Consider the following 102,720-nt stretch of genomic DNA (forward strand, 5'->3'; position numbering starts at 1 on the left):
TTATTAAAAGCAAGGATAATGCTTCCCTGTCAGTAGAGGGTTTTCCTGTGAAGTGGAAGCTGAAGTTGATAAAGGATCTGGGAAACTATGACAGACAACCTGTAGAGGACTCTCTGATGGGAGTCCAGCAGAGCCCACTGCTCCTTGGTAAAATACCCAGCCACTTCTTCAAAGGTCATCAGCCCCTGAAACAGGCAGAGTCCCCCACTCAGAAACTGCTGCCCCAGCCACAATCCCACCAGCTCAGTCACAGGCCGGGTGGCAAAATCCCCCTTCCCCACAGAGAGCAGGGAACTTTCCCTGGGGAAGGGAAAATTTCTCAAAGCTTTCATTAAAAACACATGGTTTACGTGGTGAAACTGTGATGCCCAGAGCTACCAACTCCAGTGATTTTATCATGAGACTCACAATATATAGTTGGGATTTTTGGACATTTCCCACAATCTCACAGTTCCTGGGGCAGAACTCGCACATTCTCCCTTGCTGAACATGGCTGCCACCTCCCTTTACTTTGGGAGTTGGAGTCAAACTGCCTTTATTCAAAATGGCCACTGTTTCTCTAGTTTTTAAGCCCATCTCCTCAGTTACCAGAGTTACTCTTTGCTTCTGAGTGCTGTAGGCTGGTAACAGAGCAGCACATTTAGGGGTTTGCTTCCTCATACAGGAGAATTTCCACCCTAGCTCTGTGCCTGTGTGGTTTCTTCAAGTTCTTTGGCACTTTCCGTAATAAAAAGACACAACAATTGTTACTGAGGACATGATCCAGATCCAGGAATACAGTGGAATAGACAGTAACTGCAGAGGCCCAGTCAAAGTGAAACTACAAGGAAATTACTGCCTGCAGCCAGTGGGACTGTTTATTTAATCAGGGTGGGAGAGGGAAGGGTTAAAAATGCCTAGATATTTGGGGGAAATGGATTTGTACAATAGCTCAGTAGAGGACCATCCCACCTATAGCAAGAGACAACATGGAGCTCTATGTGAGAGTGTCTTGGGCGCAGAGTTAACTCCACTTATCTACAGTTGAGTTACTCTCATAAGTTAGCCTCGTTTGAGCAAGAGCAGCCACACAGCGAAGTAACACTTGAGTAACTGAGTCCACTGTCCACACCGGTGCTGCTCTCACTCGTGTATGTTGCTAAGACTTTTGGGGGCACTTCCCACGGTTCTTCGTTCTGCAGGCAGCTGAGCTGCTTTCAAGTTAAGGGTTTCATGTGTGGACAGGACTCAAGTGAGGGGCAGCACTCAAGCCATAACTAGAGTTAACCTCACATCATGACACGCCGCAGGACAGTTATAGCATCTCTAGAACTGATCAATTTAGATGAAAACAAAGCGTTGTTTGGAATTCTTTATATGTAGATGAAGTCAGACTTAAAATGAAGCTTGATACAGGATCTGCTCTGTCTAATTTCATAGCAAGATTATCAGAGGCGACTCACAGAGGTGAAGTTGTGGAAAAACTCAGTTCTACTAAAAACATATACAATGGAAATCCTCTCTCCCTGCAGTCTTATTAAAGTGAAGTCACATAAATAAACCACATATGCTGACCCTGCATGTTGTGAAGTGAAAGGATCCAGTGGTAAATAACAGAGAATGATGGAGATACAGCTGGACTGGCAGAGCATAAAAGCCCTACATTTTTATTTTTAATAGTAGCAGTATTGATTCTGATACAAAACAAACTAACTGAATTTATACACAAGAAAGCTGATGTCTTTCACCAGGATGGTCTACCTCAGCAATGCCTATTGAAAACACCAAGCCTACACTGCAGACACAGACACTGACTTGTGCCAGCACCAGTGAGACTTGCATCCTTGTTTCCATTACGAGTGAACCTGGCATCACGTAGCAGGAAGATGTGGCCAACACAGCTAGGCCTGACAGTACAGATTCTGCCTCAGGTGCCGTTGTGATGCCAATGAAATGGTCTTCTGAGAGGAGCTGTAAACCAGCTCAGACTGAATGTGTAGCATGCTGGATTCTTAACCAGTGTCAATTTGAGAGTAATGTATTGGTAAGATTGTTTTTTAAAATACCCTTGTACATTAAAGAGGGAGGAATACACAGTGTGAAGGAACTGGGTAATATCCCTGTAACCCGGGTTAATGGGTCTGACAAAAAGGGAGTCAAGCTTGTTGCTGAGTAATGAGAAATGGAGAAGACTGCCATGTGCTCACCTCAAAAGGGTGTTGAGCATTGTGACTGGGTGAATCCTAGAGGATGAAAGGACGACAGCTCTGTCTGAGGGGAGTGTGGGAGGTCTCCCCATGGTCTCTCCCTGCCTGAGGGGAAGGCTGGTGATCCCCTGACTGTCTCTCCCTGCTTGGTGTGTTGCCTCTTTTGCCCTCAAAGTCTTTGCCGAATTACTTTGGCAGAGAGCAACTGGTCTGGGAAACGCCAAGGAGTCTCCCTATGCTGTGGGGACGTTTTCCACTGTGAGTAATGCTTATTGCTGCTTGTGCAGAGAGACTAGACCTCTGGGCGAATTGGCCCGCTCATCACCTCAAGCAGCTTCAGGCCTGCAACATCTCATCAGGGTACATGCGTTCTTCCATGTCACAGAGCCCCCTAGCGTGGGATAAACTGGACTCGTGAATCCAGGGCAAGCCACCCTAGGGGTTGCATTACTGGCAGGCTGTATGGTGTTACCGATGTACCCACTCCAATTCCATCTTCCCCTTCTCTTCATAGGCTCCCTGTGTATTTCCCCATTGTAAATAAATAAAAAAATTAAATTAAAAAAACCCTCCCCACCCCCAGACCCAGACCAACCCTCCCTTTCCCTGCCCCCGCCAGCTCCCTCCCTGCCCATCATTTACCCGAGCCGCCAGCTCCCCCGCAGCCATTTCTCTCCCACCCCGGGCTCCAGGGACTGTGGGACCCCGTCACCCCGGCCCACTGGGGCCCTGAGCGGCTGCCTCGAGTCAGCCCAGAGTGCGCCGATTCCTCGAGGACTGCAGCTGTCGTCAGCCACCGCCCAACCCGGTTAAATGGCAGACCGGGCAGAGAGAGAGATTCCCGGAGCAAAAAGTCCCAAAAATCTGCCCCGGGTGGCCCAGTCACAATGGGCGTGTGGCTCCCTTGCGTGGGCGGGAAGCCAAGCGACGGGCTGGGGCTTGACCCGTCTCCCAGCACCTGCCCCCGACAGGGGGGAAGTCCCAGGCCTGACTCCATTGTGTGCTGCCCCCGCCTGAGGGAGCCACCCCTGCCCCTCTGTCCCAGCAGGGCCCTGGGGCGACCCCGTGTGCCAGTCCCAGCCCACTGCCCTCTCGCTGACCCCGCCTGGAAAGAAGGATCTGCCCAGGGGCTGCTGACACTCAAAGCAGGGAGTGTGGCCCCGTGGTCCAGCTGCGCCAGGGGCGGTGGCAATAAATAATTAACAGCTGCTTTACTGCAGGATTGCCATTCTCCTCCCAGACACAGGGAGAGAACCCAGGAGTCCTGGCTGCCAGCCCTCTCCTTGCCTGAGCTGAGCCATTCCCAACCCCCCCAGCCATTCAACCCCCCAGCCGCCCTCTCCTCATGCATGGAGCCAGCTGCATAATTTGCAGCTGGTCCTTTTCTGAACTGCTCCGAGGGGCCATCTGTACACGGTCGTGCTCCACACCCTCCATTTCCTCTCCCTCCTGCCCCCCCGACACCAAATGGCAGGACCTGGTACCACCTATGGAGGGTGGGGACCCCCCAGTGTGCCAGTCGTTATTCCACCTTGACCCCACAGCCCGCCGGGGACATCAGTTGGCGGCTCCTTCATGGAGCCGTGAGCACGGGCGTGTACTTGGCACGGTTCACCCCTTGCCCTGACACCTGCCCCTTCTGCAGCATGAGGGAGACCCTGGCACACAGTTACCTCTACTGCACCAGGCTGCAGCCCCTGTTCCGGCTCTGTTTTCACCAGATTGTTCTCCCCAAGGGAAGATGCACCAATTCTGGAAGTACTGCAGTACCAGGCTGATGCATGGAGTGGATGGAGCAAGCCCCTATTCCACCTCCCGGTTTCAAAAATCCACTTAATATAAAACTCTCAAATAGAGAACATATCGGATATTAAACTGAGAAGAACAGATTTACAAATTTATTAAAGATAATGTGTAAAAAATGGTCAGGTACAGAATTTAAACGGAAGAGTTCCTGGACATCCAGGCTTAGTGTACAGATTATCAGTGGGTACAGAGTTTGGTTGGGAGTCAGGGAGTACAATGAAAGGATAATCTGTGATATCCTGGATGGGGGGTATTAGGTTTGACAGTTAACAATACAAGCGATGGATAATTCGGGAACATCACTTATTGCAGGGGTTACATAGGATGTGGTTAATAGGATGTGATTAAAGTAGGTATGTCCATAATAGTGGATTGTCCCTCATTGAGTCAGTTATGTGGTGTAGATAGTCCTTTAATCTATAAATTCCTTGCAGTGGCGCTCCATCTTCATCATCCCGGTACTGTCTGTGCCCGGTGACGTGCTCAATGTAAATGTCTCTCAACACTTGATTTTAGCCTTCAATAGGCCGAGAAGCGATACTTAAGACCCCCAAACTCCCCGCGTCCCCCCCATTCCCACTGCTTTCTACAGCCAAGTGAGGTGCCGGCAGCCCGGCGCCACATGGCAGTCACAAGATTTGGAGAACAACGCTCCTCAGTGGCCGATCGCTGCCCCGAATCGGCTCCGCTGCGAGCACTGGCAGCGCAAGTCCGATGCAAAGCTCGGCCCAAGCACGGAGCCTGGGGCGTTCGCTTCATACTGCTGGGTTCCCATCCCTGGCTGCCGCCAGACACCGCTAATCTGCGTAATCCTGCCCTCCGGCAGGCATTCAATCCGGTAACTCTCACCGGACACCAGGCCCGGGAACTGCCGGTGCCATGCCGCAGCCAGGGCGGCCAGACGGCGAGTGTGAACGATCGGGACAGGACGGGGCTGGCCACAGGTGATAGGCGCCTGTGTGAAACAGAGCCCGGAGCATGGGCACTGTCCCTATTCAGTCAGGATATCTGGTCACCCTAGCGGCGGCCCTGCTGCTCTTTCTGAGCTCACAGAGCCGGCTCGGACTCACACCCCGGCGGGCATCGGCCACTGACCGCGCTGCTCAACGCAAGCACCGTCTGAGCCCCACTTGGCCTCCCTGCTCTGCGCTGACAGCTGGCTTCGGCGCTCAGCTCAAGAACCCCGGCTGGGAGAGGTGCGCTGTGTAGGGGAGTCACAGAGAAGGTAGATTTCCGAGGGTGGGGCTGCGGGGGGTCGGTTGGCCCGGGTCAGTCCAAAGCCTGGAGCAGTGGGGACAAATGACTACATTAGAGCTAAACCACAGCCTGATGAATGTGCGGGTGGGGTTGGGTGATGTGACTGCCTGGGCTGGGGAGAGACCGTGGTGCAGCCAGCTTCGTCTGGGGTGGGGGGCTGAGGTGGGCTCGAGCCAGTTTGGTCTTGTCTCATTGCAGTTTGATGTTGTCTCATTGACAGGAAGCCCTAGCTATAGAACCCGGCTCTTGCTGCTGCTGACTCTGTCTAGCAGAGGGTTACATTTACAGATTAAACCCTGACTCAGACCCTGATTGGTGGAGAGCTAGCTCCACTGTCTCCCCACACACACCTCCTCCTTTCCTGCTCACATGTGAGGTCTTAGGCTGGCTCCCGTCAGCCAGCAGAAGTCGAGCTTTCTTCTCCCAGCCGCCTTGTGAGAGCTGTGTCCCAGGTGAGAGGGCTGGAGCCAGGGGAAGGGAGGCCAGGTTGGGGGGTCTCTGAGCCATAACCTGGGCTGCTCAGGCTCAGGCAACTGGGGCCAGGACCCCGCTGTGTCTATGGAAGGGTCTCATGAAGCCTGCAGAAATGCAGAGCTCCCCACAACACAGTGGGGTGGTCAGAATCCTCCTTCCTTCTGCTGCACCGGGCACCCCCCGTGGGGTAGGCAGCAGGTGGCTCCGGCGTGTGTGTTTGGGGAGCGGGGAACAGGAGTTGGCCAGGCTGCTGCCTAGGGTGCCCAGTAGAGATCCAGACTGGAGAGCAGGTGGCGGGTGCAAGGGGTTGGGAGATCACTGAGCATGCTCAGCATTGAATCTGGGGTCCCTGTGGACCCAGGAGGTGATGGGGACATACTGAGTCATAATGCAGATGCTCTGGATGGGGTCACATGCAGTATTTGGGGTTTGATCCCCTGTACCCCATTACCATTGCTGTCATTCCTGGTCTGGTGGCAGGTCACTCTCTAGTATGATTTCTCCCAGTGTCAGGCATGGTTTTTCCTTGATGCTTTTCAGTGAGACTTATTACAATTTGAGGCAATGTCTGTCACTCCTCAATATTTGGGACATTGCAATAGAAAATGCCACTGTAACATCTACTCCACTGTCTCCCCTGTCTGTACAGGACTCCAGTGAACCTGCTAAGGTTTGTGGAGGGGGTGTGCTGTAGGATTAGGTTTGGGTTTTTTGTTAGCATGTTTTTCTTTGGGTGTTGTGTACGACACATAGCCGTGGCCCCTGTTTTTTAGGATCTAAAGTCTAAATTAACAAAACAAGATGTTTTCACTGACAGGAGATGAGGAAAGTCAATTAAGCTGTTTTTTGTTTAAACCTAAAACTGAAACAGTTGTCATCATTCCCTGCCTTACCAGATCAAATCTCAAGTGAGTCATGTTCTCCAGTGGAACACAGACAGAGATAGGTAAGCGGGGGAGGGGACGAGAAGACTAAGCTGTGCCATTTAGGGCTGGTCTGCATGGGAAAGTTATAGTGGGCATAACTTCCCACGTGAATGTTCTTATTCTGCAATAAGAGTGGCTTTCTTCTTTTGCTTTAGAAGGGGTTGAAGGTTAAAGCTAATAATAGCTGAACTGGAAAAAGGCCACTCTAATATACTGGAATAAGAGTCTCCCCCTAGAAGGATAACTGTTGGTTTAAATTCACACCTTGGCTTATACTGGGATAACTCTCCCACGTAGACAAGCCCTTATATTCCAGTGGGTGGCAATTGATGGTCTGAAGTTTGTGGCTGTCTCCTTGCATAGGAAGAGCTGGAAAAAGCTGAACTGGAGCAGACTTCCAGGTGTCAGACAAAATCTGGCCCCGCTCTCCTAGTTGCGAGAACCATCAGAGATGGCGTTAGATGAGCAGGCAAAGACCATCCCCACCTAAGCTATGATCTGAAGCACGATGAACAGGCCTGATGCTCATTAGAACTAGAATTTGGGCAGGGAATAAAAGGAAGCTAAGAAAAGGGACAGACACAGCAAACCCCCAAAAAGCAAAGCGCAGAACCACCCCTCCAAGCCCTTTGTGTCTTATACTCTCAGCCTGCGCCAAGTTACTGGACTTTGCCAGGTTCTTTTAACCCAACCATCTTAAGTCGAAAACTCAACCATCTTGGGCAGCCTGAAATATGTCAACAGCCTTTCCGTTTCCCAGCATGCTTAGCGGGACTTGGGCGAAGTGACTTCAAGCGTCTCCCCAAAATTCCAAACTAACAATCCAGAGTCCATAAATCATAGAATCATAGAAGATGATGGTTGGAAGAGACCTTAGGAGATCATCTAGTCCAACTCCCTGCTCAAAGCGGGGCCAACCCCAACTAAATCATAAAAACTAAACTAAACCAACTAAACTAAACCAATTAAACCAATCAACTAAATCAAATAAATTAACTAAATAAACAACAAAATGATCTAAACCAATCAACTAAATCCATGAGTGTCTTTGGCTGTCTCCTAGAGGCAGGACCCACTGACACCGAGGCTGTCCATGGTGATAATCCCCTAGCTCTTACAACACTTTTTCATCAGGAGATCTCAAAGCACTTTACCAAGGGATGTCAGTACTGCAATTCTTGTGTTAGAGGGGGAAACTGAGTCCCAGTGAGGGGAAGTGATTTGCTCAAAGTCAGGCAGCAGCAGAGTTGAGAACAGAACCAGGTCCCCAGCATCCCAGGGCAGTGAGCTGATTTAAGCAGGTTGCCTCTAGCGAAGCACTGGGGATGGGTGGTTAGGCCCACCCACACCTAAGAGGAGAAGCCACTGAACCCAGGCTTTTGGCTAGTCACGGGAGGACAACAAATGAAAAAACAGGCACAGGAGCGAGGGTTACAGGTTCAAAATCAGGGATCCTGAGTGGGACACCGAGCAGCGAACCCAGGACAGCGTCCACTGCGCCTCGAAGGTGTCCGGGGAGCCAGGGGAACTTGGCCAAGAGATGAGACGTCAGAAGGGAGCAGGCTGCAGGTGGAGTGACATGCTGAGCTTTTAAAGAGAGCTCAATTTCCTCCATTGTGCCCCCACCTAATACTACCCTTCTCCACTTCCCTCCCCCTCTGATGACCCCTTTTTTCCTGCTCCACTCTCTCTCTCTCCCCAATTCCATGCTGTCCTCTGCAGACCCCTCCAGCAGATCAAATGTCTGTCTGTTCCTTAGCAGGGCCGCAGTGGGTCTCCGGCACCTGGGGGCCAATACTTGCATTTGTGCCCCCTCCTGTTGGTGGCATCGCCCTGTTGTGGGGGGGATGGTTCTGCTGGCCCATTTCCCGTTCTCCCCCATTCTCCCCCTGCTGTGGTGGGGAGCGGCAGTGACAGGGGCAGATGCTCCCAGGCCACCAGGCAGTGGGGGGCATGATGGGCTCTGCCCCAGAGCCCACCATTAGGTTGGCTGCCTGGCCGCTGCATGGCCGGGGTCCCTGCAACTCCCCTCTTGTGCCCAGTGTGGGGGTGGAGGGGCTGGGAGGATGCTTGCTCCCCCCACAGTGGGAGCCCTTGGCCACCGGTAGGCCTAAGCTGGGGTCGGCACAGCCGCTGGGGATATCAAAGCCAGCAGCACCTGGCTCCTGCAACAGCAGGGAGCGGCTCCTCCAAGGAGGGTCTGACCAGCGTCCCCCTTCCCCTCTGGCCTGGCACCTGGCGGCATAGGCTGCCCCACATTTGGGACGCCACAGAAGCAGGGTAAAGTAGCTGGAAAGTGGGGGGCAGCCAAGCAGGGAGGTACCTTGAACGTCACAGTCTGGCAGATGAAGCCAAATTCTATCTTTAACCAGCTCATTGTCAAGTCAGGAACTAGGGATTTTGAAAAAAATATTAGACGTTTCCCCACTGTCCTGCACAGCTGCTGTGCTGGGACTGCAGCTCCCTCAGCTCACTGCGCACACATGACTGTTTGTGGCTGTGATCCACGTTGTTGGGGGGGGAGGGAGGATTTTTCCCATGCACCCAGCGTACCTCCTGCACAGCTGGCCCTGACTGCTGAGGAAGTGTGGTCTAGTGATTAGGGAGGTAGGCTAGGTGTTGAAGAGCTGGGTTTGATTCTCTGTGTGACCTTGGGCAACTGTTAGCCTCTCTGTGCCTCAATTTCCCATCTGTACAATGGCAATAACTGTCATTCCTTCTCTCAGAGGGCTGCTGTGAGGGTAAATGCATTAACAGGCTGTGAGGATGTCACGGATCCACAGGTCCAGTGCTCTGGAACAACTCCTGGGAGGGCCCCTGAGATGAAGCTAACTGGAGCCCGGTACACGTCCCAGGCTTGTGGTGTGAGAGAAGAGATGGAAGAAGGAGGGTGTCCCATTGATGAGGAACAGCAGCTAAAGGAGGCCCTTAACCGGTGTGAAGCTGTGGAGGAAAGATGGGAGCCAGGCGATGGGAAGAGGCTGGGCAGAGTCACTGAGGCATGTGCAGAAGGGGACATGCTTTCAACGGTGCCTGGAACTGTTCAAACTACCTGTGTGGATGCAGCAGGAAACAGTGTGCCAGTGAGCTCCTGTGGAACAGGTACCCAGCTTGTCCCTGCTGCTTGTATTTTGTGTGCCTGCATTTGGCCAGAGGTCTTGCAGTGGGCAGGGGTTGCTACCCCTCTGAAATCCTGGTCCCCATCTCCCTCTGGTCCATTTCACTTTTGTGTTCCCTCTCTGTGAAAAGTGAGAGGCGCACACCCAAACCATTGCACGGAGGCAAGACCCTGCGTGTGCATGAAAATGAACCCAAGTCTGGGGGTGGCAGGTAACACCATCTGCTCCTGCATTTTTACTGGTGCAGTTGCTGTGCCTGTGAGATGTGGCCCTGAGCTCTGGGGAAAGCTCTTCCTAAAGCTGCTGTGCAGGAAGAGGGGGATGGGGATGTTGAGATCTCCAAATCTCACACATGCTGGATCTGGAAGCTTCATCTCCCATGGGGTGGCCAGGGGTCATTCCCCTGAGTACCCCTCTGTCAGTGTGTCACTGTCACTGATGGAAATCCCCTCTCTGTCCTGAGAATCAAGATTTCAAAGGAAACTTTCTTCAGACATGGAGAGTCAAGAGTTGCAGGGAGTCTGAGAGATCGGACCCTTGTGTGAACTCTGGGACAGGGGCAGAGAGGCCAGTCCTTAGTCTGAGGGACCAGGGGCTTGCTTCAGACTCTCAGCACAGAGGTTCCTGTATGTGGTGCAGGAAGTAGATTGATAGATCTACTTGTACATCTGATGCCTTTGCTACTCTGCCCTCATGTAACTGCACTTAGATCTAGAGAAGAAGCCTTAGAAACCCAGTGGGTCTGTCCCAGGATGGCTCCCCCCAGGGTCTCCCAGTGACTCTTCTGTTAAATGCTGTGAACCTGGCTGTATTGCAGCTGCAAATAGAAAAACTGAACCCTGTGTTACCCAGACAGCCAGAGGCTGCAGTCTGTGCTGGGAATGTTTCAGGCGGTTCTGATACCAGATGGATTTTGCATGAGCTAAAGGGATAGGCAGTGGGTGAGTGGCCCAACCTCTGACTGGTCTCTGACTGCCTGACTTAATCCAGGGGTTGGGTGTGGCTGGAGTAGGCAGGCACAAGGAAATTTGGTCAATATAACAAACTACATCGCTCAGGGGTGTGAAAATTCCCGTCTTGAATGTTTCAATTTAAACCGATCTAACCCCTAGGGTAGACAGTACTAGGTTGACAGGAGAATTCATCCATCAACCTCACCATCACCTCTGTGGGAGGTGGAATAGCTACTCAGACAGAAGCTCCTCCCTCTGGAGTAGGTAGTGTCATCACTGAAATGCTACAGCAGTGCAGGTGCGGCATTGAGTGTGTGGGGAAAGTCTGATTATTTTTTCAATCTGCTTCTTCCCAGTAGGGGACAGAAAAAAGGTGAGTGCGTGACACGTTCCCAGCCCTTCTCTCCTCTGGTCAACTGTGAGCCGAGAGTCAGTCTGGGTAGCAGATCTGAGTGTCTGGGCAGGAGCAGTGGGAGAAATTCAACAGTCCAGTGGTATCTTCTAGTCCTAGGAGCCATTAACTATGTGCTGGCTGGGTGAGTGTGGGGGTGATCTGGGACTGGGTGAGTTTATTATTGTGTTTAGCCCTCGGACTGGGGGCTGTAGTTTCTATCTGTACACGGGGTAGGAGGGAAGCACCCTGGGAGTCACAATAGATACTTGCTCGATGGACACTCAGACACTGATCCTGTCAATGTGTCTGCTCTCCAGAAGCTCTCAGGCTTTGTCTCTTTTAGGTCACAGGTGTAATGACGAGCTCAGGAAATGTGCTTCCTGGCAAGTCCTAGTCCCAGTGACAGTCCCAGTTCTGATCATCATCGCTACCCTAGCAGCATTTCTAGCAGGTAAGGGCCTGGCCCACCCAGTCTCTGCTCCCCTGTTTCTGGGGAGGCAGGGAAGTGACTAACCAGTGAATCCAGTGGATCTAAAATGACTTGTCCTGACTTAGCTGTTAGACATAATAACTCTGCCTCTGAGCATTAACCTACTGCACTGGCCCTTCCGATGTGTCCTTGGTGTTACAGCCCACTGCTGTTCTTTCCCCGAAATGGTTAAATTTCAGGGAGACTTTCCAAAGAGTTTTGCGTAACTCCGTCCCTGCTGCTGCACTGGGGGAAGAAGGCAGGGGGTGGGGCTTTCAAAAGGAGGTTGCTAGGGCTGGATGCCCACTGAATTTCCCTGTGTGAGTTCAAAAAGACTCACTTGCTGAAGGCTGTTGGGGGGGGCGGGGTCGGGCAGTGTTACCAGGAGAATTTAGGGAAGCCCATTTGTTATTACCGAGAGAACTTTTAGAGTGCAGGATTACCCCTAAGAACTATTGGTATGGTAGTTCACTCTATTGGAATTTCCAGGGAGACAATCCTCCGTTGAAAGGACACGGATTCAGCCCTCCGATCAAGATAGAACATGTAAGCTGGGATACTTCGAAAACAGATGCCAAGTTTACTTAGAAGTGAATGGTTACATCAAGTAGAAAGAGAGAGAAATCAGGCATGGCTTGTAACCATGTAACAATATACTCAATATATATGAATAAAACATTTAACAAAATACAACTATTAGCAGATATACAGTACTGAAAATAATACTCAGACTACTAGAACATATATGGTAAAAGAGTGTTCTGGGTAATACTATAACTTAACACTAGAACACTTAACACTATTAATCTAACAATAATATAATTAACATTCTATATAAACCATAAACATCTCTACTTAAACATCTGTCATGCAGCCAGCGTTAGGCCAGGTAGTTGCTGGATGGGTAGAGACGGAGAATCTCACTCAGATCACAAGCATCCAACCTTGACATGCAGACTCAGGTGGCTTTTATCACACAACCTTCCAAACATCCCTCTGTTCCTCAGGAAAGGTCCTTTCGCTCTGTCCAAAGGTTGCTAAGAGGGTTACCTTAGGTCCAGACACAGAGCGGGGACTCTGTTAGCCCGGTTGTCTAAAGCCTAAGGGCACCTTTCCTTCAACGATGCTCACTGCTGTTCATCTTATTTCAAACGGCCTATTTGCCCCCTCAGCACAGCTGCCAGGGGTGTAAGGAGCAGCCTGGATCTGAGGGAGTCTCTCCCCTCACTCACTCAGATGCAAAATCAGGCTGGGGGGACACAGTCTCTGACCCTGTATTACCTACCTCATTTTCAGTGGAAAAATCCAAACCACCTCTGGCTGCTCCGGCCTCCCCTGCTGGGCCCTGCTGCCCGGAGGGCTGGATCGGATACCGAGGGAAATGCTATTATTTCTCAGAGACTGAAGGGAACTGGACCTACAGCCAGAGCCAGTGCTCTTCACTCAATGCCTCCTTGGCTGGGATCGACAGTGAGCAGGAAAAGGTGAGCGAGCAGCAGATGCTTTACCCCAACAGACGGGGCTTGGCAGGGCTGGAATCAGGCTGGGCTGTGCCCTAGGTCCCAGAAATTGCCCTGTTGCCTCTTATGCTGGGAAACCTGAGAGTGTTTCTGGAGGCCGAATCCCAGCCCTGGCTAGAGCTGGGCTCACAGTCAGGGGTCACGGGGATCCCTCACTCCCAACCCACCCTCTTCTTCCCCAGAGCCCCAGGCGGGAGGATCCATCTCTGTAGGGCTGGGCTGGCCCTGGCCACTGGCTGCCTGTCGAGAACCTGCCTCTCCAGCTCACCACAGGCAGTGACTCCATGGGGGCGCTCCGTGTCCCTATCCGGGGAAGCACTAAGGCTCCTGGGCTCTGCTGGGAGTGAGCTCAGCCCTTCCTCAGAGCAGGTCCTGCCTGTTTGGCTGAGCAGGGGGGACGTTATGTGCAAAGTGCTGTGAAGGAGCCTGGCAGGTGCCAGCAACGCCAGAGTTGCCCAGACTGGAGAAGGGCAGGGGCAGGTCTGTCCATGTAAACATGGATGTGGGGATGGAGATAGAGGGGGGTGAAGATGGCCACTGAGCAGCCTCCAGCTCCTGCACGTGTCCCCAGGCTCCCAGCTGAGCAGGTCCCAGTCTGATGGGGCTTCCAGCAAACTGGGATTCTCGGCCAGCGATTGGCTCACTGGCCGAGGTTGCTGTCACAGGGCGGAGCTGCCAGCTGCTGTCCTGATGGCCCTTCGCTGGCCAGCTCTGACCCCTTCCAAACCTAGAAGGCGCCGGTGGAGGGAAGAACTGTTGCTCTAGCAGAATCCTTGTGACCCACAGCTAGTTCGTTTAGACTGTGACTTGTTCTCAGCCTCCCTGTGGCCTGGGCTGGGCTGGTGTTGTCGGACCTGGGGCTCTCAGCTGGCAAACTACGGGTGGCCCATCCAAACCTGAACTTCTGAGCAGTGGCCACACAGAGCCCCAGGGACAGGTGAGCACCACAGCCAGGGGCCTAAATATAATCTGGTTTGTCTGATTTTGCAGGATTTCCTGCTGCGCTATAAGAACTTCTTTGACCGTTGGATCGGCCTCCAGAAGGAGCCGGGCCAGCCCTGGAGATGGCCCAATGGCACCGAATTCGACCTCCGGTGAGTCCCTTTCCCTCTAGTAACGTTGTCAGTGTTAGCTCACAGGTGTCGCTGTGCTGCCAGTGGAACAAGAATTTATCTTACTGTGGGGAGGGGAGGGGAGTGGGTGACGGAGAATGTGTCTGCATTCTTAGATTAAAACAAATGTTTCCCCAGCATTTGAGGCCCCAGTGCAGTGTTGTCATTATTATTTGTATTATTGAAGCACTTAGGAGCCCTAGACCAGGGCCCCATTGTGCTAGGCAGTGTACAAACACAGAACAAGTTTCGGAGAGGGTGCCACACAGATTGTATATGGGTGACCTGTGGAATCTCTGCCCTTTGGGGCTGAATGGTCCCTGCTCCATGGGCTTTAAAATCCTGCGCTGTGCTGGACACGGGAAAGGCTGCTGCTCCATTGGAGTGGACATTAACCAGAGCTCCCTTCCCCAGTGGGCTTTCTGAGTGGAAGTTAAACCCCTTAACTCTTCTGAGCTGCGTAGTATGGAGACTAGCGTCTGCTCTGCACTGTTGGTGTAACTTGACATTTTCTCCCTTGCATGGTGCTAGAGCGAAATCTCATTTCACTACTAAGAGTCTGTCCTGATGGCCTGTAGGGTCTGAATCAGGCTCACAACACTCTGACAGTCCCAGAGCTGCCTGGGGAGGATTGTATCAAACTCTTTTCCATGGGGAGCTGCTGCTGTTTGCTGCCATGTGAGAGAGGCCTGTGGAATCTCTCCCCTTTGGGCCAAATGGGACTGGAGAGAAATCTGGGTCTAGGTGAGAGCATCAGGCAAAGCTGAGTGGCAGGCAAGTCCTGCCAAATATCTACCCAGCATAAAGAGATCACTGGAAGCCCCAGCTGTTGTTTTTCAGCCCCCAGCCCCTTCTCCCTCTCCCTGCCCTGCAGTACCTGCTATCTTCCTACACTCTTACTTTCCCCTTTGCCAAGGAGGAGTCTGAAATGGGACAGATGTCCCTGCTTGCAGCTCCTCCCTTTGCTGACCTGCCTGTGTGTGTAAGTGATGGGGAATGCCCAGCACTCCCTGACTCCAGCCCCTGCTGTCTGTGTTGCAGGTTTCCAATAAGAGGAGGAGGCGACTGTGCATATCTGATTGGTGAGAACTGGGTCGGCAGCTCGAGGTGTGGCACAAAGAGACTCTGGATCTGCAGCAAACCTGATGCCCTTACAACGGGAGAAGGGACGTGACATGGAATCACAAGTTTGAGACTTTTTGGGACTCTGGAGTTCACAGGCCTTTCTCTCTCTGAGTGTCCCTCTGCAGTGCTTAGCTCTTGTTCCACTGCATAATTCACAGAACACTCAGATTTGCTGTTCCCAAAGGAATCGTACACACGAGCTTACAAGGTTCAACTTGGGGTCACCCCTCTGGTTAACACACAGCACCTCAGTAAACTTACCCTGGTTTGCACTATAAATATATTATCAGTGAACAGAAATTCAAGTGAGAGAGAGAGAGTGTGACACTCTGTGCCTCAAAGCTGCCCCCTGGAGCCCCATATTCAGCTGTGTCGTATCATTGTTTGGTACAAAATGTGCCTTGAGGTTTGATTTTGAAAGTCTTGTTCTGTTGAACATTAACATCCTGTTGGATTGTATGTACGATCTTTGTATGTGAAGTGATGAAGTGGTGCTGTGCATGTTACTAAAATATGTTGTGAGGTGGGAAACCCTCAAAGCCAGCCTGTCAGGTGTAACAATGGCGTGAATGGCCAGACAGCATTAATGGCTCACTGACACCCAACAAGGAGAGAATCCACTATCTCAAACTGCTTATGTGCTTTCTCTGTGAAGTCTTCATGGTAGTCAATGGACACCGCTTGACCAATGGGGCTGGACCCCACAGTCACAGCTTGTTGGAAAGCTCTATGCTGAAGAAGCTATAAAAGAAGGGAAGTGACATCATCACTTGGCTTCACTCCCTCCCCTCCCTCCCTGCAACTCAACACCTGGAAACACCTCTGGAGGACAAAGACTTCTGAACTGAGGAAGGGGTCCTGGGCTGGAGAAGTGCTTCAGCTTCTGTATTAAGAATCTGTAACCTGCCTGTACCACTTATAATTTATCTTACTGTAGTTAATAAACATGTTTTATATTTTACCTAAAGCAGTGTGTTTTGAATGAAGTGACTGGGAAATCTGCTCAGGTTACAAAGGCTGCTGCATGTCGACTTGTCTTTGAAGTGGCGAACTGAATATTGAACTTTGCACTGGCCAGGCTTCTGACCAGCTCAAGATGGTACCGTTCTGGGGTGCAGGGCTGAAGAGTTGGAAGGGAATTGGCTGGCTCTTCTCTATTGTTGGTTCATGAACAGCTGGGGAAAGCATTCATGTAACTCAGTTGGGTGTGTCCCTGCCTCTGGATGCTTTGTGGCTTGCTATCGTCATCACAGTGAGAGAGCAACCCACATGCTTTTTAGAGCCTAAACTTAACCCCCAAGGCATTCTCCTATCTCCTACAGGCTAGTTTATCCCTAGTCTTTTTCCCAGCATTTTCAGAGATCCCTCTCTTCCTAACATCAAGCCACCAGGCACCTTGTCCTCACAGATTGAAGGATGCCAGGGTGTGTCTCTGCACTCCTCAATATCCCACACTAAACCTTTGACCTTCATCTGAAAACAGTGTCCCCTCCTCCCCCAGCTGTTTACCTCTTCCTGTTAGTTTCCTTCTGAAGTCTCCATCAGCTCTTTGTTAGCATTTAACTCAGGATGCTAATAAACTCCTCTTGTAACACACGCAAGGGTGAACCATGAGGATAAATGTCTCCTGCCTCCTATCTAGAGAAGTTTCTCTTCAGGTAGGCTACCTTTGAATGACCTGCCTTTAACAACAGGGCCTAGAGAACATATTTTCCACCATACATGCACAGCTTCTCATGTGTTCTCTATACATTCATCTCACAATGGTTATGATGACCAGTATGATGCAGATTTCACAGGGGCCGACCTAGACATGCTACAGGCCAAAGCCTTCCTACCTCAAGACAAGTTTCTATCCCTGGTATTGCTTATAGACACAGCTTAATGCAGCCCTCAGGTGCCAGCAGGTGTGCCTCCAGCTCCTGGGGCATATGGCAGCCAGTCTGGCAGTGATTCCACACACCGGATTTCGCATGCGCTGCCTGCAGCTGTGGTTTGGCTCAGTTGACAGACTGGGCAAAGCCCTATCGCTGCCCACCAGGATCAGGAACTCCCTAGACTGGTGGAAGAACCTGGACAATGCAGGCAAAAGGATCCCCTTTTTCCAGGCATCACCTTGTAGGGTGGGGCGCGCATTTAAACAGCCTGACAACTCAAGGCAAATGGTCACCTGTGGAGATACCCTACATATCAATCTTGTAGAGTTGAGAGAGGTCAGGAACGCCAGTGCCCACTGCCTCCCACTGGTAACAGGATCGCATATAAAGATCCTAATGGACAACATAGCCTGCATCTATTATATCAACCATCGGGTGGGGGGGGCGGTGCGGGGGAGGAGGCAGATCACCCTCTCCTTGCACAGAGGCAATGAAACTATGGAACTAGTGCATCTCTCACAACGTCACCTTGTCCACGGCTGACTTCTCGGATACACAGTACACGACAACGGACAAGCTCAGTCACACATTCCCGCATGACCATGAATGGGAGACACACCTGTCAGTACTTCACCACTTATTCACACAGTGGGGAACATCATCCACAGATCTGTTCACCACTTACCAGAAGGAGAAGTGTCTGAGATTCTGTTCCAGGGCAGGGATAGGACAGCACTCTCTGGGCGATGCCCTCCTCCTCCCGTGGGACAAGGACCTTCTTTATGCCTTCCCCCTCTGTGTCCTCTCCTGCTGAAGGTCCTGCTGAAGTTCAAGAGGGATGGAGCTCAAGTAATTCTGATTGCTCCCTCCTGTTTGTTGCAATTTTGTGTATGGTTATGAGGCTTTACTATGTAAAATTCCCAAATATGTGTCTAACGGTTTGAGACAGATCTAGGCAAAACTCTACAGAGCTGAAGAGCAATTACAACCTCATTAGGACTTGTATAGAACAACCCAGCTCAGCATTCCAAGAACAAAGGATTGACTCAGACATCAACAAAGGACCACAGTGACTGAGGGCATGGAAGGAACCATGCACGGACACTATCTGTCACCTGACCCTAAAAGGGGGGGTGAGGCCCCAGAGGGGGGAGAAGGAACGTGTTAAAAAGGGAAGACATTTTGCTGTTCGTACTGTCTTCTATCTCCATCTACAAACACAACCAAGTAATTGAGGTGCTGATCACACGGGGAGGGCCTGGCTTGAGGCAGACCAGCCAGTTTGTGGTGAGAATCATCTAAGACTGTGAGGTTGCTAAAAGTGTTAAATTTAGTTTAGAATGTGTTTTGCTTCTTGTTTTTTCTTGATCAAATCTGACTTGTTTTCCTCTGACTTGTAATCACTTAAAATCTTCCATTTGAGGTGACAAAGCCGGTGTAGATCTATTTCTTTGATAAAGTGATGAACATATGAGCTTGCAGTGTATGGTGGGCACCACTTAACATTGTAAGACAGCAGTTCCTAGGGTTGCATTTGAGACTGGGGGTGGTGGCTGGGGTTATACCAGTGCATAATCCCCAGAGTGACCGGCCAGAAGTACTCACTCACTTAGGTGCAAGGATCTTTCTTGCTGTATGCTGTGCGTGGGCTGACCCAGGAGTGGGGGTTCACACAGCAGAGCAGGGTAGGACAGGATTGTGGTTACACAGCAATACACCAGTCCAGATTGCAGAGGGGAACATCACACACTAGTTGCTCTTCACATTCTTTTTTGGGCTGCCTAATTACAGTAGAGCCTCAAAGATACAAACACCTCGGGAACGGAGGTTGTTCGTACCTCTGACATGTTCGTAACTGAACAAAACATGATGGTACAGCACCCTGCACTCAGTGTCTTCCAGCTGAGGCCTGGGAGAGATCACTGCAAAGGTGGCACCTGGCAGCACTGCCTGTTTGCAAGCAGCTCCCTGCCCTGTTCCTGTTTCTTGCCTTTGGGCTGCACTGGGGGGGCCTGCCCCACACTTTTGGCACTGCAAACCCCAGCTCTCAGCTGCCTCTCTCCAGGGCTCACTCTGCTCTGTGCACTGCTTGCCACCCTCCTGAGGCAGCCCGTGGCAGGGGGTTGGTGCCAGCCCGCTGCCAGTGCCCCTCCCTCCCCTGCCTCTTGCACTCCCAGAAGTGCTGGCAGGATCCAGGAGTTCAGCCACGGGCAAAGCTCGGGCCACATCGGTGCACAGGCTGTGACCCTTTAAAACATCCAGGCAGCGGTTTGGACTCGGACTGCCACTCTAGCTCCAGGTCAGGCGTTGGTTGGCTGCGACCTTCCTTCCGTTGCTTGCAGCATGAGCAACTCGGTGGCTTTTTTCCTGGGCTGGGGTGTGTGTGAAAACAGCTTCCCCTTCCTGGGAGTGGTGAAACCGCATCCTTGGATTACAGGAAACAGCACAGCCCCTGGGCTGTTTCTGCTCTGCATGCCAATCTTTAAGCTGCAACACAGACAATCTATTATTTGCTTTCTTTTTTTTTTCCTTTCTCCCCTCGCTGCTGCCCGATGGCTTACTTCCGGATTGCCCCTCCCACCTGCAAGAGGAATTGGAGTGGGGGGCTCAGGTGTCACTGCTCTGGGATGGCCCCACTCTTTACCTGGTAGGCTGGCTGCTGCCACTGCTGCTCCAGGCTGGGTGGAGATAGGGGAGCTGACATTGCTGTTCTGGGCTTGCCAGAGAGGGGTGTGGGATAGAGAAGTGGGTTCCCTGGCCTTCCTTGCTCCAGGGAGGCAGGGGGGATGGACTCTCCTTTCCCTCTGTCTATCCCCACCTCTGCCTGACTCTGTTTCTTCTCCCCCCCAGTAAGGCTGGGGTTCTAATGCAGGCAGGGCTGTGGTTTGCTCTGGTGCAGTTTGTCCTAGTTTATTGTGGCTTTATCTGTGTACATGAGGCGTTTGCACTGGGGCAGCTATGCCTGTGGTTGGCCAGTACAGGCTGAGATCACTAGTATCTTAGATGAAAGCCTGGAGCCCGGGCCTGATTCTCCCCTGCCTTACCTCTAGTGCAGCTGATTACACGGGGTTGTCAGCTCGCAGCATAGCTGGTGTTTTTCCTAAAGTCAGACCTCCTGGGGTCCTTTGACTATGCGAGAATTATTATTTATCAGGTTTATTGCAGCAGTGCCTGGTGACCAGCCAAGATGAGGGCCCCATTTACTAGGCTCTGCCTAAACACAGAGTATTAGGCCTTCTCCACACTAGCACTTATGTCAGAAAAACTTTTGTCAGTCAGGGCTGTGAAAAATAAACTGCCTAAGGGACAAGTTTTGCCAGCAAAAGTGCTTGTGTGCACAGCGCTCAGGAGACGCTGTCACGGACAGAACTACTGCCGCTCATTTCGATGGTTTTATTACGTCGGTGGAAGAGTGTCACTCTCCCCCAGAGACTCCACCACATGCTTGACTCTCAAATGTTCTTTATTCCTTATATTGAAAATTTTCTTTTACTTACCACCACACACACTACTACACTGCTGCGTGGAGCGTGTGCCGTTGGAGGTGCGCCATTACCTGGCGGGAGGAGAGGTGAGGTGCTGCTTGGTTCGGCTTTGGTTTCCTGACGGACGGGCGGAGTCCTCCCCGCTGTAGGGGAGGAAGCAGAGTCTGCCTGGCAGATGGAGCGTGCCCCTAGAGCCCTGCCCGCTCCTCAGCCCCTCGCTCAGGTGGGAGCCATGGCAGTGGGTGGGGGTGGGGTGTTGCCAGGCTGACTCTGGATTCATGATGGGAGAGGGGAGTTGGGAACCGGGTAGGGGCTCGCTGGAGGGGCCTGACCGTTCATGGCAGGGTCAGTTAGTTCACGCTGCTGGGTGGGCTGGGATTTTGGCACACATGGGTCACGTTGACGCGATGGGCGGGGGGAGGGGGAGAGCTGATTGAACAGCAGCAGCAGGAGGGGTGGAGGAGCTGGGCCCGGCGGGGGTTGCGGGTTCCTCTTCCTGTACCATCACGCTGCTACTCCTAGTGCCCTGGAGCGGCTCCTGAACCAACTGTATCATCCCTCCCTGGGGACAGATCTGCTGATTTTTATAGGATATTTTGTGTCTGTTTTATTACCCCGAGGGCTCTGTCTGGTGGGCGCGGTGCTGTGTGTGTAGGTAGCTGGGTCTGCCTGGTTCAAGGGGGACTGGAGGCGCTGCGATGCAGGGACTGGGTCAGAGCTGGGGGCGCAGGGAAGTGCATGCAGACTGGGGAATGGCAGGGGGCCCCAGATATCCTTCTATGGCCACGTGCAGAGCGCTGCAATCAAATGGATCGCAAATATAATGTTCCCTGTCACACATGAGACAGTGACTGTGTCAAACCCGTTTAGTGCTGTCCTAGAACCGTACAGAAATTGACTAATAATTTGGCTGCCCTGGTGTGTTCCTGGCCTGAGGTTATGGCTCTCACAGGAGTGTGTGGGTGAGGTGCAGTGGCCTGCAATGTTCAGGGGGTCTGATGCAGGATGCTCCCTTCTGGCCTTAAAGTCTGAGTTGGCAATTTGTCCTAGCAAAAAAGTGTAGAAATTGACTAATGCTTGGGAATTTATTACTGTCCTCGTGTGCTGGGCAAGCTGGGTGGGTTCTGATTTTGTGTGTCCTACCATTACTTGCAGTAGCTTTTCCCATACTTGGCCCATTTGTTTGAAGGTGTTGTGGTAGATTCAAAATCCACACCACCTTCAAGCAAATGGATCAAGTATGGGAAAAGCTACTGCAAGTAATGGTGGGAAGAGAAGGACCTGAAACAATGGATCATGCCTGTGGCAAGGGAGTTGGTCTGAATGGCTGCAAAAGCTTGTAAATGTGCCCTTTATGTCCCCCTCTCCCCCCATATGAAGACAGAGAAGCACAAGACAAATCCTGTTCCGTTTTTCTCAATGTGTTTGACTGACTTTGGGATTAGTGTGGCTCCCAGCACGATTACTACTGCTGTTTTATTGAGTCAGGTTGAACTGAAAGTGGTTTCCTCTATGGCAGTGTTTCTCAATTGGTGTTCTGCGGAACCCTGGGGTTCCGCGGGAACACTGTTAGGGTTCCGCGAGAAAGTGGCATCGCGCCCCCGAGAGCAGCTGTTCTCTGTGCCGCCGAAAAAGGGAAGATGGCCCGAATTTTTCGGCGGAGGGTATCGAGTATGAGTGTAATTTCCCCGCAGAGCCTAAAGGGTTCCGTGGGGAAATTTAATTGAGAAACGCTGACCTAGTTGTTTGTATATAATTTGCTTATTTCTACATTTTTTTTGGCCCCATATGTAAAAATACTGTCAAGAGTTTGGGGGGTTCCGCAATTATTTATCAAGTTCAAAAGGGTTCCGTGGCCAAATTTAATTGAGAAACACTGCTCTATGGCATGCCACGCAGCTATGTGAGATGTGGATGATTTGGGAGACATTGTAGTTGCAACATTGGACAAGGACATCAAGTTGTTCCATTCTAAGTGATAGAACCCTGCACACCCTCTGATTTCTTAAAGAATTGGTGACTGCAGTGGTGCAACTGCTGATCTTAGTGAAGACATTACCAATGTCAATAGGAGAACTTCTCCCCTCTGTGTAGATATTCCACTACCCCAAGAGGCGGTAGTGTCCACGGGAGAGTTTCATAGCTTTATCTACACCTATAGATCAATCTGTATAACTGCATCTCTCAGGCGTGTGCATTTCCCACACCACAGAGTGATGTAGTTCTATAGATAATTTTGTAGTGTAGACCTGCGCTCAGACTATTTCATTATAGATGAAAAATACTGATTGCTGTGGTCGAGCAGCTGTATCATCATTTGATACTTCAGCAGACAGTTACAGAAAATGGTTGCAATGTTTCTTGGTTTGCTTACCTTGGAAAAGGGGACAGCTGAAGCCTTGCTTCAATTTCTTAAGCACATAGGCTTAAAGTTTGACAAGGGCATTCAAACTGAAGCAGATAGATGCAGTGTTAGGGTGGGAAGAAACAATTCTGTGTACGCTGAACTTAGAGAGAAAAATGAGTATCTTGTCTTATTGAAGTGTTTGCCACGCCATACAGCTGTGTGTGAGCAAGGCTGTTGCAAAGTTGCCCCGCCACTTGGAGACAGTTGCAGACTCCTACAACTGGTTTTCCCAAAGCCCTATCCGGTGACGTGTGTGCCAAATTATATAGAACAATCAACTGTGGAGTGCAGCCTCTGAGGCTTAGCCACCTGCTGTTGGAATGCTGTATATCGTTCTGTTGTGTTTGTATCCCCCATCGGTGGAAGGAATGAATTGATGCTGCACTTTCAAGTTGCTCAAGGATGATGAGCATTGCTACAATGCAGTCCTCTTGTGTACAATCTACAGTGAGAAGAGCAACAAAGTTTGCCTGGAATTTGTGGTGTCTGTCTTGTAGCAATTCCACAAATTGAATAAAGTATTCAAAATGGATACGGGAAACCCATTCAGGATGATAGTCTGTTTTTGGATCATTTGGTGCCAGATATCTGAAGCCCACTTGTGTGACTGTATCTGATAAGAACACCAAGTATCATAATACTTGTAACAGCCTGAGTTGGCCGGCTTTGAAAGTTGAGGCTTTCAAAGCAAGTTTAGGGGATTTCCATGCATAATTATTTGTATTGCAGTAGTGCCTAGATGACCCAACGAAGGCTAGAGCCCAGTTGTGCACTTATCCTCCATTAAATTAAAGGAAGAGGTGTCCAAATCTCAGTTTCACAGGTGGGCTCCCTGCTGCTTCAAGACAATTTTTTTGGAGGAAGACGGGAGGATCTGGAGACCTACCTCTGTCATGTGGCAAAAACCTCCTACTCATTCCCTCTTTCCATTGCATTTTCCATTGACCTGTACTAAAATAGCTGCTTTGTATGTTGCAGGGGATGAGATACTGTTTCACTTTTTGTCTAAAAGAAGGATGATCCTCAGGCCTCTTGAGTTCTTTCCCCAGGCGTGGGAGAGGGAGGTGTAGCGGCCACAGCACACATTTGCCACCCAGCTCCGGGAGAAAGCTGTATAATGGTTAACGCACAGAACTTAGTCAGGATGCCTCAGTTCTATTTCTAGGTCTGCTACTGACTATGTGAACACAGCAGGTGTTGATTTTTGCCCTAATTACATCCTCTCTGAAACGGATGTAAGTGTTCTTACCTTGTTTTACAAAGTACCTTCCAATCTACTGATAAATGGTTCTGTGTATGTGCAAGGAACTGAAAATCCATTCGTGTTTGTGAAGTCCTTGGAACTTCCCAAGTTGCATGAAACATAATTCTGTTTGATTAACGAGGGGTGTGTGCTGTGTAATACTGACACCTAGTGGAGACATACAACATTGCAGTAGAATGAGGGCAGATGCAATACAGACCCCCCAGGTCACTTGGTGCATTGTACTAGCAGTGCCAGGGCCCTCAGTCACATGAATCAGTGTTGAGGGGGAGGAGCAATAGGACATGGATGAGAGCTAGCTGGCTGAGACTTACTGGAGAAGCTTGAGGTGATTTGGTTGGAGAAACCTATCAGAAGATATGGGTGGAGTGATGTAAGTCCCTCGGGGTGGAGGGGTGTTCGGACGCACATGCCACTTGTAGCTAGAGTTTGCAGTTGGGGTGTTTGTCTTGTCAGACTGCCTCTGCTGGGAAAATCAGGTGATGACAAAATTAAAGTTGGCTTTTTGATCTGCATAGCGTGTGGGGACACTGCCTCAGGTCCTCAAAGGTATTTAAGGTTCTAACTTGGGAGTTAGGTTTCTTGATACCTTTTTGAAGGCTCTTTTGGCTCATCCATGTCTTTGGCACCTTGAGGATTAAACCACTGCAATGGTCTCTTAAAACCATCTGGAAATTTAACCTATTGCAGAACTCAGTGGCTCACCTGATGAGTTTCTTTACAAGATCACATTAAACTCATGCTCTGCAATCTGCACTGGCTGCACTGTTTGATCTGTAAGGCTTCAAATGGCATGAGATCAACCTAAGAAAACCTCTCTGAGATTGTTGCAGTCAATGAGGCAACCTGAGCTGGAGTCCTTTGGGTATAAGAGGGGACTGCTGGCAAAGTGTTTGTTAGGGCCTCAAACCTTGCTGCCCTCCCCCCCAGGCTTGGTCTACACTGCCAATGGCAGTCAATGGGAGATATGCAGGCTACATGGAATCCCATACTTAGTAACTTTTACTTACTGCGGCGTCTCCATTGGAGAAGCCCAGAGCTTCAGATGGACGTTGTTTGGTGGCAGATTGTAAAAGAGGAACATTTATTTTGATTTGTACTAAGGGAGCCAGAGGTGATTCTAGGAATCAGACTGAGAAGTTTCAGGTCTTACACTGAGTGCTCCTGCCATGTTCGGTGGGTTCACAATAATCATTTATCAAAATCATTCTTCCCTATTGCTGTGGGAGAGCTATACGAGCAGGGAAATGGATGATAACTAAAGAGCTGTAACGTGCATAAACTGAATCTCTCTAAACTCTTCCATTTACAGAGGTTTTGGCTATGTCTACACTACAGAACTTACAGCAGCACAGCTGTACTGCTGTTAGGTCTCCCGTGTAGCCGCTCTATGTCGATGGGGGAGAGCTCTCCTGCCAGCATAATAAAACCACCCCGAACGAGTGGCGGTAGCTATGTCAGCACCTGAGGGTCTCCCACTGACATAGTGCTGTCCACACCAGCGCTTTTGTTGGTGAAACTTCTGTCTGTCAAGGGCATGAAAGAAACACACCCCTGACTGACATAAGTGCTAGTGTAAGCAAAGCCTTAAGAATTTCTTGTAAGTTTCAGGTACAAGCATAACTTTAAGTTGATGGTTCTAGCCTGACTAAAGAGATGAAAAGTTCGGTTGGGGCTCATCAGGTCCCAGCAGTGGCACTGCTTTGGAGACCATTGCACAGCCTAATATGCACATTTCAGATGGGCTGTGTGAGACCTGTCGAGAAAAACTGCTAGAGGAGAATCTTCAGCTCTCCTATATGAGAACTATGGAGCAGAAATGGACTTTGATATAGCTACTTGAGTATCAAACAGAAGCAGCTTGGTGCCACCTCATATGGAGCTCCTCTTCTAGAGCTCAGAATAGAAGTGAGTAGTCCTTGCATTTTTTGATGATTCAACCCTTTGCCAAAAAATTAGTATTTTTCAGGGCACTAAAAATTTGGGTTGAATTTGGCAAAACATTTTAGATGCAAACTGAAAAAAGTAACTGCTTTGTATTGACCATTTTGAAACTGAATGTTTTGACTCTGTTTTTAAACAATATTTTGTTTTAAAATTTATTAAAATAAAATGTAAAGACACCCCAAAACAATGTACAAGAAATTTCTGTTTGGCTGGAAAAAAAACATTTAGTTTTTGTTTTGATGAGGAGGAAAATGTATTTTGTTCAAACCACACCAAAATATTCAGTTTGGCCCCCAACAATTAATAACAATTAGCTCATCTCTATTCCTGACTCCCAGCTCTACCTGTTGGGTTTAAAAGTAAGTGTACTTTAACATATATAAGCTGCTTGAGGTGAACATGTTTAAACATTTAATGTTTAAAGTTTTTAAGGCTTTTTTGTTATACTGGGGAATACGTAACAATCTTAAAAGACCTCACATAGAAAACTGCCTTTCACCCCATGCGCCAATCAGGCAGTGAGAGGAGATGAAGATAGGTTAGCTTTCAAGGTTTAAGGTTAAATCAGGTCCAGGTTCATCTGCTGCGAGAGCCTCTCTGAGAAGGGTGTCTTGCATGAATGCCTTGTTTGGTACTCTTTAGGGCACTGTGAGATGCTTCTGTCCCAGCCAACGTAGCTTGGAGGCTTTGGGGAGGTTGCCTTTGCTTGTTTTGATTCCTCCTGTTAGCTTTGTATATGTTGGAAAGAAAACTGATTTGTTGGTGTGGAGGGAGACAACACTCATCTTGACTGAGGCCAGTCTGTGTCCTCAGGGCCTTGTTTAAAAAAAGGGGGTGGGAAGAGGTGAGGGATAGTTGCCATCTTAACTCATGGCTACCTTCTAGCCACTCCTGAATGCTGTAGGGCAATAGTAGCCATGCTGACTGAGGGCAGCCAGTGGCTTCACTCCCATTGAAAGGAACGGTGGCTGATTTGAGTAAGCACATAGCCTCCTACAAAGGGAGTGCTTAACAAACTCGCTGGGGTCGGTGGGGGTCAGAGGGCACCCACTGGCTTCACATCCCTTTATCCCCCAGGTATAGATTGGACCCCTTTGAACTGCCATTGTCCTTCTCTGAACCCCTCTACCCTAGAACCCTCAGCCATGCACCCAAGCGTGTCTGCTCCCTCTGGTGCTCCCCTGCAACCAGGCCTCTCCACCTGGAACACCTCCCCTGCCCTGCTGGCTGGTCCTCACCTACTGCCATCTCCGTGGGGCTGTGCTGGGCCAGGGAGTCCCTCAGTGGGGGAGAACCAGGGACCAGGGCTGCTGCCTGCACCAGGAGCCAGGCTGGGACGCCATGGCTGCAGTGAGATGGATTGTGGACAGCGGTGTGGTCCTGGCTAACACCCAGTAATGCACCATGCTGCTTGAAGCCAATTGGCTGCTATAAAAGAGTTCGGGCCGAAGCCTCCTCTCACAAGCTTGGAGAGATTTTGCCAAGGGAATCCAATTGGCCTTCAGCAGGGCAGCTGGTGCTGGTTGCGCCAGGTTTACACCTAAGTCTTAAGTGAACCAGGCAATGTAACTCAGGGCTGCTTGGATCAGCTAGGGCTGGGCCTGCTGCCCCCAGTCCTCTGCTGGGTGGAGCTAGTTGGGGAGGCCCCAAGGTGCAGGTTTTGGCACTAACAGCCCACTGAAATCCATGGGAAAGTTCTTTGTTTCACGGCTATGGTTGCAGGCGCTCTGTAGACTTGGGAAAGAAAAATTACAGTTCTGCTGTATATGTAGTAGTGTGGTCATTTCATATTCATATGTTAAAAATGCTACCATCCCATACAGGTGTTAGCCACAAGTATTTAAATTCAACTCAACCCATTAGCAAGGTGTCTGCTACCTTCATTAAAATTATAATACTTAAAAAAAAAATCTTTCTGAGCTAAAATACTAACATTTAGGTCAGCCTGTTGTTAACTCACAGACTGGGATCTGCTGTTAGTGTGCTCAGAAATTGACACGACTCTCGTTGAATAATGACAGAAAGGCTTTAATTACTATACTTATAAACATATCAAATGAGCCCCCAAACCAAAAGTCCAGTATATTTTAGCTGCAAAAGCAATTATCCTCACCAATGCAGGCAAGAGGCGGTGATGGTTTCTTAGCAGCTTCCCCCGAGAGCTTGGATCCGTGGTCTCAGAAGGCAGCTGGGCAAGATGGCAGGTCTTGTCAGTTTCTTGTCCACAGTGATTCTTCTTCTCTTGAAGCTTGCCTGCTTGCTTATTTCCATTGCTTCTCTTTTATATTCTTCAATCCAATGTTTTTCAAAGCATTCTGGTAATTTACATGAGTAACCACAGGAATTTCAGAAAACAATACAAGAGGGAGAGACCCATGTGCTTTACTTAGTGAAAAGGAGCTAGCCACCTAGATGTGTTGTTTAGTTTCAGCGTTCCACCCTTCAAACAAAGGGGTATTGGGGTTGTTGTGATTAAATTGAGCAATACCTGGGGTGGCATCCAGCCATGGGCTTTGATCATAAGGTATTTTGAGAGGTCTGGAGCCATGGAGGTCTAGCACGCCCTGCATTTAACACATTTCTGTTTACTGCATAGATGAGTTACTCCCAGAGAATAAGTTCATTAGGGAAAATGGTCCAGACAAGAGAGGCAATTAATAAACAGTTACCTTAATGAAATACCAGACATACTTTGAGAATAGAAAGACAGCATGGATGTGTTGCAATGAGAAACAATCGACCCTTTTCAAAAGGGACTCCAGCCCCCATTTCACATACTCTGCAATATGCAACTTATTAATTTGGTAGCTTAATTTTATAAGTAGGCCCAGCTTAGCTGAAATTTCATGGTCTACACGTGATGGCGTATATCACATTAGTAGATGTGCAGGCGAATGAGCTCCTGATGATGTGGCTGATGCGGTTAGGACCTGTGATGGTGTCACTTGAGTATATATGTGGGCAGAGTTGGCAACGGGGTTTGTTGCAAGGATACGTTCCTGGGTTAGTGTTTCTGTTGTATGGTGTGCAGTTGCTGGTGAGTATTAGCTTCAGGTTGGGGGCTGTCTGGAAGCGAGGACTGGCCTGCCTCCCAGGGTTTGTGAGAGTGATTTAGTGACAATGTTAAGGAACGACTACTTTAAAGGAACGGTACTTCTATTGGTGGCAATAAGGAAATGAGTTACTTAAAAGACAATTTCTATGAAGACAATTTTTATAACAATTTCTATCAGTGACAGTGAGAGGATGAGTGACTTAAACAACAAAAGGACAAGCAGCAAGTGATTTAAAGACAAGTGGCTTAAAGACAGCTTTACCGGTGATAACTATATTTATACCATAGGGCGGCTTTCATAGTGAGTGAACGAAAGAGGCTCTATTAAGTGGCTTTCCTAATGAGTACTCTGCATCGGTTTATGAATGAGCATGCTTTTATAAATGAACACGGTTTTATGAATGAACATGGTTTTATTTACATGAGTGTATGTTATTAATTTAATAAAAAATTCATTTTAAAAACAATTAATACGTTCTTTTGCTGTTATGAATGTACCCCTACATTATCCCCTTTTTGACCCTTCAAACCCAGAGGTATTGAATAGGTCACATTTTATGTAATTGTTTAAGGGCAACGCATGAGAGACAATTGGAGCCTGTGGTTTTAACTTAAGGTACATTTTTTTTATCTGGCAGCAAATGCAACACATCCCAATAAACATTATACCAAGTAGGCCAAAGAAAATGATAATAGGATGTAACATAACATTTAAAGCGGATGTTCAAGAGGGTGCCCATTTCTTAACAATATTAGACCAATGGTGTATTATTTGTTTTGCCTGTGCAGACACTTTTAATATTTTTAATCTCTGATGCAGAAAAGCCAAACTGCGTGTTTGAGCCTGGGTTTGGGTAGTTTTGGTTCGTTGGCTAATTTGTTTATTTTCCTTTATTAATTTATACAAATTTGTTTAATTAGCTTCTAAAGAAAAATTAAAACGTACAACATTGCTTGTATTCCTCACATTATTTTTATTATTCTTGTGGATTGGTTACACTGGGTGTCTGAATCATGGTGATGTTGCACATACGTTGTTGTACAGGAGGTTTTGAAACTTGCTTTCCTTCCCAAACAATTTTTTTTAATCCAACGACACAGACACAACTTAGTTTATTCTAGTACCCAATTGCAAGTTGCCAGACCTTTGTTTTGTAAAGAACAGGGCTCTTCTAACACTGGCAAGGAGGGACACACCCATTGTTGTGGTGTCCATCTGAAACACAGGCACTGATCTATGACTTTCCCGTTATTTCTTAAGTATGTTCCCACCAAATGTTGAGCCCAACATGTTTTTCCTGGAGAACTGGGAGAGCTAGAAAGGACTATAGGGTACGCTGACACCTATGTTCTTGAGCCTGTATTGCATGAATAGTAACATGCCCTGGTAGGGAGGATGTACATACATAAGATTCCAGAGGTTTATACCATTTGGGGACATTAGGAAGAAAAAGGTTCTCTTTGTGCTTTGTTAATAGGGGATTAGAACCTTTATATCTTTGGCTCGAAGACAATCCATTTCTCTTTCAGTTAAAACAATCGCTAATAGCTGCTGCTCTGAGCACCATCAGGTTGAGGCTTCTTTATTTGCAATTTCTTGCATTGTGGCGTATTGAGCCAAGAACGCTTGGTTCACATGTTTTCACATGTGCCATTGTCAATCCATTGTATCTACCCCAGTCTGTACTAGCTCAGCAATCTGGTGCTCCTGCCCCTGCGCAATACTGTGATGTAAAGATATTACCGCACTAGCCTGTATTTTTCAGTGCATGTAGATTCACTGAATTTAGGATTCCCGTGTCTGCTCCCAGACCCCCCACTATGGTATCAGTTATATTCCCCCGCTGCCGGAAGGGGGAATTTTCCCGCTGTGGAGAGCTGAACCAAACATTAAACAAAGGAGTGCTGTAAGGTGTACTCTTGGGCTGGGTTAATGTTAAGTTATTCTTAGTCCAGTTAACTGTGATATGCAGGGTTATGATTAGTGGTGCCATTTGCACTTCAACAGGGAGTTGCATTTTGAATAAATGCGGGAGGGGTTGTAGGAATAAAATTGTAATCCTGTAGATTCATTCATAGCTTTGTTCGTAGATTCATTCATAGCTTTGTTCATTCATACCCTTATTTGTGTCAACCTCTATATGGTATTATTATTAAAGTTGTTTCCAACCCTTCATACCCAGAATGCATAATCATCTTACAATTCTGTCTGTAACATTTGAACTCCTCTCAGCCATACTCCATATTGTAAATGTAAAACCCCATTTTGACCATCTTGTACAAAACTCTTTCTAAACCTTTAGATGAATAGGTAACTTTATCTGAACAAGGTGTGAATGGAGGGTGTATGTATGTGTGAATCAGACCCAAACTGCCAGCTTGTCCTGATGAAGTGTGGAGTCCACCCTAATGGCTGAAGAGTGCGAACACATCCCTAAAAAGCAAAAGAAGAATCCACCCCAGAAAACAAAAGAGAAACTTAATCAAGACACCAAGAACGAGCTGAAAGTCACGTCTGCTATTGTACTGGCAATCAACGGTTACAGAGAAGCGATGCAACAAGCCAAACTCAAAAGCCTGTAAAAAGACTGGGTGAGATTTCAAGGCTTTGAGGGAGAGTAACGCTCTGCACACCATCAAAGAAGAGCGTCAGTGCGCGCCCAACAAAGACCCCGCTCTCCTTGTGCCCAGCTTCCCTGGCTAGGTAGCTGCCACGAGCCACGAACTCCAGCAATGGACTCAAGCTATGACTTCAAGCCACGATCAGGACTGGTAACTATATAACTACAGAATGTTTTCTGGTGTGTTTGGGGGCGCGCGGGCGTGCTCGCGCATAGGCTTAAGATAGTCATAACCGCTGTGAATCTATTATCAAGCAGCTGAAATGTTAATTGTGTTTTGCTACCCGGCAAATAGCTGTGGTCTCCTCCAATGGAACAATACCAGAGCCCCCAGCAGAGGATGACTTCTATGATGAGGGAGAGAAAGGTGTCATGCCAGGAAGTGTAGAACCAGCACGAGTGGCAGCTGTTATAAGAACCACCATAACTAACCCTCCAGTGAGAGATGGGGAGCCCACAACCACAGTCACCACCTCCCCTGTGACCTCTGCAGAGTTGCAAGCAATGGCTAAATGGCTAGGACCGTTAAAAAAAGATAATTTCTCCCAGTGGAGCTTATAAGGTCTTTTAACAGCAGCTCGGGAAAGTCTACTTGTTTCTGAATTTCATAGATTACTATGTATCTGTGCAGCCCCAGAATTGAGGGGAACAGTAGAACGATTAACCACAAGTGGAGAAGGAAATGTGGTTACTTTGTTGTCACAATTAGGGGAACAGGTGGGACGGAGGCTCTTAGTTGCTCAAGCCTCCCTCATGAGCCAGGAGCCAAATGAGGACCCAGAAACCTACCTAGTGCGATGGGCACTAGCCCGGTTAATGTCAGGATTAACCCCTGTACGCCCAGGGATAGAAACTATCTACGATGTAAACTTTCCGGTGATGTCCCTGAGAGACTGTGCTGCCTCTCTCCTTCCATATTATTCTAGTTGACTGGGAGTATGGCAAGAGGGGCACCTGCCACACTAGAGGAACTGAGGGGGTTAATTCAGCAGATTACTTTACAAACAGGACCCTCTCCAGTAACTACTGTTAAGAGGGAGAGAACCCCATTTGTTGCCTCACTAACCCCCATTACATATTCTAATGAAAGTGGCATGAAAGGGGTGATAAATCAAAGAGAGGGCTATACAAGAGGACGATCTCGGGGCAGAGGGGGACGTCCATACCCTGACTCACATAAAATGCGAACAGCTAGTTAAGGCGGCCAACAATGAAAATCCCATAGACACTGACCTCCATGAAATTCGGCGGCTAGCCTGGAAAACTTTAATGAAGTTGGGAGGGGATAGAAAAAAATGGAACGGAGCATCAACCCAAAATATATTGCAAGAAGTGCAGAAGCTCCAAATAAATCAGACAGGAGTTGCTAGCATAACCCCCAGCACTCCTCGCCTCCCTTCCCCTTCCACTGATCCTCTCCCTTATCCCCGTTTCTAGGGAAGCCCACTTGACATAGAACCTCCACCCAGGGGAGCAAAAACTTGGAGGTTCATTAGTAAAATTTCCTGGGACTTTGGAGGAAGACCTTATGTGTACATCCAGCAGGGAAATAGCGCTCCCCAAATGGCTCTATTAGATACTGGAGCTGCAGTATCATTAATAAAACACCTGTCTTCTTCTGGCCAGAGAAAAGGGGCCACACATATCCAATCATTGCAAGGACAAGCTAGCAAAGGGTGGGAATGGTCCGATGTTCCCATTCTAGTCCAAGGACTGATGACCAAATGCAATTTCATAGAAACTGCTGAAATGACTAATGAAATGTGTCATGCGGGCTGGCTTGAGTGGGGGGGCATTTAGTATATTGGGTGACATCAGTATGGCAGAATCATAATAATCCATGTGGGATATGCCATGTCAGGTACTGTTAGGAAGGTTATAATGTGCTGAGTAAGATGATAATACTTGTGTTCACGTGTAATATTTGAAATGGAAGTTATAGATGTATTTGAGATCTCTGTATTTCAAATTGTTCTGCCTGGGCAACACCACAGATAGGTGTTCCGACAGGTTAGAGATGATCCCCCAGAGTCAATAATGAATCAATTGGAAATAAATGAGTTTAATTATAAACACAAGTAAAGACTAATATAAAAGGACATAAAAACAATTAAGCACAAAACATAAACTGATATAAGAAAGTATTAAACAGGCAACTAACTACAAAGTCCTAAACTAATATCAAACAGACAGTGGTTGCTTGACTGGGAATCAAACCCTCGTCTCTCACGTGGCAGACAGGGACACGTAACACTATGCTACAGAGGCAGAAGCAGTTAACTACACCAGGGAATGCTTTCACATAGAGATTTCACAGACAATGAGTTAATTACAGGGCACAGAAGGGGGGCGGGTCACACGGGCAGTTAACTGCAAGGGGCAAATGGGGTTTAAAACTGAAACTAAAGAGAGAGAGGGTTAGCCACCGGGGGGGCGAGGGGGCGGCTGCTTTCAGAGCAGGTTTAAAACTGAAACTAAAAGAGAGAGAGGGTTAGGAACGGGGGGGTTACACGGGCAGTTAACTGCAAAGACACAAACAGGCAGTTAAACCGACAACGTAGCTGTAAAATACAAACTGATAGTTAACTCCTTACCTCACCAGACAGACATAGGAGAAACCCAGGCTGATATTCACAGCATTTTTCGTTTCGATACCGCAAAACACGTTTCACGCTCGGGGGGGGGAAAACACGTGAGCGGGGAGAACAGGGACCAACCGATCAGGCTGGTTTCGATGAAGCTCTCCAAAGGGGCTTGGGAAAGAGCCCTCTTTATAAACTATGGGCTATGTGCCACCACCCGATTGGCCAGAGGACACTTGCAGTAAGTTCAGTTTCCTCGTAGCTGGTAAGTTTCATTTCCCATGTATGACCCAGGAGCTGATCCTTTGACTGGCTGCCCTAATAAGGTCAGTTTCAGGAAGAATGAGCTAATGGCCTAATAAGGTCAGGTTGAGGTTTTACTGATGCACCAGGTGGGTAGGTGGGGGGCGAGAGGTGGACATATCAGGTACTGCGTTGCAACAATAGGAAGGCTGCAGAACAATGGCCTGCATAATGGCCCATGAAGGCATTCCCAGGTGCAAGGGGCCCTGAGGGAGAGGCCAGCATCACCACTAAGTCACCAGAACCTGCTTACGTGACTCTGGACTCCATTGCAGGCAGCCTACCTGATGAAGCATCAGGACTGTCCCATGTGACTATGGACTCCATTTTGGGTCTTATGACTGCCCACGGGCCACATGGCCGGAGGAGGGGGTTTATAAGATCAAGCCAGAGAAACCATTTTGACTTTGTTCCCGTCCAGTCTGCAGACATACACCTATCTCTGGACCAATTCATCTTGCAACTGAACCGAAGGACTCAGACTCATCCAGATATTGGATGTGAACCAGAGAGAACTACACAAGCCTGCAAAGCCACAGTTCTTCCAGAAACCTGAAGTATATGGACTTTTAATCATTTGTATATCTGTGATTTACTTTAACCCTTTAACATTTCTCGCATCGTTTCTTTCTTTCTTTTCACAATAAACCTTTAGTTTAGACACTAAAGGATTGGCTGGCAGCGTGATATTTTAAGTAAGGTCCAAATTTATATTGGTCTGGTGCTGTGGCTGGCCCTTTGGGGTCAGAGGGAACCTTTTTAGTAAAGAGCACCGAGTTCTAATAACTGGTCTCTTTGCTGGACCTAGTGCTGATTTGGGAGCCTGGAGCTGAAATACAGTAAAGGGGGCCGTGGGCATCTGTGGACTGGCTTCTTGATATCCAGTGTGGGGTAATCAGAAGCAGTTCGTGGCTGGTTGGGAAGCCGGGCTTCAGTGTCACCCACCAGCGTGGGGAGAATCTGCTCTCCTTTTGCAGCCTGCCCTGACCTTGGCATTATCAGTTGGCAACCCTGGGCATGGGTCGTATCACAAAATGTTTAGGAATAGATTGGCTTTCAAAAAATTGTATCATAATCGATCTCCCTGGGGGAGTATTGTGGAAATTGGACATTCCTAAACTCCATCAGGGTAAACTAAGCACCACCCTTCTATTAACAAAAGGGGGTGGGAAGGCAATTGCTGCACTCTCTGCAGAGGAAGCTGAGGAGTGGCGCAAGAAATTTCCCACAGTCTGGACTAAGAAAAAAACAGACTGTGGAAAAATCAATGCATGTGTCAAGATTGTGAGTGAAATGGTTCCTCCACAGAAATAGTACCTTTGTCCTCGAGAGGCAGAAATACAATTGGCTCAAACTATTAATGAATTAGGGAAACGGGGTAATAAGAAAAACAAATTCACCATTTAACTCACCCTTATGGCCAGTACTGGAGGGAGATGGGGTTTCCTGGCGCCTCACTATAGATTACCGCAGAATTAATAAGGGGACAATCCCAATGGCTCTAATAGTGTCAGATATGACACAGGTAATCCAAAAAGTGCAATCTACTGCTAAATATTTTTCTGTTATTGACTTAGCCAATTGCTTCTTTGCTATTCCATTACATGAGGACTCCCAAGATCGTTTTGCCTTCATATTTCAGAGACAACAATGGACATTTCAGAGATTAGCACGAGGATTCCATAACGCTCCTGCCATTGCCCACAAGCACGTTATGGATATGTGAGATCATTTAAACCCTGAGAAAAGACCTTTTGTTTTCTCCTATGTAGATGATATTCTAATATTTGGGGAAACTGAGGCACAAGTAAAATCTATTACTGAAAATGTTTTAGCTTTAATTGAGGAAACTGGGTTTCAGGTTAATTTGGAAAAAGCACAGCTAGTACAAAAGCAGGTTAACTATCTGGGCATGGTAATCAGGCAAGAAGGGAGGCAAGTAGACCAGAGAAAAGTTAAAACTTTGTTAGAAATGCCAGCACCCACCGATGTACATTCCCTATGAGTTTTACTAGGGGGATTTTACTTTTACGCCCACACATCTACAAATATGCTGAAATCACCTTTCCCTTATGGAAGCTACTGAAAAAGAAAACGCAGTGGGAAAGGGGTCCAGAACAGGAGTCTGTCTTAAGCATGTTAAAACAAAAAGCTGTAACGGCCCCTGTGCTGCGCTTCCCTGGTGAATCACAGCCCTTTGTGATCAGGCTGGCTGCTAATGGAGTTGCATTAGCTGCTACCCTCCTGCAAAACAATGAAAATGGCAAACTAGTGCCTGTGGCATATGACTCTAAAAAACTTCAAGCTGCAGAGTTAAACTTTGATCACTGCGAGCGTGAATGCTTAGTGGCCCTGTAGGCAACCCAGTCCTTTGAGCCACTTACAGGCACAGCACTGATTACCATTCCGAGTACCCATACTCCTTTGAAGTACATTTTATCTGGCAAACTAATTGGAGGTAAAGTCTCTAATACCCGCATGGCTCAATGGATTCTTATTCTGGTTAATCGGGGGGTCACTGCTGAAACTGTTTCTAAGCCCGATTTATTAACTCATGCTTTAATTGAAAAAGGGGCTAAGCATGAGTGTCTCGAAGTTACACTGGAGCAGAAAATTGCTTTAGTAGAAGCACCCCCGCTTAGGGATCTTGACACTATAGGGCAGGAAAAACACATTTGGTTTACTGATGGCAGCTCAGCAGTAATCAAAGGAAAGTGGTGTATTAAGTATGCAGCCATCAACTTGGAAGAGGAAGTAATTGAAGGGTATTTAGACCATGGCTCGGCATAACATGCAGAGCTTCATGCCATATACCAAGTATTAAAACTGTATGAAAATTCTCCTAGAACAATATATATGCAGATAGTGATTTGTGTGTAAAAGGCATACAGTATTGGATGTTTGATTGGCAAAGAAATAATTGAAAGGGAGCGGATGGAAAAGATATAGCATACATAGAAGAGTGGAAGTGGATTTATTCTTGGATAATGAGTAACCCCAACTTACTAAAGACCCGAGATGTTAAAGCACACAGCAAAGAGCATAGTGCAGTCTATATGGAATAATAAAGCTGATGCAATTGCTCGACAACACAGCATAGCCGCTGTGACCAGAAGTCAGACACAGGATGAGAAGAGATGTTCTGATTCTCTACTGTTATATCAGGACCAAAGTAATGATTACAGGCGAACCCCTGGCAAAATTGAGAGGCAGGAACTTGTTAATGTGGCACACCAGTTCATGCATGAGGGAATAGAAGGAGCTCTGAGGAGGCTAAAGCAAGTAGCAGAATGGAATGGGATGGAGGATGTTGTAAGGACATGGGTACAAAATGGTGTCCAATGTGCCAGGGATAAAGCTCGCCCTCCACACTGGCAACCAATGATGCACCAACGGCGTTTGGGACCATGGCACAGAATCCAGATCGATTTTATTGATACGTTGCCTAAAAGTAAAGAAGCATTTCAGTATTTGTTAGTTATTGTAGATTCTTTTTCAGGATGGGTGGAAGCATTCCCCACCCGAGATAATAGCTCTAGGACCACAGCTAAAAAACTGAAGTGATGTGTAGGTATGGAACCCCACAGATCATAGATTCTGATAATGGAGGGGCATTTGTGGGTGAGGTTTTTACAATGATGTCGCAAGCCCTAGAGATCACCCAAAAGCTCCATATTCCATACCGACCACAGTCCTCTGGACAAGTGGAAAGAATGAATCGCACTATTAAGGAAGCATTGAGAAAGGTTGTGGGCCATACTGGTAAAAACTGGCCTGAGAAGCTGCCTTTAATCCTCGCGGCAATTCGCAGTAGCAACAGATTGAGAACTAAGATTCAGCCCTACCAAATTCTCTTTGGGCAACCGATGAAATTAATGATTGATCCTGAGCATTTTTCCATTCATACTGAAAACCATTCCACAGCAACCCAAAATGACTTTTTCCAATGGTTAAAGCAATTGCAGGAGGAAAAAAACTACACTGCAATACAGAATCATTCAGGCCGTTAAACACATGAATCAAAAGCAGCAAAAACAAAAAACCACAGATACTACATTACGGGAAGCTGGAGATCAAGTAATGTATCTAAAACTGGGAAAAAGAAATCACACCCTAGAATCGAAATGGGTAGGTCCCTATTCTATTGTTGATCATCTTAGCCCTTTAGGTGGACATCGGCAGCAGAGATGTGGACACCAGTAATTTCGAAAAGATATAGCAGAGGTGGACATCGGCAGCAGAGATGTGGACACCATTTCTGAGGCTACTAGTGCAATTTATCATTATAAAAACAACCAATGCGCATTGGGGAATCCAGTGGTTTAATTTCACCACGTGGAATCAAATTGAAATAATACCTGTATATAATAACATACTGCATGGACCAATTCAGCTAATCACATTACAAGTATGGGTAAATATTACACCCAGTGATCATGATTGTGTATTTGAAGTAAGCACCCACATTGGACCTGTAACAGATTACAACCATGGGTGTCATCCTGTGCCTCCTGGATATCATACATTTCCACCCTTTAAACCAGGACCTCTAGAAACACGAACCATAACAGTATGGGTGAATGAAACTATATTGGTAGGAAATACATCCGTATTGTTCTTAAATGATCCTCAACCTGTAGCAGTACCTCATCCTCATTTATTTAAAATACAGTCTCCCGTAGAGGTACAAGTGGCGCCACTAATTACAACCTTACACATTTCAGTCAATTGGACCAAGAATAATGTAACCCTCACTCATCCAGAATGTGCACAATATAGCTCTCCATTATTTAAGGCTTGGTTTAAATCTATAGGACAAGAACACCCCTGCTCTCGACAGTGAAGAGGTATAACAGATACCTTACTAGGAGGTATAGGAACAGGAACAGGAATTCTAAACTCTGTGGACCTAAAGGTGCTAAAAAACAAGGTTGGTGCAGTAGAAGCAATGCACTATGCTATTGTACAGGGTCAGGAGCACCAGATTGCTGAACTAGTGCAAACCGGGATAGATACAGTAAACTTACAGTGGAATACTTGGGAACATGTAAATCGAGCATTTTGGGCCCAATATGCTACTATAAGAGAGAGAGCAAATAAAACAGCTTCAGCTCTGTGTTGCTCGAACAACAGCTATTAGCTATTGTGTTAACTGAAAGGGAAATGGATTGGGTACGAGCTAAAGATATGACGGTCTTAGCTCCTCTATTAACAAAACACAAAGACAATCTTTTCCTCCTCTATGTTCCTGGATGGTATAATGTGCTAAACTCCAAAGTATACACATCCACTCTTACAGGGCATATATCTATACAAGTAATCAGGGCACAGCCCCACAGTCACAGGGCTATCCTGTGGCCATTCAAAGTCCTCCCAATTCTCCAGGGCAAACATATTTGGGTCCCTCAATTGGCAGGGACCTATCTAAATAAGCAAGGAGACATTATAAATCATCGTTCATGTTTAAGGTGAACCCCACAACAATGGATATGCCCTACCTTACCAATGTTAGAAGAACCCTGTTCATTACAACGTAAGAGTTTGGCAACTTGTTATTGGGACGAGTTAAATAATGATACTGCAAAGGTGTACTATGATGAAAAAACTTGTGTTTGTGTAATTGGGTTAGAAAAAAATTGTTTGGCAAGACAAATATACCTCAGAGCTCCCTGTGCAACAATGTATGTGCAATGTAACTGTGTTAAAAACTCCAGTGTTAACGTATTACTTTCCATCTCATGAAGATAAAACAATCGATGGGTTAGAAGCAAGTAATGTTCTATGTTTTAATTTTTCATTGGGAATTAATTGGACAACTCTGTACAAATTAATGAAAAAGAATGAGCAAATTAGCCACCTGACCACAACTACCCACACCCATGTAGAAACCCGCAGTATAGCCATATTGCATCAGGGAGCAGAAATTCTAGGAATTTCTGCACAAGCAAAACAAATAATGACACAACATTTGGTATGACATTTTTGGGGGATGGTCCCCCTCCTGGTCATCATTTTTAAAAATTATGTTACATCCTATTGTTATTCTCTTTGCTTTAATAGTGGTAATGTTAATTGTAATGTGTTTCATGTGTTGCTGGATGAAAAGAATGTATTCAAGATTAAAACCACAAGTTCATATTCTATCTCAATATATTGCCTTAAAACAATTACATAAATTGTAATGAACATCTTCTCCCTTCCAGTGGCCACCCTGCTGGCTAACAAATATTGTTTCAGTCAAATGTGACCCATTCACCACCTGTGAGGTGAAGGGTCAAAAGGGGGATAATATAGGAATAAAATTGTAATTGTAACCCTGTAGGTAGATTAATTCATAGCTTTTAATTCATACCCTTATTTGTGTCAAGCTCTATATGGTTATTATTGAAATCATGTAACATTTGAACTTCTCTCAGTCATACTCCATATTGTGAATGTAAAACCCCATTTTGACCTATATACTCCATCTTGTGTCAAACCCTTTCTAAACCTTTAGATGAATAAGATAGTTATCTGAACAAGGTATGAATGGAAGGTGTATGTGTGTGTGTGAGTCAGACCCAAACTGCCAGCTTGTCCTGATGAAGTTGTCCTGATGAAGTGTGAAGTCCATCCTAGGCTGAAGAGTGTGAACAAAAAACAAAGAAGGATCCACCCCAGAAAAACTTAATCAAACTTAATCAAAGACATCAAAGAACAAGCTGAAAGTCACGTCTGCTATTGTACCAGCAATCAACGGTCACAGAGAAGTGACGTGACACAGCAGAACTGAAAAACTTATAAAAGACTGGGTGAGATTTCAAGGCTTTGGGGGGAAAAACAGCGTTCTACACATCATCTAAAGAAGAGCGTTGGTGCGCGCCCAACAAGGACCCTGCTCTCCTCATGCCCAGCTTCCCTGGCCAGGTAGCTGCCACGAGCCACGAACTCCAGCAACGAACCCTAGCTACGATCTCAAGCCACGACCAGGACTGGTAGCTATATATATATATATATATATATATATATATATATATATATATAACTATAGAACGCTTTCTGGTACGTTTGGGTGTGTGTATGTGTGTGTGTGAGTAGGTTTAAGTTAGTTATTACTTTAGTTTTTGTCAATAAATGCGGCATACTGCCTTTTCCCCTTGAAAAAGTCCCAAGTGCTTAATTTTGCACAACACAGTGAGAGAGACCCTGGATACGTTGCACAGACACTGAGAACTTGATCTGAGTTCTACAAGTGGTTTTCTCACAGCGCTACCTGGCAACATAAATACACTAAACATATACAGGCTTCCAACACCAAGAGGCTATTTTACAACTGTTTCCTTCCCTCCTTGAAGGGATGGAATGAAACTGCACTTTTAATTGTGCAAAGAGGATGCATGTTGCTCCAATGCAGACCTTTCCTATAGGTACAGTAAGAAGAACAAAGTTTAGCTGCAATTTGTGGCATTGGTCATTCAACAATTCCATCAACTGAGGCTTGGTCTACACTGCCGGTGAAATTCAGCAGCAGTCGATGGGAGATACACAAGCTATGTATCTCCCATCGACTTCCTAGCTTCTACCTACCACAGCATCCCCACTATGCTGCACCGATGGGAAATGCCCTCATGTCAACGCAATGTTACCTTTTTTTGTGGGGGTGGATTAACTGTATCAACTTCCGGATTGATCAAGCGGGTCTCTACTGCCGCTCAATCGATCCAGCGGTGCCGACAGTGCTGCTGTCAATATAGACATCCCCTGAGTCAGTTATTCTAAATTGATACAGAAAACCCCATTCCAGTGTTTTGGTGCTCTTCAGATCATTGGTTGCTAGAGTTCTGAAGCCGACTTGCAGCCCATATCTGAAGGAAGACTGCTCGGATCAATTTGGATGACAGAAACCGCCAACCACTTTCTGGTTTAGACTTTGGTGCAAGTATCCACATCATGGTGCAAGAAGCACAACTACAGGATCATGAGTGCCCTCAGCATCCAAGTCAGGGGCACAGAATGTCTCCTGTGAGCCACCAAACAGGTTCAAAGGAGGCTGCCGGACAACACTGCAGAATGGAGCTCAGTGTCCACATTCAGGTTCTGGGATTCTATCCCGTGGAAAGCCCCCCATTGTCCTCACCACCACTGCTAAAATTATTCAAGGGCAACGTGAGTGAACTGGATGTTCAATACAAAAGTCTGTTAACTACGGCAAAACACGAGAGGACAAAAATGCCCTGCAGCTCTGGGTAGAGGTGAACGAACACTGAGGCAAGCAGCAAGAACTGCTTTAGGGAACTCAGTTCTGTCTTCGTTAGCAGTGCCACTGAGCAATGCAGATGTGGAGAGGATTTTCTCAGATGAGCATTATAAAAATCTAAGCTAAGAAAGTAACTTGGACAAAAGACACCGACTAGTGCATTACGTGTTACACTGACTGACTAGTGCGTTACACATCTACTACAGATTGAGGAGACTAGATATGTGCTCTGTTTTTATGAAATACATGAAAGAAAAGAGCCAAAAAACACCCCTCCCCCTTCCCACCTACATCACCAACCAGCCAGGAGTATTGATGCGCATCAGCAGAACCTTGCTCCTCACCCTTGTGCTAGTCACCTGGCCAGTGACTACCACGAGCACCAAGAGGCTGGTAAATATAACATCTGTAAGACCCATATGTATGTTTGTCTGTCTCTGTCTGTGTATGCCTGTCTGTGGGTATGAGTGTGAATGAAGGTACCAGTTGAAACGTGTCAATGCAGTATACTTCATTAACAAGAGTCTCTGTATTTGCAATCACTAAGTAAAGCACAATATTGATATTGTTACAGTGTTGATACTGTTTTCCTGATATTTGCACTATTGATACTATTTACCAAATTTCTGTATTCACAATAAATGTGGCTTGTTGCCTTATCCTCTGAAAAAGATCCTGTGATATTTGTTATTTGAATAACATCCAGCCACCTGCAAGTTCCTACAGCAATTCAATGCACTGAATATATAGTGGTACCATCAGCACAGAAGACCCGGACAATGAGATGGAGGTCTTTCTATTGGACTAGGAATAGTGCCTATTGTTTACAAAGCGTTGGTGAGCACATGGTTTTTCTTTCTTCAGATTTAAAGATGTAAACCTGTACCATTAACAGCCAACTAAAGTAAAAATCAGGTGCAGGACCAAAATGAACACATTTGTACGTATTGTTTGCTTTTGTACTTGAAGTTTGCTGCACTACAGGAGTAGGAGAGAGAACCGTAGACAACAGAGCAGCAGATGGTGTAGAGCTGAGGGCTTGGGCTGAAGCCAGAGGAAGGACAGCCTGCCTAGGAGACTGCACTGGTGGTAGCCTGCACTGGTGGACAGCGTCCTTCAACTTCTGGAAGGAAATAGCCTCAACTGGAGCGTGGAGCCACTGACAGCTGTGGTTTAAGGTGCCCTGCTGGCTAGGGTGAGACTGGGAGTTTTGGCTCATGATTTGTGTTCCTGTTAGTAACTTTACTTTGGAAGTGTTATTTAAACCCTGCTCTGGATCTGCAGCATATGGGATCATCCAATTTGGCAAAGTGTGCACGTCAAGGAGAAGGGGGTGGGGAAGAGAGAGAGAATATGAATGGCATCCATGCTTATGGTTGATTGAAGTGTGGTGTGTTGTCTGTGCTTCTTTTCAGAGTTTGGGGTGGCTTTTCAGACCAGTTTCAGCTAGTTTTTGAAAAACTTGGCAGCCCTTCCTGAAGAGTGGCTGGACATCCCCTCTAACTCTGGCCAAGGCTCCTCTCGGAAGAAACTGATCAGAGATTCTCTACATTCTTCATGTGGCTACTATGGAGTCTGGAGAAGGAACCAGGTGCTACAGGAGCTGCTGCTCAGATCAGGAGGGAGGTGCAGTTTGTAGGACACCACCTCCTCCCCAGGAAACAAGGGGTTGATCCCAGCTCAGCTTCTTCCTCTTGCACAGGCATTTCAGGGAAAGGCCAGTGAAGCAGCTCTATGGGAGAACAGAACACCTTTGGGAAGGCCAGGCTCCATATGCAGAGAGCCCAGTACTGGGATGAAACTCGTGCTGGGGAATGTTTGCTTGCTTTCTGTTATCAGCCCAGAGGAAGAGACCTTTATTGCTCAGTTTAACTGTCTAGAGACATGACTACTCATTTAACGCATAAGTGAGGAATAGTGATTATTAAAGGCATCTGCCTCATTGCATACGTTAGCAACTAGCTTCCTTCAGCACGTTGATGTGGGACACATTCCCCGTCTATGTTGAAGTGCTTCACATTTCCAGAGGATGCTGTTGTACATCACATACGTTTAAGCCATTCATTGCAGTATGGTTTGCTCAAGCCAGCTCTTGGCATTGGTTTCCTAGCGTAAGAGCAAAGGTTGATCTACTGATGGCATATTTCAGTCTAGGCCTTAACTAAGTAGCAGGCATCTTGTCAGATAAGCAGCCAGCAGATCCAGAACCAAGGGTAGCTTGTTCTCTTCATAGTCCCCTGGCCCTGACATGACAAGGTAGGCTCAACATGGTTAGGGAAGGCTGTTGTAGCAGCCTCTATGGCAACATCTATGAGTTGACCCCCTTGCCTTTTCAGAAGGTCTAAGCACATGCAGCCTGGCAACTGGTTACTTAAGAAAGGAGAGTAAACCTCTTTTTGGTATTTCACTACTGGGCATAGAAATACAAAGCTACCTTTCCTTGAAAGGTGGGAGTAGTTTGCATTGGCATTTAAATTAGTTTTGCATCCTTCCTTCTGAGGCCAAGAAGTCTCTGAATGTTTGACCCTTGTGTGACATCTCCTGTTCAGAGTGCGTTACAAACATGAATTAATCCATGCAACACGCAGAGTTGGCTGCTTTCTCCATTTTAGAGGAGCAGCTTGTCCCAAGGCCATGCCACCCAGATCGTTTATTTTATAAGCCTTTGTTTCACCTGTAGTAGTGTAGTGCTTGTTTAATACAATGCAAATGCTATCTAGTCACTGATCTTCTAAGTTTTGTGATCTGAAACCGTTGAAAGCTCATCTTCAGCTCTAAACTGGTGGTTTCCTCTGATTATGTATGTGCAGTACCAGATCTAGTTTTTAGGCAGCTCACTCGCCTTTTACCAGTTAAAGGTGGCTTGGAATGCTCTAGCATGGGGCACAGATCTATTTTACATACAGGTGTTCTACTCCCTCACAGTAATGCAAAATTCTTCTATTCTGTGCAATGGAGCACTTGCAAGACATACTACAATGATGGCTCTCAGTCTTCTGCAGAGCACCGAATGTCTGTGACAGCTACATGAAATAAGCCTTTAGTTGTTATCTGGAATGCTTCCTTTTTAGATACCCTCATACACCCATTGTTCTGCATACTGATGGAATTCATGTTCCCCCTCTTCCATGGCTCTAATTAGGGAAGGGTTTTTGTTAGTTTCTAGAGGATTTGGGACAGATTTAGCTAGAAACTGGAGTTAGCTTTTTCAAGTTGATTCAGAAGCACACCATTTTATTGCTACCACACAATTCTGTTCTATTGCTAGATGTTTGATGGAAGGTGGCAATATTTTAAAACATTCAGAAGAGTCATCTTGGGGACATAGTTGTCAGATTTAAGGATCAGAAGTTATATAGGCAGCTATAAAAGAATGGGAAGTGAATAGATCAAAGTTATGAGTCCCTGTAGTTCCAAGATATTAAAATGAAATGGGAGAACTAGTTTGCAAGAATAACCCTATGATTTAAGTCATGAAGCAATGTAGTGGGGTCCTGAGAAGGCTAATGTAAAGCTGTATAGTAACACCTGCATCAAGATATTCAAAAAGAGTTAAAGACACCATTAATATGATTTAAAAATATATCAAGCTTTGATTCTCAAGGACAGAATACTAAATGAAAATGGGACTCTGCTGGAAGTCCCATTTTCTGAGATTAGAAATGGTAAAGCATTCTGATGATTTTAAACTAAAAACAGAAAGAAATTATACTGACATTCATACTTAATTCAGATGAACTAGACATTGATTATGCACTTACCCTATTTTTGTATCCCTCAAGACTGTATGCCCCAGTTTGTTGCATTGAATACAAGGAGTGGTCTTAATTGGATCCATTTTCTTTGATTTTTACGAAGATTAAATCGAAATGTTAGACATGTTTAGGAAAGCAAGTTGATGTTCAACTCAGATTATTGGTAGTGGGGCAAAGAAACTGCCAGCGACAGACATTGTTGCATGAATCTTAAGATGAGGTTCTTTTTCCAAAGGCGCTATGTTTGCTAGGAGTTTTTGCTCATTTTATATTCCCAGAAGAAGACCACCACCCTGTGTGCAGTTCCAAACTGATTCTCTTTATAAAAAGATTTGACAGTTCAGCATGAAAGAGAAGGTTTTAAGACGAGGCAATCTTGGTTAAGGTGCTCATTAGATGACTCTATGGAAGTCACCAGTTATTCAACTTCCACTTATAAAAAGGGTGCTAGAGATCCAGGCAGAGCACAGTGCCCTTTAGAATCCTAACCAGCTCTAACTGGAAGCTGCAGTAAGCTTGCTATTTACTTTTTTGAGCAACGGAGATTTAATTCCATGCTAGGGAAAAAGATATACTTTTTAAGTTCCTCACCTGAAAAATCTCAGTCAGATTTTGTGCTATGACTAGAGTGAAAAGTTTTCATGAGAAAAAAAAAAAAAAAATAAGCTCCAAGACTGCAGAGAAGCCACTAGAAATCTGTGTCTCAGACCTAAAGGAAAGGGCTGTAGCTCAGAACTGAAATGCTTTTCATAAAGATGCACTGTCAGCTAGCAGGCAGCAGCCAGTATCAGATGCTTCAGAGGAAGGTGCAAGAAGCCCAGTAGGAGGCAGTAAGGAGATAAACCCCGAATCCTGGAAGAGCTTTTAAATCTATTTTTGGATTGATAAATGGAACGTTGACTTTTTCTAAATCCTGCTAAGCTCTTGGCCACACCCGACATCCTGTGGCAATGAGTTCCACAAGCCAACTGTGCAGTGTGTGGAAAATTTCCTTTCCAGCTTTAGATTTACCACTCTTCAGTTTCAATAAATGTTCTCTCTACCCTCTCTAAAGAATAAGGGAAGGTAGATTAGGAACTTCTAGCCATTCATTTCATATACCTTTTCCATATTTCCTCTGTTCATCTCCTCCCCAAGATTAGTCCCAATCTTCAGTGTTTTACTGATTCAGTGCTTTCAATCACTCAACCACATTTGAGCCCCCTTTTGATATACATTGATATACTGGATATAAAGTAGTATTCCAAGTGTGGGCATACAATTGCTTTATACACCAACATTGTAACATTTAATCTCCTTTTATGCATCCTAAAAAAGTAAGTAAGTAGTTTTTTTTTTAAAACCACTACTGCACAATGACCAGAAGTCTTCAGTGAGCTGTCTACAACAATACCCTGATCTCCATACCGAGCTGTTTAGAACCCCTTAAAAGGTTATATGAATAGTTCACATCCTTTCCAGATGTTGTATGTTAATATTGACTTCAGCTGCTGTCTTGTTGCCCATTTCTTAATAGCCTCTTACACAGGGACTTAAAACCAGTCAAAAAGACCAAGTTACAAAAAACAAACCAACCATCAACTATTCTATGGACACTTTCAGAGAATCCCAATATGGGACCCCTCTTGTGACTGGCTCAAAACAATTTGCTTTTTCAGTCTATGCTAATGTAGCTACACAGAGCTGAAGGCAGCATGTTCACCTTTGACACTAAACAGCAAAAGGAGAGACAGGGGAACTGTAATTACAGTTATGAGTATTATGCTAAAAATTGTTAATTGCTTCCATGGAAAGTCTGATCCAAAGATCCACAGACCTGATTACAGCCAATGGGTCTGCTAAACATCTTTCTTTCAGGCTAAATGAAAGCAGCAATTAAGCTACTTCATGCAGTGAGATAGGCAATATCTTCTATTGTTTCCACATAAGGCAGTCTGCCAGGTGCCAATGCCCGAGCAAAACCTAACCCAGGCAAATTTCCAAGGCAGGGTCTAAATTTTGGGTTGGTGTGTTGGAGGCAGAAAGTGAGAGAAGCAGTGGCAAGCATGATGCTGAGCTGAAACAGGGTGCTTCTTGGGCACAGAACTTGGAGAGGTAGTCTTGGGGATTTCTGAGCAAAGAAACTACCTGCTTTTTCGACTGCCTTCTGGCAAACAAGGTTGTGTGTATGTTTTGTAGACAGGATAGCACCAAAGAATACACCTGACTGGTATCAGGCCAAATGGGCAAGGATATCATTCACTGTGCCTTCTTAGCTGCACCATTCTTCTACAAAGCCTACACTGAATATGCAACTGATGCCTACCAGTTCAAATTGATTTCTTTTGTTGCTTCTTAAATGACTCCTGCCTAGAAGTACTTCATCTAGAAAAACACCATAAAGTTGCCTAGAGGTACTTCATCTAAAAAAACACCATAAAGTTGGGAGTTGTATTGATTTACAGAGATGTTTGAGGTTGCAGTATTTAAAAAAAGGGAATTGGTGAATATGGCAAAGCAATGCCTTTATGGAGACTCTTCCCCCCTTACAATGAGCCAGCACTCCAGAAGTTATACTTTTTTAGTGTTGTTAAAGCTAGGAGGAGCCACTTCTGTCTGCATATTTTAAGCATCACTTAGACATTTAATAGTTAGAACCAGTAAAGGTGTTCTAGTGGAAGTGGACAAATGGATTCTGGTTATTTGTGTAATCATGGTTTGTTCCCTGACTTGTTTGTGGAAAGAGATTCTGTTTAACAGCAAAACATTCTAAAGCAAAGTGTAAGGAATGGGTAACTGATTCATCAGAATAGATAGAGGTATGTTTGGAAACCTAGCCTGGAAGAGGGGGGAGGAAAAAAAAGTAGTTCTTAGCATATGTCTATACATCAGATTTCTTAATACCCTCATCACTAAACCATAAGTCATTTCAGCTCCTGTGTTTAAGTGCATTGCATTTCTAAACTCAGGGGGGCGCACCTGAGACTCTAGAGAAACTGAAGACCAGAAAGTCACCTGCTTGCCATTGAACTTTGATCTGCTTTAGTTACTGCAGTGCATTTGGGTGGTAGCAATCCAGACCATGTTCATTCCTTGCATTACCCCTCTAAGGCCTTGGCAATGATGCAGTAGCAGCTATTTACTAGCAACTCATAATATTTCCTTTAGAGTGCTGCCTTCTAGAAAGGAGATTGAAACACTTGATTTATATAAAGCAATGAGCTCATTTGGAGAATGCCCTGTTCAGATCAAGGGAATGTTTTGGACTCTCTCCTATAGACCACTGAAGAGACCAAAAGCTTCAGCAGCATCCAGAGAAGAGCCCAGGACTGCAAGGCAGTGCACACTGCAGCTAATTACTCACTCCTGTGTATGACAGGAATTAGATTCTGTTCTACACCTGAGCTAGAAAGACTTCTACACCATCCCAGCTTCACACCTGAGACACAGGCTCTAATTAACCCATGTTCTTGTGATAGGGAGGACTACAGACCTGACTTATAGCTACTCCAGGTCAGACTGCCCATTCAGAAATCCTCCCTTATCACAGCATTGCATAATTGAGTTTCTCCTATATTCCCAGCAGTAGTTTCACCCTCATAACAGAGGTATTCCAGGATATCAACTAAATTAGTTTAAGAGGGAGAATGTATGTTGCTATCATCTTCAGATGCCAATGTTCATCTTCCCTCAGACAGCTTAGGACAGAAAGGTTAAGAATAGTTGGGTTTTTAAAAAAAAAAAAAAAAAGAAAACCTGTTTCTAAATCCCTCCATTAGATTCATTCAATTGGAAAAGTAAGGTTGGGAAGACAGCAAAGTTACACTGGGTTTAGGAAGTAAGAAAAGTCAGGAGAGGTTTTCCTTGTCTAGCTGAAGTACTGCTAAAGATTAGTTCTAAAGGCTCTGGTGGTCTTAATGAAAGAAGAGTTTTCCAATCTCTACACAAGAAAAGTCAGCCCCTTCTCCTCTGATAAAGGCCCAGCCTGTACAGGTTTGTAGTAGAAACATCCATATTCTAGACTTCCTGGCTAGAAGAATAATCTCTTAATTGCTTAAAAAAAAAAAAAAAAAAAAAAAAAAGAGAGAAAGCTATCCTGATTTATATAAGCTAGTTAAACCTCATTTAGAGAGGTCCCTGTTCAGATGTCAAGCACTCATTTTGAGCTAATATTTCCTATTATCTTACCCCATCCAAAGAGAAAAGAGCTATCAGAGTTTGGCTATTAAAAAGACCAAACATTTGACTCAACCACCTAGCCCTCATAGCTACAAACCTCCCCCCACAAGCAACAAACCAGTAGCCTACTTCCTGGGAGTTTTATAGCAAAAGGAGGCTGGTTAATTGGATTTAATCAACAGCAGCTGGGGGCTCCCAGGCCCAGTAAACACCTGTTTTCAGGCAGCCACAGCATTCTTTTCTTAAAAGGACAGCTCAGACAGTCTGGCATACTAAAAAAAAAAAAAAAAAAAAAAAAAAAAAAAAAAAGGGTCTGGATTTCTGTTCCTGATCAGGATGGAGACTCTTTTTAATTACATTTTAAATAAAGTTAATTCAACATGTAGCTGTTTCTGTTATATTTATTCCAGGCAAATCCCCACAGTTATTTTATAGCTGATTTTAATTCCTCTGCTGTTTAAAAAATAACTTTGAAAATGTACAGTCAGAAATTAGCCATCTTCTGTTTACCAGAATCGTAGCTCTGCCATTATAAAAGACATCCTTCAAGAAACCATGAGCTATGGGGAGCACATCATTATGGAGAAGGCTGACCAACAATGCAGAAAGGGGGATGGATAGGATGATGTTATTATAGGCAAGGCTGGCAGTCCCACCTTTTAGTAAGGTTGCCCAACATTTGATTCTAAGACCCTTTTTGCCCAACATTTGCCATTCTAAGACCCTGTTTTCGGTTACAAATCACTGCCAAACTTGCCAAACTCCAACGATTTGGGCTGAAGTTTTTGCTGCTGGGTGTCTGCCTCAGGCTAACTGTTTTTGGGAAATTTCAGACAAAATGGTTTAGCTGTTTCCAAGAAGAAAAAGTACATTGTTTCGCCTGTGTTTGAAAAATTTTGAAACCTTTTCTTTGAACAGCTCTAGTGCCCCTATACTTAGGAGTAGGGACTGGAAAATTGGCAGTAGAGTGGACGTTATGCCAGGGATGTGCCTTTTGCTGTCCCTCTGAAAATTCACCCACATTTGACTAAGTTATAAACCTTTGAAAAATTGCAGTTCAAACATGCACAGTAGAGACTTGCTAGAACTTAAAGCTAAAATCTCTGAAACTGCCATCCTCATTGAGCTTGCTCCAGCCCCTTACAACTCTCGGTGCTGACCAGGCTGCATACGTGCCATCTCTCCCCACACAGCGATTGAGCTTGCTCCAGCCCAGGGGCTCAGAAGGACTTTCCCTGCAACGGTTGCTCCCAGCTGCTCAGGACCAGGGCTGGGCCAAGCACTTGAACTGAGACTGGGGAGCCCGTCTCTACCATGCTCTCAATGATCCCCTGCTGGCACTGAGGCAGCAAGAAGGGGTAAGCCATCTGATTCGAATGCAGAAGGGATGAAAGGCAGACTGAAGGGAGGAAAGGAGTAGATTGAGGAGGCTAGTGAGGGAAGAGAAACTGTGATTGGGAGTTTGAGTGGGGAGACTAGGAGTGGCTGGGCAAGGAGACTGGGAGCCAGGCTGGGAATGGTTAGGCAAAGAGACTGCGACTGGGAGCTGAGTCGGGGAGATCGGGAGCGGGAATGGGAAGTGGGAGCTGGGCGCAGTTGGGGGGGGGGGACAGACACTGAGATCAGATGACAAGCTGGGCAGGGGGAGGAAACTGGGACTGGCTGGGAAACAAGGCTGGGACTGGGAACCAGTGGCAGAAAGAGCCAGATCTGACAAGGAGCAGGGATGTGGGTGGAGAACTGGGACAGGAGCCAGGGTGGAGGTGAGGAGGCAGACTCAGGTAGGATGAGGCGCCTCAGAAGAGACACTGGGAGTGGGAGCCAGTGGGGGAATATAATAGACAGATTGGATGAGGAACCAGGAGGGGGAACTGGGACTGGCTAAGTAAGGAGACTGGGACTGGGATAAGAAACCTGAGAAGTGGAAACTGGGACTGGGTAGGCAAGGATTATATTTAGGGAATGGATCTAGGCCTCAAGGTCTCTTCATCAGCAGCAATTTCCCTTCCTGAAGGGCTAGATAGCAGCCTGGCATTCCTGTTACTCTGGAGGATGGAGCCAAGCCTCCGAGTCTTGGAATCAGGAACAGAGGGTCCCTCTCTGCAGGTCTATACATCATCCTGGCATTGATGTTAAATTTGAGGATGGTGCCAGGCCTCAGGGTCTCCATAGCATCAGCAACACGAGCAACAGCAGTGTATCCCCCTCCTCATGTTCATGATGGGATCTTGGGGTGGTATGTAGGTCCCTGCTTTGAGTCACCTGGCATTTTTGGCAGCAGCAGGGAAGAAGAGAAGGTGTAAGGTGTGTGTTAGGAGAGAAAGTCCCAGAGGGGCTGACGTTCTGGCATGTGCAGGGGTAGGAGAACCTGAGGGAGCTGATGTTAAAGCCCTGGAAGAAAGGAGGATCCAGTAGGGACTGTTGCTACTGCAGGGGAAGGAAAGGAACCACATTTTGGTAAACAAAGTGGATTTATTAGCTGGAAGATTCCTTAAAGTTATCGTGCAAATCCTCCTCATGACAAGTCATGTATGACAGCATCACAGGATTTCAGGTGGTTTGTGACGCTTGCCCTGCATGCAAAATTGCTGCTACATAGGCACCGAGTTAAAGTTGGCTGGTTGATCTCAGCTGGCCACTGCCTGTCTTTTAACGTTATCTGTGCATTGTCGTTTCATCATTTGGGTCACATCATAATATCCTCAGCGTAGGGATTTAAAGTGGGAAACTGAGTCACAAGTCCACCCAATTTAGGCTTAATCAATTTTCGCCTTGATTTATACAATTTCAGACAGAATTATTGTCACTGATAATATCTGAACATCCATTTATGCCAGGAAATATACCAGACAAGATGGAATAGGTAGAGGACCAAGTTACCACATGCCAAGGCCCCAGGAAGTTCTCCTGTACTTGATGATGGTCGTCACTTCCCCTGATCCCTTGGTCTGGTCCTTCAGTCCCTCCTTCAATTTCTGGTCTGGTGTTTCTCTGATCTGGGCCTTGTTCACTTGGATTTTTATGAATTTCCACAATCTGCATCACTTAACTTTTCTCCAATCAGCTTTTAGCACATCAAGCCTATGGGTTATGTAACCCATACATTATGCATGCGCAAGCTTCAGTTTACACAATTTCTGCATTTTTTGCTGTTTATGCAGTTCTTAAGTCATGTTGTTTTGTGTCTCTCTGTTTCTCGGTCTTCCCAGAAGAAAGGCTTCTTTTACAGTTTTGTGTATATTTACCACAAAACTTCCAGCACAACATGTTACCTTTTTGCAGTCAGCAATAACATCATTACACCTGATGAGGCAAAGGGATTTGAACACACAGGGGTGTGCTCTAACCACTGGGGCACAGGATATTCTAATGTGGGTCTTCCTCAGGCTCTGGTGGTGAAGCTGTTGCTTTCAGGATAAATAACTGAAGAGTCACTGGGCCGGAGGCAGAGAGGGCATACGCATGAGAGTAACTCTAGAGAGCGGGGTTAGGGCGCTCAGCCAGGATGTGGGAGATCGAGGGTCCAGCCCCCCTGCTCCAGTGGCTCGTTAATTAGTTATCCAGAGTGTGACAGCTTCACCGGGAGAGACTCCCACAGCAGAATATCCTGTAGCCCATTGGAGAGAGACTCTGCTGAGAGGTAGCAAATCCCTGTGACAATCTTTTCTCCTCGTCAGGCAGAGGGGAGCTTGAAGCAGGGGCCTGTCACCGCCCAGGTAAGTGCCCTAATCCCTGGGCTAAAGCTTATAAGGGAGATCTGCCTTCTCCCCCCTCCCCCGGCTTCTTAGCTGCCTGACTCCCAAGAGGGCTCACAGCTGAGCAGCGCTAGCAGACAGAGGCGCCTATCTCTGTGAGAGGAGCCGTAGCGCACACCCCTCATCAGCATCTCCCATGGGGTGGCTTAGGTGGCCCCTGCCCAGCGTGCTGGCTTTTGTGGATCAGTCTGCTTGGCCCATCCCTCCGGCCCCATGCATTGTATAAGGAGCCTGGGCTCTGCACACCAGCTCGGAGGATTGCAGTCTGCTCCAGGGACTCTTCTAGGTGCCCAAGTGCCTTTGTGAATCTAGGCCCTAAATCCCACCGATAAATCCGGCCCTCCCTGACTTTCCCACAAGCACTGACCAGGGTTCAGCATCACTGCGCATTGTCGGCTCTTTCACCGGGAAAGAGAAGCACAAGCAGCCCAGAACCTGGCTCCAGGCTCTCAGTTCACAGGCACCTGTCCCTGTAGCTCAGGGGAGTCTCTGGCCCCCTGCTAAGGCCCAATGGTCTCTACAGGGTGATGAGATGGGCCCCAAGGCCCACAGACTCCAGAGTCGCTGTCAGTCACACAGCCAGTCCCTGCTCTCTAGCTGGGGCCGTGGACGGGAGCAGCATTCAGCCAAGTCTGTGTCTGCTACAGCACGAGGGGAGCAGGAATCTGTCGGGGCAGCAGAGAGTCTGCAGCCGGGGGCGCTAGGATGTAGGGCAAACTGCACGTGGTGTTGGGTTTCTACACAGAAACTTGCACTGGTTCGTTTAACCCCTGAGTGGGAGCCCTTCATTCAACTTAGCTTAAACCTGTTCCTAATTCACTTGCACTAAACCCCCCCAAAAAGCTGCCTTAAACTGAAGTAAGCATGTCCCCAGAGGCGTTTGCACTGGTTTAATTATCCCACAGGCCAGGGAGTGGGGGGACCCTACTGAACTCCTAGCACCTGCAAATGAACCAGCTCTGTCACGGCTGCAGCCCCCGGGCAGACAGCTGTTCATTCCACACACAAGCGCAGGCTGCAGATCGGTAACATGAGTGAATCCCAATGGGCCACGTGTGGGCAGGCGGCTCATGTCACTCTGGAACTGCTCTGCCCCTCAGAGCGTGTTACACGTATCAGCCAGCCTTGCGCAGAGCATCCTTCTGCTTTCGGCGTGGATTACGCTGCAACCCTGGTGCTCGGTTCTGTGGATAAAGGCCTGTCTTTTCATGCCGGTCACTGAACGTTTTGTGTGCCTGAGGCCAAATCAGAATGAGGGGCGAGGTCAGAAAGTCCAGATTGTGAACCCCCCACTCACCTGAGCAGCCCCTTACACCACAAGTCATTACATCAAATTCAGTGGAGTAGGAGGAGGATCACAGGCTGGGCTCACATGGCTGCAATCTCTGGAGTGTATATACGCTGCCCTCTGCTGAGCAATGGTGACATTTCTGTCTAGCCAGCAGGGCATGAGAAGTGATGACTCTTTAGAGTGTTTTGGATGCAATCATGAAACATGGGCTGTGTTGACATGTCTAAAGACTGAGGTGAATTTTGCAGACATTTACAGCAGCACATTGTGCATCCCGAACGTCTGTTCTAGGAGCGCTGAAAAATGATCAGTTCATAGGTGTTAACTCACAGACTGGGATCTGCTATTCGTGTGCTCAGGAATTGACACGACTCTCGTTCGTATAAAATGAGCCCCCAAACCAAAAGTCCAGTATATTTTAGCTGCAAAAGCCATTATCCTCACCAGTGCAGGCAAGAGGCGGTGATGGTTTCTTAGCAGCTTCCCCCGAGAGCCTGGAACCGTGGTCTCAGAAGACAGCTGGGCAAAATGGCAGGTCTTGTCAGTTTCTTGTCCAGACTCTTCACTCTTCAAGCTTGCCTGCCTTGCTTATTTCCATTGCTTCTCTTTTATATTCTTAAATCCAATGTTTTTCAAAGCATTCTGGTAATTTACATGAGTAAACACAGGAATTTCAGAGAACAATACAAGAGGGAGAGACCCATGTGCTTTACTTAGTGAAAAGGGTGCTAGCCACCTAGATGTGTTGTTTAGTTTCAGTGTTCCACCCTTCAAACAAAGGGGTATTGGGGTTGTTGTGATTAAATTGATCAATACCTGGGGTGGCATCCAGCCATGGGCTTTTGATATTTTGAGAGATCTGGAGCCATGGAGGTCTAGCATGCCCTGCATTTATCACATTTCTGTTTACTGCATAGATGAGTTACTCCCAGAGGATAAGTTCATTAGGGAAGATGGTCCAGACAAGAGAGGCAATTAATAAACAGTTATCTTAATGAAATACCAGACATACTTTGAGAATAGAAAGACAGCATGGGTGTGTTGCAATGAGAAACAATCACCCCTTTTCAGAAGGGACTCCAGCCCCCATTTCACATACTCTGCAATGTGCAATTTATTGATATTTGGTAGCTTAATTTTATAAGTAGGCCCAGCCTAGCTGAAATTTCAAGGTCTACAGTCAAGCAGGGGATTTTTGGGGGAGCTGCTGGGGAGGGTCGTTGTAGAGGGGGAGGGGCAGGAAAGACACAGGACTGAGGTAAGGCTGACTGGTCTGTAGCTCCCTGGATCCTCCTCCTCCTTTTTCTGAAGATGGGCACTATATTTATATCATTCATTTCAACGCTATCACATTCTTCATTTCGTCGCCCATCACATTGTTCATTTCACCAATGATCCCACAGTTCATTTAACCGACTATGGCATTGTTCTTTCAACATCCTGGATATCGCTCACTTCACCACCAATCACATCATTCATTTTGTCATGCTGCACATCCCATCATTCATTTCACTACCCATGGCATCGTTAAATTCACCACATAATATATAGTTCATATCACCATCGCATTGTTCATTATAACACCCATCACGTAGTACATTTAACCATCCATCACACTGTTAAATTCACGTCCCATCACATTGTTCTTTTTCAAGGCCCATGGAATCATTCCATTCAACACTGATCACATAGATTTTTACACCGAACAGTGCATCACTCTCTTCACCGCTCATCACATCGTTCATTTTAATGCCAAGGATATCATTCCCTTCTCTGCCCATCTCACTGTTCATTTCACCAGCAATCCCTTAGTTCATTTCAACGAATATCTCATTGTTCTCTCAACGCCCAGGATATCGCTCACTTCACCGACCATCACAACATTCATTTCACCAAGCTCCGCATCCCATAGTTCATTTCCCCACGCATCGCATTATTCACTTCACCGCCGATCACAGAGTTCATCTCACCAAACATCCCATCCCTGATTTCAACGGCCATCGAAACTTTCATTGCACCACACTGGCCATCCCTTGGAAAATTTCACCCCCCCATCACCACTTTCATTTCCCCACCGATCACATAGCTCACTTTCCCTTTGTACTGCCTGCTTCGTATTCATACGTACAAAGTGCTTCGTGCTTTGGTGAGTGAGGGAGTGGCAGCAGGGTGAGTCAGCGAGCAGTTCGAGACCAGTTTCAGAGCAGCCGGGAGCCAGTTCTGTGCTTAGCCCTGGACAGAGCTTGGCACAGGTCTGACCCAGAGGCGGTTGCTGCTCATGGAGTGAGTCCCCTGGACACAGACACCGGAAATCTAGCTCGGCTCCTTGCACTGCAGATCCTGCATTTCACTGCCCATCACAGATCCTACATTGCACCAGCCCTTGAGGGGGCCGATCCTGTGCAGCGGGAATGCGCTGGGTGAAGTTGCAAGCTCCAGTTCTAGGCTCCGGCTACCTACCGTAGGGACTGGGGGTCTCAGGCAGCAGGTGAGGTGGGGCTGGGGTTCAGCTCGGAACAGGGGGAGAAGCTCGCCGCATTCACAGAATCTGCACGGGGGGCAGGAGCCAGTGGGGCCAGCCCCGCAAACCAGCAATCCAGCTCCTCCAGAGGGGCCCGATCCCAGTCCAGAGCTCGCCAGGAGCCCAGATGGAGTCAGCAGCTTCTCCCCTTGCCGAAGCACCGCAGCCCACGGGACATCTTCATGGACATGGAGCCATGGACATTATCCCGTGCTGGCTGTTTTTGTTCTCATGCCCCTGCCTTGTCCCAGCAGCACAAACCTCTGTGTGCTCTGCCCTCTCACCTGGCTGTGCAGTGCGTTTGGATTGCAGATTCGCACCATGCTTCATTCCTTCCCGAGAATAATCCACTCCACATGCTAAGCGGAGGTGCTGCTGGGGATCTCAGTGGAGCAGCAGCTGGTCAAGGAGCCTGTGCCCTGACAGAGCCCCAGTGCCAGGATGAGCCCAAGTGCAGCGATGTGGAGGAAATGGAGGAGAGGGAAATGGGAGAACGGGAGGACGAGAAGATTCCCGCATGGCGGAGCCGTGGCGAGTCCTCGGCTAGGGTGAAGCTCAACATGCCTGGACTGACAGATTGCACTGAGCCTCCTCGACTGCGTCCCATGAGGGCTAGCAGAATCCACCAGCTAATCTTCTGGCCAAGAAAATGAAGGAGGCCACAAAAATGCCATGAGCAAATAGCCAGGAGATGTCGACTGTCCTCATTTAGGGCCTGCACATCTTTATCCAAGTCAAGCCAAAAGTCAGAAACGTAAATGACAAAATATACTTTTTATGGTGACTAAGCAGCTCCACAATCTCTCTGATTTGCCTTGCGCCGGGTGTATCTACAGCACCACGTCTCTTTTCCTTCTGTGTGTGCACAGAGCCTGGGACAATGGGATCATGGCCTGTGACTGGGTGCAAAGATGATGCTGATGGTGATACGATGCACCCATGGGGCTGGGCCAGGATTTCAGACACAGGAATTTCAGAGGTATTCACCTATCTATTTACGTCCTTCTGTGGCCTTAGAGCTTGGAGCACACAGGTTGCTTAGCCACCCAAGTTCTTTCATGTGAGAACGGTTCAGGCACAAGCATTGCTCCACAGAGAACAGCTGTGGATGGGGTGACACCTGCCCTTATAGCGCAGTGCTGCAGCCACTCAGCTGACTTGTGTGAGAATCTGCTTCAATTCCCTCTTGGGGTGAGAAGGGATGTGACCCATGTTCCCACCTCCCTGGCGAATGCCCGAACCGCAGGGCTGTAGAGTACGTCTCGCTGTTTCTCTGGCCCATTCCTAGTTAGTTAAAGTGGAAAAACTTCGAGAGAGACTGAGGGAGCCCCCACATCAGGCTAGTCCCTAGCTCAGTGGTCACAGCGCTTCCCTGAGAGGTGTGGGAAACCTGTTCAAATCCCTGCTTCCCATCAGTGGGAAGGGGGGCTTCAACCTCGGTCTCCCACATCCTAGGGCAGTGCCCGAACCACTGGGCTGAAAGTCACCTGGGAGGCAGTGGGGCGAGTGCTCAGAGGTAGGACGTTAGCAGCTGGAGAACTCGGACAGGGACAGTGTAGACGCTGAGTGAGTGTAGCACCTACGGGGTGAGGTGACAGCCGAGCCCAGCAGGGGTTTGTGGATCGCAGCGGTGCCTAATTTGGACTTTAGGCAGCTAAGTTGCTTTGCGGATCTGGACTTTGGTGCTCGACAGCTGACAACACCCCGTTATCCCGAGCAGGGACATCCGGAAACACCCGCACGTCTCCGTCCAACAGCCCGTGTGAATCGTTTTGTTTAGTAACGTTCTGTTACTGCCTTTGTAGGCAGGTCCCTGCGGCACATGGACGAACTCTCGCTGAGCACTGGCCCATCAGAGAAGTGTCCTCATCATTCAGTCTCCTCCAAATCAAAGGAACCGAGACACTGATCCAAGCCCTGGCTCTGTATCCTATTGATCCTTTAGAGGATCTGTCTCTTCTCTCCCGTTCACGTTCATCTCAGAGACCAGCTCATTCCAGCAGATGACGTTCAGCTCAGGTGGGCACTGCTGGGTCCCATCCGTGAACCGGTCAGGGATCGGGTGAATTCCTTCCCGAAGAACCCCTGGGGTCTCACGTGCTCCTCAGTGCCAGATTCCCTTTTGAAAATGGAACTTAGCTGCTTTTCCCCAGTCGTCTGTGTCCCCTGATTGGCTCGAGACATTAAATGCCCCTCCTACCAGGGAGACGCCTGAGAGCGCCGTGTCGAAGGAAGCTCCCAGCACTGTCGAAGGAAGCTCCCAAGCGTGGAGCGTCTCTCTCAATCATCTCGCACCTTCCATCCACGTCTCGTATTCGAGGGAAGCGGACTGCGCTGTTCTGGGTGAAGACGCCGTCAGCTCTTTGAGATGCTCCATTGAGCGAAACTGGATCGGCTGCAAACTCGACGCTCACACAAAGGGACTTGAGACAAAGGGGGACTCGAGAGTTTGAAGGTTCACACTGGAGCTGTGCGTCAAATAAGATTTTAAAAACTCGCGTTGGAGGATTGAGGCTTATTAATGCCCAGCAATTCTATGAAATGGGCCCCATGTACAAGCTGCGAGACAATTGTTTCCCCAAATGACACCCCTCCCCCAGGAAACCTCCTCCCCCCCCCCCCCAGCCCCTTCCCCTGCTGCTTTGTTCACGTCTGCGCAGCCCCATGTTTTCACTGGCGGTTGCACAGCTGTAAGGCCCAGGTCCACAGAGGGACTAAACCAGGGCAACACCCGGAAGAGAGAGACGCTCCTGGCTTGTGCCCTTAGTTAGACGCAGCGCTGCCAGGCACCGCCCTGGGAGGTGGGAATTGAAGGTCTGGAGCCAATCCGGGGCTGGCGCGACTCTGCCACCCGAGCGCACAGCACAGCCAGTCCTTCCCCCGCACCAAGGAACTGCCTCGTGTGCAGAACGTCCGCGCGGCCAGCGGCAGAGCGCGAGGCCCCGCAGCATGAACCCCCCGTTCTCTCTCCCCGTTCTCGGTGTGGGCAGCCCCGCGGAGCCAGGCTGCTCCATCGCAGGGGAGGTCGGTGCTTCGCGGAGCCAGAGCGCGGGGCCGGGCGAGTCAGCGAGCAAGTCGCGAGCAGCTGCAGCGGAGCCGGTTCTGTGCCTAGGCGGGGGCACCGCTGGGCACGTTTCCGACCGAGAGGCGGGTGTGGCCCAGGATAAACGTGGCGGCGGCGGGCAGGGGCTCTCCGTGCGCAGGGGGAGATTCCGCCGGACACGGACACCGTCAATCTCCCGCGGCTCATGGCACCGCAGATGCTGCATTTCACCGCCCGTCTCACCGCACAGCACAGCTCGCACGTGGCTCCACCGCTCGACGGGAAGCAGCTGGGCGAGCTGCGAGCTGGGCTCTGTGCTCCTGGGCTCCGGCTCTCGGAGCAGCAATCGAGGGCTCAGGGTCCCGGCGGCGGGGGAGGCGGGGCAGGTGTTCAGCTGGGAAAGAAGCTGGCCGGGTTCAGACGATCTGCACAGGGGGCAGGGGCCAGCCCCGCAAACCCGCCGCCCAGCCCCCCCAGAGGTGCCTGATCCCAGCGGAGCACGCCCTGCTCCGAGCTTCTCCGGCCCCGGGCTGGAGATTGGCTTTTCCCCCAGGTTTCGGGCGATAGCGGGTGGTGAGATTTGCTGCGCGGTGCGGCTCCATCGGCTGTGACGTGCGAGGAGCCAGCACCGTGTGGACACTTCCCCAAATAGAAAAGCATTTCCTCATATGCACCAAAAAACAAACACACACACACACACACACACACACACACACACACACAGACACACACTCATCGCAGCCGGTGGCAGGGCGCTAGGACCCGTGAGCAAGAATCCGACCCCGCATCTCTCCTCTGCCGGTTCCCTGTGTCTGGCAGCCCCACGGAGCCGGGCTGCTGCCGTTGCATGGCCGCTTCCTGCTTCGGCGAGCGGCGGGGGAGGGCGGTCGGGTTATTCATCGGGCAGAGCAGTTCCAGACCAGTTCCCGGGGAGCCGGTTCTGTGCCTAGCTCTGGGCGGAGCTTGGCTCGATTCAGACCCAGAGGCGGGTGGTGCCCGGGATAAATGCCGCGGCGCCGGGCAGGGCGCTCTCAGGGCGCAGGAGCGACTCCCCCGGACACAGACACCGTAAATCTACCTCGGCTCCTTCCAGCGCAGCTCCTGCATTTCAGCGCCCGCCGCAGACCCTGCATCGCACCCGGCTCCAGCTGGCGGGTCCGGTGAGCCGGGAACGCGCCGGGCGAAGCTGCGAGCCGCGATCTGCACTTCTAGGCTGCGGCTGCTCGTACGTGCGCAGCGTTTGCACTGCAGATTGCCAGCATCGTCATTCCTCGCCGAGAATAACCCGCTCCCGCTGCTCAGCGGCGGTGCTGCCGCAGGTCTGAGTGGATCCGCAGCCGGTCCAGAGCCTGTGTCCGGCCAGAGCCAGAGCCAGAGCCCCGGCTGCGCGCAGACTGCAGTGTCATTGCTCGCTGAGTCACTTGGCCGCCGCCCCCTCGCTCACCGAAATACCGAGCTTCCCCGGCGATGGCGGCAGCAGCCTGGCTCCATGGGGCTGCCCGTGAAATGCGGGACCTGCGGTGCAAGGAGCCGAGGTAGATTTACGGTGTCTGTGTCCTGGCGAGTCGCTTCCTGCGCACTGAGAGCTCCGTGACTGGCGCCGCGACATTTATCCTGGGCATCCCCCGCCTGTGGGTCGGAATCGGGCCAAGCTCCGCCCCGGGATAGGCACAGAACCGGCTCCCGGCCACAGCGGAACTGCTGCGTGATTGCTCGCTGCGTCACTCGGCCGCCGCCCCCTCGCTCCCGAAACACCGAGCTTCCCCGGCGCTGGCGGCAGCCTGGCTCCGCGGGGCTGCCCGGCACCGAGGACAGGGCAGATCGCGGGGGTTTCTCGCTACGCTCCTCGCGCTCTGCCAGCGGCTGCGCCGGGTCTTTGCACGTGCGGATCTGACACTGACGTTCAGCGACGGTGATTCTGGTTCTGGTTCTTTTCACCGCCCGACGCATCGTTGATTTTCACACCGACCCCACAGTTCACGTCACTGAACAGCGCGTTGTTCTCACAACGCCCCGGACGTCGCTCACTTCACCCGCCATCGCAGGGTTCATTTCTCCGAGCTCCGCATCCCGCCCTGCCATTGAGTTTTGCAGAGGAGGAAATTCTGGTGCGTTTGGAGACGCGCCGTTACAGGGCTGGACATTTCACAGCCCGGCGCATCGCTTCTTTCCCTGCCGATCGCACCGCTCATTTCACCGCCCGGCGCCTTAGGGCTCTGCCAGGGAGATCGTGTCTCTCCTGCTCCGCCCGTTTCCGGACTCGGGCTGCGGATCGGCTTTTCCCTGAACATCTCGGGCGCAAGCGGCGGTGCGGTTTGCGGCGCGGTGCGGCTCCATCGGCGGTGACCCGCGATGATCCGGCACCGTCAGGCCGCTTCCCCCAGCACTAAAGAATTTCCTCATATGCCAAAAACCCCATCGCAGCCTGTGGCGGAGGCGGGGAGCCGGGAGCACGAATCCAACCCCCGTCTCTGTCCTCTCCCTGTGCTCGGTGTCGGGCAGCCCCACGGAGCCAGGCGGGGGCACCGCCGGGGACGCTCGGTGGTTCGGTTCGCGCGGGGCCGGGTGACTCAGCGAGCGGTTACACAGCGGTTACACCGGGGAGCCGGGTCTGTGCCGAGCCCTGGGCGGAGCTTGGCTAAGCCGCTACGACACTTATTTATGTGCCAAGCTTCAGGCTCCTGAATTCAGCCCTAACTGCTCCGCACCTGAGTCTCTCTGTGTCCGAAACAGAAGCAATGGCTCACCTACCGCAGAGCGAGCTCACGGGGCTGGTCAATTAACATTTCTCCAGGGCCTTGCCTGTGAAAAAGAACTAGACACATTTCATCAGCGGCCCTGTACCGGACTATGTTCAAGCAGCGATTTGCTCAGGGCTCCCTGTGGGTGATGGCGATAGAGTGGCTTTAAAGGGACGGTCCCATGCAGCCCGTACCCCCAGAAACAAACACATTCAGGGCTAATGTCACCATTACAGCCCTTCTCCACCCACTTAGCTGTGCTGTGATCGCTGCTTGGCCACAGATTCTCTGCAGTGATATTAAGGAGAACTAATTTCTAAGGGGCGTTGTAGCATCTGCAGTAATCCTGGATTTCCAGCAGTTTTGGGTAAACTTTCCTCCACATCTCACCTGTAAGTTTCCTTTTTCTGCTGCTGCTGCATCCACATCAATGGTGGGAGATCAGGGCACTGGAAATGCCATGCTGCTGCTGCTTTTTTAAAAAAAGTACATTTCCCCCCAAAGGCTTTATATTGATATTTTCCCTGATTTTCCTCTAAATTCCTGCTGTTCTATTTTTCCTGTTTACGTCTGTGATGGCGTTGCACAGGGACAGTGCTCTGCTCTGGAACCACCTGGGCAAAGCCAGTCAGGACTCTATTGCTCGGAGTCTGTCTCCCTGCGCCCTTCCCCCAGTCTCCACACACCAGTGCAGCTGCCTCCTGAACCTGGCCTCGGAGGGTTCAGCACCCCTGCTCCCTCCGGGGGTCCCCCTGGATGGGACCCTGGGGAGCCCTTACATGCCCCCAAAGGGGCCATGCACCCCACCTTGCAGTCAGAAGCGATTCACAGCCAGTGTGGAAGTCGGAAGGGTTTATTAGTTCTCAGGGTCACAGCATAAAAAGATTTTGTTAGCAGATGAATTCGAAGTTACAGCAGTAACCAACTAGGGAGCCTCAGAGCCCATGCTCAGGCCCTGCTCCCAAGCCCCCTTATGGGGGATGGACTGGCCCTTTCAGCCAGCCACGCCCCCAGACCCATCCCCTTGTCCCTCCCCAGTCCTTGGTCTCCTTCCCAGTCAAGGTGGCCACTCCTCCTTGTCTCTGCCTGAGGCAACCTGTTGCAGCTGGTTGACCCATAGGGCAGAGAGGTCTGGTCTGTGGACCTGTGGCTGGGGAAGGCCCATCCGCCCTCTACTGGCCTCTGCAATGATCACACACCCAGATCCCATCACTGAAATACATGAGTAACATATGGGGTAAACTGAGGCACACACGCAGCACTCCAAGAAAACCCCAAGAATATCTCCACTTCATCACAACGTCTAAGTTCCTTTGTTATTGGACCATGTAGATCTTAACAGCCTTCCTATTCATTTTTTCAGCTGGTTGAAAAATGCAGAACCTTTCTTGCAATTTTTTTTTCATCCAAATCATCCATCCACTCTATTCCTGATCAAAATCAGCAACAATCTTTGCAAAAACTTCCATCCAAATTTAGAAAAATGTTGATCATCTTTATTTAATTTCAATGTCAATAGATGCCCAGTTAGGTAAATTAACATGCACAATAGAATAGAAAGGGCTGCTCTTCCCACCTTAGGACCAGAAGGCCTTTTTTTTTTTTAAACAAAAACCAGCTACCAACTAACAGCCTTACACACAGCTCATGTCTCAGCTTTGTCTCTTGTTTACCAGTTTTCCTGTTTGGAACTCAATACATAACAAACATTTAGTGGCTGCAGGTGAACATATCATGACAGGGCCTCAATATCCATCAGCAGATATAGCAAGCAAATAAACCCACTGTGAGTCAGTGTACCGCATTTCCTAGTGGGATCACCCTGTGCCAGGAGCCATTTGTCACACTGCACCGGGGTGGAGCAAATACATGGGCAGCAGGGGGGGAAAGCTGCCAGGGCTCCTTCCTGTAAAATGGATCCCATTCACCCAGCCTGGGGCCCTCCCTCACACATCCCTGGGGCTGGGCTCTCACCTCCCTTCCCCTGGCCCAGCTACTGAATCCCCTCCCCCAGCTCTCCCCACCCCCATCGCACTGGGACCAGCTCCCTGCACAGGCTGAGGCTGCAGCGCAGAGCGGCCCGTACAGCAGGGCCCCGGCGCTCCCGCGCTGCCCCCTGTGGCCGTTTCACTCCCCGCCATGGGCAAAGACTCCCCCAGGGCAGGAAATGCTGGGATCTTCCCCTGACTCACTGGCCCTCGCACTCACTGGGCTCCTCCCCCCCACCCCCCTCCGGTCATTTCTGCCAGGGGCTCTTCCTACTTGGGCCTCTCCCCTGCCCCCTCATTACATCCCCCCAAAGTCTTCCTCATGTCAGCTGGGCTCTTCCCTTCCTGCTGCTGCAGCCCCCTCCCCACCCCACCTTCAGCCTCTGTCCCTGTCATTGCCCCCACCAAAACCACACACCCCCTGCCCCACAGCCCAGCAGCTGGCTCCCCCCACCCCCTTCTCTGCTGATGCCCTTTAGCCCCTCCCCTGGGCACAGGCCTGGGGGCTGCTCAGCGCTGGGAGGGGACAGTCTCTGCCGTGGGTGTCGCTGTCAGGGACAGAGATTCCCTCCGGCCTGGGCTGGGACCGGGCAGATGATCAGGGGAGCCGCGTTTTCACTCCCAGCACTGGAACCAGGATAGAAATAAGGGCGAAGCGTCCCGGAGAAGGTGTCAGTGAAAGTGAAGAGCTGGGACCTGTCAGTGACATTGTAAAATGAGACCTCGCCCACCTCATAGTCCAGGAAAATCCCCACCCGGCTGGGCCTGACGTTCACGGGGAGGATGGTCCTGGGGGAGGTGAGGGCCTCATATCCCACATCCCTCAGCCGCAGGGCCCAGTATCCACCCTCAGGTGTGAGTCTGACCGTCCCCTTCCTGCTCACAGATTCGCTACAAACCCCCAGAGTCCATCTAGGCTTGTCTCCCACCTCCACCTCCCAGTAACGCCTCCCGCCCGGGAACTCCTCAGTGCCCAGCACACAGGGACGACTGTCAAATCTCTCAGGATTGTCGGGCAGATCCTGGCGTGTGTCTCCGAGTCTCACACGTTTCCGATCCTCAGACAGGACGAGTTCGGGATTTGCCGTGTCTGGATCCAGAGTCACGTCCACTGGGGAGAGAGTCACAGAGTCAGGGCCGGGCAGGGGCTGGTCACGGGGATCAAAGGGAAATTAACCTGCGTCCTCGTTAATCACTGGGGAGGGGGTTGTTGCCCGTTAAGGGGAGTCAGGGCCCCTCTGCTCATGGGAGCAAACTTGAGGGGAAGGAGAGCAGGAGCGGGGAAGGAGTGGGTGGGAAGGTGTCAGCGGGGCCAGGGCAGGGGAGGGCAGCCCAGGGACAGGGGAGGGGACAGGCTGATGCTGGGAGAGGCAGAGGAGGGGCAGAGGGGAGGGGCAGGCACAAGGGCAGTGGGGGGAAGGGAAGGAGCAGGCACCAGGAGGACAGAGGGGGTGCAGGGAGGGGCAGGTCCCAGGGGCACAGGGAAGCAAGGGAAGGGGGGCACCAGGGGGCAAGGGGTGTGAGGCAATGGGGGGCTCCAAGGGGCAGGGGAATGAGGAGATGGGGGGCAGAGGGGAGTGAAGAGGGCAGGTGCCAGGAGGGCAGGGAAGACGAGTGGGGCAGGTACCAGGGGCACAGAGTGAGGCAGGAGCGGGGGGCAGGGGGGTGTCTAGGGCAGGGGTGATCACCGAGGGCAGAGCGAGGGCTGGGGCAGGTGCCAGGGGCAGAGTGGGGTGATGGGAGGGGCGGGTGTCAGGGGGGCTAAGGGGGAAGAGGAGCCCCAGGGAGGCAGAGGGGGGTGAAAGGGGGCTGGCCCCAGAGGACTAGAGGGAGCAGGGGAAGGGGGTCCCAGTGGCAGAGGGGTCATGAGGGAGTGGGGGGCACCAGGTGGGCCAAGGATGGGGAAGGGGAAGGTGCAGGTGACAAGGGGACAAAAGGGGTGAGGGTGGGGCAGGCACCAGAGGGGCATGGGGGGTGAGGGGTGTGGTGGGCACTAACAGGGAGATGGGGGAGGGAAGGGGCAGACCAAAGGGGGCACCAGGGGAGTGAGAGAAGGGGCAGACGTCAAGAGGCAGAGGGGGAGGGTGGTAGGCACCAGGGGCAGAGAGTTGTGAGGGAATAGGGGGCTCCAAGGGGCATGGGGAAGGAGGAGAGGGTGGGCTCCAGGGGGCAGAGGGGGGGCAGTGAAAGGTGGGGCTGGCTCCAGGACACTAGAGGGGTGGGGAAGGGGCAGGCAGGTGGGGCAGAGGGATCTCAATGGCAGTGGCGTACAGCAGGTGGGCAAAGGGGGCGTGTGGGAAGGCACAGGTGACAAGGTGACAAGGGGGGCAAGGGGAAGGGCAGGTGCACGGGGGGCAGAAGGGAGAGAGGGGAAAGGCAGACCACAGGGGGCACCAGGGGAGCAAGGAAAGAGGCAGTTGTTAATGGGGAGAAGGTGAGAATGGTAGGAGTGGGTGCCAGGGACTGGGGGGGGCGAGTGGAGGGGTAGGTGCCATGAGGGCTGAGGGGGTGAATGGTGGGGTGGCTGCAAGGAGGGCAGAGGGGGAGGGTTGGGTACTGGGATAGAATGGGGGGGATAATGGACAGGTGAGCACAAGGGGGGCAGAGAGGGGTGTGGAGAAGGGCAGCCTTATGGGGCAGAGGATAACGAAGGGAGGGTGGGCACCGGGGGTGGGGGAAGAGGGTGGATGAGGGGAGGGGTGGGACCCAGAAGGTAAAGTGGATGTGGGGAGGCACGGACAGCAGGGGCCCAATGTGGGGCAAGGGAAGGGGCGGGCACCAGGGGGCAGATGGGGGTGAGGGTAGAGAGGGGCACCAGGGGTCAGAGGAGTGAAGGGAGGGGCTGGCACCAGGGGATGGGGGTGGGGAGTGGGGGATGGGGAAGGTGGCAGGGGGAGGGTGCAAGGGAAGGGGCAGGCACCAGGGGGCGAGGGGAGGGGCTTGTGCCATGGGGTGATCTAGGGGGGTCATCAGGGGGTGGGAGGACAAGGGAAGAGGTGGGTGCTAGGGGAGTAGAAGGGGTGAGAGCCAGAGGCAAAGGGGGGCAAGGAAAGGGGCCTGCAACCATGGGGCAGAGAGGGGGAGGCAGTAAGGGGGCAGGGGGAGGGGCAGAAGGGAGCAAGAGAAGGGGTTGGTGCTGGGCGACTTCTGTTGGGAGGCAGAAGGGAGGAAAGCAAGGGGCAGGTAAAGGATGGAGGGGGGAGGGGAGGAGCGGGGCCCTGGGCAGAGAAGGGGGTGAAAGGAGGGTTGGGCACCAGGAAGGCAGGGGGTGAGGGAAGCCATGGATGAAGGGGGGCAGAGGGTGCTCAGGGTGTGGAGCATCAGGAGAATAAAGGGGGAGGGGAAAGGGCAGGTACTGAGGGATTGAGGGGGTGGAGCAGAGGGTCAGACAGAAGGAGGGCAGAGGGGGAGGGGCTGGCACTAGGGGGACAGAGGAAGGTGAGGGAAGTTGTGGGCACCGGGGGGCAGAGAGGGGTGAGGAGAGTGGCAGGGGACAGACGTAGCAGATGGGCGGCGGGGGAAGGAGGGAAGGGCAGGAGGCAGGACAGCAGAGGAGGTGAGGGGTGGGGTGGGCATCAAGGGGCAGTGGCAGGCACCAGGTGGGCAGATGGGGGCAAGGGGAGGGTGGGAGATATGGGAGCAGAGGGTGGTTAGGGGTGAGAGGCAGGTGCCAGGAGGGCAGGGGGGAAGGGAGGGTGGCTTTCAGATCAGAGGTGTGTGGAGGGGAAGGGCACGTACCAGGGAGGCAAAGGGGGACAAGGGGTCAGGGGACCCAGGGAAGCAGAAAAGGGATGGGGGGTGGTGAAAGGGGAGGGAGGCAGAGGACAGGAGGGCCCAGGGGTGAGGGGATGGGTAAGGGAGGGGCAGGAGCCAGAGGAAAGAGGGGAGCAGGAGATGGGTGGGCACCAGGGGGGCAGAGAGGGGTGGGGGGGCAGGGCCCAGGGAATCTCTGTTGCTTTGGGACCATGTGTGGCTGGTTTGTTGCTAAGAGCAGGTCGGTGCCGTCCCCACACACACTAACCGGGCAGCCCTGCCCCAGGGGGCGTAGCTGGGACTCTCCATGCCGGCTGGCCCCACAGGCAACAATTTCCAGTCAGGCAAACCCCACAGCCAGCCCCTCCCTTCGCCCAGTGCAGCCCCTCCCCCAGGGCAGGAGTGGGGGGCTGGGCAGTGGGGAGTGTAACTGGTGCTGGGGGGACCAGGGGCTGTTGCTGATGAGGCCGGGGCAGTGGGGAGGGGATGGGGCATTTCCCCACTTACTGCCCCCTCCATCTGGGAGAAGCTGCACCGGGTGCCAGTCCCAGCTCACACCCGCGCATCTACACTGGGTGTTTGCACCGGGCACCGACACAGCTGAGACACGGCTGTGCCAGGGGCTGTCACCCCTCCCATCACTATGGTAATGGATCAATAATTACAGGGTCACTGGAGCAGGGGGGCTGGGCTCTGGTGCTCTCACATGGGGTCTGACCCACTGGGCTGCAGAGTCATTCTCACTCTCGCACTCTGGCCCAGGGCCCGTGTCAGTATTTGGACACTGAGGGGCGTCTGCAGCAGGAGAGATCGAGGGACCCAATGTCAGACACCCCAGAGCCCAAGCTCCAGCCCCAGACACGTCTACACAGCTATTTTCTCCCTGTGCCTGGCCAGATTGGCCTGAAATGTCCAGCGTTTTTTCCACCAGGATGGAGAGCACTGAGGGGACCTCGTAGAGGGAAGCAGTTCAGTGTCACAGGCAGGGGGGATGATCATGGCTAACGTGGGAAGTGTCTACAAGTGCCGGATGTGTCCGTGGCTGTGGGACGTGGGGAGCTGTGGGGTGGTGGTGCCAGCATGGAAGGAGCCTGGATCCAGAGTGTCTGGGAGCCGTGGGGACAGGGCAGGTTGGGAGCAGGGAGTGAGATGGGGAGCTCTGGGCTAGCAGGGCCCATTCACCACCGCGCAGGCACTGGCTGTGGGGGTCACCACCAGGGAGGGGGTAGATCTGGCGCCGTGTCTTGCTTGGCATGGTTGGTACCTGAAGCAGCCCCAGGGCAGGAGCCTGCAGGGGCTGGGTGCTTTCCCGGGGATGGGCTGGGCAGACAGTGCCAGGGTGAGGGGACATGCGGGGTATGTGTAGCAGGCAGATGTCCTGGTTTTTTGGACCTCAGATGTGGTGACCCTAACAGGCCCCCCAATGGTGTTTGTGTGACTCTCCTGGGTGCCCCCACATACATCTCTGTGCAGTAAGATACCCCAGAGTGCATGCACCCTGGGCCAGTGGTGCTGCAATGTGTGTGCATGGCCCCTGGGCTCTCTGACCCCTGCTGGAGCTGCCCCAGACTCTCCCAGCATGCACCAGTGCAGATACACAGTCAGGCAGCATGCTGGGAGCAAACACAAACACACACAGAGAGACACACACAGCTCAGCCACAGCTGTAAGGCAGAAAAGGTGCAGTGTGGGCACGATATGCTGTAACTGGGTCAGGGGAGTGTCACAAGCTGGTTATAAAAACCCGTCTGCTCTTGCAATGGGGACAGGGTTGTTACCTGGCACCTCTGTGTCCTTGGAGAACCAGGACGCAAAACCCCGACTCTCTCTGACTCACCTGAACACCCCCCCCCCCCGAACCGGAAACCAAAGGCATCTCAATATGAAAAGGCAGTGGACACAACTAAAACCCTCCCATCATGATACAACTCCCCATGCCTCCTCATCTGCATCAAAGATGTAAAAAAGGAGGCATCTCAATTAGCACATGAATGAAGAACAGACGCCTCATCTACATCCAAGATGGAACACACACTGAACTCTGGGATTGCTGAAGCAGGGATGCACTGCATGATGGGAGATCTCTGCTCTTGATGTACATGAACTCACACCTGTACACATCCAGCTCCGCAGTTATCAGACCATTCTAGTTATTGATATGCAAAACACTGAATCCTGGTTGCATTGTGAGCCCTCTCTCAAGGAACATTGTCCATAGCCAGGAATGATCAGCTCCTTTTCTCCAGACATTGTTTATCCATAAACAAACCTGGTGTCTACAGAACCCCCGACCAAAGTTCAAACCCCTGTTCTGATGCTTGGATCCAAAATGCTGCATCAGTTCCACTGGAACTTCCCTTCTTCCTGACTGATCCTGCTGGGAGCTCTAGACTCAAAGCGCTCCAGACCCTAAGCTGACCAGCCTGTTCCTCGGAACCTCTGAACTGCGTGGAGTGGTGAGACCCCGCTCCCCCCCACACTCTCTCTCTCTTAGTCCAGGTATAACTTTCTACTTTTGTAATCAAACCTGGGCTAGCTTTCTCCAATACCCCAACTGTAATTGTGTAGTATTGTAAGCATGTGATTGTTTTTCTCTCCTTGTATGGTATTACTATTAGTATCATAAGTTTTATATACCTAGCAATAAAATAACTGTTATAATCAAGCTGGTTGCCACTTTCTCTCTCTATCTCTCCAAACTTTATTTTACTCCTTTGTGTGCTTGGTCCCTATCTTGCTCTGTAGCAACGCTTCTTTAACTAAGCCAAAGATCTCTGGAGTGCCCAAAAATCCTATGGGGTTTGCTCATCAAGGGGGTTACTGCTAGAACAATTGTGGTGTAAAGGGGCATATGAAGGGTACAGCTGAGAAGTGCTGCTCTGCCTAGCCTATGGGGTCCAGGGTCAAATAAGGTGGGGAGCCAAAAAGTGCTGTTTGGACCCAGCCTGCTCAAGAAGTGTGCTCTATTCCGGTGCATTGCAAAGGGGCATATAAGGGTGGGCACTGAAAGTGTGGTGTCACCCAGCCTGCTGAGTTCAGGGACACATAAGGGATCAGCTGAGAGTGCTGATAGCCCAATCCGCTCAGACACACTCAGTTAATCTGGAACGTGTGTGTGTATCTGTGGGGGGTTATTTGAATCTGGTGCTGGAGGAGCCCAGCCCTGAAAACCTTAGGTCCTGCAGGATAACTCCATTGGGAGGGGACTTATAGCCATATGAAAACACAAGTAACACAAGCAGTACATTAGTAGAATCACACCCCTAGAATCACACCCCCTTCCAGGAAGGTAACCCTAATAAATGAGCCTACCCCATAGTGATGGGCAAATCTGGTAACAAGGGCCTTCCTCACTCCAAACCCATGGAGACACAGGACAGCTCTTGTCTGGTCATGTTATGCTAGTTGGAAATTGTGGGCTAGAGCCTGGTCTGAGCATGCAAATCCTGGGGCTGGGAAGAGAGAGCTGGGCAGTTCAGTGCCAGTTATGGACAGGTGAGAATGTCCGTCCTGCAGAACCCAGCTACCGCCCTGGACAGCTGACAGCAGGGTCAGGATTTCCTCACCAATCAGCCCTTTCCCACAGGGGGCGTGTCCCTGCCCTGCAATAAACCCGGGTGTCGTCTGCCCCTTTCCATCTGCCCCAGTGACATTGCTGCTTCTAGCCTATTGAATGTCATAGGAAAATGCTTTGTGCAGGGATGGGAGCAGAGAGCCCCCAGGGGGAGGAGGGGTCTCACCCTGGATAAAATATCAGCGGGATGTACAGTACCTGCGTAGAGCTGGGCGATTCTCCACCCTGCAACCAAGCACAGACAGAAGTGTGAGAATGCCCCGAACACGGACACACTGAAGAATAGACAATATCAAAAAAGGGTGATACTGGGGAGAATGGAACTTACTGAGCTCAGCCTGAAGTTTTTCTAAAAATAAAACAAAGAGAAATGTGTCAATATCACACTATTTTGCAGAAGGAAAGCGAGTCAAAAAGGTCTTAAAAGGGAAGTTAAAATCTTTAGATTCGGCCAGGAGGCTACCTCAGCAACCGGGGCCTGACAACCCCTGGGCAACAAAGGCATCAGCAAGGGAAGAAATACAGTAACCCCATCCGGCCACCTGGCCAGGTGCAAGAGGTTGTTAGAGTCAAACAGGGATCCCTCAGCACATGGAAGATATTAATCCTGTAGGCCAGTATAAAGGAGTGTACAGTGCATTGGGTGACATGTGTGATGGGAATTAATAGGGAAAATTTAATGTGAAGAATTAACAGCCAGCGATATGAAATTAATACCAAGAAATGTCAGTCTGTCAGAATCAGGATTCCTGTGAGAGAATTGATGGGTCCTCTGGATCAGCAGGGGATAAAAAGAGCAATTGGGGAGGGTAAGGACAATGCTGAGAAACTGACTCCTTGCATTGGGTTCACCATAGAGGGTGCTGGGGAGAGACCTGCCCTGGAGAGGCTCTTTTCAGGAAATAAAGATCAGGGATTGTGGTGTGAAGTGGAGATATTGGAACAAACTGGTAAATTAAAGAGCCAGAAGTCACCAGGAGCTGAGGGATCCCTGCCCGATGGCAAATGTCCAGGAGATCTGAAATGATGTCAGAGCGATAGAGCTGAGCTGCTAATACGAATGTGCATCTCATTAAAATCAGCTACTGTTCTGGAGAATCAGAGAGCTGGGAATGTTGTGCCCATCTTGAAAATCTGATAGGGGTAATCCTGAGAATTACAGGCTAGTGAGCTCTCTGTCAGTACCTGCTGAACTGGGTGAAACAAGAACTAAAATAGGATTGTAACAGAGCTCCATGGTCATGCTATGCTAAGGTCTAACCAGAACAGCTTCTGCAAAGGGAAAATGGTGTCTCCCTAAATCTATCTGAATTCTCTGAGCATGTCAATAAAATAGTGGACAAAGGAGAACCACTGACACAGTTTATGTGTTTGCAGTGTTGGTGGAGCTGGGTTGGTCCAAGAATATTAGACAAGGTGGGTGAGCCAACGGTTTCTGTGGACTTTCAAAAGCCTTTGATAAAGTTCCTCACACAAGGTTATAAGGAAACTCAATCACCATATCATGAGAGGTAAGACTGTCATGGATCAGAGACTGGGGCCTCTGTCAGAGACAGGATCCCAGACTAGACAGACTCGTCTCATTTGCTCTGGCGACTCCTGTGTTCTTAAAAGCTTCTGTCTTGGATCCTGCTTCAGCAAAACACATAGCACCTGCTGAACAGGGCTGGATTGACTCCTGGGTTGAAAGTTCAGCATGTGCTTAACTTCCCTGCTGAATTGGGGCCCTAGTGAATATACATTTAAAGGCCTGTTTCTGGATCTAGATAATAATCCCCAAACAAAACTGGTTCCCTTGAAGTTTAGGCTCTCATGAAAATCCACTGCAGCCCCAGAGGCACATGAGAGCTAATGTCGCTTGGTACCCTGCATGCTAAAGCAGCCCCGGTGTAACTCAGGACTTGTCTACATAGGTATTGGAGGATGCCAGCTCCAGAGCACCCCCTTGTGTCACGGGGTGACGTGCAGGCACCTCCCACCCTGACGTCCATCCTGGGGCTCCCAATAACTTTCCACAGACTGAAGAACTTGAAACACCTGCCCCTTCTGCGGGTTTATAGCTTGTTATGTGTGTGTTTAATTTCTCCCCTCTTGTCACTTTACCTTTCGCTCTGTGTTGCTTCCAGAAGCAGTAACTGGCCAGGGGAATGAGAACAGCCAGGAGAGCCAGGATCACACTCAGAGCCACCATCCAGGGATTGAGCCTCGGGAAAAACAGCTCTGCAAGAGAAAGTGCCATTGACTTGGGAGCAAACACGTGCAGAATGAAGACAGGGCACTGAGACAATGGTGACACTGTGACTAGTTAAAAGAATCTCACAGGGAAGATTTGGCTTCTTTGTACTTTATTATTAAGCCAATGAATGTCCAAGCTTTAGCCTGGACTGACCATTAATGGGAGGGGGCGTGTTAGAGGTAGGGAGGGGGTAGAGTGGAGCTTTGTTGTGCTACACTCAAGCATTCCCTAGGCTGCTCTATCTTGTCAGGGCTGCAGCCAGTACAGACTGGCCCTCTGAATCAGATACTTGTAACGAGAGCCCAGCAAATCTGTGGATATCTGCTTTATATCCGCGGACCATGTTTGCGGGTCGCAGATCGGATGCGGATACAAATTTTGTATTTTGTACAAAGGGCTCCAGTTGTAACCAGCTTCCTGACACCCCGACTCTCCTGGGCTCAGAGGGGTTCACGTTCACTAAAGAGTCTGGCCCAAAATATGTTAACGCAGGATTTTAATAAAAACAAAACTTCAGCCTGGAGATTCAGAGTAAAAACACTTCCAGATTCCTGGTGCCTGGGCCCAGGAGCAATGGCTGACTAAAGAGTCCTTTGCTAAGTGATCAGTGTGGTGTATTGAAACTGTGCAAACATTACACGTTGTCACTTTAAATCCTGAGGGGATTGCTGGGCCTGCTTGCAGGCTTGGGGGCTCTGTAGCTGGGACCATGTATCTGGGTCCTCTGCAGTCAGTCTGCATAGAGCCAGCCTGGAGCAGGATGGTTTGGTTCTGCCGCTCTGCCTTAAGGAGCAGTCTGCTTTGTTTCTCTCTCTGTCTATATAGATTTGGCTGTGGTGTGTTGGAGTTCTGGATTCTCAGACGTAAAGCAGTGTTACATTGCAGCCTGCCAGGGAGAGTATTTGTGTTTTGTTTTACACTCTCACTGTGTGTGCCTTGAACACACCCGTCAGGTAACACTGGGCATCCCACAGGCTAATCAGCAGTGCAGCACTTTGAGATCTCAGATGAATGGTGCTTAAAAATGCAACATTCTTATTACTACCGTGATGAAATAGTCATTCTGTATTAACAGAGTTATTTGGTAAATAATAATACATAAAACCTGAACTTTTTTTTCCAAAAATCAAACTGCTCTTAGGTAAGATTTTGTTTCTGAATATTTTGGGCCTGATCCTTTATTGCTAGCACTCCCATTGACCTGCTTATACAGGGGAGGCAGGATCAGGCCCACTGTGTGACTGTGAAATGAAAAACCGCAGTGCACATTCCCATGGCGACTGGGGTTATGCGGTTGGGCTGTGGAGCTCTGCATTTACTGCTTTCTGTGCATTTAAATACAAGTTACAGCCTGATCCTCAGCTCTGATTTTGGCAACGCTCTCATTTAAGGTGATGGGAGTTTAGTCAGAGTCTGAACTGCAGGACGGGCTCACAGTGCAGCTCTCACTCTGATGTGGTATTTTCAGATGTCATCTAAGTAGCAGTGCTCAGACCATAGCCAGGGCTCCCTTGTGCTGTCCAGGAAAGTGACTTAGCCAGACTTTCATAAATACTAAGCACGGAGCGAGTCTTTCTGAGAACAAAGGAGAATTCTCTCCCCCACCCCACACTGAGAACTGTGATGTGGACAGCACACACACAGAGAAGTTAGCGACAAACACAAATATTCTTGCTGGGAGGTTGTAGCGTAACACAACTTTGTTTCTCAGAATCCAGACCCTTAACACACAAGACCCCACAATGGAGAGGGGCTGCTCCCTAAGGCAGCGGGCACAGTTCTCTGCACCTTGCTTTACGTTGGCTTGTTTATAGGAACAGTTACCGTGCGGCCAGCTGGGAAGTAAATCCACCTCGCACCAGCCTGCTGCGCACTCACTGGCTGTGTGGACCCTGTTGCCATGCACTGAAAGTGCTGAGCTGTTCTGAAAAGCTGGGCAATGGCGTCCCAGCCTGCAAGGTGCTGAACACCCTCAGCTCCTGCTGGAGGCACAGAGCACTGAGGCTGCTCAGGACTTTCCAAGAAGTTCTCAGCACCTTGAAGGTTCAAGCCAATAAATAGGAGACACAATGATAAATACTCTCCACCTACGTGTGCAGCGCTTCAGTCTAGCCACGTGCGGCTTGGACGGGCACTGACCTGCTATGGAAATCGCTGACTCTCTCTCCTGGTTGAGTCGGGGGTTCCTGACACAGCAGGACACTTTCCGGTTGGACTCCTCTGTTAGAACAATGGCAGCCTCTGTTTGAAACAGGCCATTGGCCTCTTGGGATATGTTTTCAGGAGCTGATGGTAAGAGCTGCCCCTGGAGATCTCTCCACAGCACCCTGGGCTCTGGGAACCATCCGAATGATCGACACACAACCCGGATCCCTCCGTCCTGATGTCCCTCCACAGAGATGGCAGGATCAGAGCCCAAACCTGCAGAAGAAATAAATGAACTTGTGATGATCCTACAGTGTCCCATAATGAGCCAAACATTTTATTACACTATTATCAAAAGCCATTTCCTGTTAAAATAATAATTGAATGTGGGTCCACGGGTGTGGGCTGGTCAGTTAATCCAGCCAGATTCCTGTCTGATACACAGTAGAATTAATGTTAATGTCTGGGGCCATTCTGCGCATGAACTGGTTCCAGTTTAACTAAACTCGTGTAATTAAACCAGTGCAAACTCCTGGATGGGCACTCTTAAGTCAAGATAAATCAAGATAAGCCATTTCCTAACCCATTGAAGGGTTGTGTCCACACAAAGTTTTGCACCAATTCATGGAAACCAGAGCAGATGTAGGTATAGACAAGCCTTATATTAATTCACTAACAAAAATCTTTATTACAGGGAGTTCAGGCTGCTTGACAGTGTCTCCTACTTTTCCAGAGTGCAGAAGCTGGCAGCAGAAAATAGACACCTCTGAGAGCCAGGAAACACTCAGGTCTGGTCTACACTACAATGATAGGTCAACATACGCCGCTTTGCATTGATCTGGTTGTGCATCAGTTTACACTGAAATTTGTCTCCCACCGATGTAAGGGCCCCATGATGCCAACATAGTAACACCACCTCCCTGCACGATGATGAGCCGAGGTTGATGTACAGAGATTGATGCAGAACGAGTGAAGACACCGTGTTATTTATGTTGACCCTAACAGTCCTCCAGCAGCTGTCCCACAATCCCTGACACTGACTGTTCTGGTCACAATTGGGAGCTCCACTGCCCAGGGGTCAATTAGACCAGAAGTCACACACAACCCCATTGAAAAACCCTCTTAAATTTGGGAAATCAAGACTGTGATCTCCAGGGCCTAGGGTGGGGTAAGTGAAGGTAATGTTTCAGAAGAACTCCCCAGGGAAAAGGAGAAGGAGTGATAACATTTGGCAAGTCTGGTTTGGTTTGTGTGGAGCAGGCTCAGTGTTTGAGTGTAGACCAGGAGTTTGCTACACCTGACGTAAACCTCATGTCACGGTTACAGAACTAGCTTCACCTCTGTCCCCTTTCTGGTCTGTCTGGCACCACCTTCAAGTGTCAGGCCTCCATACTTTACCCTTCCTGGAGGAGAGTTTCTCAGTTCTCCCACTCTTAGACCAGGCTCTGGGCTACAGCACCCTGTGTATCAACCACCATTACCCTGTGGGTGCCAGACACGAGTCAAGATCAATCCCAGCTGGTGAGTTTGGGGAGGATCAGAGCCATTGTTTGGCTCCAGGTCCACACAAAAAAGTTATAATAACTGTCACAGTGGCTGGATCGGGGGGCCCCTGAGGTGTATTCGGGAGCTCTGATTACTCCCTTCTACACCAGTCTCGCGTTGGGGGTGTCACACTGGCTGGATTGTGGAGGGAGCATTTATGATATTGTTTGACATCAGTATGTCAAAATCATAATAATTAATATAAGATATGCCATGTCAGGTACTGTTAGAAAGGCTATGATATGCTAAGTAAGATGATAATACTTGTGTTCATGTGTTATATGTGTAATGGAAGTTATGGATATATTTAATATATCTGTGTTTCCAATTGTGCTGTCTGAGACATACCCTAGACAGGGTGATGGCAGAACAATAGCCTGCTTAATGGCCCATTGAGGCATTCACAGATGCAAGGGACCCAGGGGGAAAAGCCAGAGGTATACCTGATGAGTCACCAGGACTTGCCCATGTGACTCTGAACTCCATTTTGGTTCCTGTAAAATTCCACAAACAGCATGGCAGGGGCCAGAGGGTATATGAGGCAGAGGCCTGGGAATCCATTTTGTTCTTCAGTCGGGATTCAGCTTCAGCTACCAACCTACCTCTGGCTCAGCTCATCTACAACTAAACTGAAGCTGAGAAACAAAGGACTGAGACCCATCCAAGTACTGGATGTATCCCAGAGGGACTATACAAGCCTGCAAACTCCTCAATCCTTCTAAAAACTTCATATATATGGACTTTCAAATCATTTGTATGTATCCGATGGCTTTAATCCTTTAACATTTCTCTGATGGTTTGTTTCTTTCTTTTTATAATAAACCATTAGTTTTAGTTACTAAAGGATTGGCTGGCAGTGTGGTATTTTGGGTAAGATCCAAACTTATATTGATCTGATACTGTGGCTGACTCCTTGGGGTCAGAGGGAACCTTTTTAGTAAAGAGCATAGAGTTTAAATAACTGGTCTCTTTACTGGACCTAGTGGCTGACTGGGAGCCGGAGACTGGAATGCAGTAAAGGGAGCTGTGTGTATTTGTGTACTGGCTTCCTGATAACCAGTGTGGGGAATCACAAGCATAGTTTGTGGCTGGTTGGGAAGTCTGGCTTCAGTGCCACCCACCAGTGCTGGGAGAATCTGCTCTCCTTTTACAGCCTGCCCTGACCTTGGCATTTTCAGGTGGCTGCCCTAGGCACGGAAGGGTCACAATAACCACAACATGTTAATGTCACCTGACTGTTTAGAGGTGTTTGTGTATCTCATTAACCCCTTGCTCAAACGACCTCAAATTTGGGCCATTAACCCTACCCCAGACTCCAATGAGTCACAGCATTTGCAAGACAGTCTGAACATGTGTGTGGATTTTAGCACACTTAGAAAAAACTGGCTGTTCAACAGTAAACTAGAGTCACGCTTAACCAGACCAGAGCTACTGTCCTACCACAATGAGAAAACTCAGGTGTCATCTCACCATGAACCTTCTGACTCCACTTATTACCCTGTTTAACACATTAAAACATCAGAACAAGTTACTGACCTGCCACCTGCAGTTCCAATAAAGCTTCTTCATAAGAGACACCGGACTGAAAAAAACACTTGTACTGCCCATCGTCTGAGGGCCGGATATCGCGTATTCTCAAGGAAACACTCCCATTGGCGATGTCGTCTTTCAAGAGCTCAGTTCTTCCTCGATATTCTGGCATCTGCTCTCCATACTGATCCTGCCCATCACGGTACAGGTGCACGACTGCAGAGAACTGGGATCGGAACCATCTCAGCTCCATGCTCTCAGCGCTCATCCTGGGGGAGAGGTGGCAGGGCAGGACGGCCTCCCCACCTAGGGAGGCGGTGATTGGATGGTCAGGTCCTGTCACTGTGAACTGTGCTGTGAAATGTGCAATGATAAATGGAAATTAAAACAGGGAGGGGTTGGCATGAATTCAGCAGCAAGACTCACAGTAAGAGAGCGCCCTGCGTTAGAAGTGAGCACCACGTACCCATGCAGTGCCCCAGACATGTCTGTGAGTGCAGAGAGTCACAGGCTTGGGGTAACTGCACCTCTGACCCCCTCCATGGTCTGCTCAAGGATTGTCCCCTCAGGCCTCCAGCCATCACCTCTCTCTGGGCAGGGACCCACGACCCTCTCCCGCCACACAGGGGTTTTAGGATTGCAGCCCCTGTCATGCTGGCTGGATTGAGGGGGGACATTTATTGAATTATTTAACATCAGTATGTCAAAATCATAATAATTCATGTGAGATATGCCATGTCAGGTACTGTTAGAAAGGCTATAATGTGCTAAGTAAGATGATGATGTTTATGTTCATGTGTTATATGTGTAATGGAAGTTATGGATATGTTTGATATATCTGTATTTCAAACTGTGATGTGTCTCAGTAACACGTCCGGCAGGATGGCTGCAGAACATCAGCCTGCTTAATGGCCCATTAAGAGATTCACAGGTGCAAGGGGCCCAGGGGGAGAAGCCAGGGATATACCTGATGAGCCACCAGGACTTGCTCATGTGACTCTGGACTCAATTTTGGTTCCTGTGAAATTCCACAAGCAGCATAGAAAAAAGCCAGAGGACATAAAAGGGAGAGGCCCAGGATTCATTTTGTCTTTAGTCTGTCTTTCAGTCTCCAACCTACCTCTGGATCACCTCATCTATAACTGAACTGAACTGAACTGAACTGAAGCTGTGAAACAAAGGACTGAGACCCATCCAGGTACTGGATGTATACCAGAGGGGTTATACAAAGCCTGCAAACTCCACAATTCTTCTAGAAACCTGATATATATGGACTTTCAAATCATTTGTATGTATTTGATTGATTTAATCCTTTAACATTTCTCTTATAGTTTGTTTCTTTCTTTTTATAATAAACCATTAGTTTTAGTTACTAAAGGATTGGCTGGCAGCATGGTATTTTGGGTAAGATCCAAACTTATATTGATCTGATACTGTGGCTGACTCCTTGGGGTCAGAGGGAACCTTTTTAGTAAAGAGCATAGAGTTTAAATAACTGGTCTCTTTACTGGACCTAGTGGCTGACTGGGAGCCGGAGACTGGAATGCAGTAAAGGAGCTGTGTGTATTTATGTACTGGCTTCTTGATAACCAGTGTGGGGAATCACAAGCATAGTTTGTGGCTGGTTGGGAAGTCTGGCTTCAGTGCCACCCACCAGTGCTGGGAGAATCTGCTCTCCTTTTACAGCCTGCCCTGACCTTGTCATTTTCAGGGGCTGCCCTAGGCATGGAAGGGTCACAGCCCCCTGCAGGTCACTGTGCTTTTCCCAGGAGGGAACTAAAGTCCAGCACACCTGCGCTTTGCTTTCTCTCCCAGGGCTATGAACAGTGTGTTCCAGCAGCTACCAGTAACCAAACGGCTCTTCAAAAGCAGAGAATATTAAAGGACAAAAGCCTGACAGAGAAAACATAAATGAATCGATGGTCTGGACATGTCCCGCTTATAACAAAGATTCTCATCTGGCACATGGGACTCTCTGGTAGGTTCCAAAGTCTTTCAGATCCTTCTCTAAGGGTTTGCCCTCTTGATTAACAGGTCATCGGTTTGTAGTCCAAGATCCCAGGCTTCTGGTCAGTTTAAATCAAGGGTTTATACCAAAAATCTTTGTTCTCTTTGGCTTCTGGGACCCGGTCTGAACTAGTTCAAGCAATTTTCCCTAGGGGTGGTACTTCTCTGGAGCTGTTACCTGTCCCAGAGGTAATTACCCCCCATGGTTTATAGATAGTGGAGTAGATGGGATATTCCTCCCCCATGGCATAGATTACAGTCCTGAGCACACACAGATACACATAGCACATACAGATACTATTTATAAGGCAGATACAAAAATACACAGAACATTCATAACGTTCATTCAGTAGTCCCCAAAATACCGAGTGTGGTTGCAGTGTCTGTCACACAGAGCTCACCTGTGAATGTTACACACTGTCCCTAGTATCTGTGAATAGGGCTCAACACTTCTCATGGGCACCCTGGGTGTAATGGATACTGGGGGGCCTGGTTCTCTGATACACTAAGGACATTTCATGCTGCTCCCGTGGGGGCCTCCCCGACGGGTGTAGGGACTGTGTAAGGACTTGCAAGGTGTACAGATGTGAACATAGATCGTCATCACTATGCAGGTGAAGTCAGAGGTCAGATAATGGAGAGGGAGAAGGAGGCAGGCAGATAGAAAGAACCAGCCATTGTGCAGAGACTGGGGGTGTGTCTCAGGGCAGAGATTCAGCATCAGGAGACACAGAGAGAGCTGGTTAAATTGGCAGGTTGGAAACCACAGACCCTGAGTAGCTGGGGATGGTGAGGGTCACCGTAAGGGCTTCACCAAGGGCACAGAATGAAGAAGCCGGCAAATGTCCTCACATCCTTATCGTGAGACGAGGTTTAGCTCTGAGCCCTAATCAGACGTGTCCAGTGCAGCAGGAGGGACTTGTGGGTTGTCACTTGGTAACTGGAGAGTCTGGGATTCAGGACTCGTTCGTGGCTGCAGAGTCTGATTTGGGACGTGCTGGTCTGGCAGTGCGGTGTGTGGGGAAATTGGGAAATGTCCTTTAAATAGTTTGTGAGCCCTGCCGTGGCGCTCGCTGGGTTCTGTGTTTTAGGAGCTGCCAGGACCCAGCCAGAGCCGTAGGATGGTGTCGTGTCCAGGCCTGACAACGTTGTGTGTAGCTAGTAACCATGGTTCCTGGGGACCCAGCTGTGCCCTGTGGTGTCTCCATGTGGCCGGTTGCTGTGTAAAGAGCAAAGCCACAGCAGGCGGGTGGAGCAGAGGCGGGTTATCAGACCAGGCCGTGACGCGAGAGGGACGGTGATGACCAGCAATAGCAACGGGCAGCAAACCCAGCGAGGGGCCGGAGCTCCTACCTGACGCCAGCCTGTGAGCCTGCAGAGCGAGGCAGAGAGCGAGGTAGCCGGGCAGAGCGGAGCTCACTGTGCAGCCGGGGGAGAACGAGGGAACCTTCCCCCTCATCGCAGCTTGGCCTGGGGAAGAGGAGAAATAACAAACCAGACGGCGAGTGAGTGTGACGCAGGGACAGGGACACGGGCAGTGGGGAGGAGGGAACAAGCCTCACTGCTGCCGAACACACACCGGCAGGGAAGGGATTTCCCCCATCGGCCTCGTCTGCCCTGGCTCGGAGCTGGTTCGATGTCGCTGTGGCTAAAACCCCAGAGCTGCCGGCAGCCGTTCCACACCACGCGCACACCACGGCTGGCACCTGTGGGGCTGTCTGCTCTGTTTAGACTGTGATAATCTCTCCAGGGCAGGGATGGTCTCCCACTATTGGGGTATCCAGTGCCCAGCATGATGGAGCCCCCATCCATGTAGGCGCTACCATAACACAAATGAATACATAAATGAGAAAGAGACGTATTAAGGAAAACAAGCCCACGCAGGCAAGGCCCTTGAGTGTGGTAGGAATGGCCACTGATTGCTGTGGGGAAAGCAGCTCCATCTCCCAGCCACTCCTGTCCCAGGTGAGGGCTCTCTGGGGATCTCGCTATGAGCAGATCAGTCCCTGGCCCCGTGAGGTTCTATGACCGAACTATAACCACGTATAACATTGTTGCTACCACTGTTATACAATTAGAACAAAATTTATGCAAAGTATGTCATATAAGGTATCAATGGAAAAATGACAATCTATCCAATAGAATTATCCTGTTTGTATGCATGTGTCATGTTTGTATCTAAAGTTATGAATATTAACTGTAAACCTGTATTTCAAATGTGTTTGCTCCTGGGTAACACCCACAAGCTAGTTTGCATACAGTCCAACTAGCCCATTGGGAATGGACTATGCAAGTTAATGGCCCATTAAAGGACATTAAATAGACCATAGAAGAAGCCTGTCCCCACCCAATGGGCCTTCCTGTGAAGGTGTTATCCAGAATATGGACAATGGCTGCTCCCATGACTTAACAAGGCATGCAAGGTCATGTGACTTGCTCATGTGACCCTGGACTCCATCTTGTGACTATAAAATTCCACAAGCTAAGGCTAAAAGCATCCACTCACATAGGAGAAGGTGTATATGGCAGCTTTACCATCTGCATTTGGTCTTCATTTCCTGCTTCATTTCTCTGGACCGGATTTTTAACAAAGAATCTCTGAACAAGGACTGGTGATGCCCAAACTGTTTGGGTAATTTCCGGAGACTTTGTAAATTAGCAGTTTATTCCTCCATTGCTACAAACGTGATCCATGAACTTTGCAATGATTGTATGTGATTCTTTGACCATTTTAACTCTCTTCTTTCTTTAGCCTATGACATACCTTTAGATATTGGCAGCGGTGTGATTATTGGGTAAGAGCTGAGTTATATCTGGGCCTGGCTGTGTGGCTGAGCTCTTGGGATTGAAAGAACTCTTTGTTTGATGAAATTGGTTCTAAATAACCACTCATCATAAAGTCAAGGGCTGGGATATTAAGGAGACTGCTTTTCTGACTTCTTGTTAACCAGGGTAATCAGGCAGAGTTTATTTACTTTTATTGCTGTCTTAGTGTATTTTATGGAAGAATAACCCCCAGTCTGGGGAGAGGGGGCTGCCCCATTTCTCAGCAGTTTTCCCTGAATCTGGTATCCTCAGCTGTGACCCACTGAGGCACGGTGACAGACCCCAGATATTTTACATGTGACTGAGTGATCCTCCCTCATTGCCCCCAGCAGCGGTGCAATATTAGGGATGATTCTGATCAGAGTCACCACGTCTCTGTGCCCCCTGGGATCTGCAACATTTAAACCACTCTCAGAGACAAAGAACTTTAGACCTTATCTACATGGGCCATTCATGCCAGTAGAGGCTGTGGTGCCTTTCCAGACAGTCCAGCAGCTCCTCTGGGAGGACCATTCTAGTGAATAACCTCACAGCTTAGCTGGCTGGGCTGCCCTTCGCCTTTCTGAACAAGCCCCTTCTCTGCTTCCAGGTCGCATGCATCAACATAACAACATCAAAGTAAGGGCTACTTAACGAGGTGCAGATGTAATTACTGACCTGCCCCTGCAAAATCCCCTCCCCCCAGCCCTCACCCACACATCCCACTGCCCAAACTCCTGCCCACCAACTGCTCAGTGGAGACCAATGCAGCATGTAAAGCAAGAGCCCCCACTGCCAGACCCTGCTGCCCACATCATCATGACAGCCACTCACTGCTCAGAGCACCCTAGGAATCAAACAGGGAACTTTGCAACAGGGTTTCATAGGCACAGGGGAAGTAAGATGGAAAATGACCTACTATTGCTACGCGCTCCCAAGGTTCGGAAGGAACCCAGAGGATGACTTTTCAAAACAGTGGGGGAAGTATTTGGTCACTGCTGCCATGGAGACTAATTAAGACCAGCAGCTACTTGTTAGTTTCCTCAGCTCCCCAGTTCCTGCATCTGAAGTGTGACAACCCTCAAGGATGGGCCCATGATGAGCTTCTTAATGCCTGGCTAATCTGAGAGGGCAGAACTGCAGGAGAAAGGAGGAAATGTTTGGAGACCCCTGACAGCCTCTCGGAAGAGATCCAAGACCAGAGAGGACTGGAAGGGTGCCCTGCTTGTGGAGAAAGAGACAGACAGACAGACAGACAGACAGCTGACCAGAGCCTGGCCATGATCCAGGAGAGCATTGCCCTGACTCATGCCATGGCTGAAAAGAACAAGGACATGCAGAAGCAGCTCCTGCAGGCGCTGCACAGACAGAACGGTTCCCTGGAGAGGATGCTGCCGCAGTGTCCCAAACAGCACAGCAGCCTCCAGCAGTACCACATCCCAGTCACGTGCAGCCCCCGGAGAACACTGCTTACCGGGACCAGACTCCTAACCAGCTTCCACCACACGCTGCTCTTCAGTTCCTTCCTGAATCTCATTGACGTTCATTTTACTAACGAGTCGTGTACATTTCTGATTGGTTGTCTGAGTCTCTGAGCCCTGGTCTATGGTCAGTTATGTTGACATTAGCACCCTGCCCAATGTGCACAGACTAAGGTCAGAGGGGACCATTAGATCATCTAGTCTGATCTCTGACACAGGCCAAATACAGGCCATTTACCGCTGTGCTGAACCCAATCACTTGTGTTTGACTAAAGCATCTTCCAGAAAGTCTCCAAGTCTTTATCTGAAGACAGCAAGAGATGGACAATTCACCAGTGCCCTTGGTAGTTTGTTCCAGTCATTAATCGCCCTCCCTGTTACAATTCTGTGCCTTATCTCTCACATGAATTTGTCCAGTTTTAACTTCCAGCTGTTGGTTCTTGTTATGCCTTTCTCTGCTCTATCAAAGAGGCCGTTAGTACCGTGTATTTTCTCCATGAAGACATGACAAACGGGGAACGTTACTGAACTATGTTTATGAACTATCAGTAGGACTCTGTAACATTGCTACTGCTTTGGGGGAAAGAATTGCTCCTCTTGCTGGGCCGTGGCAGATCAGGCTGGGTGTCCGAGACGTAGAGCCACTAGGGCTCTCTGGGCTAGAATCAACACCTATCAGTGGGGGATCTTGAAAAGACAAGGGGAAGCCTCAATGACTGACCATCAACTCCTAGAGCAAGTTTCTTCCCCCCACCTCTCTGCAGGGAAGAGGAGCAATAGCCTGGCACTAGAGAGCAAAGGGAGAAGGTGGCGGGTGTCTGTGTTAAAGAACTGGGCTCACAGGGACACGGGAACTCCCTTGGGACTGAGAGACAAAAAAGGGACACGGAGCGAGCGAGCCAAGCTGGACCCAGGTTCTGGCCAGGCTGAGCCCTCTCTTAACCTTTGCTTCTCTGCTGAGCTAAGGATTTTCAGATTCTCCAGGCCAGGTGACTAACACGTTGTTACTTGGTTTGGAAAAGGCTGCCTGGTGTCACTGCAGATACTCACTGAGAACACGGAGCCCTGAAGGGCTAGAACAAGTCTCCTGCAGGAGTCTGGCTTGGTTTCACTTGCTGCAGGGAGCCATGGAGGAAGACAAGGATCGCTGGTGCCCAGTTTCTGAGTCACTGAAGCCATGGACTTGCCTCTGTGGAATTGTGTGGGTCTCGGGGTCCAGCACAATAAACGGGTCACTCCCAAGGGACTGGCTGAAGGCCAGGGCACAGACCAGACCCGTTTGAATCCATGGCAGAAAGTCACTTCTTGTTCTTCTTTTTGATAAACTGAACAGATTGATCTCCTTACGTCTCCTGCTGGAAGCCATTTGCTCCAGCCCTCAAATCATTTTTGTGACCCTTTTCTGCAGGGTCTGTGATAGTTTGGGTGCAATCCAGACCAGTAAGGGGCTGTGTCACTGCCTGCCCTGTAACCCTGGGTGCCTTTGTGCTGTGCAGCCCTGGTCCATAGCTCTGATCACAGCAGCCTGCCCCCAGCACCACAGCCTCATCTTGGCTTCCACCAGCCTTGGTTCTACCAGCAAAATGACCCCAACACTCGCCCAGTTCCAAGTTTTCCCCAGATCATCTACCTGATAGTGTGCAGCCCTCTGCTGGGACACTCAGAGGAGTTATTAATGTGCTGCTCCTTTAAAGAGACAGATGCCCAGCTTGTTACTGTAACTGACGTTAACAATCACTTCAGCTCAGTCCCAGCACTGGCCTGGTTTAGATTAAAAATAAAACAATGTAAGTAAAAAGAGAGAGGTTTTAAGTGACTTCAGGTACAAGGATGAAGGCAGAAAGGGTGGCAAACACAAGTAAAAATGTACTGTCAAGTGGCTAAGACTTAACAAAGTCTTGGTTCAAGGTAGTTTTCTTATTAATCTTCGTTCCAGCAATGGCTGACTAGTTCTTAGTCAGGACCCTTCTCAAAGTTCAAGGCACTTGGTTTTCCTTCTCTCCTCAGGTGAAGGATGCCAAAACCACTTTCTGTCTCTGCTGCTATCTCTCAAAGTTCATCGGCCCGGTTTCAAGAGGCAGGATGACCTCATGCTGTTCTTCCCTTCCTGTGGACGTCCCATCCCCTGCTGATTTGTATGTAAATGGGATTCCATTGTTTGACTCCATCATGCTTAATTTACATTGGAGACAGGTAGACAGCTGCCTTCCCTCCTGTCTGGGAGGGAACCTGTTTCTCTCCTTTTGTTTGGTCACAGACCTTAAAGTTAATATTAGAGAGTATTCATAATTCAGCATACAGTGTTAATATCTACATTTCACAATGACATTAATCACCATTGTGTTACCAGTGTGCATATGAAATCTTACATGACACATTTTAGATACAGCTATGAAAACAGTGAGCTAAGATACACTGAGGTGGCCAGGCCAGCTGAAATTCAGTGCTATGTACTCGGAAGCCCCTTACTCTCTTGCACTGGGATGCCCTTACGGTTGCATTGTCTCCAGTTTTTCATCATACTTTTTTAAATGTGGACACCAGAACTGAACTCAGTTGAGTTCCTGGTAAAGATAAAAGGGGAAGAAAATAAGGGTGATGTTACCGTTGGGTCTACTAAAGGCCACCAAATAAGGAAGAGGAGGTGGCTGAGGCAGTTCTAGAACAAATAACACAAACATCCAAAACACAAGTCCTGGTAAAAATGGAGGACTTTAACTACCCAGACATCTGTTGGCAAAGTTATATGGCAAAACACAAAATGTTCAATAAGTTCTTAGAACGTATTGGGGACAAATTTTTGTTTCAGATAGTGGAGGAAGTAGCCGGGGAAACAGCCATTTTAGATGTGATTCTGACCAAGAGAGAGGAACTGATCATGAGTCTGAAAACTGAAGGTAATTTGGGTGAAAGTGATCATGAAATAGTGAAATTAATAGGCAGTAAGAGGTTTAAAACAAACACAAGGAAGTATTTCTTCACACAATGCACAGTCAATCAGTGGAACTCGTTGCCAGGGGATGTTGTGAAGGCCAAAACTATAACAGGGTTCAAAAAAGAACTAGATAAGTTCATGGAGGATAGTTCCATCAATGTCTATTAGCCAGGATAGTCAGGGATGCAACCCCATGCTCTGGGTGTCCTTAACCTCTGCTTGCCAGAAGCTGGGAGTGGATGACAGGGGATGGATCACTTGATGATTGCCTGTTCTGTTCATTCCCTCTGAAGCACCTGGCATTGGTCACTGTCAGAAAACAGGATACTGGACTAGATGGACCATTGGTCTGACCCAGTATGGCCGTTCTTATGTTCTTATTTCATAATTCTAAGGAAAGGAAGGAATGAGAGGAGCAGAATAAAGACAATGGTTTTCAAAACCACAGACTTTTAACAAAATCAGAGAATGGTAGGTAAGGTTCCGGAAGAAAATCTAATGAAGAGATTGCACAGTGACTTCAAGCGAAGAAATGAACAGGATGAGGTGAACAGTGGTGATGAGGGGGAAGGATCCTGTTTACAGGTAAAGAACAAAGGACTGATCTAATATATCTGGGGGTGCAGAAAGATGCCCTGGTATCCTGCATCTGGAGGGACAAGCTGCCAGCAGGCGTGGTCTCAGGAAAGGAGGGGCTCAGCCATCCAGGTTGAAAAACGCTGTGAGAAGGACTTTGGGGTGAGCAGCACCTTGTCAGACAAGAGGCCATCTCATTAGCTGGGGTTAGGCGCGATTATTTTATCGGTAACCATTTGGTTCCATTAACCCCACTTGCTTCTTCTTGAATCTCTGTTCTCTGTTAAATAAACACGTTCCTGTTTCCGTTACAAACACGGCTAAGTGCTGTGTGTTCACTGAGCTGTGCCCTAAAGGGGAAAGTGGGAAGCCGGGGGCACTGTTCCTTTGGGAGCAGCGGATCTGTGAACGCTGCGAGTGTCCAGTGGAACAGGATGTTCACTCCCAGGGGACGCTCGGCAGAACTGGGGGTTGGCGCGTGCCCATCGCTAACCTGCAGGGGGTGGCGGAGCCTGTGTGGGTGGAGAGGAAAGTACGTGCGGTGCCTGTGGCTGGGGTTGTCAGGTATCGACGTGCCGCACAGCCCTGGGTACCCCCAGGAAGTGTCGCACTGGGGCATGGCCCTGACCCTGTGAATCCAGCCCAGCCAATGTGCTCCAGACACTGCAATAACCCGCGGAGCTGCAGCTCTGGCGGCTGCACTGGGGAACGTTGAAGGGGGAAAGGCCGAGCTAGGCCAGGCCTCAGAGTGGGCTGGAAACGGCCCCTCCCCGTCCAGCCCTGTCACTAACAACTGCCAAGTGCTGGTGGGTCAGTGACCCATGGCCCAGCTGTGCTCATCCCAGGGGAGGGTTCTCCATGGCCTTCCCTCCACAACAGCTCAGCCCCAGCCTCTCCCCTGGACGCCCGTCCTGTGTCTGTGGCACCGGTGCCCCAGGGTCCGTGCGCCGGCAGGGATGGATTCGGTCACAGGCGGCAATGGGTGAACGTCGCAGGCTCAGCACAGCAGCTCCCGCTGGACCAATGGAGACTCCTCCCCTGCCCTGCCCCCACTGAGCCAACGGGAGCTGCTCCGAGCCCGGAAACCTGCCGAAACAGGTGCCGACGGGAGCAGTTCAGAGCTGAGCTCTTTGGGAAACGTGGCCCTCGGGCTCTGCGGCCGCTGGAGCCTGCAAGAGGCTGCGTTGCTGGGAAGGGCAGCGGGCTGCCGACAAGGGCTGACTTCACTCGGGTTCACACCACGTTACGCCGATGGAAATCTGGCTCGGTCCGGATTGTGACAGGGCAAAGTGTCTGTAACCTGCCTTAGGCCAGGACAGCTGCAGGGGCCGGCAGGGCCCAGAGAGCAGCCACACTGGGGAGGAAGAAGGTGAGAGCAGGGCGGGGGTGAGTCACTCCCTGAGCACCTGCATTCAGTGGCAGTCGCTGTTACAGTCCCAGTGAGAGGTAAAGCTGCCCCCTCCCTGCCAGAAACCCCCGAGGGCAGCAGCAGCCTCCCCTCCCCTGCCCTCTGTGGGGTGACCCCCCTGGGATGCAAGGGGCCTCGTGGGCACCTGCAGGTGCAATTTACACTCAGAGGGGGAGATTTTCACAAACACATAAGGGAGTTAGGATCAATGCTGCTTGTGTTCCTAAATCCCTTAGGAGCTTTAGAAAATCTCGCCCTCCTGCATCAGTTACACCCAATCTGGCCCCAGGCGTTTCCCTTCGCATCTTTCACTCTGGAGCTCCATGATAGTGAGCTGATGATGAAAACACCTGCACACAATGGTGTACCAAGGACGGGGTGGGGGGGGCATGTCCCCAGGTGCCAGCCTGGGGAGGGGCGCTGGCCGGGCCCTCGGAGGAGGCGCCAACCCACTGACATCCCCGACGGCCGCACCGACCCGGCCCCTCGGCCTCCCTCCCTCCCAGACACTCCACCCCCGCGCTGGGCACATGGAGGGAGCTGCAGGGATCCCAGCTGCGCAGGGTCCAGGCAGCCAAAGATGTGGCTGCAGGGCAGAGCCCATCATGCTCCCCCCACCGTCCCCGCCACCAGACGGCCCCCTCATACTTACATTTGCGCCTCCTTCCCATCGATGGCAGCGTTGGCAGCGCCCCGCAGGTGGGAAGCCTGCTGGCCCGTTTCCCGCTCTCCCCCACTCCTGCTGCCTGCACACCTGCCACCCCCACTGCGGGGGAGTGGAAGTGGGAAACAGGCCCACACACACACACACCCCACGGGGCGCTGCCGCTGCTGCCACCAACAGGGGGAGGAGAGGGGTGCAAATGTAAGTATTGGCCCCCGGGCGCCGGAGACCCACGGTGCGGCACTGCCCGCTCACAGCACAGGAACATGACAAATGGCGATCGGTGCCTGCGTCTGTCAGTGAATGAAGCAGGGCAGCAAACAAACGTGCCGCTGGCAGTGGAGAAGTGACGGGGCAGGTCTCTGAATCTGTGTGGGCATTTCTACCGCCACAGCTGAGTTCCCGTAGGAAAGTGACACTTTGTCCCCAAACCCCGGGCGTGAGGCCCGTAGATACCCGCAGCTCTTCTGACTAATCAGCGCCATAAGCCAGCAAATACCAAGGGCAGCAAATCAGCTGGAGTTGCAGTGAGTGACCCCTACCTGCCGAACCCGGGGGAGTCGTTTCCGAGCAGCTCCGATCTCTCCAGGAGGCTCCCAGCTTCGCTAGCACCCGGAGCCATTGTCTCTAGGGAGAGCTCCTGCTCCCAGTGACGGCGTCCCTGTCCCAGGCGGTAACATCCATTCTGCCGGTGGGGTCAGGAGCGACAGGGTTTAACGCCAGCCTGCTCCTAAGGTTTTCCTTCAGTTAATACATTTGATATGAAATGGCAGCGCCGGCCTCTCTCGGCACATCCCCCAGCTTCAAAAGTGAAAGAAGAACAGAACCTGGCAGGTTCCTGTAACTGGATCCTCCTCCCGGCGTGGTTATGGCACAAAGGTCAAATTCCTCTGCAAGAAACACACCTGGAGGGCTCGTGAGAGGGCAGCTTTGGTGCCAGCAGACTCAGTTCTCCAGTTCGCCTGGTGACAGCCAGTTCTGCAGGCTGCTTTTCCTGTGCTCCAGGAGTCACTGTAATTATCTCTGCCCTGTGCAAAGAATGGGACCAAATTCTGCTGCAGCAGCCCCAGACTCAGTGGCAATGTAAATTTATTCCACTTCCCTGATGTACAATGAAGCAGTGATTATCTGGTGAGAGGGTTTTTCACTATACTCTCCAAGTGCCCAGCTCCATTCCCTGGGCCTCCACTCCTGCAATGTTGTTCAGACAGTGGTTCAGAACCTCTTTCCTGGGCCCCAGCTGCTGTGCTGTTCTCCTGGCAGCAGGTCCCAGCTGGGCAGGGAGACAAAAAAAAAAAAACAAGATGGTGCCTGGCTGCATGCAACAAACCTGCTGAATTCTCTGGGATCTTGGAGAAATGCAAAATCCCATCAGCGTGGAATGTTGTGATACACACGGGCTGCACAGTCACCCTAGTGCGAGCTCGGCTGGGAGAAGCGAGCAAACAAGTGTCCACTTCCTGGACACTACAATACAAATAAAGGATGGTCACATTATTACCACCCTATACCGAAAACGAACTGACCGCAATACATATCTTCATGCCTCCAGCTTCCACCCTGGACACATTACACGATCCATTGTCTACAGCCAAGTCTTAAGATACAACCGGATTTGCTCCGATCCCTCAGACAGAGACAAACACCTACAGGATCTCCATAAAACATTCTTAAAAACTACAAGACCCACCTAGAGAGGTGAAGAAACAAATTGACAGAGCCAGACGGGTACCCAGAAGTCACCTACTACAAGACAGACCCAACAAAGAAAACAACAGAACACCACTGGCCATCACCTACAGCCCCCAGCTAAAATCTCTCCAACACATCATTAAGGATCTACAACCTATCCTAGCAGATGATCCTCATTCAAGTCGTGGGAGGCAGACCTATCCTTGCTTACAGACAGCCCCCCAACCTGAAGCAAATACTCACCAGCAACGGTACACCATACAAGAAGAACACTAACCCAGGAACCTATCCCTGCAACAAACCCCGTTGCCAACTCTGCCCGCACATCGACTCTAGTGACACCATCACAGGTCCTAACCACATCAGCCACACCATCAGGAGCTCATTCACCTGCACATCTACTAATGTGATATACACCATCACGTGCCAGCAATGCCCCTCTGCCATGTACCGGACTGTCACTACGCAAAAGAATAAATGGACACAAATCAGACATAAAAAATGGTGACCTCCATAAGCCAGTCGGAGAGCACTTCAATCTCCCAGGACACTCTGTAGCTGACTTGAAAGTTGCCATTCTTCAACAAAAAAACGTCAAAAACAGACTTCAGCGAGAAACTGCAGAGCTGGAACTCATCTGCAAACTTGACACAATCAGACTGGGTCTGAACAGGAACTTGGAATGGTTCTCTCATTACAAGAAGTAATTGTCACTGTTCACACATTCTCACCTTCCAATCAATGGTTGTGAATAAGCCTCAGCTACTCTAACTGAACTGACTTTGTTAGCACTTGCCCTCCCCATTGCTATGTGTCTTACCCTTGGATGTATATATATATACCTCCTATCTGTGATTTCCACTTCATGCATCTGACCAAGTGGGTTGCAGCCCACGAAAGCTTATGCCCGCAGAAATTTGTTAGTCTTTAAGGTGCTACAGGACTCTCGTTGTTTTTGCTGTACACAGACTAACACGGCTACCCCTCAGGAGTTACAGACATTTCACTAAAAGAAAATATTTTTTAAACTAGCTGCCTTAAGCTATAAGTCTAGCAATAATTTCCCCATAGATGCAGTCCTAAAATATATCCAGACGTCCTGTTTTTCACAGATATCTGCCCCAGCATATTCAGAGTGAGAGAACGCAGGGTCAAGTCCACTTCACCTGTTCATATCTCTCACCTCCCACCCCCTCCCGGTTTGCCTAGTTATGCTAAGTTCCTGCAGAGGCCTGAACATGGCTAAAAGCAGCAAGCAGAATAATTGGGAGTCCAGCCCAGGGACTGTCAGTGGCTTGCACACCTGGCTTACACACGGTATATTACACACACTGGAGACCGGCTCAGTCGATCCCGGAAGTGCTTTCTGGTTGACGCAATAAATCCACCCCCTGGAATAGTGTAAGGCTGCGTTGACTGGAGGGCGTCTCCCGTCGACGCAGCACCGTGGAAACGCTGCGGTAAGGGAACATAAGCAAGTCGAGGGGAGAAACGCAAGCTACAGTACGTGCTTGTGTATCTCCCGTCGAGGGCTGCCGGCAGTGCAGACCAGGCCTAGGGCTTAGGTCAGCTTAACCACATCCTGAGCGATGTAGCTGGGCTGACCTGAACTTTCTGGTTTAGACCAGCCCTTAGAGTCACTCAGGGCTCATGCTGCACCCAGGCGTGCGACCCCTGCCAGGCTGTGCCGTGGTGTAACGTCCTCCCAGGAAACAGACTGTGCCTGTGACTTTCCCTAGACTGGGACAGCTGCCAGGGCCAGCGTTGCCCACAGAGAGGCCAGCATTGGCCAGGAAGGGAGCCCGACTAGGGCTCCAGGATGCAGATTCACGGCCTCCCCCCCCCCACACACACCAGAGCTCTGGGGGGAGATGAAGCACCCCCTGCTCTGGAAGAAGCATTGGCCCTGCAGACTCAGGTGGGGCTGGGAAGGATTCACTGGACCAAGGTTTTTCTCTTCTTGTCTTTCACCCCCTCATTCTTGAACTTCAGTTTAGTGATTTACCAACAAAGGTGATGATGGGGGAGAAAGAAACACAAACAAATACAAACCCCTCCCCCGCCTCACATCATCATCACAAGAAGAAAACTACACCCAGCGATTGCTGGCCAAGTAGCATCTAACATCACTGCAGAGAGCAGAGGAGTGAAAGAAAGGGCGGGAGGCCAGCGCTGCGCCAGCGTCCCGGTCTGTGTTCAAATGAACAGAGAAATCTCTGAATTTGCAGGACGTTTCCACAGCCAGGTTTATATCAGACTCAGGAGGTGCCAGTTTCTCCCTGACAATCCCTTCAGTGAGGCCCGTTGGTAGCAGCAGCTCATCTGCAGGACAAGTGCTGCGTGTCCGGACGCCTCAGCCAGAGCCGGGGAGCTGGGGACCCAGAGCCCAGAGCTCCCCTCCCGCTGAATCCTGGAAAGAAGCTTTGTTTGAAGCCGTGTCTGTCTCTTCCCGGGGCCCTCAGTGTCTCTAGCACCCCCGGCCCCTTCGCCACGGAGAGTTGGCGCCATCAGCCCCCATTTCACTTACCGAGGCTGCGGCACCCGTTCCGCCCAGGGAGTCACGAAGCCACAGGGTGAGACCAGACTCCTCACCATTACTTGTTACGTGTGACTCCATTAACCGGGCCCAGCGCCCGGCCCCCCTGCCGCTTCCACCCGCGTCAAAAAGGAGAAGGAAAGTACTGAACTAAACTAAAGTAACGGTTTCCTGTGTCACTGGCTGACTGGCAGAGAGGAAACTCCTCTTAAAGAAACACCCCCAGCCACAGGGCTGCAGGGACGGGCCTGGTCCTCTGGCAGGGACGGTTTGATGTGGGTGCCAGTGCAGGGGGTGTCACTGCCACCCCTGGAGCCTGCTCTGCCTGCTCTCCATGGATCACTATGTGCCCAATAATTCCCCTCTGCGCAGCACCAGCGAACACAGCTTTCTGCAGCTGAGAAAATAAAGCAGCACCAGCAAAAAGCACCACAAAGTTTTCATCACCCTGCACAGCCAGGGGGAGGGGCAGTGAAGAGTGTTGTGGGGAGGGGACAGGGGCTCCTGGGGGAGGGAGCAGTGGCAAGAGATGCTGGGGGAGGGGGGGGTGGGGGGCAAGTGTGGGTCTGGGGGAGGGGCAGTAGAAGGGGGCACTGAGGAGAGGGAGGAGGGCTAAGGGCTGCTGGGCCGAGGGACGTTTGCAAGGAGGTCTCTGGCTCAGGGCGTTTGTCCAAGTGGCAGTGATGATGCAGCATTTCCTCCCTTCCCTGTTCTGGAAGGAGCTGGGGATGGTGCGAGGGGAACTCACGTGGTTTGTATGAATCCAGCCGGTTGGCTCAGAGCCCAGAAACTGAGGGTTTTGCATCTTTTGTGCTTTACACTCAAGTTACAGCCTGAAGGAATCTCAGGGGCGCAGTGGGGCCAGGTGACCCTTTTACTAACTATACACAGCAGCACATGTGGCCCTGTGACACACACACACTTGTCAGTTGAACAGTACAAGGCGCCATGGACTGGAAGATTTATTTAGGCTTCTTAACTTTACTTCATTTAACTTCCTGTCCAGTGAGCAGTGTTGTCCCTAGCTGTATCATCTGGAAGTGATTTACTGGAATTACAAAACCTATTTTTTATTTCAGCTTTTGCTGTGGCTGCTTTAGAAAATTATGCAGGAAAGATCGCACAAGGGGGCTAAAAAATGGAGTGGGGATGGGGACTTGACTTTTTAAGCAGCTTGAATGGTTCCTTTCTTTTTTTTAAGAAATGCACTTGCCTATGACACTGTCTCTCCAGTGAAATGATTACTGCTCCATTACTCTACTGATACAATATTGTGCATGCTAGTGTCCTATTTCAATACAGTAGCTTGAAATGTATTAACTTATACTGTAGCTGTGATGTATTCCTGTGACAAACTAGTCTGCACAATTTTTTTAAAGTTTTTTAATTTATTTTTTCCTTTTGGGGGTAAAGTTTGCTCTACCAAATTGAATGTAACAAACTGATCTGTTATGGATGTTGCTATAGGGACGTGCAATTATATATTATTTTGTTTTTAAAAAAAGGAAAAGCAAAAGAAACACTGGTATTAGCTTAATCTTAATGTCTGGTGTATGTCCTGGTGAAATTATAACTATTCCAGTGTAGTTCCAGAGGGGTAGCCGTGTTAGTCTGTATGAGTTCAGTGGCACTTTAAAGTTTGCCACAGAACTCTCATTGTTTTTATTCCAGTGTAGGAGAACAGTGACTATGTTCTTTGAATGAGCTGTTGTTTGTGCTTTTTGTCATGTTATGCAGTGAACTATTTTTAAGGTCTAATGAATGATTATTTTTCCAACTCATTGTTTCTGTAAGGAATTATTTCACTAATGGACCATCCTTAGCAGTTTTCCTCCATGTTGGAATACCATGAATGTGAGTCATTATATAGCCCTCCTACATGGAGCAAGTAAACTTATCACCTCCCTGCAGCGCCAGGGCCCCTCACAAGGAGGCGAGTTCATTTTAATCCAATACATGCTGTGGGGAGGGGGGTGGATTTTTGATGCTGTTTCACCTTCAGCAGCCAGCTGACACTTCTCCTCTGTCTTGGTGCCCAGCGATGGCTGGGAGGAGCTTTGCTGGGAGAGTTTGGCTACGTTTCCCAGAGTCTCTCCAGAGTCTCCTTCTCCTCCTCCTCTCTGCAGGAGCAGCTACTCCTCTGCTAATCCCCCTCTCGGAGCCCCCTGCACTCTCTGAAACTCACACTCCACCATCTCCTTCTCTCTGCGTGTCCCTTTGGGAACAGACACAAGGAACAGGAGAGAGAATCTCAGTGGGACGGTCCCATCCCCCTGCATGTTCATTTCAGGGCACGAGGTTTGTGTATCTAACTGAAGCAGACTCAGCATCACACGCTACAGGCCAGATGCTGCCTTCCATGACCCACGAGCTGCCCCTTGAGCCAACGGGACCAGGTCCTGGGGGTCACTGGCTGTTGTCCCTGCTTTGTTCCCAGCACACAGACAGAGGCCAGGCCTTTAGCCTTTGCCAGGAGAGCGGCTGCAAAGAGGAAGGCATGTGAGTGAAGACAAAATAAATGTTAATTCCATTGCTAACAATCTGTTTAGAAGCAGTGTTGTTGAAATGTAAATTAACGTATTGACACCTTGTTACAGTAATAATATTTTATAAATGAGAACAATCTTGCTCTTGTCTTTCCATATTTTACATTCAGATTTCACAGGGTAGAAATTCTGACAGGAGTGACTGATCCCCGTCCGTCACCGTCTGCTACCCCTGGGCCAGGGGATGGGGAAAGATGATGGGCAGCAACATGTGATGGGGCAGCAGAAGACACGAGCTGTCTGTCCATATTTCCTACCAGTGTCACCCTGTGCCAGGAGCCGTTTGTCGCACTGCATCGGGGTGGGGCAAACACATGGGAAGGTGGGAAAAGCTGCCTGGGCTCCTTCCTGTGATCAGGTCCCATTCACCCAATGTGGCCCCTCGCCCACACAGCCCTGGGGATGGGCTCTCACCCCCTTCCCCTGGCCCAGCTATCGAATCCCCTCCCCCAGCTCTCCCCACCCTCCCCCCATCGCGCTGGGACCAGCTCCCCCACAGGCTGAGGCTGCAGCGCAGAGCGGCCCGTACAGCAGGGCCCCGGCGCTCTCACCCCTGCCCCCGCGCTGCCCCCTGGGCCATTTCACTCCCCACCATGGGCAGAGACTCCCCCAGGGCAGGAAATGCCGGGACCTTCCCCTCGCTCACTGGGCTCCCCCACAACCCCCCCCCCCGTCATTTCAGCCAGGGGTTCTTTCTATTGGGGGCCTCTCCCATTACAACCCACCCATCCCCCAGTCTTCCTCATGTCAGCTGGGCTCTTCCCTTTCTGCTGCTGCAGCCCCCTCCCTTCCCCCACCTCTCAGCATCCACCCCTGACATTGCCCCCACCCAATCCACACACACCCTGCCCCCCTGCCCAGCTGGCTGGTTCCCCCAACCCCCTTCTGTGCCCCTCTCCCCTCCCCCTGACAGGCCTGGTGCTGAGGCCTTTAGCTGGGCACAGGCCTGGGGGCTGCTCAGTGCTGGGGGGGGACAGTCTCTGCTGCGGGTGTTGCTGTCAGGGACAGAGATTCCCTCCGGCCTGGGCTGGGACCGGGCAGATGATCAGGGGAGCCGCGTTTTCACCCCCAGCACTGAGACCAGGACAGAAATAAGGACGAAGTGTCCCGGAGAAGGTGTCAGTGAAAGTGAAGAGCTGGGACCTGTCAGTGACATTGTAAAATGAGACCTCGCCTGCCTCATAGTCCAGGAAAATCCCCACCCGGCTGGGCCTGATGCTCACTGGGAGGGGGGTCCAGGGGGAGGTGGGCCTCATATTCCCCATCCCTCAGCCAGGACCCAGTATCCATCCTCAGGTGTGGGTGTGACCGTCCCCTTCCTGCTCACAGATTCCCTACAAACCCCAGGTCCCAGAGGCTTGTCTCCCACCTCCACCTCCCAGTAACGCCTAGAGCCCGGGAACCCCTCAGCGCCCAGCACACAGGGCCAAGGATCAAATCTCTCAGGATTGTCAGGCAGATCCTGGCGTGTGTCTCCGATCTCACACGTTTCCGATCCTCAGACAGGACGAGCCGGGATTTGCCGTGTCTGGATCCAGAGTCACGTCCACTGGGGAGAGAGTCACAGAGTCAGGGCTGGGGCAGGGGCTGGCAGGGATCAGAGGGAAATTAACCTGGGGGTGTTAATGGCTGGGGGGGGGGGGGTTGTTGCCCGTTAAGGGGAGTCAGGGCCCCTCTGCCCATGGGAAGCGAACTTGAGGGGAAGGAGAGCAGGAGTGGGGGAGGGGTGGGGTGGGAAGGTGGAAGGGACAGGGCAGGGGACAGGCTGATGCTGGGAGAGGCAGAGGAGGGGCAGAGGGGAGGGGCAGGCACAAGGGCAGTGGGGGAAGGGAAGGAGCAGGCACCAGGAGGGCAGAGGGTGGGGGAGGGGCAGGTTCCAGGGGGCAGGGAAGTGGATGGGAGGCCACCCTCAGCAGCTGCACCAGGGGGCAGGGGGGTGAGGCGGAAGGCCACCCTCAGGGAGAGGAGAGGGGATGCCCCAGGGTGGCAGAGGCATTCTGTGAAAGGGCACCAGGTGCCAACAGGGGGGCCCCTGGGGCAGGTGCTGAGGACAGAGGACTAGGCTCTCTCCAGTCTGGCTGAGTGGGCAGCCCCAGCAGGGGTGTCTGTGGGGCAGGGGATCACTGGAGGGCAGAGTGGAAGAGGCTGGGGGCACCAGGAGGGGGTGATGGGGTGGGGGGGTGCAGGGGTGAGGGGGAAGGGAGCCCCAGGAAGGGGGATGCTGAACTGGGGGTGACCCAGGGCCCAGCACAGGGGAAGGGGGGTGTGAGGGGTGTCTGTGGGCACTAACAGGGAGGTGGGCTGGTCTCACACTCTGGACCCCAGGAGGCTCCCAGGGGAATGAGGTTTGCTGCTCCGCCCTGAAGGGCCTTGTCTGCTCTCAGGGATGGGGCAGGGGGCAGTGGGGGGGGTAGAGGTTGTGCCAGGGTCACAGGGGAGTGAGGAAGGGCAGGACTCAGGGCTGAGGGGGCTAGTGGAGGGGTAATGCAAGGTGGGGCACAGCCCCTGAGGGGCAGGAGCCAGGGGGAAATGGGGGGTGAGGAAGCAGATAAGCACAGGGGGCTCATTGCAGAGTGTGGGAAGGTTACTCTGCCCCACACACGGTCACCCAGCCACTCCCCGAGCACCAGACGCGAGTCCCTGAGATCAGAGCAGGGGGAGTCGAGTGGCACTGACCGGTCGGGGGCTGGTGGGCTGGCTGGAAGGAAAGGGTTAATCCGAGCCCGGTGGCACTTTGCTGCCCAGCTTGGGCTGGTCTCTTCCCTCTGGGTGCAGCACAGGGCGTGTGTCTCTGAGCAGGTCCCTGCCCACTCGCCCCAGACACAGATAATCCAGGTGTCAAGGGAAGGAGCCGCACCAGCAGCGCCGCACTGGTCCCAGCACGAGCTGAGCCGGCGAGCACAGCCATCAGACCAGC

At 49.9% G+C, this 102,720-nt stretch overlaps 2 protein-coding genes and 1 non-coding gene across 4 annotated transcripts; 1 reads left to right on the plus strand and 2 right to left on the minus strand.

Moving 5' to 3' along the window:
* Positions 1–3,922: 3,922 nt before the first annotated feature.
* LOC137148202 (U2 spliceosomal RNA) lies at positions 3,923–4,112 on the minus strand. The gene has a single exon (XR_010918474.1). It is a non-coding gene; the product is annotated as a U2 spliceosomal RNA (small nuclear RNA).
* Positions 4,113–9,395: 5,283 nt separating this feature from the next.
* On the plus strand, positions 9,396–61,051 carry LOC137148200 (C-type lectin domain family 2 member D-like). Its single transcript, XM_067540850.1, has 5 exons — positions 9,396–9,751; positions 12,881–13,068; positions 14,095–14,198; positions 15,258–15,283; positions 60,924–61,051. The coding sequence occupies exons 1-5, from the start codon at positions 9,472–9,474 to the stop codon at positions 61,049–61,051; spliced, it is 726 nt and encodes a 241-aa protein (XP_067396951.1). The 5' UTR covers positions 9,396–9,471.
* Positions 61,052–66,795: 5,744 nt separating this feature from the next.
* LOC137148201 (butyrophilin subfamily 1 member A1-like) lies at positions 66,796–97,439 on the minus strand. Of its 2 annotated transcripts, none has more exons than XM_067540851.1 (8): positions 97,249–97,439; positions 84,514–84,630; positions 81,160–81,507; positions 78,073–78,354; positions 75,801–75,917; positions 74,026–74,046; positions 73,896–73,922; positions 66,796–67,481 (listed from the first exon to the last, which is right to left on the minus strand). In XM_067540851.1, the coding sequence occupies exons 2-8, from the start codon at positions 84,617–84,619 to the stop codon at positions 66,922–66,924; spliced, it is 1,461 nt and encodes a 486-aa protein (XP_067396952.1). In that variant the 5' UTR covers positions 84,620–84,630; positions 97,249–97,439; the 3' UTR covers positions 66,796–66,921. The 2 variants fall into 2 exon arrangements, with proteins under 2 accessions (XP_067396952.1, XP_067396953.1); XM_067540852.1 differs by lacking the exon at positions 97,249–97,439 and adding an exon at positions 93,572–93,865.
* Positions 97,440–102,720: the final 5,281 nt, after the last annotated feature.

This window comes from Emydura macquarii, unplaced genomic scaffold (genome assembly GCF_026122565.2).
Source record: "Emydura macquarii macquarii isolate MOO-44397 ecotype Brisbane River unplaced genomic scaffold, CSIRO-AGI_Emac_v2 contig_592, whole genome shotgun sequence".
NCBI classification, from domain to species: domain Eukaryota; kingdom Metazoa; phylum Chordata; order Testudines; family Chelidae; genus Emydura; species Emydura macquarii.

Bases quoted from the DNA above. Each gene is read 5' to 3' on its own strand.
- LOC137148200 (XM_067540850.1), top strand. From the start codon at position 9,472: ATGAAGCTAACTGGAGCCCGGTACACGTCCCAGGCTTGTGGTGTGAGA. The intron at 9,752-12,880 runs GTACCCAGCTTG...CCTCATTTTCAG, and splicing joins AGTGAGCTCCTGTGGAACAG to TGGAAAAATCCAAACCACCT. The intron at 15,284-60,923 runs GTGCATATCTGA...ATTCGAGGGAAG, and splicing joins AATAAGAGGAGGAGGCGACT to CGGACTGCGCTGTTCTGGGT.
- LOC137148201 (XM_067540851.1), bottom strand. From the start codon at position 84,619: ATGAGGGGGAAGGTTCCCTCGTTCTCCCCCGGCTGCACAGTGAGCTCC. The intron at 81,508-84,513 runs GTAGGAGCTCCG...CACATTTCACAG, and splicing joins GGCTCACAGGCTGGCGTCAG to CACAGTTCACAGTGACAGGA. The intron at 74,047-75,800 runs GTAAAGTGACAA...TTTTATTTTTAG, and splicing joins GAAGCAACACAGAGCGAAAG to AAAAACTTCAGGCTGAGCTC.